The sequence below is a fragment of the Oncorhynchus tshawytscha genome, linkage group LG28 (assembly GCF_018296145.1).
Source record: "Oncorhynchus tshawytscha isolate Ot180627B linkage group LG28, Otsh_v2.0, whole genome shotgun sequence".
Classification (NCBI taxonomy): Eukaryota; Metazoa; Chordata; class Actinopteri; order Salmoniformes; family Salmonidae; genus Oncorhynchus; species Oncorhynchus tshawytscha.
In genome coordinates, this window is record NC_056456.1 from 29,912,195 (window position 1) to 30,055,060 (window position 142,866).

A 142,866-nucleotide genomic window follows, 5' to 3' on the forward strand; every position below is an offset into this window, starting at 1 on the left:
CCTTCTGGTACCAAACTCTGCATCTGAACTGTTTTTCAAGTAAATATGTTTATGTAAAATGTTCAGTGGAAATTGTTAAAAGTAGTCCACGTGCATAGAGTTCTATGATTTTTTAAAACTTTGCAATCATTGGTTTTTGTTTGACATACATTTTAAAGTGACAAATCTGAGTTTCAGTGTCAGTTACTTTGGAATTGCCCTCGGGCTACTCATTCAATTAATATGCAAGTAGGAGAAATAGTCTACATAACCTAAAATATCTATGAACCATCAATGGCAGACAGGGAAAGATGGAGACAGCTATTCTGAGAAATTTATTACAGATATGAATCATTTTTACATTTTCATGATTTGAGTGTGGCTATACTGATGTGTTTGATTTCATCCACTCTGTTTTTATGCATCTGGAAGGCTGGAGTCACCCATCGACCACAGGAACACTGCTCCCCACACCAGCTGAATGAGCCCAACTTGGAGCTACACTTTGGGCACAAGATCTATAAAAAATTTAAAAAATACAAGTTGAAAAATATATATATTTAGAAGACACTGAATATAACAAGTAAATGCTAAGTTAATTATTCTCAAATGTGGTCATTGAGGAGTCTCGTTTGTAGGTTTTCATACCCACAAACCTATCATTCAGTTTGAATTCTGTTTATTAATTGATCTGCTAAATATAGTAAAGCCGCTTCAGTAAGTCTGTTATATTGTGCCAAGATAAATATGCATTCTCATTTTACACTGAACAATGTGACTAAAACTGACTTAAACTGAAGAAAAATGTCTGAGTATTCTATGCCAGCATTAACTAAGTACGACTATTCCATCTGAAAGCGAATTGTCATTTTTACCTGTCCATCCATCACCCCTAACAAGGCCTGTTCCATCCACTGGACAGGCTCAGTGAAGTAGGAGGTACATTGGGTCTGGTCCCCACTCGGTAGGTTACTCATCTTCTTATAGGCAAAAGCAGTCGGTCCATTGCCAATAGTGTGACTGAGGATACTGGAAGCGCGGAACAGTGTCCGTCTAAAGGGGAAGACAAAAGGGGGTAACAACAGAGGGTGAACATGAAGAACATTTGTGTTGCTTGCTGACAGCCTTTATTTTTCACTCTCACTTCAGTCTCTGTTCAGCATCTGAAACCGTAGGGTGTGTGTATTCTTCATTTATTCACTCATTCAGTTCCCTTACCGACATTTTTTACACCTGTATACCACCTCAGAACAGGTGCTTAGGTAAGGGTCCACTGCAAACAACTCCTTTGGGACATTCTGAAGCTCTGCGTCAAGGATAAACAACGGTCTTAAGAGGATCTCTACAAAACAGAGCTGGCAGCAATTCAATTCATATGGATGAATGTTTCAATTAGGTTAAACAGAGTAATGTCCCCTGGTACAGTGAAATATACTACAGCGGTCCTGAAACTGGAAGAAAGAAAAAAAAGGTGGCAGGTTAGTAGCCTAGCAGTTAAGAATGTTGGGCAGTAACCAAATAGGTGCTGGTTTGATTACCTGAGCCGACTAGGTGAAAAATGGCATCTGCTAAATGTAAATAACAGAAAGGATGAAGAGGTGAGGAAAACAGCAGGACATACCTGGGTATTTCTCTGTGAGTTTCTGGAGTCTGTACTGCTTGTACTGGGGGCTGGTGACATCTACTTCACAACCCAATGACTCATATAGTGCTAACTGGTCCACAAACCCCTCATTCATCCTAAACATGAATTAAATACATTTTACAATGGACATAGTTGACAAAGATAACAGTACTTCCTTTAAATAACAAAGTGTCCTTAATAAACATGAACAATTCAGACCCTGCAGTTGAATGTTATAATAAAATCAAATATTTTTTTGCTTACTTTACATCAGGTTTAAGTTGCTGGAGTTTGGCATAGGCATCGCCGAAGTTCATTTTATGACATTTCATCAAGTAAGCAGTCACCACCGCCGCACTCCGACTTTGCCCTACATGGCTAAAACACAAACACAGCGTTGCATGTCAAATGCATGTGAGGCTATCATGATATGCATTAAATAACTCAGGATTTGATAGGCCTCACGCACCAATGCACAAGGACAGATTTTGATGCCTCGCAAGCATCACATATGAAGCGTATGCAGTCATCAAGGTGGCTGAGTAGGTCTGTGGAGGACTCGTCCAGGGAATAGACATACTTCATCCTAAATGGCCCATCAGGTGAAGCTGGCTGCTCCGAGTCCACTGTGAGTATGTGGGTGATGCCAGCATTGGTCAGGTCCTGGGCATCTTTCAGGTCAGATGCTGCCCCGATGTAGACTCCTGCCTCTACCTGAATCATGGCTTGGCAATCAGGATTTCTCTATGGTAGAAGACCTGTGAAATACACCTGTTGTTAGCATGTGACATTTAAAGACTGCATAGCTATACATGAATATGATATAGTGAATATGTACGTTAAGTCATTCACTACGTTAGCTAGCTACTGGCATATTTTGTTTCTATATGCTGTACTAAATAGCTTCCTTCCTGAATATCAGAATATAACATATGTATATTTTATCCACAAATTGATGAGGTATGATCTGTCCATTAATAATCTTCAATAATCTTCACTCAATGATCATTTTGACAGCTAGCTAACGTTAGCTAGCTAGATCCATTTTTCCGGCTCTGCTAAATCAGCCTCAAGTTTCTAGCCTAAATATAAATGTTCTTCTTATCGGAAGAAATATCAGTCGTGCCTCTTACAAACGAAGTGTGCTATTTCAGTGAGTTGTTAAGAACTAAGCTAGCTAGCTACTAAACATAACTAAAAACGTAATGCGTGGCTGCTAAACTGTTTGGTCCGGTTATTAATTGTAACCAATCAGGGAACAAAAATGGAACACTTTTAGTTCCGGAGATAGCTCCACTTTAGTTCCTACACGGCGAACGAAGTTTGAAGCTGTGTTAGCTGAGGAAAGCTCAACTCCGTATATTGAGGCTGAGATGAGTATTGCGAACTTGTCTTGCGAGAACGGAGTTGTGCGTTCATCAGCTAAACTGTGAATAAACGGTTTGCAGAGTGGTACACTTTCACAACTCTTAGTACTAAACTGAACTGGTCACAGTGAAATGTAATGAGACCATTGGTTTAATGGTCAAAACAAAACATCAAACATCAAAACATTCAAAACACAACATAATGATATCTTTTAAATTGTGTCATTTTAACCACCAGTTAATCCAAATAGCAAACAATGCAAGATACGCATTTCAAATCGCCCTTAGAAGTGCTGAAAGTAATATGCTGCAGTACTGTAAGTTACAGTTTTCACATTAGGCAATACACAACAATTTACAGAAAATCTATCATTTCCATATCTATCAAATGTGTAATCAAAAGGTGTGATCAAAGATAAAAGATAGAAAGCTACCAGCAAAAACAACATGAACATAAGAGAGAGAGAGAGAGTGAAGCACTAGAGAACCTCTGTGACAAGGTGGGGGGGGGGGTGTGATATACAGAAGATAGCCCTATTTGGTAAAAGACCAAGTCCATATTATGGCAAGAACAGCTCAAATAAGAAAAGAAAAACGACAGTGAATCATTACTTTAAGACACGAAGATCAGTCAATTCGGAAAATTTCAAGAACTTTGAAAGTTTCTTCAAGTGCAGTCGCAAAAACCATGAAGCGCTATGATGAAACTGGCTCTCATGAGGACCGCCAGAGGAAAGGAAGACCCAGAGTTACCTCTGCTGCAGAGGACAAGTTCATTAGAGTTACCAGCCTCAGAAATTGCAGCCCAAATAAATGCTTCAGGATAAGCTATCCCGTCTGATTTGGGCTTAGTGTGACTATCATTTGTTTTTCAACAGGACAATGACCCAACTCACCTCCAGGATATGTAAGGGCTATTTTACAAAGAAGGAGATGGATGGAGTGCTGCGTTAGATGACCTGACCTCCACAATTCCCTGACCTCAACCAAATTGAAATTGTTTGGGATGAGTCGGACCACAGAGTGAAGGAAAAGCAGTCAACAGTAGTAAAAATAAAGTAAAACCCTTGAATGAGTAGGTGTTCTGAAACATTTGACAGATTGTGTATTTTTGAATACCGGTGGTATTCATATGTATAGCAAGTAACGACAAGAGAATTGTTGAAGAGGCACATGGGGTAATGAGGAGATTACCGAGTGTGTTTGGGAATAGTACTAAGTGAATGTGGATGTGAAAGTTGTGTGATTGTGAGATGTGACATATTAAGCTGTAACACAAATTACTGAAATTTGGATAATAAATGGATTGAAATTAGTACTATTACGATTTAAATTTGGATATTAAACTGGTGGGAGCTGAGTTTTCCAGTTCTGTGGGAGCTGATCTATAACATTAACTACATTATCTACAGGTAGAGGATATGGTTTTGCCAGTCTGTATGTTTAGGGAAAGCAGCCTTTATAGCGGTGAACACTGCATCCAGCTGGTCACCACGATTAGCCACTAATACATTGCGATCCCACATGTTTATAGTCCTTCCATTTAAATTTTAAACAACAGCAGAGTATTTCTTCAATTTCTCTGGTGGAGGGGTTGTACATGGAGATGATTGTTTTTACCTCTTCTTCAAACTTTACAGCATCTTTTGCTGGGTCAGTGACATCACCCGCTATTGCCTTGATGAAATTAACATCCCACGGTCTATCCATTTCCAACATGCTACCACCACCATTGGGGATGGAGTAGCGTATTAACAGATACATTCCCGGGGAGGTTTTCTTTCTCGTATATTTTCTGTTTTTTGCCCTCATTGCTGTCATCACTGCTGCTTGTTTCATCTTCTTCATCTCGGCTACTTTTTTACTGACGTTCTTCCTGCTGCTTGCACTCCTTCATTTGCATTTTGTATTTCTACATTCTCTCTTCTCTTTTTGTCTCTTACATTTCTCCAGTTCTCTTCTGACAAACACAACTGATTGGCTCAAATGTGTTAAATTATCTTTTAAGAAGGCACACCTGTTAATTGAAATGCATTCCAGGTGACTACCTCATGAAGCTGGTTGAGAGAATGCCAAGAGTGTCCAAAGCTGTCATCAAGGCAAAGGGTGGCTATTTGAAGAATCTCAAATATAAAATATATTTGGATTTGTTTAACACATTTTTGTTACTACATGATCCCATATGTGTTATTTCATAGTTTATTATTATACAATGTAGAAAGAAAAGAAAAACCCTTGAATGACTAGGTGTTCTAAAACTTTTGACCAGTAGTGTACCTCATGTGATGTTGTAGTGGCTGCAGACCACACAGACATTTCCTTTAAATGCCTACAGAGAGCTGTTAGTGGGACTTTCCATGGTACCGTTAAGCCTTCGCTATAGTTTTGTCATTAAACTAGTGAAGTCTTTTAATTTTTTAAATTTTACCCCTTTTTCTCCCCAATTTCGTGGTATCCAATTGTTGTAGTAGCTACTATCTTGTCTCATCGCTCCAACTCCCGTACGGGCTCTGGAGAGACGAAGGTTGAAAGTCATGCGTCCTCCGATACACAACCAAACCAGCCGTACACAGCTCGCATCCAACCCGGAAGCCAACCGCACCAATGTGTCGGAGGGTACACCGTGCACCTGGCAACCTTGGTTAGCGCGCACTGCGCCCGGCCCGCCACAGGAGTCGCTGGTGCGCGATGAGACAAGGACATCCCTACCGACCAAGCCCTCCCTAACCCGGACGACGTTAGGCCAATTGTGCGTCGCCCCACGGACCTCCCGGTCGCGGCCGGTTACGACAGAGCCTGGGCGCGAACCCAGGGACTCTGATGGCACAGCTGGCGCTGCAGTACAGCGCCCTTAACCACTAGTGAATAGTCTTCTCTCTATAAGGCTATGGGTACCATTTTATTCATTAATCGCCTCGATTTCATTATTAGTAATTTTTTTAATACAAATGAATTTAAATTGACTTACTGAAATTCAGAAGACATGTCCCTCAGAGTTTCACATATCGGGTATCTTCCCCCAGGACCGATCTCAGTAGAAGTCTGGTCCACGTCACCTTTTTTGGTCAGAAGGGAAATTCCCTTTACGCTTTCCCACTAGGGAATGCAGCACCGGTGTCTCCCCTCTCAGACCTTCACTGAGATGCTCCACATGTGGAATCACTGATCCTGTTCGTTGACACCAAATTGAGGAAATTCTTATAGAGGACGTTGACACCAAATTGAGGAAATTCTTATAGAGGACCCTCAAAGTCAATATACATTAGTTATCACGTATCATACATATAATTTAGATGTTTATACTTGTCACGACTTCCTCGAAAGTCGGTCCCTCTCCTTGTTCGGGCGACGTCACCGGTCTTCTAGCCGATCCACCTTTCATTTTCCATTTGTTTTGTCTCAAATTACATGTTGTGTATTTAACCCTCTGTTCCCCACATGTCCTTGCCCGGTATTGTTGATTGTAAGAGTTTGTGCACGTTATGTCTGGCGTGCGAAGGGTTTCGTCCCATTGTATTTATTTATTGTTTTTGTTCACGGTGATTTTTATTATTAAACTGTACCGTTGTAACACAGTCTTTGCTCTCCTGCGCCTGACTTCTCTGCGCCAGTACACACGCATTACAATACTTTACAAACACACATTTTATTTCTGTAGTTCTCTAAATCCATATATAGCAGACAAACCAGCTTGAAATCTATAGGATTACCAAATGGTTAAGTGATTAACCATTAAGCGCTGTTGGGTTAAGTGATGGTCAAACATTTTCAAACAAATGAGAAGAGAATAATATGACAATTATTGTTAGCATTGCTTTGTGAAAGGCAATTACTTTATATGAAAGATAATTATAGATGAAACACTGATTAGGTTATTTTCAAATTATCCCACCAGGTACAACCCCAAATCCGTAAACACGGGCACCCTCATAGATATCATCCTAACTAACTTGCCCTCCAAATACACCTCTGCTGTTTTCAACCAAGATCTCAGTGATCACTGCCTCATTGCCTGCATCCATAATGGGTCTGCGGACAAACGACCACCCCTCATCACTGTCAAACGCTCCTTAAAACACTTCTGTGAGCAGGCCTTTCTAATCGACCTGGCCCGGGTATCCTGGAAGGATAATGACCTCATCCCATCAGTAGAGGATGCCTGGTTATTCTTTAAAAGTGCCTTCCTCACCATCTTAAATAAGCATGCCCCATTCAAAAAATGTAGAACCAGGAACAGATATAGCCCTTGGTTCTCTCCAGACCTGACTGCCTTTGACAGAACATCCTGTGGTGCTCTGCATTAGCATCGAATAGCCCTGTGATATGCAACTCTTCAGAGAAGTTGGGAACCAATATACACAGGCAGTTAGGAAAGCTACGGCTAGCTTTTTCAAGCAGAAATTTGCATCCTGTAGCACAAACTCAAAAAAGTTCTGGGACACTAAAGTCCATGGAGAATAAGATCACCTCCTCCCAGCTGCCCACTGCACTGAGGCTAGGAAACACTGTCACCACCGATAAATCCACTATAATTGAGAATTTCATAAAGCATTTTTCTACGGCTGGCCATGCTTTCCACCTGGCTACCCCTACACCGATCAACAGCCCTACACCCCCCACAGCAACTCGCCCAAGCCTCCCCATTTCTCCTTCACCCAAATCCAGATAGATGATGTTCTGAAAGACCTGCAAAATCTGGACCCGTACAAATCAGCTGGGCTAGACAATCTGGACCCTCTCTTTCTAAAATGATCTGCCAAAATTGTTGCAACCCCTATTACTAGCCTGTTCAACCTTTCTTCCGTATCGTCTGAGATTCCCAAAGATTGGAAAGCTGCCGCGGTCATCCCCATCTTCAAAGGGGGTGACACTCTAGACCCAAACTGCTATAGACCTATATCTATCCTACCCTGCCTATCTAAGGTCTTCGAATGCCAAGTTAACAAACAGATTACCAACCATTTCCAATCCCACCGTACCTTCTCCGCTATGCAATCTGGTTTCAGAGCTGGTCATGGGTGTACCTCAGCCACGCTCAAGGTCCTAAACGATATCATAACCGCCATCGATAAGAGACATTACTGTGCAGCCGTATTCATCGACCTGGCCAAGGCTTTCGACTCTGTCAATCACCACATTCTTATTGACAGACTCAACAGCCTTGGTTTCTCAAATGATTGCCTCGCCTGGTGCACCAACTACTTCTCTGATAGAGTTCAGTGTGTCAAATCGGAGGGCCTGTTGTCTGGCAGTCTCTATGGGGGTGCCACAGGGTTCAATTCTTGAGCCAACTCTCTTGCCTATAAACATCAATGATGTCACTCTTGCTGCTGGTGATTCTCTGATCCACCTCTACGCAGACGACACCATTCTGCCCTTCTTTGGACACTGTGTTAACTAACCTCCAGACGAGCTTCAATGCCATACAACTCTCCTTCCGTGGCCTCCAACTGCTCTTAAATGCAAGTAAAACTAAATGCATGCAATCAACCGATCGCTGCGCGCACCTGCCCGCCCGTCCAGCATTACTACTCTGGACAGTTCTGACTTAGAATATGTGGACAACTGCAAAAACCTAGGTGTCTGGTTAGACTGTAAACTCTCCTTCCAGACTCACATAAAGCATCTCCAATCCGAAAATTAAATCTAGAATCGGCTTCCTATTTCGCAACAAAGCATCCTTCACTCATGCTGCCAAACTTACCCTCGTAAAAACTGACTATCCTACCGATCCTCGACTTCGGCGATGTCATTTCCAAAATAGCCTCCAACACTCTACTCAACAAATTGGATGCAGTCTATCACAGTGCCATCCGTTTTGTCACCAAAGCCCCATATACTACCCACCACTGCGACCTGTATGCTCTCGTTGGCTTGCCCTCGCTTCATACTTGAAGCCAAACCCACTGGCTCCAGGTCATCTACAAGTCTAGGTAAAGCCCCGCCTTATCTCAGCTAACTGGTCACCATAACAGCACCCACCCGTAGCATGGGCTCCAGCAGGTATATCTCACTGGTCACCCCCAAAGCCAATTCTTACTTTGGCTGTCTTACCTTCCAGTTCTCTGCTGCCAATGACTGGAACGAACTGCAAAAATCACTGAAGCTGGAGATTTACCTCCCTCACTAGCTTTAAACACCAGCTGTCATAGCAGCTCACTGATCACTGCACCTGTACATAGCCCATCTATAAATAGCCCATCCAACTACCTCATCCCCATACTGTATTTATTTATTTATCTTGCTTCTTTGCACCCCGGTATCTCTACTTTCTTCTTCATCTTCTGCACATCTACCATTCCAGTGTTTAATTGCTATAGTGTAATTACTTCGCCACCATGGCCTATTTATTGCCTTACCTCCCTTATCCTACCTCATTTGCACATACTGTATATAGACGTTTCTACTGTATTATTGACTGTATGTTTGTTTATTCCATGTGTAACTCTGTGTTGTTGTATGTGTCGAACTGCTTTGCTTTATCTTGGCCAGGTCGCAGTTGCAAATGAGAACTTGTTCTCAACTAGCCTACCTGGTTAAATAAAGGTGAAATAAAATAAATAAAAAGGTTTGGTGAAAAAGTTACTGTGTGATTTTGTGTGTTGTACTTAGTCAATTGAAAATGTGCTTCAAGTTTTTTTTAAATGCCTTTTTGATGATCTGTTTTGAGTTTTGTACTAAGAGTTGCAAAATGTTACCACACACTTGTGAAAATAGTACCAAAGCGATTAAAAAAACTGTAATCAGACTTGTCCCGCCATTCTCAATTTCTTGTCTTATTTGTATTTTTTCCCCTTACATTTTAATTGTTTGACATTTTACTGCATTGTTAGGAGCAATTAACATAAGCATTTCGCTGCACCCGCTATAACATCTGCTACTGTAAACTGTACACGACCAATAAACTTTGATTTGATATTACATCTTTATTTCACTAGATGGCAGCAAATACATGTTTTAAATGGATGCATGGAAATGGTGACACTACTTCTAATCAAATGCAATGTTATTTGTCACATGCTCTACACAACAGGTGTAGACTAACAGTGAAATGCCCTTCATACGGGCCTTTCCCAACAATGTAAAGAGAAAATAACAGAAATAATAGAATAATAATAACACGAAGAACAAATACACAATGAGTAACAATTACTTGGCTATATAAACAGGGCACCAGTGCCATGTCGATGTGCAGGTCTATGAGGTAGTTGAAGTAGATATGTGCATATACAGTATGTAGGGATAAAGTGACTAGGCAACAGGATAATAAACGGTAGCATCAGTGTATGTAATGAGTCAAAGAGTTAGTGCAAAAAGGGTCAATGCAGATAGTCCGGGTAGATATTTGGTTAACTATTTAATTATCTATTTAGCATTCTTATGACTTGGGGGTAGAACCTGTTCAGTGTCCCGTTGGTTCCAGACATTGTGCATCCGCACAGGTTGCAGTGCTGTAGCAGAGAGAACAGTCTATGACTTTAGGGGCTGGAGTCTTTGACCATTTTTAGGTGCTTCTTCTGACACTGTCTGGTATAGAGGTCCTGGATGGCAGGACGCTCGGCCCCAGTGATGTACTGGAATGTACACACTACCCTCTGTAGTGCCTTGTGATCAGATGTTGATCCGTTGCCATACCAGGCAGTGATGCAGCCAGTCAAAATGCTCTCAATGGTGCAGCTGTAGAACTTTTTGAGGATCTGAGGACCCATGCCAAATCTTTTCAGCCTCCTGAGGGGGAAGAGGCGTTGTCATGCCTTCTTCACGACTGTGTTGGTGTGTGTGGACCATGATAATTCCTTAGTGATGTGGACACCGAGGAACTTGAAGCTCTCGAACAGCTTCACTACAGCTCCGTCGATGTGATGGGGGCGTGCTCGGCCCTCCATTTCTTGTAGTCCACGATCAGCGATCTTTGGAAGTCTCCAAAATGTATTGATAAGTATCAAAGAGAAAATTAATTTATAAACATTTGGGCCACTCAACATATGGATCCACAACACGTGCATCAACATTTTGAAGTGTTTGTGAAAATGATATATGATACAACAGTTTATTAATGTCACAGTGTTGATAGTTCAAGTTTTATTGTCACAATACAGTGAAATGCTTAAATATATGAAATATTAATTTGTTTACAAAGTACACTGCACATGTTATCATGCACTTTCCTCTGAACTCAACAACACCCATTTCTTATTGATCCTGCCAATTCAGATTTTTGATGCTAGTCCATGTCTGCTCTCCAGTTTCAGCGAGTGTCTCCAATAAGCCTTTGACTTACATTATAAATAGAGAGAGCTGTTCCTAGAGGGTGTGACGACACGGTTAGGCTACCCTCAATTTATGGCCCTCATTGAAAAGTAGTCCCTCCGTGTCCAATTTGGACATTTCGTCCTGGTTTGGTCACTGGAGTGACCCTGTGATTTTGACAGTAAAATACAATGCTGCACCTTCATATTCCTCTGCCCTTTCCCCCAAAAAAGTATCTAAAATGGAGTGTTGTTTGCTAGAAATGATACTACTGCCATTTTTGTTTTGGCTGTGTTAAATGTGATGTGAAAGCTGATACGATGACATTTGAGCAAGTGTGAGTCACTCTTCAAGGGCCTCTGCAGCCTTGATGTGGACTCGGGGCTGCAGAGCTGCTCTGATCTAAAAATCACAGTTATCACCCATGTACTTACTTATTACTGAGATACGTGGTTGTCCCAACTAGCTATTTTAAGATTAATTCACTAACTGTAAGTCGCTCTGGATAAGAGTGTCTGATAAATGACTAAAATGTAATGAAAAAAGACTGTTCTAAAACTATGAAAGGAGGGTGAAACATGCTCTTTAGTGGTACAGAGGAACAAACATTTCACAGCAGACCAGACCAGTGGGACATGAAGAAGCAGGTGTCTCTCACCCTAATCTGATTGGTCCCTTCAGGACAGGTCCAGCTTAACCTGAGTTGTTCTAGGCGAATCCCTGGTCCAGCCGTCTCTTTTACAACAGTGTCTCTAAGCCAGACCACAGATTTGGTATTCTTTGCACGCATATAGGATGCAATGGGGTGGGATTATTTTTATTTCTGTGTAATTTGCATCTAATTTTTGTTTGGGCAACATTAGCAATCATTCAAAATAGTGGCTGGGGTTATTCTTAGGTCAGTTAGGACTGGGCCACATCAACATCATAGATTTTTTATGCGGTATGACAAATCTATGGTCTGGTTGGCTTCATCTTAATTATTTGTTGTAACCCTCTAGACAGAATCAGGGATTAACAGGTTCATAAAATGCGTCTTTCGAGGCCTTCTGGAGATGACAATTGGTCCTCGGGGAGGGTGGAAATAGAACAACTGTAAGACATATGTTTTCTAAAGGACAGTGCATGTGGACTGACCACCACTCTTGAATAGCAAAGGCCTATGTACAGGAAAAATACACTGAGTACACCAAACATTAGGAACACCTTCCTAATAATCTACAGGGATGCTGACCCATGTTGACTCCAATGCTTCCCACAGTTGCGTCAAGTTGTCTGGATGTCCTTTGGGTGGTGTACCATTCTTGATACACACGGGAAACTGTTGACCGTGAAAAACCCAGTAGCGTTGCAGTTCCTGACACAAACTGGTGTGCCAGGCACCAGCTACCATAAACCATTCAAAGGTACTTAAATATTTTGTCTTGCCCATTCACCCTCTGAATGGCATACATACACAATCCATGTCTCAATTGTCTCAAGGGTTAAAAATCTTTCTTTAACCTCTATGGGATCGTTGTCCACCCCGCGGGACAGTTGAGCTAACGTAGGCTAATGTTATTCGCATGAGGTTGTAAGTAACAAAATAATTTCCCAGGACATAGACATATCTGATATGGGCAGAAAGCTTAAATTCTTGTTAATCTAACTGCACTGTCCAATTTACAGTAGCTATTACAGTGAAAGAATACCATGCTATTGTTTGAGGCGAGTGCACAATTATGAACTTGAAAATGTATTAATTAACCAATTAGGCACATTTGGGCAGTCTTGATAGAACATTTTGAACAGATATGCAATGGATCATTGGATCAGTCTAAAACTTCACATCTAGTGGCCAAAATCTAAATTGCGCCTGGGCTGGAATAATGCATTATGGCCTTTCTCTTGCATTTCAAAGATGATGGTAAAAAATATAAAAGATTCTTTGTATTATCTTTTACAAAATCTAATGTGTTATATTCTCCTACATTAATTTCACATTTCCACAAACTTCAAAGTGTTTCCTTTCAAATGGTATCAAGAATATGTATATCTTTGCTTCAGGCCCATGAGCTACAGGCAGTTAGATTCGGGTATGTCATTTTAGGCGAAAATTTAAAAAAAGGGTCGGATCCTTAAAAGGTTTGCTCTTCCCCTTCATCTACACTGATTGAAGTGGATTTAACAAGTTACATCAATAAGTGATCATAGCTTTCACCTGGATTCACATGGTCAGTCTGTCATGGAAAGAGCTCAGTGTATGTGATTACATCATGGCCATTATACCATCACAGAAAAAATATGACACAGACATAATGTATATTCATCAAGAATAAAACTAATGCTCTTGTAGTTGCCAAAATATGTGAGATGGCGAGTAAACATGACATTCCATTAAAATGAAAATATGGGGTATAAAATACTATTGTGGTGCATTTTTCGATCTTGTTCTATAACAACTGTACCATAATGTGTAGATCGCGCAGGGTCAGGAATAACTCCTGACCCTAGTTAATTGTGATATATTTAAGATAGTCAGCACATGGAATAACTCCTGACCCTAGTTAATTGTGATATATTTAAGATACAGCATTTCCTTTTTGTCCAAAATGCCAGAATGTCCCTTGCTCTCTTTTTGTTGTCCACTACACTGCTACATTCAGACCTGTTGTTGTCGCAGGCTTTCACTGTCATTGTACTTTTAAAAATAATTATTCTGGCAACTATCTTGTTTGGAAAGGAAGAGCCTTGAGTGTTCCTCCAATTTGGCAGCAGGCGGGTACTCTCTTCCCCTGTTAGTTGATGGTGTGTGCCCCCGGTCACCCGCTCTGGCCTTCTTCAGGCCCTATTGATTTTGTTCTGTTGTTTCCTGTCAAATGTCCTCTTGAAGATGTCTGTTTTAGCCCACTGTTTGGCCACTGTGCTGTGATTCAGGTGGAGTTCTCAAGGGAAGGGCCAGGTGATTTCCTGTTGTTTGTCTCCCAATTGTTCCCAGATTGACTCTTTGTTTGGTCTGTTTGCTGGAACTGTAGGTGTTTTGGTGAGCCTGCCTCACTACACTTTCCTCATGGTCCCAACCCTTCGATGCTTGCAGATCTGTAAGGTGGACGCCATATGGTGTAAGCTAAGCCAGTACGCTGCTTTTACCTATCCAGACCCTCTGGACCTGCAAACATTGAGGGGTTAGGTAGGCCAACGGGGAAGAAAATGAAGCGAATTGGGACAGGCTGTTGGTCAGCTTCACGCACCAGACTCATGGGCTCGCTTCGTACGTTACAGCAGCTGTTGAAAGAGACTATGGGAGCCTGAACAAGGACCGGGTGGACACATTTCACCCTCTCGGTCGTTCCCCTACTTGAATGCATGGGATCTCTCCAATGGTTGTTCTGCTGATAAAATGGTCAGAGCATGCTGTCCATCTGGTTAGCTGCTAAGCTGGCTTTCACAATATGTTGCAAACTTGGCTTCCCCTTTTGTCTCCCTGCCTATGAATTATTGCTCAAGGTTCTTGTTGTTGAAGTAATACTTATTTCGATGCCAAGGATCCCATAGGCCCCTCTCAACTCCATTGATTCCATTGGGATTAGCTGATTGCTAATGATGTCCACTCTCCCTGTAACGTTTACCTCAGAAAGTCAGCTAATTTCCCAATGTGATGAATTGGACAAACATTTTGATGCCCGACTGCAGTTTACAATCCAGCTTGGATACGTTGTTGGATGACCTTGGGACTAGAAAACAATTCCAGCTTTTTTGGGGGTCTCTCAGGGTTGAGCGTTGGGCCCGTGGTGGAGCTCTAATGTGTTGATCAGTGTGTCATGGTTCAGGTCCCATGAGCCTGGCTGACAGATCTGTTGAGTAAGATTTACGACAGACTTCCTGTGCCGCTGAAACGATACGCCAGTCATGAGGTTATGCTGCTCTAGCTGTCTTTCCTGTTGGTCAGGGCTTTCTCCAGTAAAACTAAAGTTTAGATCCTGTTTGGAAGTAACCACAATGTCTCCTGTTCTGTCTGTTGGTTAAAGAACTGTGTGGTGCTTACCAAAAATTATGAGTACAAATCGTCTCATTTTTATCAAGTCAAGATCATAGAATGATACAAGCTGGTTGCGATTTCAAATTTCCACAGACTTGAATGTCCACTTTCACCTCGAAATTCCTGTGTCTTCATCGGGCCATGTTGACTCAACATGTTGACTCACCAATCCCTGAAGGGCAGTATTTCTGTACTTCTTTAAGTTTTTATTGACTTGGCCAAACAAAGAGAGGCAGATACAGCAAATGAATGAAAAATTGGCCCCTTTTACAGAACTTCAGATGAGAGCAAAGGTCCCATCTTGGAAGTACAAAGAGTTCCTAGATACGTGACTGCCATATTTTCAAACGCTGATGAGAAACCAAACCAAACTGTCCATTAGCCTCATGAAGCTTCATGTTCAACACACTTTAGGCTATAGATCTCATCATACAGCCTCCTAGCCTGGAACTATCCCTGACATGGTTGTTTTTGTTTCAGTATCTTTAACTCAACTGAACGCATGGAAACTTAGGCCAAAGAAAGAGCTCACAATGGAAAGTTGGGTTGCACGTTTCATCTTTTGTGCTCGGAGATTGATGATGTATGAGATTGATGATGTTCTACACGCCTGCGTTGGGTGCTGTGCGGGAGGGATGCACTCCGCAGCAGTGTGTGGGGTGATGATGGGGGAGGAAGAGGGGAGGGGAGGGCAAGAGGGGAGGGCAAGAGGGAAGGGAGCTCATAGAGGCATGATGAGACCTAGATTAAGAGTTAGCCAACCAAGCCGAAGACCGTTCACAAACACACACGTGCACAGATGCATAGCACACGTTTTAAGACACACTGACACACAGATTATTGAACACACAGATACAATTATATGCACACACACACACTCAAAAGAAAACACTCAAATCTATATGCATGAAGATCCACACAACACACACACACACACACACACACCTCGATCTCATAATGTCATATTAGTTTAAACAGTGGAGGCAGGGTGATTCAACTGTAGTGGCCATGTGCTCACGATGTGTAACAGACCAGACTGACTGACACCTTTGTAATACAGACAATAGAGGAAATGAAACTATTCTGCAGACATTGTGGGCAGAAGCAAAATGCAGTGATGGTAAGAAAAAAACATGTTTCATCATGCACAATGGTCATTTTTAGCTACAACTGTTAATTCTGTACTTTACCTAAGGAAGACACTATCGAGTGAGCTTGCTTCACTGGGCTATATGAGGGACCGGGCGAGCTGTGGTTACTTTTGCTTCTCAGCTCTCTGAGTTGGGTTAATGCTTCAGCTTAAGTGGTGATAGATGGTGTTGAGGGTGGGGTCTGTTGCATTGTGCTTTTCAATGGGTTTCACATGGCCTATTGTTGTGGACTAGCAGTAATGTTTGCTCCTGTTTAAAACCTCATATGTAAAGTCCCCTGTTTTGGGGACCTGTGTGGTTCTGGTACCGGTTCCAACCCACATTTAAGATTATAAATTGATATGTGGACCACATAGATGGAAATGGCTTGCGTTGAGCGGTAGCCCTGATTCTCATGGACACAGAAGTATGTCTCTTCTGCCTGTGTGAAGCAGGATGTGAAATCTGACACCACTTGAAGCTGGGATGTCCCTCCTACCATTTCATTCGCTCTTTCGACTGTCCATCAACCCCTGGCTGAACCCTATGTCACAGCCACTAATAAGGCATATGATTGAAATCCTTACATCATAACGCAGCAGGAGAGAGTGGTTTTATAAATTGATTATACTATATTTATGAAAACATATAAATCATTTAAAGTTTTATTCATACAGTTTTGTTGAATAGAAAAAACATCATATCAAATATTTCATATTTCCATATTTTTTTGTCATATTTGTACTGTGTACTTGAGCTGGTATCCTCAAAAGTGACGACATCTCATCCATTTATAACAATTTTTACCAGAAGGGTGAGATTTTAACTTTTCTTGGAGTATGCAGCGCTACCTGTTATTGTTTATGGTGCTCTCATGATAAATAATTACATACATTACATTTTTGATTACATTTAGTTACATTTAAGATGTTTTAAACCACTTCTGCAATGATTGAAGTCACATTATTTGATTATGTTGAATATTTTGGAATATTTCAAAAGATTTAAATACACACAACCAAGCCTGTTGTTTTCACATGCTTTGAGAAACACCGAGAGTGGCACGCACGCACACACACACACACACACACACACTGACACACGCACACACACACACACACACACACACTGACACACGTGCACACACACTGACATACGCACACACACAAACTTTGTATGTTGATTGTTATTCACAACCCTCTGATTTTCATTTTGAACCACCATGATTGAAAACAAAATAGTCTTCTGCCACTTAAAACCGTGTGCTATGCAATGATACTGAGTAACAGGGGACAGACAATACTAATGTCCTAGACCATGTGGCTCCATTAGTGAGATAAAAGACAGGGTGATAAATGGTCCTTTTAGTCCCCTTCTTTGACTTTCATGAATTTACATTATCTAAAGGAGGACAAATGAAAAGGGGCCTGATTAGTGTGGAATGAGTTGGAAGAAAAGCTATTCATCTTTGTTAGCATCCTCCTGTGTTCTTTTGTGGGTTGTTTTTAGAAGGAGGGGGCGCTGGGGGAGTCTTTCCCAGCCAGGGAGCAGAGCGGCTGGACTGAGGGAGTGGTGGAGTGGTCAGCCGCGGTGCTCGCGGAGCGTCCCCGTCCCCCTTAAACGAGAGTTCAAGACTGTGAATGCCGGTGACTTCTGAATAACCTCCCGAGGTAGTGGGAGCTCACCCTTAAATGACCCCTCACTCTGAGGGGGGGGGGGTCCAAGGGGTCTTCAGACCTTCCATCAGTAGTCAAACATAGCCTGTAGCATCCCCTTGGAATTGGAGGAATTTCCACTTTAATTCCTCAATTAAGTATGTAGCATATTGGCATATTTAATTGACTTTTGCTGTGCCCCCCTAAAATTTGCAGACACATTATCCTAAATTGGCATGCCTCTAATGTACTAGATTTGATTTGTAAATAGATGTCATTATTTGTAAATTAAGCAAATAAGGTTGTCATTTGGGAGAATCCCACTAGACACATACGTCATTTCAACATGTAGTTTTGATTTGGTTGAGTTGTCATCTAACCTGAATTGTGAAGAAGAAGAAAAAATCACCATGTCATTGGATTTAGGTAAAAAGTTGGGTAAAGAAATACGAAATTCCCGTATGGTGATGGCTTGTTGCAAATCCAATCAGTTTTTCACATTGATTCAGCATCATGACATTGCTTTTTTTTTTTTTTTAATGGCATGGAACAAATGTTGATTCAACCTGTTTTTGCCCAGTGGGATTCCTGATTTCGACACCCCCTCCGCTGGGCCCCTCCGTGTGTGGTAGCCCAGTCAGGCAACAGTAAGAAGGGAACTCAGTCAAGGCGGGGACGACGTTCACAGAGAGATGCTGCCCTATGAACGCTAAACAAGAACAATCATATTGGAGAGAAAAAACGTACAATTCTAATAACGTCCATACAGTTATGGATAACAATGACTCTTATCTACATCTAAGTAAGTATGTTTTTCCGTTTCTCTATCAAGTCTTAAGACGCGGGCGGTATATCCCGCATAGGCTGCTCTTGCAGTTCTCTGTGTTGTGTTTGTTTAAGTTTCCGAATTCCCTCTGCACAGCCGACTTTATACGGACGGCAATAAATCCCGCGTGGCAATGTTATCTATGTAGTTAACACTTGTCCGGCGCCTAATGTGTATTGATTGACAAGGAGGCAGTGCCAATGCTCAAGTCAGCTGATAGTGATTCTGCTCCTCAGTCAGGGTCAGGGGTTGGCACTTTAATTGCGCTTTTGTAATTTATGTCCTTTCTTACGCGCCTCTTGTTAAACTGTTCGCTGCCTTGTTCTTATTTATGGGTCTGGCTTGGCAGAGAAGCGCTTATCCATTCGACAGCCATACATTAACTCACCTCACGGCTGTTCTCGAGGAAATTTCGTCAAGAAGACCACATTGAGAGGGTAGGCCTATACAATTTTTTTCCACTGCAAGCTCTACTTCTCTTTAGCAGGTTATTCTTAATTGGTTGAAATTGTTCCGTAATTGAATCATCATATCATTTTTTCAATCAAAGAACGACAATGAGGCCACATCACAACAAACCACGAATAAGCAGTCCTGTGGACCCAAAGACTTCTTCTGTCTTTGTATTGGAAATGCACATGATTTTCTATTCTATTGCATTTCCACACAGCCTAGGCGACTGTATCATTTCCCTGTTCATATTTAGATTTTAGTGTAAAAGTATTGATCATTACAATCTATAACACCAACTATTGTCAATAATTAATAAATAAATAAAAAACAGACAGTGTGACAGCAATTATGTCACTGAATCAGTTTAGTGGATTATTACCAGAACAAGCATGAATCCATTGCATGCAGTAAATTATACTGCTACAGAGAGGATTCTGAAGGACTCAAATCCATTACTTGTTGGCTACAAATCCATAGCATGTTATGTTTGTGTAATGACATGCTCATATTGCTACAGAGGACATTATCCCACATTGGACCAGGAATCTGAGACATCTTGATCTATTTTTACTTCTCTTTCTCTCTCTTTTTCTCTCTCTTTTTCTCTTTCACTCTATTGTTCTCGTCCACTCTCTTCTCTCTCTCACACTCTTTCTCTCTCTAGGGTTTAGTTATGTGAACAAATGAGTGTGGGACAGGTTCATCTGTATGGGTTCGTCTCCTCTGCAGCGGTGGACTTTGTTTTATTTCAACATTAGCATGGTCTGACTTCTGCTATGATCCCACTGGGCACAAACTGGTTGGATCAATGTTGCTTCTACGTCAGAAAAAACAACCCATATGTGATGACATTGAATCAACGTGGAAAACTGATTTGATTTGCAAAAAGTCATCAAAGTAAAGGAATTTTGAGAATTTAGTCATTCTTTTCACCCAACTTTGAACCTAAATCCCATGACATGGTTCAAATTATTGTTGATTTCACATTGAATTCACATTAGTTCACAATTCAATGAAATATAATTCACTAGTAACACATACTGTAATGCACCAATGCAATGGCAGGACACGTTAGTGGAGTAGGAACCAGCCATATGGCGCTACAGTCACAGCTGTGAGTGCCATGATCTCTTCCTGCAGCAAGCAGTCAAAGAGAGTGAGAAGTCATGTGGCCAAGTCATTCTGGTTTTCACTGCCAATGGTGATTAGGAAGGCTGACATGGGATCAGTCCTGTTGACTATGGTCAGTGCTATTCGGAATCCTTGGGATGTCCCTACTCTAAATCCTAACCCTAAATCCTACCTTTGCCTAACCCTAACCATTTTAAATTTCAACTTCAATTGGGTAGGGATGCCCCAAGGATCCCAGATAGCACGGACCCTTGACAACACACGCCTACTACCACTCGTCCACTGACTGAGCCTCTCACATATGCATATTTTTTTAAACTGCACTGTTGGTTAGGGGCTTGTAAGTAAGCACTTCACTTTACAACACTTGTTGTATTCGGTGCATGTGACTAATAAAATTGGATTTGATGCGAGAGAATGGTTTGAGGCTATACGATTACTGACAAACTGCCTTCATTAGCACCATTCATGCATTTCAAAGGGTTTGATGGTGTATTTAAACTACTGTACATGTTATCTCATGCCAGGCTATGTGAGGATAAATTCACTATATTTAAGCAATAAGGCCTGAGGAGGTCTCTTATTGCTATTAGAAACTGGTTACCAAAGTAATTAGAGCAATAAAAATACATGTTTTGTCATACCCGTGGTATACGGTCTGATATACCACAGCTCTCAGCCAATCAGAATTCAGGGCTCAAACCACCGAGTTTATAATTAAGCAATAAGTCACGAGGAGGTGTGGTATATGGCCAATATACCATGGCTAAGGGCTGTTCTTATGCACGAGGCAACACGGAGTGCCTGGATACAGCCCTTAGCCGTGGTATATTGGCCATATACCACAAACCCCCAAAGTGCCTTATTGCTATTATAAACTGGTTACCAATGTAATTAGAGCAGTAAAAATAAATGTTTTGTCATACACGTGGTATACGGTCTGATATACCACGGCTGTCAGCCAATCAGCATTTAGGGCTCGAACCACCGAGTTTATAATATACTGTAAGCTACTTTATTTTCTCTCGGCCAAAATAGAACAATTCTGTCGGTGTTGGAACAGCAGGACTAGAAGACAATGACCCATTTCAGTGGAGGCTTTTTGGAAATGAAAAGCGAGAGTTAATCTGGTATTTTTTATATATGGTACCATGCTGTGTTTTAGTTTGTCTGTAGACAGGGTAAGTCAACACGAGCAGCATCCTGGGTCTACAGCCTCTCCACTGGTGTCAGCCAAAGATCAATGAACTTCAGTACACTATTTGGCCTACTTTCAGTTCAGGCTCCATACTGTAGTTTGACATACTTGTTTTCCCCTGTTTGCAAGCCATCAGGTAAATCAGCAACTCTAAACCTGCTAATAAACCTGCTATTGAACATGTCTCTTCATGTGTTATTATACCATTAACATAATTCTCAGCGCTGAACATATTTGTTCATGAAAAGGTTGTTACATAAATGTCTGTTTAAAAATAACAGAAAATGCTGTTGTAATAAGACGACATTTAGACACAGGTTTGGGAACAGATGTTGCTGTATTATATTGTATAGAACTGGGATGGCAGTCTGATTTAACTACCAGTGTTCTCTGTAGTACTCATTATAATCAGTGTTGAGACTTCCTGATATCACTGAATAAATCACCATCAGTTCATATTGAGCTTCACACCACAGACAGCCAGACCGTCAGGCAGACGGGAAAGCTGATGGACAGGCAGACAGACAGACAAGCAGACAGACAGGCATTCAGGCAGACAGACAGACATGTAGATGGATCGATAGACCGACTGATATGAAAGACAGATAGACTAAGTCAATGTTGTCTGTCTGGGGTGAAGCCACATAAACTAATGTTGATTTATTCAGTGCTATAGCATGTAGTGTCTGGAGCATAAGCAGTGCTCCACAGGATGAGTATCCACTTCTGAGTCTTCTCCTGGGAACTACGGCCTACTGAGAGATACGCTGCATCTCACTCTCTCTTTTTCTATCTCTCTCTTTCTCTCTTTTTCTCTCTCTGTCTTTCTCTCTCTCTTTTTCTATCCTACTTTTTCTCCCTTTTTCTATCTCTCCCTTTTTCTCCCTTTTTCTATCTCTCTCTTTTTCTCCCTTTTTTCTCTCTTTCTCTTTTTCTTTCTCTCTCTTTCTCTCTTTCTCCCTTTTTCTATCTCTCTCTTTCTCTCTGTCTTTCTCTCTGTCTTTCTCTCTCTCTTTTTCTATCCTACTCTTTCTCCCCTTTTCTATCTCTCTCTTTTTCTCCCCTTTTCTATCTCTCTCTTTTTCTCCCCTTTTCTATCTCTCTCTTTTTCTCCCCTTTTCTATCTCTCTTTTTCTCCCCTTTTCTATCTCTCTCTTTTTCTCCCCTTTTCTCTCTCTCTCTTTTTCTCCCTTTCTCTCTCTCCCCTTTTCTATCTCTCTCTTTTTCTCCCTTTTCTATCTCTCTTTTTCTTTTTCTCCCTTTTCTCCCCTTTTATCTCTTTTTCTCTTTTTCTCTTTTCTTTCTATCTCTTTCTCTTTTTCTCCCTTTCTCTCTCTCCCCTTTTCTATCTCTCTCTTTTTCTCCCCTTTTCTCTCTTTCTCTTTTTCTCCCTTTTTCTCTCTCTCTTTTTCTCCCTTTCTCTCTCTCTCTCCCTCTCTTTTTCTCCCACTCTCACTCTCTCTTTCTCTCACTTTCTCTCTCTCCCTCTCTTTTTCTCTCTCTCTCCCTCTCTTTCTCTCTCTCTCTCTCTCTCTCTCTCTCTCTCTCTCTCTCCCCACAGTGGGATCCGATGACCCAACATGGGCCTCATGTTTCATTAACAATTATTTGATGATGTCGCTTAATAGGTAGTACAAGGCCTGTGTTGTGTTGGGCCGGGGCACTGAGAGGCCCTCTATGTGCTGCTGTGTTTGTAAAGGGGTTAGGAGATAAAGAGAGTGGGGAGATCAAGTGGCACCTTTGGTCTCTCTCCCTCCCTCTCTCTCTCTCCCTCCCTGCCTCGATCTTACTTGGCATTCAACAAGACACCTGTTTCTTAACAGCTATTAGTATGTAGCTTGGTACTCGTCAAATGCGTGGGTGTGTGTGAGCATTCTGTAGTTGTGTGTGTTGTGTACCTGTCTGTGTATTTGTCTGTCTATCTGTCTCTCTGTTCGTCTAATTGGATTACTTAGGACCTTCTATGTACTTGTAGCTTCAGTCCGCCCACAGTTGTCTCCTCTCAACTCCTTTAATGTGATGTACATCGTGGAGTTGAGAGTAACTCGGCTATGTCCAGACCTGATCCAACATATAGGATTAATCTCAGGTCCCTGTCTGCCTTCTCATCATAACCTTATTGCTGCCATGCTCTCCGCTTTCAACCACGCTTGTTGCCGTGGGCTACTCTTTTGTACCCGACTCATTGTGCTTTGATGCTATAACCAATGTCCTCTATACACCGCTCTGTTCTTCATTCTGTCATTTTTATTGTCATTTGTTCTGATTGTCTGTCTCTCTTTGTATGGAGGAAACTCAGAAATAGCAGAGACAGAAATGGTGTCAACATACAGGGCTGGCAGGCCCGGCCATTAGATAACATTTAGTCAGGGCCAGGCGCGGTGCTCTGATGTGTATCCCGGCAGGCTTGTGATTGTGAATCAGCTCCCTTATCTAATTGGTAATTTTTCTGCCCCAGTTGTAGTGGGCCCAGTCTGGGTAGCCAACGCTACTGCTTCAGTAGAATAGGAGAGCAGTGCTGCTCCACAGATAGAGGGGCTCGTGGTTGGCTTTACTCTTTCTGGAAACTTCAGAACTTTGTAGTCTCTTGTAGGATTATAGGGGAATTGAATAGAATAGCCTATAGAGCATCTACATAAATAGTGATTCTATTTCTATGCCATACAGTAACTGCTTGTACATAACATCTCAATGTTGAGATGTTTATCAGCTTTTTGGGAATTTGTTTTTGTTGTGTGAGTTCAATTGTGGTCAGAGATAGTGGCCAGTTTCTTAGAGGCGGAGATCAGTGAAGGCACAGTATTGAAAAGCTTCTAGCCTTGGAGAAGGTCCAGTTGTTTTCTGTACAGCAGCACCATGTCCTGGGTTCCTCCCCTGCCCAAAAGCTCTATAGAGCTGCTTCAATATACCATCTCCTCCAGGGGGATAATCCCCTTTAATCCCCCAGACACACAGACACACACACACGTGCACACTCCCTCTCCAAACTCCACAGACGGTGAGCCCCTCCCCTGCTACCCCCTGGCCACATGGCATATGACTGCCCCCCCCCACCTCTGTTAATCAGGACATGAAATAGACACCAGGATGGAAATGTTAACCTCAGAGAGAGTGAGAGAGAGCGAGATCAGGGTTTCTATAAACAGTGGGAACACACTCAGAATGTGGTTGACTTTATTCATTGTATATGATGTTACACAATGCTTAGAAAACAGACTCATGAAGATGCATGCATGGAATGATGGTGAACATGTATGAAATGGTTGATTGAACGCTTGTTACCACATGCATTTGTAATGGTCTTGTGTCACTGTCACGTGTCCAAGGCTATTTGTGTGAATACATAAACAGTTGTATGTAGCATGTGTTGTCTTTTATCATGATGTTATAATGACAGTGTTGCTGAAAAGCCAAAACAGTTGTAAAAATCACAAATTTAGATAGATGTAACAGGGTTGACATGTCTAAATGTAACAGGGTTGAATTATTAATAAGTCAAACCACAAGGTAGTGTAAGTAATATGATAACAGTCAAATGGTGCAGTTTGGTGTGCAGCTATATGAGAGAGATACTCTGTCTTGGTTACAGTACATTATGTATCATATGAGACAAAATATATACACTGAGTATACAAAACATTAGGAACACCTGCTCTTTCCATGACAGACTGACCAGGTGAATCCAGGTGAAAGCTATGATCCCTTATTGATGTCACTTGTTAAATCCACTTCAATCAGTGTAGATGAAGGGGAGGAGACAGGTTCAAAAAGGATTTTTAAGCCTTGAGACATGGATTGTTTATGTGTGCCATTCAGATGGTGAATGGGCAAGACAAAGCATGTCATTTCCTTTGAACGGGGTATGGTAGTAGGTGCCAGGCACACCGGGGACACCGTTTCCCGTCCCTATCAAGAATGGTCCACCATCCAAAGAACATCCAGCCAACTCAATATTTGGAAGGTGTTCCTAATGTTTGGTATACTCAGTGTATAAAATGGTGTGTATAGACAGTATGGACAGTATATGAATATAAAAGGTGTGTACAACAGTAGTTATATAGGATGAGCCATGACTATAATACAGTATGTACATATAAAGTGGGTAAAACAGTATGTAAACATTATTAAAGTGACCAGTGTTCAATGACTCTATGTACCTAGTGCAGCAGTCTCTAAAGTGCAGAGTTGAGTACCGAGTGGTAGCCGGCTAGTAACAGTGATTGAGGTTCAGGGCAGGGTACTGGGTGGAGGCCGGCTAGTGATGACTGTTTAACAGTCTGATGGCCTGGAGATAGAAGCTGTTTATCAGACTCTCAGTCCCAGCTTTGATGCACCTGTACTCTCCGCCTTCTGGATGACAGTGGGGTGAACAGGCAGTGGCTCAGGTGTTGTTCCTTGATGACCTTTTTGGCCTTCCTCTGACATTGGGTGCTGTAGTAGTCCTGAAGGGACTGTAGGCTGTCTCGTCATTGTTGGTAATCAGGTCTACCACTGCTATGTCGTTAGCAGGCTTGATGATTGAGTTGGAGACGTGCGTGGCAACACAGTCATGGATGAACAGGGAGTGTAGGAGGGGGCTGAGCACACACCCTTGTGGGGCCCCCGTGTTGAGGATCAGCGTGGCAGAGGTGTTGTTGCCTTCCTTTACCACCTGGGGTCGGCCCGTCAGGAAGTCTAGGACTCAGTTGCACAGGGCGGGGTTCAGACCCAGGGCCCTGAGCTTAGTGATGAGGTTGGAGGGCACTATCGTGTTAAAGGCTGAGCTGTAGTCGATGACCAGCATGCTTAATAGGTATTTCTCTTGTCCAGGTGGGATAGGGCAGTGGATCTGTTGGGACTGAATACAATCTGTAGTGGGTCTAGGGTGTCAGGTAAGATGGAGGTGATATGGTCCTTAACTAGCCTCTCATAGCACTTCATGATGACAGAAGTGAGTGCTATGGAGGGATATTAATTAAGTTCAGTTACCTTCGGTTTCTTGGGTACAGGAATAATGGTGAACATCTTGAAGCAAGTGGGGACAGCAGACTGGGACAGTGAGAGATTGAATATGTCCCCAAACACTCCAGCCAGCTGGTCTGCGCATGCTCCGAGGACGCAGCTTGGGATGCCGTCTGGGCCCGGTAGCCTTGCGAGGGTTAACACTCTTAAATACCTTACTCACGTCGGCCATGGAGAACTAGAGCACAGAGTCATCGTGAGCGGAGGGGGCCCACAGTGATGGCTCAATGTTGTTTTCCTCAAAGTGGGCGAAGATGGGGTTTAGCTTGTCCGGGAGCGAGGCGTTGGTGTCCGCGATGTGGCTGGCTTTCCCTTTATAATCCATGATTGTCTGGAGTCCCTGACACATATGTCTTGTGTCTGAGCCGTTGAATTGTTACTCCACTTTGTCCCTGTTCTGGCATTTTGCCTCCTTGATTGCCTTACGGAGGTCATAGCTGGATGTGGTTAAATGTGGTGTTCGCGCTTTCCAGTTTTGTGTGAATACTACCATCTATCCACGGTTTCTGGGATGGATAAATTGTAATCATCTCGGTAGGAACAACATCCTGTATGCACTTCCTGATGAACCCAGTCACCGAGTCAGTGTATACGTCGACCCGGAAAATTTCCCAGTCCGCATGATCAAAACAATCCTGAAGCATAGATTCTGATTGGTCAGACCAACGTTGAACAATCATCTTGGAAATAGATGTCCTCTGCCATAGGAATTGATACAGTGTGATTTCCTGATACGTGAACAAGGAAAAAGTGCATATCTGGTTTAGTGCATGAATCCATTCACCAGTGGTCCCAAGCCATTACGAATACAGTATATCAGCAGTTGACTCCATATTCCCATTAGTAACTGTTAGCAAAGTTACTGTATCCTCCCATGTAACACTGAATTGTTTTATGAATGAATGTGAAGCTTTGAGTTGGACTGAATGGACTCTCTATTTCACTTCACTCTCCTCTCATACTTAAGCCATACAAGTTAATGATGTCTGCTCGGCGCATCTTCTGTCATTTCAACAGGAAAAAGGGACAAGTCTACAAGAGAGAAGGGACATCTTTTAATTAAAAAGTCATCCAATCCCCCACTGGGTATTTGAGAGAGCCCATCCGACAGACAGGATAGGATTTTCTCCTTTTCTAGGCCAAATCCCTTTAGACACATGGAACAGGGACAGAGACTGCACGTGTGAATGAATGTGTATGTTTGTCATGTAACGAGCAACTGGGAAATGTGTTCTACAGTGCCCGAGCATGCTGCCGTGTAGACCAAGCCCCCACTCAACCGCTTCCAGCCCACTACCTCTAATATACATCCCATCGCACACACACACACACACACACACACACACACAGTAAATAACCAGGTTGGAGATGCTTACAGAGGCTAAGAGGATTATACGGTCCCTGATTGATCAGACATCATCTCCATTTAGACAGGAATGAGTGGGCTCTGTCTCCACACACCAGGCCTGGGCTTTTCTATGATCAGTTTTGGCTCTCAGATCATAATGAATACGACAGGGGAGACCAGACCAGGCCAAAAGGCTACAGGCCTGCTTTTTACATGATTAAGATAAGGCGCTCACTGATCATATTTTTTTATTATGATGATGGTATCTCTATAAAAGTCAGTGAAAAAAATCATTTGAAAACACTTCTAAACCACTTAACCCAGATGATGTTTGTATGGTAACATACTCAAGTACATTCATATGTGTACGTGTGTGTTGCTCAAATATGCCTATTAATGTGTGTGTGTGTGTGTGTACACGTGTACGTGTATGAGGCTCTTTGCTGTTGGAATTTGACATTTAGCAGGCATTAATATCACAGGAGGAGCTGTGCCAAGAGACAGAGAGAGAGTGTGTGTGTGTGTGTGTGCCACTCTACAGCTGCTTGTAACACACACACACATGATCGGGGGCTGCCAGCCCGCCGCCTGCGTTGGAAGGGTCAAGCCCCCTGCAGATCCTCCGAGGTGTCGCCTGCAGACATGAGAATCATAGCAGGTGTCGGAGATTCCGGAGGAAAAGAGGAAAGCGACTTAATAGACATTAGCCAATCAGAGTTAGATATGTACGTAAACTACCAGCCCCTGATGCTCCTTCCTGACTTTGACAGTGAGTAACATAGATATTGTGGGAGCAATATGGCCACTTCGACCATACATATAGTCCAGAGTAATATACTTTGACTTGGTAGGCACTGACTGTATGCTAGGTACAATAGCTAATACATGAATTAACGGAAGTATGTGGGCATGTATTTGTTGGCATAGAACGATTGACATGATATATCACTCACTGTGATCTTTGCTGAACATGAAGTGCTGGGTTCTGTCTTCAACAAAAATGGCAAGCTGTGTGTTGGTGTCTTTGGACCATTGTGACACAATAGTAGACAGACACATTTATTTTCTAGATTCTGTTCAACCTGTCTAAATATACATTGGGGTTTCCTGCGTCTGGTTTGGCAGAGAAACTGCTAAAGGTACAGCTGTTACTACACAATATAAGGAAGTGCCTTTGTCCTCCTTTAGCTTGTTTTAGACTTGCTACTTTTATAGATAGAACCTTTTTATACTTGTGTGAGCGTTATGTTTATTGTAATGCGTGGATTATGGTGTGTGTGTGTGTGTGTGAGAGACTTTCTGTGTGCATGAAAATCAAGTAGTCATTTAACACTGCCACACAAAACGTCCCAACCCCACTAACACATGCTAGTATCAGTGACCACTGTAGACTGGCGTCCGAGCGCTGCTGGTCTGGCTGACCTATCAGACTCTGTCCTGTGTAACATGAGAGAGATCACTGTACCCAGGACTGACTGTGGCGACCCTGAAACCATGCCCCATGCAAATGCCACCCCCCATTAACCCTGTGACACACAGCTCTGCCCAACAGCCCAACCTTAAATTGTTGGGGCCTGAAATGTCAACCTGTCATTCTATATTCCAGCTAGAAAGAAAAGCCTGGCCGTGCTACAATCTGCATACATGTAAATAGATTTGATAGTTGATAAAGCCCTCTCTCGTTGATTTATGTTTCTGTTGGAATGGGGTTGTTGATATGATTTCTTTGATGACGCAGATTTATAATGGGAGTTTTAGTCGGTTTGTTTTGGAAGGGAAATAACCTTCTATCACCTTCTGTTGTTCGTTCGTTTTGTTCTCATACAATCATGGCAATTTCATATCAACCCAAATTGCTATACAAACTAAAAAACAGTCTTTGTGCAGCATTAAAGTCGGCTAAGGTTGAGGCTAAGGTTTGTCGTCGAGATGTAGGCTAATGTTTGTCGTCGTGATGTAGGCTAATGTTTGTCGTTATTTTGGCTAAGGTCATAGGGCAACATCATAGAGCTTTTCTCTATCATCCCTCTAGCGTCCCTGTAACATCCCCCTGACATTTCCTCATGTTGATGCATAATGTGAATATGACCTTATAAAGCTCCTATGAATGATCAGATCAGTGTAGCCTGTCTCTGCACTGACCTTTTGGGCTATTCTGGTGATATATGGAAGTCCCTTATGCAGGTTTTCCCCATGCACTGACCCCCAAGCGACCAGCTACATCAGGCTACATCAGGTCCATCACAGTGCATTACCAGCTGGATCAGTGATGAGGTTAAATGGAGTGATGGACATTTTGGACCCCTGGCTGTCTACTCAAGCACCTCGTTTTGCTGTGAAAAGGGGCTGATGTGGGTCTAGTTGTTATTCTCTGGTCTGATTGGTCATCAAACCGTCTGTGAACCAGAACCAAGGTCTTTTGCTGTAGTCATGAACATTTTATTTTCATATGGAATAGACTAGAATAGACTAGAATAGGTTCAAGTTTTGGTTCTACACTGTAGATTTCTACCTGCAACATCTGGATGTTTCACTTTATTGATCCCTATGAAAACGGTTATCCTCTTTGAGGACAATATAGTTTATATAGATGACGGTCGAATTCATGAGGCACCAACTACATGAACTGGTCCAATAAGAAATGCTTGTTTTCAGTTGTAGCATTGTACGGTGTGCTCTAATGAATAAAACCCTGCTGTGTTCCATTCTGCTCTGTTCTTTTATTGATTGCCGTATCTCCTAACTCCTTCCTTCTCATCTCTGATTGGCTGTTTTTTGCTCTGATTACAGGTTCTTCTGTGCAGGTCTCGCACCTGAGCTCCACCCCATCTCAGTCCCTCAGCACCATGGTGGGGCCCCCTCACCACCACCCCTATCACCACCACCATCATCATCATCACCACCCCTCCGTCATCAGTGCCTCTGTCAACCCCGGGCAGCCCCTCCCGTCTCCCATGAGCACCCTGGGCTCGCCATTCAACGGGCAGGGCAGCTCGCCGTACTCAGTCATCACCTCGTCATCTCTGGGCTCCCCAAGTGTCTCCATCCCCCCTACTCCCACCATGGGCTTCAGCACACTCTCCAGCCCACAGGTAAGGTGTACAGGTGTATTCACACGCATAATAATTAGTTGCTTATATTTGTCCTATTTTTTAATTGTAAATGTATTTTTTTCATATCCCAACTCCCCCTGAGACAGGGGCCATGACCAGGGCTCAGCCAATTATTGACAACGACCCTGGAGCAATTAGGGTTAAGTTCCTTTCTCAAGGACACATCAACAGATTTTTCTTCACTAGTCGGCTTGGGGAATAGAACCAGTGACCTTCCGGTTACTGGCCCAACACTCTTAACTTCTCGGCTCCCTGCCTCCTGGACAATTATTTATGCTCACGCCTATACACACATACTTGTTAAACACGAGCACACTAAAAACACAAGAGGCCTTACAGCAGGTGAGCCGACCTACCAAAGTAGCTTTGGAACTACTGAATTGGATATATTGTTGTCACTTATATGAGTCTCTCAATGCCCTAGCCTTGCATGCCAAGCTTCAAAGCCATGCCAATTGAAGGAGACTACTCTACACCCAGCTGACTAGCCTTTCCTGGCCTGTTGTATTTCTAACTGTTTCTCTGTCAGAGCTGATACTACAGAAGTCTAAGACTCCTTAGTGGTCATCTGCAACCTTCTAACACAGTGGTCACCAACCCTTTCTGAGTCAAGATCACATTCTGAGTCAAGATCACATTCTGAGTCAAGATCACATTCTGAGCCAAGATCACATTCTGAGTCAAGATCACATTCTGAGTCAAAATGCAGGTTGAGATCAACTGCTCAGAATCATTTTTACAGGACTTGAAAAACGTAAGCCTATGCAACGTTAACCTATTAAAAACAGTCCTGTAGAAATGAGGTTTATGCAGTAGGCTATAAGCCCAATACGTTATCACTGCATATTGGCTTTGCTTTAATTCCCCTGCCAATGTATTGCTGTTCAGACCACTTTTTATATTATATTAAACAATTTGAGGTAGACAATATGATCACACCGGTAATAGATCAGTTGTTGTATTACATGTGAGGCACAGCTGAGAGAGCATACATTTGCTTTTTATTTGTATGTTATTGGGCTGATGGTGCCTGCATTTGATTGTCTCAGAGGAGAGAGAACGCAGCATCCTGAAGGTCTACCTCCTAACGTTCCTCCGCTCTCCCTTTCCTCCACTGACCAAAAAAAGACACCGTCTTCCAGCTGATAGTTAAGCTCGAGTCGCACCGCATTATTTCTGCCTCATGCACAAATTCATGTTGTTACTTCAATGACCAGAGAAAGTGAAATATTCCTCGATATTGAAGAAGACCCAAGCCGCTGATAATAACAATGCAAGCCCGCCTATACACTTTCCTACTCATTCATTACAGCTGCAGTGTTTGTTGTAGCACGAGAGGAGGTAGGAAGAATGCACATTTTATGGCTTATAAAACTGTTGAATAAAAAGAGTAAAAACTTCATCATGAACTCACTCATAAAAACAGCAGCTCTTTGCTGTATTCGTTGACAGTCTCTCTGGCCATGGTTTTAAACATTTTGAAATCTCACAGTATCGACTTTGTTTTAGCTTCTTTTACACCTGCTACGTTACTTCAAACAGATTTGCCCTCCAAGAAGGCAGAGTTTGTACCTTCAGACACATTAAATGGTTCTAAATTGCAACACTTCACCTACCTGGCATGTAGGGCAGCTGAATCAGGTGCACCTACCGCCAACAGCCTGAGACAAATAAATACAAATAGGAACGCAAGGCTTCATTGTTAGGAATGCCTTGGAGATTGGTGACCACTGTTCTAACAGAACCTAGAAGGCTAGCCTGACCCCACCCACAGTGGGGTCGCCAAAAATGCATCCGGTTTTCAAGGGAAATTTAAAAAGCCTGTGACACAACTTCTGCTTTTGGATGTTAACAAGGCAACACTCTATCTTAACATCTCCACATTTACTGGATTGGTTGACCAGTGCAGAGGAAAACCTTCCCTGACAGTTTTTTTTCTCTCTCGTCAGGACCAGAAAGAAAGAAACACAGCTCAGGCCTGCTACATTAGGTTAGCCTGACCCAGACTCATTCATGGCCACAGACTACAACTGAATCACTGCCCTAGAAATAGAACCTCATTCTATTCTGTTGCTCAATTCACTCGTCCCCACTCCATTAGTGAGACAGCGCTTCCACTTACTTCGAGTCCAAGTCTCAAATAGATAACAAATGGGGGAAATAGAGGCTCACTCTTGTGAATTTAAAAGTTAACATTTTATTCAGTTAGTTAAAAAAAAAACATTGCCGTTCTGTCCTGCATTAAATAGAATCTAGAATGTCTCCTTTTCGGACTGTTTTTTTGCCCAGTCCCTGCCTTTACCACTGGCTGGGCCTCTGCCTGCCCTAGAGGGGATGAGCGAATTGTATTTGGCTGTCCCACTCGGAGCTAACTGAGCTAAGCTAATGAGGCGTGATGGCTAGTGAGTCGGAGGGAGATATCATTGACCCAGCCTGCTATGCTAAAGCCTTGAAGGCTAGCTAGCTAGCTAGCAGAAAAGAGTACACAAATGGAAGTAATCTAATGACAGCTGTGCCAACAGGCTTCTGTAAAGCAAATAGGGACACATATGCAATAGTCAGATTCAGATCCATTTATTGCCAATAGGATGTTAAAATTGGATTTCTTCTTACCGCTAATAGTGCAGCTCCCTTTTGGTCTCAAAGAAGTAGACACTTTCAGTGAGCCGACACTTTCAATGAGGCGGCACTTTCAATGAGCCAAGCAACAGAGAAATGTGTATAGAACAGTCGGTAGCATTAAGAGCACTGTGAATAATGTATAGGCTATATGAAGTATTCAACAAGGGCCCCATGGCTGATATGTGTGGAGTGAGAGACATGGGATGTGGTGTGTAGACTAACTATATAGGTCATCCGTGCATATGTTGCCTTTGTGTATGTGCATGCGTGAGTGTGTGTGTGTGTGTCGACCCTGTCGCCTTTTAGTCTACAGTAGAGTACAGTACACAGCGGTAGGCCGACTAGGGGCCAGAAAGCTCTGTTACTACCCAAACACACTAGACCCAGGCTGGTCTCTTGACCTGCAATAGTCCCTTAACCTGTGTGTGTGCGCGTGCATACACAGCAGTCTAGGTCCAAGAGGCTTCTAAACAGCTTCTACCCCCAAGCCATAAGTCTCCTGAACATCTAATTAAATGGCTACCCAGACTATTTGCATTGCCCCCCCTTTTACACCTCTGCTACTCTCTGTTATCATCTATGCATAGTCACTTTAATAACTCTACCTACATGTACATATTACCTCAACTAACCGGTGCCCCCGCACGTTGACTCTGTACCGGTGCCCCTCTGAATATAGTCTCGCTATTGTTATTTTACTGCTGCTCTTAATTTCTTGTTCATTTGATTTCTTATTCTTATCCGTATTTTTTGAAACTGCATTGTTGGTTAGGGGCTCATAAGTAAGCATTTCACTGCACCTGTTGTATTCGGCGCATGTGACTAATACGATTTGATTTGAGCATGCCTGTATAGCACAGCGCATACATCCCTCACTGTCAGAATAATGCAGTTTTAGGAGGATGTTCTCATTCTTAATGATCAGACCTGGGTTCAAATAGTATTTGTTCTATTTCTAATACTTTAGCTGGGCTTGATTGAGCTTATCTGGCACAATGGAACCAATGGAATAGTCCTTAAAGTGTAAACCCCGCCCCTCTGGCACTCTAGACAGGCTCAATCAAACTCAAAGTATTTCAAAGAACACAAATACTTCATGGTCTGATAATGATCGGCAGGCAGCCTAGCAGTGGGCCGGTAACCGAAAGGTTGCTAGTTTGAATCCGAGAGCCGACTAGGTGAAAAGGTGAAAAGGGCACTTAACCCTAATTGCTCCAGGGTCGGCATCTATAATGGCTGATCCCTGGCCGTGACCCCACTCTCTGAGGGATATGCAAAAAACACATTTCCATTTCACACCAACACTTGTACATGTGTAAAACAGGACAAATATAAGTAACCCCTATTAGACCTTTAGATGGCCCAGAGTGGCTTATAAAGTTTCCTTAAAAAGCAACTGAGCACACCAATTGGCACGTGTGTTTTTCTGTTGCTCATTTGAAAAACAAGTTTTCAGTCTTGGACGTGTGTTTTCTGACCGATACAGTTTGGTTAATGATGTTTGTCCCCCATGAGACACTGTAGATACGGGAGCCTATTTCACTTCCTCAAAATCCCCAGAATTAATCTAAGATAACTCAAGAAATCTGTCATTTATTTTGACGTTTTTGCTGAGGATGTTTTAGTTGCACGATTTTATATCTAACCAAGGTGTTTGGTGCAGTAGTTCTCATGTAAAAGAAAATGCACAATGTGTTGTCTTATGTAAACAAAGTCGGAGCCTTACTGTCTATGCCATTGGATAGAGAGCAATCACCGCAGCTGGTCACCCCATGATAGTGGGCAAAGGGACATCGTCAAATCAAAACCCAACCTTCATTTACCCTTTAACGCAAATTCTTTCCAAACTCTGTTTTAGACCAGACTGACTTTATTACAAAAATTACCCTCAATTTTGACACTATATTAACGGTTTATGACTCATATCGATACCACATAGGCCACTTTCAAAGGGATTAGTTGATTTTAAAGGCAGTCGCTCTTTAATGACCAACTACCTCACTCTACTGCTCTCATGTGGAACTGCATGTAACAGGTTTCAATTGAGTGTTTTCAGTTGAGTTCGATTAGAATTCAAACTGGTATCAGCAGATATAATTTTGTGCCCTTCCTTAAGAACCTTGTGTCCATGTTGACTGTGGGTGTTTACTGAGAGTAAACATTCAAAGTGAACTGCTACTTCCTCAACTAGAGGGAACAGGTCACATGACAAAGGAAAAAACACTTCCTGTAAGGTGGGAGGGGGAGGCAGAAAGGACAAGGGAGGAGTGAATACAAACACACGTTAGCACACCTGTGGGCTATTATGTTTGAATGATGCACATTGATTGACACGCGTGCATAAACACAAATACACTGAGGAAGGCACTGACTGTGTAGCTAATGCATGGTTGAAATAGTACATAGCTCATCTGTAAATAGCCCATCCAATATACCTCATCCCCATACTGTATTTATTTATTCATCTTGCTCCTTTGCACCCTAGTATCTCTACTTGCACATTCATATTCTGCACATTCTACCATTCCTGTGTTTAAATGCTATATTGTAATTACTTTGCCACCATGGCCTATTTATTGCCTTAACTCTCTTATCCTATATAATTTGCACTCACTGTATATAGACTTTTCTACTGTATTATTGATTGTATGTTTCTTTATTCCATGTGTAACTCTATTATTGTTGTATGTGTTGAACTGCTTTGCTTTATCTTGGCCAGGTCACAGTTGCAAATGAGAACTTGTTCTCAACTAGTCTACCTGGTTAAATAAAGGTGAAATATATATATTTTTTTTAAATAGGGATGTTGTCATAGAAAGACTCATATAATATATCACTCACTGTGATCTTTGCTGAACCCGGAAGTACTGAGTTCTGTCTTCAACAAAACTGGGAAGCTGTAAGTCGGTGACTTTTTACTTTTGACCTTTGTGATACAGTGGCCAGTTGCCGAAAGTGAGACACCCACACACATTTCCCCATTAACCCCCTCTCTGCTGTCGATGTCCCCCTCTCTGTAGATGAACTCTCTGAACAATGTGAGCAGCAGTGAGGACATCAAGCCTCCTCCAGGCCTAGCTGGACTGGGTCACATGAACAGCTACGGCTGCATGAGCCCAGGGTCCATGTCCAAGCACATCTGTGCCATCTGTGGGGACCGATCCTCAGGTAAAACACAACAGGCCCTAGACTAGACCATACTATAATGTAGCGGGTTACCAGACTAGACCATACTATAATGTAGATGGTTACCTGACTAGACCATACTATACTGTAGATGGTTACCTGACTAGACCATACTATACTGTAGATGGTTACCTGACTAGACCATACTATACTGTAGATGGTTACCTGACTAGACCATACTGTACTGTAGATGGTTACCTGACTAGACCATACTGTACTGTAGATGGATACCTGACTAGACCAAACTGTACTGTAGATGGTTACCTGACTAGACCATACTATACTGTAGATGGTTACCTGACTAGACCATACTATACTGTAGATGGATACCTGACTAGACCATACTATACTGTAGATGGTTACCTGACTAGACCATACTGTACTGTAGATGGTTACCTGACTAGACCATACTATACTGTAGATGGATACCTGACTAGACCAAACTGTACTGTAGATGGTTACCTGACTAGACCATACTATACTGTAGATGGTTACCTGACTAGACCATACTATACTGTAGATGGTTACCTGACTAGACCATACTGTACTGTAGATGGTTACCTGACTAGACCATACTATACTGTAGATGGATACCTGACTAGACCAAACTGTACTGTAGATGGTTACCTGACTAGACCATACTATACTGTAGATGGTTACCTGACTAGACCAAACTGTACTGTAGATGGTTACCTGACTAGACCATACTATACTGTAGATGGTTACCTGACTAGACCATACTATACTGTAGATGGTTACCTGACTAGACCATACTATACTGTAGATGGTTACCTGACTAGACCATACTATACTGTAGATGGATACCTGACTAGACCATACTGTACTGTAGATGGTTACCTGACTAGACCATACTGTACTGTAGATGGTTACCTGACTAGACCATACTGTACTGTAGATGGTTACCTGACTAGACCATACTGTACTGTAGATGGTTACCTGACTAGACCATACTGTACTGTAGATGGTTACCTGACTAGACCATACTATACTGTAGATGGTTACCTGACTAGACCAAACTGTACTGTAGATGGTTACCTGACTAGACCATACTATACTGTAGATGGTTACCTGACTAGACCAAACTGTACTGTAGATGGTTACCTGACTAGACCATACTATACTGTAGATGGTTACCTGACTAGACCAAACTGTACTGTAGATGGTTACCTGACTAGACCATACTATACTGTAGATGGTTACCTGACTAGACCAAACTGTACTGTAGATGGTTACCTGACTAGACCATACTATACTGTAGATGGTTACCTGACTAGACCATACTATACTGTAGATGGTTACCTGACTAGACCATACTGTACTGTACCATAGTTTTTCCCCTTGACAAGTTACATGGTTTGGAAGATATTCCTTCCCTACTACTAGTATACCATACCACCTTCATCAACATAGCTACAGGAGAACTAAGCCAAAACCTTATGAAATGCTCCATCATATTATATCCCCTCACTAACAGCATTAACAGAATGATAACATCCAGAGAGAACCACACAACAACAGTTAATTTACATTAAGAGGTGATCTGATCGATACATTATTGATCTTCTATATATTCCATGTTCTTCCAGGGAAACACTACGGCGTGTACAGCTGTGAAGGCTGCAAGGGCTTCTTCAAGAGAACCATCAGGAAGGACCTCAGCTACACGTGTCGAGACAGCAAGCAGTGCCTGATCGACAAGCGCCAGCGCAACCGCTGCCAGTACTGCCGCTATCAGAAGTGTCTGGCTATGGGCATGAAGAGAGAAGGTGTGTGTGTCTATGTGTGTCTATGTGTGTCTATGTGTGTGTGTGTGTGTGTGTGTGTGTGTCTGTGTGTGTCTGTGTGTGGGTGACTCCCATGTTTGTGTGTTCCTCTGTGCAGCGGTGCAGGAGGAGCGTCAGCGGGGCCGGGAGAAGAGTGATAATGAGGTGGAGTCTACCAGTAGTTTTAACGAGGATATGCCTGTTGAGAAGATACTGGACGCGGAGCTGGCTATCGAACCCAAGACTGAAGCTTGTATGGAGGCGAGCGCAGGCAACTCTGTAAGCAAACCTCCCTCTGTCCATCCTTCCGCCCATCTCTCTCTCTCTGGACAGATCTCCACTACGTCAAATCATATTCGTTGTCCTGAATGCTTGAGGTCACTCTACACATGTCTATTTTTTCCAAACTCAGTGTCCTCTTTCATAGCTGATTATTGAATAGTCCATGTGTGTCTCTGTCTATCTGACAGAAGAACGACCCGGTCACCAACATCTGCCAGGCAGCAGACAAGCAGCTGTTCACCCTGGTGGAGTGGGCCAAGAGGATCCCGCACTTCTCTGAGCTGGCCCTGGACGACCAGGTCATCTTATTACGAGCAGGTAGGCTCCAGCTACAGCACAGCAGATCACCATGCCTGTTCACACACCATAGACACCTATTGATTAATCTAGTGCATTGATGGAAATATTTACTATGAGTAGTGGTGGTAGAACAATACAGTATATTTTTTCACAGAGCTGTTTCCTTAGCACACCCTTACCCCTCTGGACACGTAGGTAGTTCTAGTCTCAACAACATAGTCACAATTCAAGTTAAACTCACCCGTTAACCACAGTGTGTTTTTCTCTCTCTCTGTTAGGTTGGAATGAGCTGCTCATTGCCTCGTTCTCCCACCGCTCTGTGACAGTGAAGGATGGTATCCTATTGGCCACGGGGCTCCACGTACACCGCAGCAGCGCCCACAGTGCCGGAGTGGGCTCCATCTTTGACAGGTCAGAGAAAAATACTTTAACAATATAACACCTTGACATGTGTAATATGGATACCATAATAACGCATAGCCCTCACCACAGGTGGCTGGTGGCTCCTTCATTGGGGAGGACGGGCTCATATTAATGGCTGGAACGGAATCACTGGAATGGTATCAAACACAGCAAACACGTTTCCATGTGTTTGATACCTTTCCATTCACTCCATTCCAGCCATTATTATAACCTGTCCTCCCCTCAGCAGCCTCCTGTGGCCTACACTATAGCTTTATCTTATGTAACATGGCTAGAAATGTAACCCTGGTATTTCTACAGTAGTAGAAATGTCTTTAATGATAGTTTGTTGAGCATCTATAGATAGAATTGCAAAATAAAGGGTTACCATGTTTTTTTCCCTTGACTTGTTTGTATTTTCTTGCTGTGTTGTGGTCTCCAGGGTGCTGACGGAGCTGGTATCTAAGATGAAAGACATGCAGATGGACAAGACTGAGCTGGGCTGCCTCCGAGCCATTGTTCTCTTCAACCCAGGTAACTACCATCATCATACAAGAGGCGGCTCGTCCAGGGAGGAAGAGGAGGATGGTCATCCTCATTCATTTTAGCATTAAAGATTGTTGTCCAATTAGCTTATATATTTTTTTATAATTTAAAGTTTTTAACTCACCGACCACAATATATTCGACTTTAGAAATATATTACAAATACACTTATAATATATTTCACATACTGTCTACTGTGTGCACAAGGGTAAGTTTCTGTCTATGAATGTTCTTTGCTTCCAGATGCCAAGGGCCTGTCTAATCCTACAGAGGTGGAAGCCCTGAGAGAGAAGGTGTACGCCTCACTGGAGTCCTACACTAAACACAGATATCCGGAGCAGCCTGGCAGGTCAGTCTCTCACAGTCACACACTCCTTCAGTCTTATACATTTTCTGCTTCATTTGGGGCTGCATTCAATCCCTATTGTGGAAGTATCCCAGAAGACCCACGCTAAAATGTAAAGGACATTTCAGAATTAGCCCAACAAATTCAGCCTTTACCGTGAATGCAGTCTTTGTTAACGAGGGAACATTCCATTTCAATTTCAATCGAGCTATAACATGAATCTCCCACAACACAGATTTAATCCAATCCCTAGTCTCGGTAAATGGCACACTCATACACACTAATGTCCAGTCATTCAACATGTGTCTGACTCTTCCTACTACTGACACTGCAGCTCTTTAAAATATCACACTTTACTCCACCCATATAGGCTCTAATTTTCCCATATTCCTTCTCCGCTCAGTCTGACTTAAAGACGATAAATCATAATTAATCTTCATGGTTTGCGTATACCATTACACCTCTACTCCACACACAGAGATGCGTACAAAGCCCTCCTTCGCCCTCCATTTGGAAAATCTGACCATAACTATATCCTCCTGATCCCTGCTTACAACCAAAAATTAAAGCAGGAAGCACCAGTGACTCGGTCTATAAAAAAAGTGGTGAGATGAAGCAGATGCTAAACTACAGGACCGTTTTGCTAGCACAGACTGGAATATGTTCCGTGATTCTTCCGATGGCATTGAGGAGTACACCACAGTCACTTGCTTTATCAATAAGTGCATCGAGTACGTCGTTCCCACAGTGACTGTACGTACATACCCCAACCAGAAGCCATGGATTAAAGGCAACATTCGCACTGAGCTAAAGGGTAGAGCTGCCGCTTTCAAGGAGCGGGACTCTAAACCGGAAGCTTATAAGAAATCCCACTATGCCCTCAGACGAACGATCAAACAGGCAAAGCATCAACACAGGACGAAGATCGAAAAGATTTGGCATGGGTCCTCAGATCCAGCTTTACAGCTGCACCATTGAGAGCATCCTGATGAGTTGAATCACTGCCTGGTATGGCAACTGCTTGGCCTCCTGCCATCCAGGACCTCTATACCAGGTGGTGTCAGAGGAAGGCCATAAAAATTGTCAAAGACTCCAGCCACTCTAGTCATAGACTGTTCTCTCTGCTACGGCACGGCAAGAGGTACCGGAGCGCCAAGTCTAGGTCCAAGAGGCTCCTAAACAGCTTCTACCCCCAAGCCATAAGGCTCCTGAACAGCTAATCAAATGGCTACCCAGACTATTTGCATTGCACCCCATGCTGCTGCTACTCTCTGTGATTATCTATGCATAGCCACTTTAATAACTCTACCTACATGTGCATAATTACCTCAATACCGGTGCCCCCGCACCTTGACACATTGACTCTGTACCAGTACCCCCTGTATATAGCCGAGCCTCTTGGACCTAGACTTGGTGCTCCGGTACCTCTTGTTATTTACTGCGGCTCTTACTTTTTTTTAGAGAGATTTTCTTGAAACCGCATTGTTGGTTAATGGCTTGTAAGTAAGCATTGCACTGTAAGGTGTTGTATTCGGCGCATGTGACAAATAAAATTTGATTTGTTAAGGCTTTAAAATTACACCCCAGACAAGAGTAATCAAGCCTCCCTCCTCCCTTTTATCTATTTCTCCTGGTTAGATTTGCCAAGCTGTTGCTGCGTCTGCCTGCACTACGCTCCATCGGCCTCAAGTGTCTGGAGCACCTCTTCTTCTTCAAGCTGATAGGAGATACGCCCATAGATACTTTCCTCATGGAAATGCTCGAAGCGCCGCACCAGATCACATGACACAAGTCTTACCCATTGTAAATACCCCCTAAACCCAATTCCCAGATCCCGTACCCCGGAGTACAACTGCTATGAAGTCAAACTTGAGAGTTCTTCACTTGCATATTTTGTACCGAGCACAATTAATAATGTGAAAATAAAAAAGTTTCTATTGGTATTTTAAGAAATGCAACACTGTCAAAGGTGAATTTTAAAGAGGATTTGTTTTTGTAAAAAGAAGAGTATTAATTATCAGATCTAGCAACAAATGAATGCAACATGAAGTCTTATTTTATTCAATGATGAACAGTATGAAATACAATGTCACCAGAATAGAATATCTGTGCAAATAAAAAGACAACTTTTAACATAATAAATTGCTTCAAGTCTGGTCAATTCATCCTGTCAACCTTTATTCTCAACCTCCATTAGATTTTTATTTAAAGTGCAGTTACAAAACAGGACAACAAAGATAAATCACATTCTTTAAACATACTGTATGTAAATACAGTATGTACAGTTGAAGTCGGAAGTTTACATGCACTTAGGTTGGAGTCATTAAAACTTGTTTTTCAACCACCCCAAAAATTTATTGTTAACAGAACTATAGTTTTGGCAGTAATATTTCCAACAATTGTTTACAGACAGATTATTTCACTTATAATTCACTGAATCACAATTCCAGTGGGTCGGAAGTTTACATACACTAAGTTGTCTGTGCATTTAAACAGCTTGGAAAATTCCAGAAAATTATGACATGGCTTTAGAAGCTTCTGATAGGCTAATTGAAATCATTTGAGTCAATTGGAGGTGTACCTATGGATGTATTTCAAGGCCCTACCTTCAAACTCAGTGCCTCTTTGCTTGACATTGTGAGAAAATCAAAAGAAATTTGGAGAAATGTCCTCTGGTCTGATGAAACAAAAATAGAAATGTTTGGCCATAATGACCAACGTTATGTTTGGAGAAAAAAGGGGGATGCTTGCAAGCCAAAGAACACCATCCCAACCGTGAAGCACGGGGGTGGCAGCATCATGTTGTTGGGTTGTTTTGCTGCAGGAGGGACTAGTGAACTTCACAAAATAGATGGCATCATGAGGAAGAAAAATATGTGGATATATTGAAGCAACATCTCAAGACATCGGTCAGGAAGTTAAATCTTGGTCGCAAATGGGTCTATCAAAATGGATAATGCATACTTCCAAAGTTGTGGCAAAATGGCTTAAGGACAACAAAGTCAAGGTATTGGAGTGGCCATCACAAAGCCCTGACCTCAATCCTATAGAAAATGTGTGGGCAGAACTGAAAAAGCGTGTGCCAGCAAGCAGGCCTACAAACCTGACTCAGTTTCACCAGCTCTGTCAGGAGGAATGGGCAAATATTCACCCAACTTATTGTGGGAACCTTGTGGAAGGCTACCTGAAACGTTTGACCAAAGTGAAACAATTTAAAGGCAATGTTGCCAGATACTAATTGAGTGTATGTAAACTTCCGACCCACTGGGAATGTGATGAAACAAATAAAAACTGACATAAATAATTCTCTCAACTATTATTCTGACATTTCACATTCTTAAAATAAAGTGGTGATCCTACCGGACCTAACACAGGGCATTTTTACTAGGATTAAAAGTCAGGAATTGTGAAAAACTCAGTTTAAATGTATTTGGCTAAGGTGTATGTAAACTTCCGACTTCTACTGTAAATACATTATGTGTAGGATGGGAGAAGAAACCTAGCAAAGATTTGAACAGAACCTCACTCAGTCAGTTTGTTATGCTATAAACTTGCAATAAACTCAATGGTATGTGGTAACATCATGTTCTGTGTCCTATTGTAATCTCCTTCCCATATGTGAAGTTACCTATTAAGAGAGAGCACAAGCAGCGTTGGAAAGCCTGAGTATGTGAAATGCGTGGAAAAGCTAAATAGTAGTAAGACATAGAACCACAGTTTATTTTATAATGTCAGTGGACAAACCAACAGCTCTCGCACTTGCCATACATCATTTTGTGTTGCATTAGTGAAATTGTCAAATACTATCTACACAAAGTTGACATGTGTGTCTCGTTTACTATTGCTCTTTTAAGTGACAAAATATGTAAATGCCATTCGGTAGCTATTTAATCTCTTTATAACACATATTTCATCCCAACAAGTCACATCTCCTTTATCGAGTATTTATTAAGTGTCCATTCAAGAGTGTTGGAGCAAAAAGAACAACTGCGGTCTGATTTTCATTCATTCATTCCAATGCCAGCCACCCTTTACATCAACGATACTCAAATTGGGCCAAGAGTTCTTCCTGACTTTGCAAAAACTCTGGGCCCAAGATATAGGCTATAATAATAGTAATATTTGTCCCATTTCACATGTATTAATACGCATGCATGAATTGGAAATGTAAAAAATTCCACCCTCGGAGTGGTGTCACAGCCAGGGTATGCCATTATCAACGGCTACCCTGGAACAATTACGATTACGTGCCTTGCTCAAGGGCACATCAACAGATTTTTGACCTTGATGGCTCAGTGCTTAAAACTTGCAACCTTTCTGTCACTGGCCCAATGCGTTAACTGCTAGGCTATCTGCCGGCCTATATCTCAGAGCCCAGAGATTTAATTTACCAGATCTCAAGGACAAGACACACTCCTGGCCCTATCCATAGTACCTGGCTTGAGTTCCACACTAAATGATGCCGTACAGTATAGCAGATCATGGTTAGTTCATAGGAACTCTGGGCAGATCAGACTGTAGCCATATCATTCTCGTCACCCACGGTGAGTCCAGTCCAGAGACAGAGACAAAGGTCATGACTAGCTGTGGAAGTCTTGCCAGCTTGTGTTCCTGTGGTCTGTAGGCTGACAGCTGGGTAGTATACTAGCCTAATAAGGCCTCCAACACAGCTCCTACAAACCACCTTTTACAAGACTGAAATCAAGAACTACAACATAATGTTCACAGAACTGAGAAAGAATTTGGGGTCACAGAGCAGGGAGTCGCCTCAGTCAGTCCCTTTGTAGGCATCAACCTTCAGTAAGATTCAGCATCTTCCACATGTTAACCTGCCGGCAGGTAGCCTCGTTGGGCCAATACCCGAAAGGTTTTTAGTTTGAATCCCTGAGCCGACTAGGGTAAAATCTGTCGATGTGCTCTTGAGCAAGGCACTTAACCCTAATTCCTTCTGTAAGTCACTCTGGATAAGAGAGTCTTGTAAATGTGGGGCTATACTTTTTTTGATTTAGTGAACTCGTAAAATTCTGATTGTAAGATTATTGGTCAAATAGGATGTGTATGTGAAGCCAAGCGCATGTGTGAACATGGGTGTGTTTAAGAATGCTCTTTGAAGCACTCACTATTTTCCAGTGGTGTAAAGTGCTTAAGTACAAATACTTTCAAGTACTACTTAAGTAGTTTTTTGGGGTATCTATACTTTACAATTTCTATTTTTTTTTTAAACTTTAACTTTTACTCCACTACATTCCTAAAGAAAATATTGTACATTTTACTCCTTACATTTTTCCTGACACCACCCAAAAGTACTCGTTACATTTTGAATGCTGAGCAGGACAGAAAATATTCTAAATCACGCCCTTATCAAGAGAACACCCCTGGTCATCCCTACTGCCTTTGATCTGGCAGACTCACTAAACACAAATGCTTTGTTTGTAAATTATGTCTGACTGTTGAAGTGTGGCCCTGAAAAAAAGAAAGGAAAGGTTGCTTAATATAAGGAATTTGAAGTGATGTATACTTTTACTTAACATTTTTGATAATTAAGTATATTTTAGAGATTACATTTACTTTTGATACTTAAGTATATTTAAACCAAATAGTTTAGACTTTTACTCAAGTAGTATTTTACTTGGTGACCTTCACTTTTACTTCATTTCACTTTCACTTCATTTTCTATTAAAGTATCTTTACTTCTACTCAAGTATGACAATTGGGTACTTTTCCCCCCACTGCTATTTTCATTCTTGAAACATATTGCCTCGTAGAGACGGTTTGAATAGTACCTACATGTTCGTCGGTGGGGTAGAAGACATTACCTTAGAATAGAACCAGGAGAGACTATTCTTACTTGAAAAGTCTCTTTTGTTCCAAACACTGAAAATGTATCAAGAGGCGGCGTCACACAAAAAAAGCATTTTCTAAAACAAATAAAGCAGCAATTGACACTTGTTTGTGTGTATATATTGATGTGTGCCTTTTTAAAAATGTATGTAGTTCTGTTCTTGTCTAATGATGTTCTGTATTATGTCATTCTGTTTTATGTTTCATGTTTTGTGTGGATCCTAGGAAGAGTAGCTGCTGTTTTTGTAACAGCTAATGGGGATCCTAATAAAATACCAAATGGTAGTGAGAGTAAGTGCTGTGTTTCGGTGCGCCTCATTGTTATTGTAGCGAGATCAAATCACTGGAAGATCTCAGGGGTATACTACAAAGCAGGATCAATGAGTTAGCCAGCTAACTTTGATAAACAACCAGAAATAACTATTGATTTTCTGGTTCATTAAGAAGGCTAAACTTAGATGTGTGTTTTTGGTTGTTGACTCAATTAGACCATGCCCATTTCAAGCTAAAATAGAAGGTATTTCAGAATATTTAGGCAGGTGAGCTTGCTAACTCATTGATCCTGCACTGTAGTATACCCCTCGTGTTGTACACAGACCTACTCAGAGAGATGAACGCCACAATAAAAGTGTGCTGAATGATTTACATTCAAATCACTGCACACTGTTCAGTTGCTACATTATCACTTAGATCCAGAGATTTTCCTGACCACATGATCTGACAAGGGAAAACCTTTAAGAGCCCTAGTACTAGCCAGAGATTACCTATTATATTGGCACTATCATAGAGTTCTTCCTGGTTATAGAGTAATTGGTTTAGTTTAGTCATGATTGACCATGTTCCACTAACCTACTGTAAGGAACACTAGTCAGAATGTAGTTAAAATATCACCAAAAAAATCTGTTATTTTTGTTTTGTAATACAGTACTAATACATCAGTTCGAAGTTTGGGCCCTGAGAGTGAAAGCTTGATCATACACTGTGGTACGACTACATTGTGAATCACGAGAACAATTCAACATTTTAACCAATTGAGGTTGTCAGGCGGACTTTAATTTAATTAAGATGATAAAAACCAATCAGTGTGTCGTTGTTGGAGTCCACACAGAGTGGCGGGAACAACCATGCAGGTCTGGTTATTAATATAAAGAACATAGTGTTTTTTGGGGACCCTTGAAAAGCAAGGTCGTCACCTCACTGTGATGTCATCGGTGTCTATTCCCACAGATGCTCTTTCAGTTTCTTATTCCACACCTCAACATGCCTGGCCAGGTTAATTCTACTTCCTGTGAGTGCGTAGGAGGTCTCTGCATCATTTGTGGTTTTAATTGTGGCTGTATTTGGACTAATTAAAATATCCTGCCGTAGCTGTCACTCCAAAACCAGCCCTATTCACACTATATAAAGCCCATAGGAAGTTAGGGAGAGCAAGGTGAGTCGACTGCAGTTGACCTGTGTGAAGGTGATTGGCTTTCTTTTTCTCTATTTCAGGGACCTACCAAGCATAACATGTGAAGAGAACATTGATAATTAGTTATGGTTTGCTCATCCCTCCCCATCGCTGTCGTCCCAACCTGCAGACAGCTGCAGTGCTAGATGTGGTGAGCCATTTGCTCGTGGCCAGCCCTGCTAGTGTGACGCCAGCAGCCTCCCTCATGACGAGTGCTGCAAGGACTTTGAGGCTCTCTGCACTTCCGGTAAGACTGATGCTATTACTATGTCTTTATTTAAAAGTCAGCATGGTTATTCATCAGAGTCTGTATATATGCATGAATGTAAACATGTGTTGATGTACCTGAAACTCAAACTATGTGACAGGCCAAGTCATCCATCAATGGTGTAGTAGAGAGGGCCATGTACAAAGAGAAAGTCTGTGTGTTGGTGAATATCAGGTCGTGCAGTGGTAGGTGTGGTGAATGGTTCAGATGAGGCAGGCTTTGCGAATGTGACTCAGGCTGTGTCCGCTATGACACCTGTTGCCGTGACTACCAGAACCACTGCGGTACGTCCAACAGCTATCTTTATGAAGACTCTTTACAACACTTTTTCATGATATCTGATAGTTAGCTCAACTTAACCAGGACAATACAACCAGCAATCAGTAATCCATTAAACCCATCAGTCCCACAGAGAACATGTCTAAAGAACACTGCCTATGTAGTTAATGATTTAAAGTGAGTTGAATAGAGTGATGGGTCAGACCATCAACTTTCTTATGTTTTTAGATGCCACTCCAATTCCAACACCAACCCAGAGGATCAAGCAGGATGCCAAGAAAAAGCCAACAGGCTCAGTTATTGTCTTTGTCGCAAAGTAACTGTATGGATCAACAGAGCTTGTGTACCCTGATTATAGGCCAAACTGTCTCAGTGCTAGGTTAGAGTGGGCCATTTTAAACAGTAGAAACGTTTGAATAAGATAAAATTCTTTATCGCTTCCTAAGAACAAATCCTCCAGCAAGACAGAATTGAAGTCTCTCAAATGTTCCAAGAAAACTTTAAACAGCGAGAGTGAGGAAGGCAGACAAGGCATGTGTGTAATAGCTGGGGTCCTGAGTTTTTCCAAACCAAGGCCATGCTTATTGACTGGAAGAGCAATTAGCCTCCATCTGGTTACGTGTTGATCAGTGACCGACTGACTGCATGTGATAATCCAACCCACAATAGGCCTCTATAGGTTATCGATGTATGGTGGTCAGATGAGATGAAAGCAGTAACTGTACTGAAACATGCAACAGTTCAGGGGCTGAGCCTGTGTGTCTGTCTGCCCTCTGGGTCTCAGAACACAAAAGTTGATCATTTCTGGTATTTTCAGACCATAGTAAGGTCACATACCCCCATCCGTCTGACCATCATTGACATGTTCAGCCTATTGTGGGTGCTCTTGTCCATCATTGACATTATCAGAACACTGCATGTTATGTATGAAATGTAGAGATTGAGGACTTTGTCAACATACAAGGCACTTGTGCTGGGCAACAATTGATTAAGAATTTCAACTACATGCTAGAATCAGTCATTTTCATGCTTTAGAGTTTATGGTAGCCTGCTCTGTGGATTCCTGTAACCGGTCTGTGTTTCTCACAGACACCAACGGCCCTTACCCTGGATCCAGCAGCTCTAAGAGCCAGAGTGACTATTGTCCTTTCTCCGAGGACCCAGCATCCCCTTTGAACCCTGACTTTTACCCTCTGACTGACCGCTTCAATGGCCCCTCCACAGCCCCAGCCACTGTCCTGGATAGTGAGTGTCAAGTGTTTGATGAAGGTATTGTCTGAGACAGTGGCAGAACAGCTAGTTATTGTTTATGTTTTGAGGTAGTCGAGCGACAAGAGCAAAGCTCTATGCATCTTAGTAGGCTCAGGAGTCCAATGTTCTCTCTGAGTGCTGATACATTGTGTAGTCTATTACATACCTACTTGTGTTTGTTTGTATGTACATGTTCTATCGTCCTCCATCTTGCCCCCTTATCTCCTGTGAAGCCTTGAGTGATGCAGCCACCAGTCTCTTGGAGGGCATCTCAGCTCAACGGCCCCAGCACCCTGGCAGGCGTAGCCAAGGCCTTGGAGGTCAACAACCCAAACAAACCCCACAAAAGTCTACCAGCTAGGGACCTCAGGATTAGATACTAATGTAATGTTTCTCCGTCAGTCACTTGTGGGATGTCTGCTCTGTTGTGATGTATAGTACTGCATCAATTGATTGCTAAAAAAAAAAAAAAATGCAATCACTCAAGTAAATATTTAGCTATTATACAGTAAGCTATATGTATAATATTATATAGTAAACAACACCTAAATATTCTTCACAATTGTAATGCTTCTACCCACACGGGTGTGTCCTCTTTACTCTAGATGCTAACAGTAACCCAGACCTCTGCAGTGACCTGCCCATCAACAGACTGGCCAACCGAACCATTCTCATCTTCAAGGGTGTGTGTAGAGCATAGTGGCCTAGCTCATGCCCAGCACTGTCCTACACAGCTCTCTCCTATCTCACTTATTACTTAGTGAGTAAATGTTTATGAAGGTCAAGTAGCTTTTCCAAAGCAGCAGCTTGACTTGATACATTATCTAATGATTGTGGTTCGGTTTCCCCCAACCAGGTCATTTCTTCTGGACGATGGACCCCAGGACCAAGGCCCTTTGCCCAGCCCGCAACGTCATGGAGGAGTTTGGCATTCCGTCCCCTATCGACAGTGCCATCACCCGCACCAACTGCCAGGGCAAGAGCTACATCATCAAGATACTGTAGAACTGCAGAGGAAAAACCTAGAACCTGAGAGAAGTTCAGAGGGTTGGGGCAGTGGAGATGCCTTGGTGGAACCAAATGGCAACACTTTTGTCCCCATCTCTTTTCCATGTAAGGCTACTGGAGGATGGCCAACGGCAAGAAGGAGCCTGGTTACCCCAAATCTGTTGTCTCTAGTTTTGATGGTCTGACTGGCACCATCACTGCAGCCCTGTCTGTGTCTGTTACCAGGAGAAGGCCTGAGTCTGTCTACTTCTTCAAGAAAAGTTAGGGAGAGCTTTGAGGATTATCACTACCGAACCTACTCCCATTGCTTTACATGATGATTTACACCAATGAGCTTGCTTCACTCAATCCTAATTGACCATTACTTTTTCACAGGAGGCACCATGCAGAAATACTCCTACCCTGCTGGAAGTAGCCCCGTCTGTGGCAAGAAATCCAAGTCCAGTACCAAGAAACAGAGCAGAGGTGCGTCTGGGAGTAGAGATTAACATCAAGCCGTCTCTGAAAGGCTTCCCCTCCTCAGTGACCTCAGCTGTGTCTGTCCCCAGCGCCAAGAAGGCCGACAGATACTTCCTATTTGCTGGACCCAAGTCTTAGTCTGAGGTATTGTACATCTGATATCTTGGTTGTATCATGGAAATGGGGTTACTGCAGTTCAAAAGACAGACGTAATGTACACATACACATTTAAGAAATGTATAATTCTTACGCCGATGCTGCGTTTGACATACGGTCTGCAAAACATTAAGAACACCTGCTCTTTCCATGACCGCCTGCCCAGGTTGAAAAGCTATGATCCCTTGAGGTCACTTGTTAAACACACTTCAGTGTTTATGAAGGGGAGGAGACAGGTTAAAGAGAAATGTGTAAGCCTTGAGACTTTGTATGTCCTATTCAGACGGTGAATGGGCAAGATAAGAGATTTAAGTGCCTTTGAACCACAAGCGGCAGTTGGCACATTAATTGGAGAGGACGGGCTCACAGTAATGGCTGGAATGGTATCAAACATGTTTTGCCTTGGAGAGAAACAGAATACGCAATGTATAAATGACCGGTCACGTGGGATAAAAACTAATACTAAAAAGTCAAAATGCTAATCTAAAAGCAAAAATGGCAGCCCTGCCCTGTTATTCTGTTGAAAAGGTAGTTATTTATAATCTATATAGTAACATGAACTCTAATCCATTTCAGCGCTCTACTTCAACATCAAGATATCTGGTGACCTGCCTGCTCTGGCCAAACCAGACAACCCCGATCCCCGCCAGAACTCCATCAACTGGCTCAAGTGTGCCTAGAGCCACCCTATGGATGGCCCACCGACAACGCACGACTACGACAAACATTTTATTTTCCTCAAAGTTTATTAGCAAAAACAAATGCAATGGAACAATCACTCTTCTTGAAACAAATACAAAACAACAAAAATGTACGCTTTTAAAGCACATGGTATCCACTGACAAAGTTAGGGAAGAAAAGTCAATCACAAATTAGTTGGATTTTTTAAGTAGACCAAGACACTATGATTGATAGTTGGGATGAAGGGCTGGGGATGGAGCAGGTCATGATGGCATCATTAGCGGGGTAGGTTACCTCTACCGAAGGGGCCTCTTCCTGCTCGAAGGAAGCCCATACCTTGAATGGAGGAGGTGAAAAGAGTCAAGTTCCATCTTACCCATCATTCAAAATGGCCACTTCATGACACTTGTAACTCTGTTGTGCTGCTTTAGATTGGGTCACTATAGCTTCTTTAAAGATTGTTTTGATGTGCCTTGAAATAATTACCTCTAAACTGACAGTGCTAAGTTCAAACATAAAACATTTTACAAGACCAAGTTAAAACCATACCTGCTGGGGGGGACTTAAGTATCTATCACATGACAGCAACCTTGCTCCAACTATACTTGCAGCACATGTACTCCAACAGGCCAAACAAGCCTACAATGTGTGCTTTGTCACCTACTTTCACTTGCTTATCAAACTAATAAAAAAAAATCATCTACTTTGTTGTGTGCTGCGTTTCTACTCTATTAGGCAACAGTATGGTAGCAAAGCTACTGCTTTAGTTGAATGGACTTATAACATGTTGTTCTGGGTTAAAAGTGGCCTTCAAGACTTAAAAATTCAATGTAGATGAAAGCTCACCTCCTCTGCGGATGAGCGCCCTGCCCCTGTTGGCTGTTCTCATGGGCAGAGTGTGCTGGGCCAAGGGGCGGCCGGAGGGCTTGGGCTGCACACTACTGCTGGTGTCTGAAGAGAGAAGGAGCAAAAGAATTAGAGAAGAGACAAAGAGGTTGTAAGCAGGGATGAGAGAAGGTTGAGGTGTGAGAGAACAAGCAAGAGAGACGTGAGAGAGGGAAAGCTGTACTGACCGGCAGAGCTGGAGGTGGGCTCCTGGCTTGTGGAGGGCAGACTGGCATCGTCTGACGGCTGGGCAGAGTCCATCTCAGCCTGGCTATCCATGGACGCTTCACCACTCCTACTAATAGGATTGAAAGGTGTGTATGAGCAACACACACACACACACCCATCCCCACACCACAACAACCTCTGTTCTCACCCTTCACTATCTGCCTCCATGAACACCTCGTCACCGTCATCTCCTGGGATGGCCTCTCCGCCGGGGACTGCCAGCCCGTGGTGGCTCGTGGATGTCGTCACCATGGGAACAGACTGGGATGCCATGTCCTGGGCATCAGAGGGGTGGGATTCATTGAAGAGCGTCACTGGGGCAGCAACCTGCAGGGGCGTGGTGGGAACACTCCTCCCTCCAGACTCCTCGTCGTGAGCGGCCAGGAACAGTGGACTCTCGTACATCCCCAGACCTAAAGACACAACCACAGAGGTCAGGGAGTTGAAGCGGACACTCATTACAATGACATATACATTTCATGACAGATATATTGTATCTATAGAGGAAAAAGATAGTACAGAGCAGCATATTCACTCAGTGCTACTTGGTGTGTGTTGTACCTCCTTGTGAGGCGAGCTGTCCGAGGTCAGAGTGGGACGAGCTGGCCTGAGGCATGTCTTCAGGAGGACCAAACCTGAACCTGGGAACTCCTGCTACCTGTGGAGAACTGAGACAGACACCGATAATAATATCAATGAAAAACCAATGGCCAAGAGACTGGGTCCAGTCAATAAATACCAAATCACAACATTCATTTAAGGGTCCATACAAGTAAGTGTGTGTGTGTGTGTGTGTGTGTGTGAGAGACTTACTGGATGGCCTCAGCAAAGCCATCAGTCCGGTGGGGCACCACCAGCGTGGGCGTACTGGGGACCATCCTGTCATCGTCATCAAAGAAGTGTTGCTGAGGGATGGAGAACAGAGATGGTGAGAAAGGACTAGCAAACTGTGCAAGACATGACTTGGTTAGGTTACATGGTCATTGAAATACTCCTGGACCCAAATTATGCCTAGACCAAGAAGCCTTTAGTCCAGGAATAAGCTTGGTAACACTAATCTGTGTCTGGGTAACCAAGCCTCAAAATATAGCCAGGCACCATTCCTTCCTGCCTTACCATGTTGCCTATCCCAGGCGTGAGCTGGGGTCCTCTGCCTACAGACTGCCGGCGGATTGGCGCAGACAGCCTCTGTGGGACAAACAACCACAAGGACACTGAACTAGACAAAATATTTTTGCACAGCTGACTCAGTACATAGTGAATATTGTATAATTGAACCCAAGAGCATGTTAGTACAGGTTACATCTGAATATCTGTATTTACGTCTGGATCAAAACCTTACCTGTGTGGGTGGAGGTCCCAGGCCCAGCTCAGGGCCGGGGGGCTGGATGTAGAGGCGTGGGGGCAGGGGGTGTGGGGGTCGGCGGGGGACAGACTGGGGCAGGCGCAGGCTGGAGGAGGGGGAGAAGGGGGAGGTAGAGAAGGAGAAAGTGCTGGTAGTACTAGCGGTAGGCTGTAGTAGTTCTTTGGGGGGGTCGGACATGGCCATGGGGAAGGATTCGGTGGTACTGCTGCTCCCCTCACCTAGAAGCAGGGGAAGGGGTTATGTCTCAGACTCTGATACGTCAGTCACTAAGTCACATCTACCTGAAGTTTCTATTCACTTCTACTTAATGATATTTACTGCATTAATTTTACTTTCAAAACACGACATCCATATTTGGAAGTCTCTCAATTGTCAAGACAAAACTCCCTCAGTCATCAGTGTTTCAAATGCAAATTGTGGGACTTCCTAATACAAATGTCGTACAAAAACAGTGTCTCTCACCACTTTGTGAGTCAGCCTGTTTCTGGGAGGTGGAGTCTATAGCTCCCATGCTCTCCTCGTTCTCCGAGGCAGGCTCCGAGGTCTCAGGGCCCGTCTCGTCTCCTTCAAACGGCTCATTGGCGTCTCCGCTCCCCTCGTTGCTCTCCTCTCTTCCCATCCCCTGGTCCTCGTCATCATCATCATCATCATCCTTCTCTTCCTCCACCTCTTCCTCATACTGAGAAAATACAAACATCTCTTGAATAATCAAATGTATTTAAAGATTGCTAATGTATACAATTGTCAAAGTGCTTTTACAGAGAAAATAATCTAGCGTGAAATGCACACCTTACTTCGAATTAAACACCTAAATAGAGCTCAACAGATCAGATTCTGCAAACATTCATAAACCACTGAATATATTTTAACGTCAACATATACTGAAACCCTCACCTGCTCTGCCTCTTCCTCCTCTTCTTCTCGACTGGAGCTGTCTGTGTCGATGATGATGACGTCAGGCTGGCGCTCTTCGCTGGAGTCCTGGGTGTCAGAGGGTTGGGGGGTCACCTGGTGGTCTGAGGGGACAGACTGGGACACCCCGTCATCCTCTTCCTCCACCTCTCCCAGTACAGGAAAGGACACGTCTGGTAGTTCCTACCACACACAGTTAGATAGGGTTTTGCAACAACACTCATGTGATGATGAATGCATGCACCTGTACACACAGGGCCTGATACACATGCGTATGAATTTGTGCGCACACACTCCTATGTCTTAAGGTTTACCTGGCTGCCATCTGGAGTCTCCTGGTTCTCCCCTGACCCCTCAGCCTCTCCATCAGTGCCCTCTTCATTCTCCTCCTCCAGTCCCACTCTCTGGATGATACGGAGCTTCTTGGGGATGGGTGGTTCGTCTGGGTTCTCCAGGGCCATGTCGGCGCTCTCTGCCCGAGCCTCCAGCTCCACCTCGCGGGCACGCTTTGGCCCAGCAGAGCCCCCTGTAGCAATAGCGGAGCCAAATACGGCCGTAGAAGTGGAGGGCCTCTCCACTTGACCACTAGAGCCCGCCTCTGTCTCCTGACTGGCCAGCTCAGCGGAGGGCGGGACCTGCTGTTGCTGGGTTGGCTGGACGAAGGCGGTGGCCTGGCTGCTGATTGGCTGAAACTGAGAGTGCGTGATGTTCTGGACGCTAGGGCTGGTGGAGCGGACCGAGCCGCTGGTGCTGCCGAACACAGACACGTGTTCCACGGGGGTTCCACTCTCAGAGGACTGCAGCACTGTGGGGGTTAACACACACACACACACACACACACACACACACGGGATAACAAGGTCAGGTCAAAAGTCGCCCATCCACAGCTGCCCTGGGGGACAGTCGCCCATCCACAGCTGCCCTGGGGGACAGTCGCCCATCCACAGCTGCCCTGGGGGACAGTCGCCCATCTAATGCCAATCCTATAATACAGAGCCACTTCTCTCACCTTCCTGGCTTTCAGACTGTGTATGGGGCATGACAGTGGCCGTGGGGGTGGGCATGGTTATGGGCACCATGGGTCGGATGCTGGCCCTGGGGGTGGACTTGTTCCCGGGGATGGGTGAAGGTTTACTGGGGGCACCGCCCGACACCGTGGTGGGTTTGATGTTGGCAGTGGGGGGCTGCTCTGAAGAGCCGGAAGAACCACTGTTTGGTAAGAAATGGGAGACAAGACACAGCCGTGGTGTTAAGAGTTGGGGGATGCATCAGTTACTTTAGATTTTAAACCAGTATTTATTTTCAGTGTGCATGATTCAGACATATTTCTACCTTCCCCTGTCTGCAGCTTGGGAAGTCCTCTGGTTGATCTGCCTCTGATCTGGAGCTCTCTGCTGCTGCTCCTGGGTCTGGAAGAAGAAAGTGTCCATCACAAATAATTGAATTGGAATTTCAATTCATCTCCTGGATTGACTGAATTTAAAATGTAATTTATCCCAAATCAAGTGTACAGTACTCCCTGTACAGTACGTTTGGGTGCATGCAGATGTTTGTGTGCAGTGCCTGCACCTTATTTTTCCCCTGGTCCTGGGACTCGTCTCTCTGAGGTTGTTCGTCACGGTGGTCTCGGAGCTCCCTGATCTCTCGGTCCTGTCGGTGCAGACGGCCCTCATACTGGGACTTGAGAGCACTCAGACGCACCTCCTGCTCCTCCCGCTGCTGCTTCAGCTCCTCCACCTCCTTGGTCAGATGCTCCTTCGCAACTGGGAAGCACACAGAATACTTCATTTGGAATCCGTGATGAGTACAAACCCCAGATAGTTCTCAGATCACTTAAATCATTTCTTTAAAATCGGGGCAACAAACTAGATAATGTGCATAAACAAAACAGCTAGCTATGTGACTTACTGTTGAGTTGGTTGATCTTTTGCTTGGCGCCCATGAAGACCTTCTTGGTCTTCTCCTCCTTGTCGGCCATCTGTTGCCGTAGCGACTCCTCCTGAGCAGTCTTCTCCTGCAGCTCCTGTTTCAGCCGGGTCACTTCACCCTGGGTCCCCTGGGCAGACTGTTCCTGGAGCCGGGTCAGCTCCTGTTTCAGCCGGGTCACTTCACCCTGGGTCCCCTGGGCCTGGGTAGACTGTTCCTGGAGCCGGGTCAGCTCCTGTTTCAGCCGCCCCATCTCTGTGTTGCGCTCATTCACCGTCTGACAGGGTAATGGAGAACAATACTTTATTAATCCATTCGAGATGGAAATGTGTCCGCTGCTATCATTAGAGGGGTTTGGGGGTCAACGGTTTGAGGTGTTTTGTAAAGCTGTATGGTGAAGGAAGTACAGGAGAGGGAATAGATTGGTCCTCCAGAACAAGGGAACAGGATCATGGGTAGACAAGAAAGGTGGCAACGTTTTCAATCATGACCTTTCTCTGGATTTTTTTTATTTTTATGGAAATACAAATACAATCAAATCAAAGGTTAATTTCTAGTCAATAGCTAGGTTTCCATCCAAATGGTGACAGATAATCAGGCGAATATTTAAAAAAAATCTGCATAAAAACACCAGATTTTCCCACCAGTGGTGAGTTATCCATCAAACTGACTTGTTGGGGATAAAAGGCTATGTACATCATTTATTTTTCGGTCTATGGTTTTGTCACAAAAACTGTAGTGATAAATCGCTCAGTCTGGTTTCACCTCATGCTCTCTAGGACAAGACTTTACTGATAGTGGACAGGGGGTTATATGATGAGATATGGATAAGAGCAAGACAATCTCAATTGATAATTGGCAGCCAAGCACCGATCATCAGGTCACAAGCGTTCAAATAACAGCCTACCCTAAATATTTAGCCTATTGGAAACGTGCCTGATCACTGTGCACTTAACCACCAGCTGAAGTTCATAACTTATTTCATCTGCCTATAAACTTTTCCACATTGTGGTGGTTGGCCAATATCATTTGCTCCAAGTTTACTTCGATATGATGGTTATGTTAATATTTGCGCATGAAGGCATTTCCACCGCCATTTTGCGCATAATTCTTTATACAGACAAAACAATCCCACCATGTCAACCGAACAAATTGTCTTTCGACATTTATGAAATTACACCGACATTTCCTGTCAGGACTTTTTTTAATGCGTCAGGTAATTCAACCGCATTAAATGGTTGGATGGAAACATGGTTTATGATATTGACAAGGTGCCAACACCCATCTGCACAAAAGTAGACTTTTAGAAAAGCAGTTAAGCTCAGCATCTACAACACTGGCTCCATACACATACAGTATACCTACCTCCTGTACGTTTTTCAGTTGTCCCTCCAGGTCTTTGACCTTAGTCTCAGCCTGGCTGAGGGAGTCCTTCAGGCTCTGGATCTCTTGGGCAGAGGCCTGCTGGGCCTGCTGCTGGGCCTGTTGCACAGCCTGCAGCACCTCCTCCTGGGCTGGCTTGGCTGCTGCCTCCGCCACCAGCTACCAAAGGGGACAGGAGCAGAGTGTTGGAACGGAACAGAATTAACAGTCAGTAAAGTTCTGACTGGCCCCGGTCATTGTAGCTGTGGGTGCAAACATGTGCAGGTACAGTTTAAACATGCATGATCAGCAACACACACACACACCTTGTCGTGCTGCACTTTGAGCTCCTCATACTGCGTCTTGTAGCGTCGTCCGATTTTCTTGACCTGCGTGATGGTCTTGCACTTCTCCTGGATGTCCAGGTGCTTCGCATCCCTCTCGGTGGTCACCTTGCCCAGATTCTCCTTCAGGTTCTGCGCCTGGCTCTGGGCTGTGATAACCGACGCATGGGTCCTAATGGAGGACAGGGGTATGTATGTACAGAGTCAAGTGTAGAGGAATGCAGATTAGAAAATAACCTAATCAAAATTATTTTGGACAATAATCTTGAAAAGTTTATAATTGAGCCTACTGTACTATTACATTTGGATTCAGTTTGTGAATTGTCCCCAACCCTGGTGTGCACGTGTGTTTTATAATTCTACAACGATGCATAGAATCAGAGTGAGCAGCAAATTGCATGTCACAACATGACAGGTGTATTGTGTAGTAGTAGTAAGACAAGATAAATATAGGATAGCAAATTGGTAGTTATATTAATTTTGATAAGTGTAGGTTATTGCCTTGTTTTTTATATCAACAAATATAAAGAATTGTACGTAAATTGTGATGAGTCTATTTCAAGTGAGTGCATACTGACCTGGCCACCTCAGCCTTCAGTCTCCCAGTCTCCTCAGAGAGCTGCTGGATGCGTTTGAGGTGGGCCTCTCTCTCAGAGTGCAGCTTCTTGTTCTCCTCCTGGTCTGTGTCCTTCTGCTGGCTCACCAGTTGCTGAGGGACACACACACACACAAATTCACTCTGGAATGCCAGAGTGTGCTCTGGGCGTTTGCAAATTCAGAGCGTTGTCAGATTGTCCATTCGTAAATTCTCTGAGCATTCAGAGCGCACACTGGATGATCTGGCCGAAGAGTAGGGCTGATCTGACCTCACAATGGGAGTCACGCACCCAAGCTAACTGGCTAACGTTGGCTAGCTACTTCAAGAAACAAATGAGAGAACAGCTCACTGACCATTTGACTGTCCCTAGCAGAGCTGGTTAGGCTGTTTTCATGTTATTGGTGTTGGTGACTGCAACTGTCCTGCTTGCAATAATTGAATTACACTTATTTGCAGACGTTTAATGACACCGGCCATATTCAACGGGTGTTGTGTGTTCGAAAATGCATCAGTTATTCTGCGCTCTTGTACACTCAGATGAGAGTGCTCTGAAATCAGAGTAGATAGCCAAAGTGAATTTATGAACAAACAGCACACACACATATTGTACATCATCTCTCTCACACAAACATTGAAGTTGACCTCTGACCTGTGTGCGGGCCTTCCAGCGTTTGCTGTCCTCTTCCAACAGTTTCTTCTCAGCCTGCAGCATGCCATTCTTCTCACTCAGCTCAGAGTTGGAGTCCTGTAGGGGAGTGATGTCTGCCTCCAGCTTACGCACCTGGAAGAAAAAGGAGGTAATGGTAAACGCTCAATTCACATGAGAAAAAGAGCACTCTGTCAGTATATGTATAGAGACAAGGGTTCTTCGTGTATAGCATCAAAGCAACGGAGTTCTACAGAACTATAAAAAATGTAATTCAGTCTCATCATACAGGTGATGTGTGTCCAAAAGGCAACAGACTGGCTCAGAAATCAACATTAGGATGCCTACTAAACATTTGGGAGTATTACTGCAGCTGACAAACATCTTTAGAAAGAAATCATGTAGCTAGTACCAATTATTAGTGATGCTTTTAACACTCACAGGGCCCAACAAAATCCATTCATGCGTTTTGCTTGATTCCGTTTGTTTTTCTAGGTTTGTTTTCGTCTTCTGGTTTTTGTTCTCCAAATCACCCACAGAGACCATTGTATGGTATGCAGTGTTTCTGTAGCACTCATGTGATTGCAGAGTTAACAAAACAAATGGCCACGGGATTGATGTAAATAATCAGATATCCTGCCAGGTAGGCATAGGCTACTTTTGTAGTTAACATTTCATTGAGGTTAAGGAATGCTTTTCCATCTACGAATTTACAGTCATCATTAGCATCATCATTAACGGCTACACAAAATGTGTACCAAACGCACGCACCGCACACAAACATGGGCATTCATGTTTCAGAAAGCTGCAAATTATAGCGTTTTTTATCAATTCAAAACATTTAGTTGATTTCCTAATAAGTTCAATACATGTTATAATATTGTTGAATTCCATTTAAATGTCTGGATTCTGTGATTCTGTCTGTGTTTTCCACATCACTCAATAGAGTGTATAGTTGTCCTTACTTTAGCCTGGGTCTGGTGCAGCTCCTGTTCCAGTCGCTCCCTCTCCTCCTTCAGCATCTTGTTGGTCTCCACCAGCACGTTTAGGTTCTCCATCCTCTTCATTCTCTCATCGTGCTGGGCCATGGTCTTCGCTGTCAGCTGGGGGGCAGACAGCAGAGTCGGTTGAAATTAAAATATGAACCCTTAGCAGGCTGTAACAGAGGAAAGGATGCTCTGAAAGGTTAAGAACTTTCTAATTCTACCTGTAGTTTCTCTCTCTCAGCGTTGAGGCTCTCTTGTAGTTCCTTCAGCTCTCGGTCCTGGTGTTCAACCTGTTGTTTGTAGCGCAGTGTCTCAACCTCGGCCACCTCAAACTGTGTCTCTGCAATCTCCTTCTCACGACGCACAAACCTGCAGGAGGGAAAGGTCAGAGCAGGCTTAACAAACTGCTTGCTCGCTAAAGTACTGGTTAGGAACAGCTCTAGTATAGGCTCGGTTTCCAGACACAGATTAAGCCCATTTTTAAGTTTAGAATGGTGCTTTTTTTGTCTAGAACTAGCTCAATCTGGTCTGGGAAACCATTTTGTAGTGTAAAAATGTTTCAGTGTGATCTTTCAGTTTTACAATCAGGAAATTCAGGTGACCGCAGATTCAGATGTAAATTATCCATGTTTAACACAGGTCAGCAATACAGGTATCAAGTATCTATAAAGGAATTGGCACAGTAAGCAAAGTCACATCCCTATCTACTACCTGAGGATCTCCAGGATCTGTTCCTGGGACTTGCCCTCTTCGCTGAAGGACAGGTTGAGGCTGCTCTCCCTACTAGCCTGTTGCTGCTGCTGTACTGTGGCAGCCATTTTGGCTCCCAGGCTCTCCATCTGCTGGTGCAGCAGGCCATTCTGCTTCTGCAGCTCGTCTGCCCGCTTCTGCTGCTTGGACAGGTCCTCCTGGGGGAAGAGGGAAGCCAGGGTGTGAAGAACAATGTTTCCAGCTCATCACCAGTAAGCAACTGATGGAAAGGTAACCTGTAACATCCTGGCCAAATCTAATAGTTCTTTACCACATTGTCTGTCAAAAAGATCCGCATGACTCTTTCAACAACGTTCACGGCACATCTCCCCCCACCTCCTGACCAACCTTAAGTTTCTTCTCCAGCTGGTTCCAGTTGGTGCGAGCTTCCTGTAGCTGGGTGGTGGTCTGTTTGGCCTTGTCCTCCAGCTGCTTCCTGCTCTGGTTCCCCTGCAGGCCTTGTTTCTTGACCGCCTGTAGCGCCTCCACATCAGCCGCATGCAGCATCAGCTCCCGCTCATACTTGTTCTGGGCCTCCGCTGCCAGCTTGCCCTGTGCAAGGAGAGAGAGAGTCAAATTTGACAAACCCAAGCCTAGACACTGTCATACCAAAAGTCTTTCTAGCGTTTTACCTCATTTATAACTAGAGGTGAAGCACAAAGGATCTGAAGCAAGCAACATCCAGGGCAGTTTGCCCTTAATTATCGACTGAGAACATGTAGCCTGACATAGCTGGAAGTCTACCTGCTGCAGGCTGTCCTGCATGGCCTTCTGTTCCTGGGTGATGGCTGCAGCCTTCCTCTCCTCCGCCTCCTGCAGCTCTGACTGCAAGTTTTTCATGGTCCTCTTCAGCTCATTCACCTGGGGAAAAAGGAGTGGGCATGAGCGGAGGATGACAGAGAAGAGCCTTGTTGGGCCCCCGACTAACATGTCAGCTCCAGACATCCAAACTTAAGAGGGGTCAATATATTGCAACATTTAGTAACAGTTGTGTTTGGTACAGTTGCCATCTTACCTGTTTCTCCACAATATCCATGGCCTTCCTCTTCTCCTCACGGAGCTCCTGTTTCTCCTTCTCAGCCTCCACCAGCTTCTTCTCCAGCCCACGCTGGAACTCCTGGGCCTCCTTTAGACGAGTCTCCACAGGAGAACGAGCCTGAGGGGTAGAGAGAGAGAGGAAGTTAGGAATCAAAGAAGTTACATCAAATTGGTGTTCAAAGTGAGTTTGAACTCCACTGGTAGTGCCGATTACTACAAGGATGGAAGATTGTAAGTCAAAGGGAAAGGGTCATTGTAGGATAATAAGTACTCGTACGCTTTTCTTGTGCTAATTCTAAACACATAACCTGTTTCTCTTTGCTGAGGGACTCCTCCAGGCTGAGCACCACGGTGCGGTACTGCTCCACGTTAGTGCTCGCGTTCTGCAGGCGCTCCTGCAGATCGCTGATCTGCTTCTCGGCCTGCTGCAGACGCCCGCGCACCTCCTCTAGTTCTGACTGGAGCTTGGCCTGGGCCTCCTGGGACTGGGTCTGAGATGGAGCTACAAACAAACAGACAGAGAGTGACTGAAAATGCCAACAGTTCTGGTCCAATGTCACCAATTCCAATGCTTTTACACAATACATGGCAATGTCTCCTGTCAAATTCCCAGAGGACATCTGTATTTGCCCCTTTGGACACAAGCCTACCTCTTAACGGTGCTCTGATGGGTGCCCGGGGGTTAGTCTGGCCCAGGCTCTGACCCTGGCCCAGACCTGAACCCTGGTTCTGGCTTTCAGCATGGCTGAGCTGTTGTTTCAGAAGGTTAGCCTGCTGCTCAGCATTCTTCAACAGCTCCTTGGTCTTCTGGTGCAGGGCACACTGGGCCTCTAGCTGCTTCTTGGCCTCCAGCAGTTGAGCCTGAGGGAGTATATTTAAATAAAAACTGGTGGAGGAAGGAAAGGGGGACTAAAAGTGTCCGCATGCTCCCAGCCAAAAAAGTTTGTGCATATATGACAACATTGTGACGTTTTTTCTTTGTTTTGGTCTTCAGCAAGGTTTTTTTGGGCTGTTCGTGTGCACACACGCGCGCGCACACACACACACACAGAGACACAGACACACAGTCTGAAGGCAAGCCGAAGTCTACGCCCCTTCGTCAGTGATTGGTCAACAGTAGGGATTCTTCACTGAAGTACTTGTCATTCAACGAAAAACAAATAATTTAATGCAAATTTCTTCACTTTTTGCACCAAACATCTTAGTTAGATGTAAAATTGCTCGACTAAAATTTTGGCAAAAACGTCATAATTAATGACAGATTTCTTGAGTCATCTTAGATTAATTCTGAATGTTGAGGAAGTGTATACTGGCTACGGCATCTAAAAGATGGACAAACAGTACTATTGCCGCTTTTTTCTCGTTCTTTTAAGGGAGTTTGCGAGCTGAACCGAAGCATGCGGAAGGTTTAAGTGATGTTATGGTAAAAGCCACAGAAGGTCTAATATTCTCATAGTCACAGGTATTCAACTCATACCCTACGAGAAGGGCAATTAAAGAGAGAAGGACAGAACGAAAGGGTTGGGGGAAGAAAGAGGGAATGAAAAAGTGACAGAGGAGATAAAGGAGACAGAAAAAAAAGACAACCAGTGTCAGAGAGCAAATCAGTAAGAAAGAGGAAAGGAAGTGAAGTAAGAAAAAGATTGAGTGTATACGAACGTCTTGGTTACGGCCCAGCATGTGCCTCTGCTCCACCTCCTCAGCCAGTTTCTTCTTAAACTGGGTGAGCTCTCTCTCCAGTCTCTCTATCTGGCTGTTCAGACGCTGCCTGGTCTCGGTCTCTGTACGCTCCATCGTCAGCTAGGGGACAAGAGTAAGGCAGGGAGGTGATCGTCACTAAACATAGATCTTTTCTACACTAGAGTAGTGTGACTGGAGTGTGACTTGCAGTGATATCCCACAGGACTAATGAAAGTAGGGTAAAGCCAAACCACAGATTTGTCCTTTGAGGCATTTTCAATTACAGGAGGCCCACTGTGAGGAATCTGTCAGGATAGGCCTCAGTAAGGGTACAATGTGTTTGTGTAACTGGTTGACATATGTAAGAGCAGTGTGTGTACCTGGATGGACTTGAGGTTGGTGAGCAGGAGGTTCTGGTTGCGCTGCTCAGCCATCATGGCTTCCTTCTCCTGGTTCAGTCTGGACTCTGCTGACTTCAGCATGTCTCTCTCTTTCTTCATGTTCTCACCACGCACCTGATGGTGGGGGGAAAGAAAAGAAAGGAGAAATGGAGAGAGAGGGGAGAAGAGAAATTAATAAACATACATACCCCATCACAACTTAACTAACCCCACCTGGGCCAACCTTGACCTCCTAACCTCTGCCAAGGCCAGCTTCTCATTGGCTGCCCGGAGATCCTGGGTCATGGTGTGGATGATCTGCTCATGTTTCTGAGCCGTGGCGGCCATCTTCTGGCTCTTATCGTGCAGAGCAGCGATCTCCCGCCTGTAGCCGTTTACATTCTCCTGCAGCATCTCGTATCTGACAGAGACCAAACATGGTTTGATTTACTTCAGCAGATGGACACTTCTGCCTCAAAAAAATACATGAGATGTGTTTGTTCAGAGCATTCGAAAAGGGAAGCGGAAAATGATCAATAGCCAAAATTAAAAACGCAACAGAAATCAATTTTCTCAGAATTTTCTAAAATAAGTCAGGTGAAGTATGAAAAAGCAATGCTGGACATACACATCAGTATTGTTGTTGGATTTAGTATAACTTAAACAACAACTTACCTCTTGGAGGCGAACTCCAACTGTGTGGAGAGCTTGGCCTTCTGGGAGCGGACCGCTGACAGCTGCTCCTGTAGCTTCTCGTTCTGCTCGTTCAGCATCCTGTCGTTCACCGCCTTCTCATTCTTGTATGTGGTGAAGGAGTCGTTCAACTGGAAGGGGCAGAATGAAAAAAATATTTTTGTGAACGGGCTGGTGTACCTAATAAACTGGCCACTGAGTGGGAGTGTGCGATCGTTCCCCTTTGATCACTGAGTGTAAGTTAAATTGGTTTCCATCACATTTTCAACTCTACGGATTGTTTTGTCGCAAACTGTGGCAATAAATCGTGAACTTGCTCGATCTGGTTTTGGCACATGCTCTCTAAACAGTTCACTGATAGATGACAGGGTACGTTATATGATGATATGGATAAGAGGAATATAATTTATATTTGTTAATTGGCAGCCAACCATTGATTATCATGTCACCAGATTTCAAATAATACTCTCAATATTTATTGTAAATTTGCGTCAAGCTCACAACTGTCCATCACCACCATGAAGTTCATGATAATTTATTTAATCTGCCTATAAACTCCTAGTGGAAGTAAAAATTATATCACGTGACTCCAAGTTTACTTCGATATGATGGTTATTACATCAAAATACAAAATATTTTGTAACAACTGATGAGTCCTCTCTTGCAGTGCCAAACTGCATGTGAACAGCAGTGACAGTGATCTACAAGTCATTTTGCATGCTGGACAACCACAGGCAATAACAGTAGCCTAGTCAAACTACACACTGTACCCAGTTTCGCATGCTGACCAACGCGAGGTAAGTAAACAAATTCATAACATAGATGAGATACTATTCAATTTCCTTTGATTCAACAAAGAATAAATTAAAGTGTCAACTTTAATGTTGTCTGACTGCCTCTCCCTGGTATGCATCTGACCTGTTTGAGAGCAGCCTTGGCCTGGGTGGCCTGGGAAGACTCAGTGGCTGAAGCCCTCATGGGGGTGGACCTGGTGGGAGGGGGGAAGGAGGGCCGGCTGGGGGTGTACATCTGGGGGGCTGCCTCCTGTGTAGGACCTGGGAATAAGAACATATATAATCCTGTCAGCATAACAAAGATCAATGAATTGATCTAAAGCTCCAAGGCCCAATAAATAAACATGCCCGTGTCCATGTATTGATTTGGCTGTGTGTGAAGGTAGGCTCAATGCATACATCTGTGTCGTGATTAGGGTTAGGTTGAGGGGCGGTTATACTGTGGTGGTTGAGGTTACGTTTAAATTGATGAGTGTTTACAGCGCGTAGGTTGGGGTTAGGTTGTGAGATGGTTGCTGAGAAGTTCACCTTGTGGTGGGAGGTTGAAGCCGGTGCTCTGGGACAGCAGGATGCGGTACATGTCTCTCTGGCGGCCGTTGGAGTCAGCCAGCTGCTTTTGCTGGTTTCTCTGCTCCTTTATAATCTCCAGCTCCTTCTGGACCTTCTCTAGCTGCTGTTCCAGCTGGGTCACACTACATATACACAAGACAGGAGAAATAGAGTTTGTTTTCAGAAATAATGCATTTGTAAAAAGCACTAAGCAAATGAAAGCTGACTGCGATACTATGTTCAAGGGTGAGGAAGTACAGTGTCAAGGGGTTGATAAACGTTCGCTACCGTGCAGAATTGGCCTCGGTCTGCTCTCTCTCCATCTTCTCCCCCAGCTCCCGGAGACGTGCCAGCATGCTCTGGTTTTGCCGCTGCAGCTCCTCCACACTGCGGAAGGAAACCTGGCGTGGGTTGATGATCTCAGAGCTGCTGCTCAGGTTCATCGTCTCCTCGCGGACCACCGGGTTGCCACGCGCCTCCTCCAGCTCCACTAGCAGGACGCGCACCTAGAGGGCGCGATGAAAACGAGTAAAATCTATGAGAGCAACTTATTAAAGGCAGTGGCTCCTATTATTCCTGGAGGAGCTTCTCTTGATTTTGTTAAGGCAAGGAAAACCAAGACACTTTGATAAGCCACCAAACTGTTAACTTCATATTTTAAGTTCCCCTATATTTCTGTTATTACAGTGCTATTACTCTGTTATTAGTGCACCTGGACAGGAGTCTCACTGTTGATGGACCTGGCCTGAGAGCAATGAACACAATGTATTGTGGAAATATGGTTTAGTAAACGTTGTTAAACTGGAACAAGGTTTAGTTCATTTTAAGTTAACAGTTATTAATATGGAAATGGTAGACACTAAATGACACCATGGTATACCTGCTGGGACATGTCCTCCAGCTCTCTCTCAGAGCGCTGGTTGTCCTTCTCCAGGTTGGAGCAGTGCTTTTTGGCCTCATCTGTCTCTTTCTGCAGGCTGTGGATCTCCTGAAGATTACAAGAGATCGAAATTGGTCAATCCAAGCCTCAACTCAGACATTAGCACTGATACATGCCTATATTTTTCTGTGTCGTATTCTCTCCCCTCTTCTATGTGATGTATCTGGGTTTTGTTCATGAAATGGAAGACATTTCAAAACTAAAATGAGCATTTCTTATAAGTCTAGGTAGTCCCTCCCTTTTTACTGTCTGTTTTCTTCAGTTTGGTGCCTAATGAACACGACCCAACTTCTTCCTCTGCCAATTTCTCTTTTCCCCTCCCCCACATATCGATCCTCACTCGTCCAGTCCTGCCACTCCCTCCATCTCTCCCGCTCACCGTCCTGGCCTGTTCCAGTTTGGCACAGAGGCTGTTCATGGACCTCTGCATGCTCTCATACTCCTCCCGCTGGCGCTTTAGGATGGGCGCCTTCTCCTCCACCTCCTGCACGATCTCGTCCAGCACGCGCGTCACACGCCGGTTCTCCTGCTTCTCAACGAGCAACTGGTCCTGGATGTCCACGAATGCGTTGTACAGCTAAGAGAGCGGGATTGTTTTGTGTAAAAAAAAATGTAACGTTAAGTCATGACTAAACATTTGCCACCAGAAAGTATTCATACCCCTTGAATTATTCCACATTTTATTGTGATATTGAATTCAAAAACAGATTAAATTACACACAAAACCCCACAATAACAAACTGAAAACGTTTTTTAGAAATGTTTGCATATGTATTGAAATACAGAAATCTAATTTACATAAGTATTCACACCTCGTTGCTATGACGCTCCAAATTGAGGTCGGGTGCATCCATTTTGGGGGGGTCACTACATGGAACAGATAGTCCCCCACCAGACAAATCTATAGGAAGTCTGTTCTGAAGTGTCTGTCCTAGAGGTTGACCGATTTTCAACACCGACACCGATTGGAGGACCCCAAAAAGCCGATACCGACTAATTTGGTTGATTTAAAAAATATATATATTTCTAATAATAACAATTACAACAATAGGCCTTAGGTCATTAATAATGGTCAAATACGGAAATTATAATTTCGAAAACAAGACTCTTATTCTCTCAGTGAAATACGGAACCGTTCCGTATTTTATCGAATGGGTGGCAACCCTAAGTCGAAATATTGCTGTTATATTGCACAACCGTCAATGTTATGTCATAATTATGTACAATTCTGGCAAATTAATTACAGTATTTGTGAGGAAGAAATAGTCTTCACACAGTTCGCAACAAGCCAGGTGGCCCAAACAGCTGCATATACCCCGACTCTGTTGCACAGAACGCAAGAGAAGTGACACAATTTCCCTAGTTAAAAGAAATTCATGTTAGCAGGCAATATTAACTAAATATGCAGGTTTAAAAATATATACTTGTGTATTGATTTTAAGAAAGGAGTCGATGTTTATGGTTAGGTACACATTGGTGCAACGATAGTGCTTTTTTCACAAATGCACTTGTTAAATCACCCGTTTGGCGAAGTAGGCTGTGATTCAATGATAAATTAACAGGCACCGAATCGATTATATGCAACGCAGGACAAGCTAGATAAACTAGTAATATCAACCATACGTAGTTAACTAGTGATTATGTTAAGATTGATTGTTTTTTATAAGATAAGTTTAATGCTAGCTAGCACCTTACCTTGGCTCCTTGATGCACTCGCATAACAGGTAATCTGCCTGCCATGCAGTCTCCTCGTGGAGCGCAATGTAATCGTTGTCCAAAAATGACGATTATCGATTGTTATGAAAACTTGAAATGGGCACTAATTAATCGGCCATTCCGATTAATCGGTCGACCTCTAGTCTGTCCTATATCTGAGAGAGATAAGAAACATGCGTTCTTTTTTACATTAACCACTTATTTTTTTGCTTCTACAAAGTATTTAACTCAGGGATGTGAATTCTTATGTAAATAAGATATTTCTGTATTTCATTTTAAATAGGATTTACTAAAATTTCTAAAAACATGTTTTTACTGTCATTATGGGGCATTGTGTGTAGATGGGTAATAAAAAAATATATCTATTTAATCTATTTTTAATTCAGACTAACACAACAAAATGTGGAATAAGTCAACGGGTATTAATTTTTTCTGAAGGCACTGTATCGAGACTTTTGGACACTTAATTTAATTTCAATGCTTCATCACAATGTTAAAACATGTCATTTTACCTCCATGAACTTCATTCCAGGCTTGACAATCTTGGCCACAGCAGCTGCGGTTGGACACATGGAGTCCAACTCTTCCTCTGTGAGCACTGGCATGCCTGAGGAAATAAACACTATTTTGAAAACAATCATTCAACAATCCTAGACACCTTGTCTTGCAGTATGAGATAATATCTCAAATAAGCCATTTCAAGTGAATATAGGACTGAGTCCAAGATCAACAGATTCAGATTGTAGCTAAAGGAAAATTCTAGACAATACAGATATACAGTACTGTCCCATACTTCTTTTCTTATCTGAGGCACGCAGGTTGGCGTTCTCTAGCTCCATCTTCTTAAACTTCTCCTTCAGCTCAGCCTCCTGTTTGCTCTTTGACCCCTCCATGTCTGCCAGCTTCTTCTCCATGTTCTGTCTTGCTGTTGGAAGGAAGAGCCATGACATAATTAGAAAAAATGTATAAACATTTTTATACATTTTCCTATTAGATTTCAGCCAAACCAAAGTGTTACTTTTTCATATAACATTTGGGTCTTTTCAAAATGTGATATTATTTAGATTGATACAATCTATGGTTGACAACAACCATTAGGAATTGGAAACAATAGAGTGAATGCATTGTGTATCTCACCATCACCAGCCTCCTTCACCAGCTTGTGCAGCTCCTCCACGGCCCTGTTCAACTCCTCGTTCTTGGACTCTGCATCTGATGCTGACCCCTAAAGAAACCACATAGAAGAACGGACCATTAGCAAAACAGTGCTGAAATATACCCCTGCATACTAAAAAAACAGTGCTCATACATATTCCAACAGAGTACATTAGAAGAATAGTCAGATGATTACCTTGTACAAGTTGGAGAGCTTGATGTGGGCATTCTGTTCATTGCGGTACTTCTCCTCCATGGTGCTATGATGGTCTTTAGCCTACAATACATAGATGTATTGATAACAGTATAGTTCATTATCAATAATCCCATTTATAATCAGTTGAATTTACACCAAACCTCTTTCAGTTTTGTCATCAGGTCCTCCACTCGCTTCTGCAGGTTCTCACAGCTCTTCTTCAGATTGGTGACTTGGGTTTGAAGTCTTGTGACCTGGAGAGAGGGTGGAAGCCACAGGGTGTAAGGACATAGACTGCTCTATGGTCACAACATTCATACCAAAGAAATGTAATGCTCACCACATCATTACTGCCAAGAGTTATATTGACATTTTCTGTCTATTGCTTTGTATACGAGATCATACAATTACAGAACAGCCTGGTGAAATTGAAGCATATATGATATATTTGCACAAGAAGTCATAAAACCAGTGTGCCTTATGATACAGTACCTCGTCCTTCTTGCACTCAAAGCTGCACTTGAGCTCCAGGATCTCCTTGCCCTTTTCCCTGGAGACCGATAGCAGCTCCTCTGTCTTGGTCTTCAGTTCAGAGTTCAGCCACGTGTTCTGATTCTGCAGTAGCTCCTTCTCCTGCTCCATACGTTTCTCACGGTGCTGGAAATACAATGTGTGAAATCATTAAGCAATCATTGTATTCAATACAATATAGGGATGATCAGACAGGTGCATTCTCAGAGACACCCCATCTCAATCTGCTTCTCAAAGTGCTTGAAATACAAGCTTGTTATGTTGGCAATGTAGTTAATATAAAGTAAATGGCTAGCATGCTCTGAGGCTCTGGAATTTTTCACCTGAATGGAGACCTCAGAAGATTGGATCTCATCCAGTTTGAGCTGTAGATCTATTTTGGCTGTGTTGGTCTCCACCAGCTTGTCATTGAGCCGCTTGACATCCTCTGCGGAAAACAAATTAACACACTTATCATATGGAACAATAGCAGGTAGTAAGACAAACAAATCATTTACAATGAGGACAACTCGCATGTGCCGAGTCCGTGTCTTACCGGTGAGATTTTCCACATCTTGAGTTCTCTTTTCAAGCAGACGAGCCAGTTCCCGCCTTTCGGCCTCAATCTCATATTTGGCTTTGCTCTGAGATAGAGTTATGATATATGTTAACGCTCATGCCCTTCCATTCCCTGAAGTTTGATGAAAAAGCTTTCTGCATGCATAACGGTCATGTGGACAAAGAAAGATACGCATATTCTCACCGGCTGCTGTGATTCCTTCTCCTCTGACGATTCCACATCCACACCTTTCAGATTGTTCAGCTCTTCGACTACAGAGAAAGAGAATATAACACTCAACCTTCAATCTAACCTTCTGGACTTGGACTGTGTGACAGGTGGAATGTCAACATTGGTAGTGTGGAAAACAACAGACTACTTACTGAGTTTGGTATTCTCCTCCGAGAGAGTCTGGTAATTCCGGGTGTGAAACACAATCTGCTCCTGACTCTCTGCCAATCTCTTCTCAACGTCAAAGTATTGCTGCTCTATATATGTAGTAAGACATGGGGGATATGTCACACATGGGCAGGCGATAGGCTAGCTCTCAAACACATTAAGAAATGTCAACAATCATTGCTTGCAATATGGCTTTCGTAGCATATGGCCCTTATCCTTCATCAGCAAGAAATAATCCTTATACACTTACTGTAGCATTCTTGCACAGATCCATACAGCTATGGGTGCCTCCAGCCGACGAAACTATACTTCAGCTAAACTTCCCGAGTTAGCTTACACACAGGCGTTCGAAGCATGCAATATAGCAAATTAGCAAAGGTGGTCGCCTCTTGACTGGGCGGCTTGTGGGAACACTAACCAGCTCTGAGTATCAATTTAACTTTATTATTTCTCGCTGATATTAAAAAGGTCATTATGCTTCCTAAACCGTACCACAAGCGATGCGTGATCAGATTGAGATTGAGCGCCAGGGCTCTTAACAAAACTCCCCCGTACAGAAAACGCCTTCGTCCAATTAATCTTATGTTATGGAAAATTGTCATGAGCAAGGGCTAGCGATACAATGTAGGTACAACACGGGAGGCATTAATATGATGTGGGTAGCTGGTGTGTCTAACGCTAGTCTTCTAGACAAGAATGAGTAACACTGGAAATATGAATGAGAAACGTGTAAGAGCCAGAATTTGAGGACGTACATAGATTAAAACGTGATCAGTTTAGTCACCTCTTCCTAGAAGGTAGCGGCAGCGAGCTTAACTAATTAGCGAACTCACTTCACTTAAAACGCACTTGCAAAACAATCATTGCACTCAACCAGCTAACGTTCACGTTACAGTACAGGGCCTGTACTACTACCATCTCAGGCTATAACGTTACTGCTGCGGTAGCTAATAAATACGGCCAGCTTCATAGATTATTAGCTAACTAGTAACGTAAAATATAACCAACCAGCAGCTAAAGTTATATTGGTTGACATAAATAGCGAACTAAAGCTAGCTAACTGACTAGCCAATGCTCTACTTACCACAGTCCGCTTTGAACCGCTCGTGCTGCGTTTTGAGGGATTCGATTTCATTCTTCTGGTCAGTAAGGAACTTTTCTAATTTGTTCTGAGCAGCTTTAGGGAGTTTATTAAGCTCTGTACGCTCCAAAACTTGAAGCAGAACTGCCGCCATCTCCCAACCAGTCCGAAACAGCGCAAATCAACTTCGTTGGGATAGCAATCAGAAGAAAAAAATGACCTCGAGTAGCATAACCTACGTTGTCAATAAGCGACAGATACCATTAACCGCGGAGCATCATGGGAGATTGAGTATATTGTCCAATCATCTTCCTCGGATGCAGTGACGTATTATTTAAGCGATGCCACAAGTATCAACCAAAAACGTTTAAGAACGAACTCATTGTTCTGTATATCAACCAATATTTTTTTAATAACTAAACCAAGATAGACCACAGCCCATCGTTTCAAATGGGAAGACATTTGTCAAAGTGGGCAAAACAAGCAAGGAGGAGGGCAACGCCAAGCACGAGCTAACGAGATCCTATTGAGGCGTTCTATCATAATTTGTATATTTCCGTTCGGGAACGGCTACTTTGAAGTGCAGGTGTGGATTAACTAAATTGGCATTTGCACTCTTAATTAAACAACGCCATTTTTACTTTGGCAAAGGGTAAAGTCTACTAAACGTAGTCCACTCTTTTAGACAGATTTTAGTTTTGGGAACAGAAAATGGTATTGAGATAAAATGTTTCATCGATGAGAAAATGTGCAGAATATCGTCCAAACTCCATCTCGTTCCATCTTCTCCCACTGGTGGCCACTGGGCTTCCTCGCACTACGCGCAAACGCCAAGCAGATGCTTCACATTTATACATCCGGTGAAATATCTGTCTCATTGAACCATTTTTTATTTCACCTTTATTTAACCAGGTAGGCTAGTTGAGAACAACTTCTCATTTACAACTTCGACCTGGCCAAGATAAAGCAAAGCAGTGTGACACAGACAACAACACAGAGTTACACATGGAGTAAACAATAAGCAAGCCAATAACACAATAAACAAGTCAATGACACAGTAGCAACAAGAAAGTCTATATACAGTGTGTGCAAAAGGCATGAGGAGGGAGGCAATAAATAGGCCATAGGAGTGAATGATTACAATTTAGCAGATTAACACTGGAGTGATAAATGAGTAGATGATGATGTGCAAGTAGAGATATTGTGGTGTGCAAAAGAGCAGAAAAGTAAATAAAATAAAAACAGTATGGGGATGCGGTAGGTAGATTGAGTGGGCTTATCTACAGATGGACTATGTACAGCTGCAGCGATCGGTTAGCTGCTCAGATAGTTAATGTTTAAAGTTGGTGAGGGAAATAAAAGTCTACAACTTCAGTGATTTTTGCAATTCATTCCAGTCACTGGCAGCAGAGAACTGGGAGGAAAGGCGGCCAAACGAGGTGTTGGCTTTAGGGATGATCAGTGAGATATACCTGCTGGAACGTGTGCTACGGGTGGGTGTTGTTATCGTGACCAGTGAACTGAGATAAGGCGGAGCTTTACCTAGCATAGACTTATAGATGACCTGGAGCCAGTGGGTCTGGTGACAAATATGTAGCGAGGGCCAGCCGACTAGAGCATACAGGTCGCAGTGGTGAGTGGTATAAGGTGATTTGGTAACAAAACGGATGGCACTGTGATAGACTGCATCCAGTTTGCTGAGTATTGGAAGCTATTTTGTAGATGACATCGCCGAAGTTGAGGATCGGTAGGATAGTCAGTTTTACTAGGGTAAGTTTGGCGGCGTGAGTGAATGAGGCTTTGTTTTGCGAAATAGAAAGAAGATTCTAGATTTGATTTTGGATTGGAGATGTTTAATATGAGTCTGGAAGGAGAGTTTACAGTCTAACCAGACACCTAGGTATTTATAGTTGTCCACATATTCTAGGTCGGAACCGTCCAGGTTGGTGATGCTAGTCGGGTGGGCGGGTGCGGGCAGCGAACGGTTGAAAAGCATGCATTTGGTTTTACTAGCGTTTAAGAGCAGTTGGAGGCCACGGAAGGAGTGTTGTATGGCATTGAAGCTCGTTTGGAGGTTAGTTAGCACAGTGTCCAAAGAAGGGCCAGAAGTATACAGAATGGTGTTGTCTGCGTAGAGGTGGATCTTGCCTGCAGCAAGAGCAACATCATTGATATATACAGAGATATATACAGAGAAAAGAGTCGGCCCGAGAATTGAACCCTGTGGTACCCCCACAGAGACTGCCAGAGGTCCAGACAACATGCCTTCCGATTTGACACACTGAATTCTGTCTGCAAAGTAGTTGGTGAACCAGGCAAGGCAGTCATTAGAAAAACCAAGGCCATTGAGTCTGCCGATAAGAATACGGTGATTGACAGAGTCGAAAGCCTTGGCCAGGTCGATGAAGACGGCTGCACAGTACTGTCTTTTATTGATGGCGGTTATGATATCGTTCAGTACCTTGAGTGTGGCTGAGGTGCACCCGTGACCGGCTCGGGAACCGGATTGCACAGCGGAGAAGGTATGGTGGGATTCGAAATGGTCAGTGATCTGTTTATTAACTTGGCTTTCAAAGACTTTAGATAGGCAGGGCAGGATGGATATAGGTCTGTAACAATTTGGGTCTAGGGTGTCACCCCCTAGGAAAGAGAGGGATGACCGCGGCAGCTTTCCAATCTTTAGGGATCTCAAGACGATACAAAAGAGAGGTTGAACAGGCTGGTAATAGGGGTTGCAACCATCTAAACGTATCGTTGGGACGTCGCCCAATTTAAGTGGACAACGGTTAAGGTTAGGTAAGAGTTAAAGTTAGGGGTAAAGGTTAGGGTTTAAGGTTTACGGTGTACAATTTAGAGGCGATAGTGGCCAATGAATGGGAATCAATGCCCCGTCCAACAGACGATTGACCAAATCGCTTTCACGTTGGCAGGTTGCGTCATGTGGTTGCTAAACTAATCGTCACACAATCCCTTCTAAAAGGCAGGGTATTGCCGCGTTCAAAACAACTGGGAAATCTCTGACTTCCGAGCGTTCACAACAGTTAGAATGTCAAAAAAAATCGTAGCTCTAGGAAGCGGCCAGAGTTCCCGATCGATTTTTCCAAGTCGGAGCTCGTTTTTATTCAGTTCCCAGTTTTGAACGCACGATTATCGGATACTTTCGAGTTTCCCGTTGTTTTGAATGCGGCACCTGCCTATTTTCCTCGAAAGTACTTAATGTAATGATTTCAATAGAGTATTACAGAAAACAAGTTATTCCCATCTCTGATATGAAGTAGTTTTTTTCAAAGTTGCCGAAATATCAGGTGTGTCCACTTATGTCAGTGTATTCGTAACAGCCTAACCATAACGAAATGTTTATTCGATCAAATAAGCCTCACAATAACAAATTAGTAATTACATTTGTGTTGACCAAAATCGACACTCCCAGTGACTTGCATACAAAAATTCCTCTCTTTGTGGTTTTATTTCGTAGACAGATTTTGGGCGGAGTAAACCCTCTCGCTTCGAGAGAAAACCCCCCCTTATTTAGTAAACCCCCCCTTATTTAAGTTTAGACATAATATTAGCAGTGTGGTTAGGTTTAAAACCTCTTGGTGTTAGGGGGCAGTATTTTCATTTTTGGGGAAAAACGTTCCCGTTTTAAACGGGATATTTTGTCAGGAAAAGATGCTAGAATATGCATATAATTGACAGATTTGGATAGAAAACACTCTAACGTTTCCAAAACTGTAAAGATGTTGTCTGTGAGTATAACAGAACTGATGTTGCAGGCGAAAGCCTGAGAAAAATCCAATCCGGAAGTGCCCCAGGTTTTGAAAGCGCTGCGTTCCAATGACTCTCTATTCAGCTGTGAATGTACCATCAACGAGCTTACGCTTTCTACATATTCCCCAAGGTGTCTACAGCATTGTGACGTAGTTTTACGCATTTCTGTTGAAGAATAGCCATAGGCGGCCACACTGCGTAAGTTGTCACATAGTGGCTCCGAGAGAGATTCTCGCGTAAAATACAGAGGTAGCCATTATTCCAATCAGTCCTAGTGAAAAACGAATTGTCCTGACGGATATATTATCAAATAGATATTAGAAAAACACATTGAGGATGGATTCTAAACAACGTTTGCCATGTTTCTATCGATATTATGGAGCTAATTTTGAATTTTTTTCAGCGGGCGATTTCTCAGCCAAATGTGAAGAACAAACAGAGCTATTTCGCCTACAAAAATAATCTTTTGGGAAAAAATTAACCATCTCTGCTTGTGACAGAGGATACACGTGACTCCTGGGAAGTGTGGCGTCTACCAGGAGATTTATCACACAATCCCCCTGTCGATGGGGTGGTAATTGAGTTGCCTTCTTCTTAGAGAAGGCGAGAGCCAACTCGGCACATTCAGGGGGAATGCGCACGGTGGAGACCTGGTCTGGACTTTCCACTGTGGTAGCAACAATGGAAACCGCTAAATACCTCCCTGTGCCCTCTCGCAACCACCCCGTGAGAGCCCTCCGTTGCCAAGAAACAGTGGGGTCATGACAAGCTAACCAGGGTAGGCCTAGCACCACAGGAAACACAGGAGAGTCAATGAGGAAGAGACTAATTCTCTCTTTGTGACCCCCCCTGCGTCACCATACCCAGAGGAGCGGTGGCCTCCCTAATCAACCCTGACCCTAATGGTCGACTATCTAAGGCGTGAACGGGGAAGGGCACAGCCACAGGAACAATGGGGATCCCTAAACTATGGGCGAATGATCTATCTATAAAATTCCCAGCCGCGCCTGAATCGACGAGCGCCTTATGCTGGGAATGCGGGGAAAACTCAGGAAAAGTGACATACAAAAACATATGCGCAACAGAGGGCTCTGGGTGAGAATGGTGCTGGCTCACCTGGGGTGATGCCAGAGCGCCCTGCCTGCTGCCTCGATACCCAGAGGAACCAACCCAGCACCGACCGGCAGTTCACCCGCCGCTTCCGGGCAGTCGTCGACCATCCGCGGGTTGAACTCCTCAATCTGGTCCAACGCCGCATCTCCCTCTCTCCACGCGGCGTTAGGCCACTCCAGGGCTTTCCCGGTGAGGCACGAGACGAGGGCGGACACCGTCTCAAGGCCAGAAGGAGCCGGGTGGACGGTTGCCAGGTATAAGTCTAGCAGCAACAGGATCCCCTGGCTGTTTGCAGCCGTCCCATCGTATTCCTGGGGAAGGGAGAGACGAATCCCACTGGGACCAGGAGAAGGAGGGGCGCATAGTGGAGACCCCGGTTGTGCTGGTGGAGTCGCTGGGAGAACTCCCTGTGTCTCCCAGCGGTCCATTGTCTGGACAACGTGGTCTGTGGTGGTGCCAAGATGGTGGAGCATTGTTGCGTGCTCCTGGACCCGCTCCTCCACCCCTATACCTGGGGTACCTGCTCCTGCTGACTCCATATAGTAGGTCCAGAATTCTGTAAGGGGTGCGTACTGGTGGCAGAAAAGTCAGGCGCAGGAGAGCAAAAACTGTGTTTACAATGGAGCAGTTTAATAATAAAAACCACCGGAAACAGAACAAACAATCAATGGGTACAAAAGCCGTCGCACACCAGATAAACGTGCACATGCACTAACAACAAACAATTCCGGACAAGGACATGGGGGGGAACAGAGGGTTAAATACACAACATGAAATTATGGAATTGAAACCAGATGTGTGGGAAGATAAGACAAAACAAATGGAAAATGAAAAGTGGATCGATGATGGCTAGAAGACCGGCGACGCCGAACGCCGCCCGAACAAGGAGAGGAACCAACTCGGAGGAAGTTGTGACACAAATAGGATTCCCTCCACATTGCTCTGATGTCCAAATGATTTCAAATCACATTTTCGTGATATGAAACTTAAGTTACATGTATTTGAAAATATCTACATTGGTCAGTCCAAAATTGCTTTTTAATTCTGTAATTGAAATAAATGTATTTCCTGTTACCAAGTTATTTATGGTTTCTATGCCTTTAGTTTTTTCTTTGTGGACCAGTTTATTGTGAATTCTGAAAAACTATCCAAGAATTGTTCCATAGGGGTGTGTTTTTTGGGAGTGATATTGATTCTTGTAGAATGTTTCATTTTCTTCCATATTGTTATAGTGTTCTTATTATGTTAATGTTCTTAGCTTTATCCTTTGAAAACAATATGTACCCATTGTTCCTCTTTAGTGCATTTAACAATACACTGAGTGTACAAAATATTAGGAACACATTCCTAATATTGAATTGCACACCCTTTTGCCCTCAGAACAGCTTCAATTTGTCGGGGCATGGAATCTACAAGGTGTCTAAAGCGTTCCACACGAATGCTGGCCAATGTTGACTCCAATGCTTCCCACAGTTGTCAAGTTGTCTGGATGTCCCTTAGGTGGTGGACCATTCTTGATACACACAGGAAACTGTTGAGCGTGGAAAACCCAGCAGCGTTGCAGTTCTTCACCCTTTCAAACCGGTGTGCCTGGCACTTACTACCATACCCCCATTTAAACAGAACTTCAATCTTTTGTCTGGCCCATTCACTCTCCTCTCTGAATGGCACACACGCAATCCATGTCTCAACTGACTCAAGGCTTTTTTAAACCTATCTCCTCCCCTTAATATACACTTATTGAAGTGGATTAAACAAGTAACATCAATAAGGGATCATAGTTTTCACCTGGATTCACCTGGCCAGTCTATGTCATGAAAAGACCAGTTGTTCCTAATGTTTTGTACACTCAGTGTATGTCTCAAGTAAAAGCCTTGGGTGGCGAGTTGACAGAAGCGGGGTGTGGGTAAAATCACTGGAGAAGCCAAGACCCCCACTTCAATATCATCAAATCACCTCTGCTTAGTCTAGCAATAGTGCATTTTATACAATAATAATAATCATCATAATAATACAACTTTTAAAATGAAAATGTCAGCTCTTATAGTTAGTTCACATAACATGACACAGTTTTAGCACTGTGAGCTATTACTTGTATCTCAGTCTCACTCTGTAATAATGTTTAATGATGTAGTAATGTAGGTTTTCTGAAGGTTTCCCGGATGTTACAGGGAGGTTTCTCAGTTTTTGGTATATTTCTTGTCACCCCACCTGAGCTGCCCAAAGAGGCTCAAAATACATTGAGACAGTTAAGCATGACACAAACTAAAGCTGGGGCAATAATGTTTCAAAAGCCTAAATCCATCTGAGTATTATTATATATAGTGATCATGCATTTTAATAACAGGAACTGCATTACTAGAAAGTGGGTTTCTTAAAACTAGAGTGTGTTTTTAGTAGTTGATCTTTGCAGTGGGCAAGCACATATCCAAGTGACGAATATGGAGTCTCACAAAGGAGGATGTTACTGAAGTCACGCTTCACATCTGCCCAAATTGGTCTCAATTGCATCATCTATTTACTGCCCAAAGACAGTAAATGATGAACAATGGTCTCACTAAAGTCCATGATAAAGGTGGTGACATCTTTGCCGAGTTGTGTGGTGTGCTTGATACAAGGAGAAGCCTTAGCATTGGAAATCATTTTTATCATTCTCAGAGCCGTTTGCTGAACATTTGATGTTCGAGATCCCAAGATGAGTTAATATGTGTGACAGTATGGCCTTTTTAAAGCGGTCAATTCTCCTCTACTTTCTCTTTTCTGTATTCAAATTCAGCCCTGGAAATACTACAAGCCTTAACTTTATTCTGATTGGTGATTTCAGAGCCAAGCCTGCTGATTGGAAGTACCAGTGGTGGGGGTGTACTTCGTGGCCAATGTTTACATGTTCAGTGAAACTGGACCTGCTGTTCCCCGTGTTAGAGATGCATGTCTTACCACAGGACATGGAAAAGTGTGTGAAGGTGATGGGGGTTATATTGGATACTATTACCTGATCTATTGTTATAGCTCCATATGAATGTTTATAACACCCTTATTAAACACCTTTATTAAGTGTGTCAGCATTACATCACTAAATGAGAGATGGATAAACAGTACATTTTAGGAAATGTCTAGTGAGTTCCTCTTTAGCAGAGCTCACTTTGCCTTTTTTTATATTCTCAAATAGGACAGTGGATTAAAATGTTAGTTCTAGTGAAACTAATAATTTGCTTGTGTGTTTCAGGAGGAACTTCAAACATGGGCAAAGCAGATTGAAGATGGGCTTTGCCTCACCAATGGCAAAACGATGCCTGATGAAGTGTAGCTAGTGGCAGGGCAGGTAAGCACAGCGTTACTTTTGGTGGCACAGTGTAGTTCATAGGACCGTATTACTGCTTATTACAAGTCAATGTTTTTCTGTTCAGAAAAATAACGTAAAGGCTGTTTAGCAGACGTTCCGAGCCCAGATCATTATCCTATTGGTAAGAATGTCATGAGTAGGTTTTTTTTTGTAGCCCATAACAAGGGCTCAGAGTTTCCTTGCTGCAGTTAATTTGTATGTGTGCATGCTTGTTTGTGTGCCTGCTCGTTCGTCAGTGTGTGTTATGCTTTTGTGAGTGTGTGCCTGATTTCGTGTGTGTATCGTAGAAATATAATGAATAGAATGGGCATGCCCGTTCAAGTAAATGGTGGCATTGTGGGTGGACTGGCAGCCATTGCGAGTGAAAACCAGGAAGTTTACCCTTCAATCTGTGCTGTGATTTGTTGACATTACAAAAATGCATTCCATTGCATGAGCCACAACAGTTAGCATCTTTGAATGAACATTCTACCTGCCGCCTTTATGATAGGTCATCAAAAGAGATATCATCCAGGGTAAAGTATCAAAAGTAAATGTATAAATCATTTCAAATTCTTTATCTTAATAAGCAAACCAGACGATACAATTACATTTTTTCTTGAATTTACGGATATCCAGAGGCACACTCCTACACTCAGACATCATTTACAAACAATGCATTTGTGCTTTAATGAGTTTTTTCAAATTTATTTAAAAGAAATTGTACCTTTATTAAACTAGGCAAGTCAGTTAAGAACAAATTCTTATTTACAATGACGGCCTACACTGGACAAACCCGGGCGATGCTGGGCCAATTGTGCCCGGCCCTATGGGACTCCCAATCACGGCCAGTTGTGATACGGCCTGGATTCAAACCAGGGTGTCTGTAGTGACACCTCTAGCACTGAGATGCAGTGCCTTAGACCGCTGCACCACTCGGGAGCCCCGAGTTACCCAGATATGAGGCAGTAGAGATGACCACTCTTGATAAGTGTATGAATTTGACCATTTTCCTGTCCTGCTAAGCATTCAAAATGTAACGAGTACTTTTGAGTATCAGGGAAAACGTATGGAGTAAAAAGTACATTATTTTTTAAAGAATGTAGTGAATTAGAAGTTGTCAAAAATATGAAAAGTGATGTACAGATAACCCTAAAAGTATTTTACACCACTAATATGAACATAATGTCCAGCAGAGTGGAGATGTTCCTGGAAGATATTTTAATAGAGAGAGAGAGGACAAAGATACAGTATTAGTTCTCTGCTTTAGCATTGGATTTTAGGCTATGCAGATCAACCACAAGGTGGCACTGTTGACCATTCACTGGTTGTCGCAATACTCACTGTCCCATCATTTACCTGTTCTCCTGCATTAGAGTATATATTCCCACAAACAATAACAAATCAAACACTGAACAATGACTCATACTTAAATCTGCAGAGTTTACATACTGGGGCGGCAGGGTAGCCTAGTGGTTAGAGCGTTGTACTAGTAACCGGAAGGTTGCAAGTTCAAACCCCCGAGCTGACACGGTACAAATCTGTCGTTCTGCCCCTGAACAGGCAGTTAACCCACTGTTCCTAGGCCGTCATTGAAAATAAGAATTTGTTCTTAACTGACTTGCCTAGTTAAATAAAGGTAAAAATAATAATAATGCTTTTCTGCTCTCCTCTCTTCAGCAGGGTCAGTTGGTTTACAGCTAGTGCTCCCTCGCAGAGTTTTTGCCTCCTTGCCCGGCATGGGCCTGTGTGTGTGTGACTACATGTTCCGTGACGAGTGTGTGTCCGACGTGAGTGACCATCTCAAAGAGATGCTGGACAGGGACATGCCCGAGAACAACATAGGCACATCCCAGGAGGCCCTCTTAGGTGGGTTAGGATTACCATGACAACCGGTGGTCAGGGGTCAACGTAGGTGGACGCCATGACAGTTAGTTTAATTTGGATTATAAGTAACTCAAAGAATGACAAGTATTACGCTAGTTGATTGTTAAAATTATGCTTGTGAAACAGGGAGTTACTATCTGAACTTTCCCAATAGGAAAGACTAATTTTCGTTTTCCATAGCAAAACACAAACATGCCATAATAAACATGATCCAGGAAGTGGGTATTCTCTGTTTTGGTATAGACAATGTAGACTACTACAGTATCAAGTGTAATCTTCCAATGACCGGGTCAATAAAGCAAGGAGTGTTACTCCCTATGAGGAATGAAACAGGAATTCCAGATGGAAACGGTCACAATCAGTAACCTGAGGCTACATGCCTGTGAATAGTTCATGAAAGATCATACAATGACTACTTGGAAACATATCAGGTTTCCCCACCGTGACACACAATGTTGCACACAAAACCTCATTGTCAACTGTGTTTCGGTTTAGTCAGTCACGTGAGGAAAGACATCTTATGATGGTCGTTACTCATAATTGAAATTCTTCAAACCAATAGTTTTTCTTTTGGTATGTTGGTTATGAAGTGATATCATATGGGTTGTTTTAGCTTCCTAAATCATTGTAGAGTTTAGAATCTACATTTTCTATTCTTTCCATACTTCTACTTGTCTTCCATTGATTGTAAGGGTGACATTGTTGAAAATGTCTGATTCTGAAGCTCCTACGATTGACCTAGAGAAGATGATTCTTCAGAAGTACCTGAAGGCTAAATCTACTGTTGCCGCACCTCCTAAGACACCCTCTGAAGATCCCACTGAAGACCCCAAAACATACAAGATGTACACCACATGACCAAAAGTATGTGGACACCTGCTCGTCCAACACCTCATTCCAAAGTCCCCCTTTGCCGACATAACAACCTCCACTCTTCTGGGAAGGCTTTCCACTAGATGTTGGCACATTTCTGTGGGGACTTACTTCCATTCAGCCACAGAGTGTTAGTGAGGACGGGCACTGATGTTGGGCGATTAGGCTTTGCTCGCAGTCGGCATTCCAATTCATCCCAAAGGTGTCGATGGGGTTGAGGTCAGGGGTATGTGCAGGCCATTCAAGTTCTTCCACAACGATCTCGACAAACCGTTTCTCTATGGATCTCGCTTTGAACATGTGGGCATTGTCATGCTGAAACAGGAAAGGGCCTTCCCCATACTGTTGCCACAAAGTTGGAAGCACAGAATCATCTATGTTGCAGCGTTAAGATTTTCCTTCACTGGAACTAAGGGTTAAGCTCAAACCATGAAAAGCAGCTCCAGACCAATGTTTTTCCTCCACCAATCTTTACAGTTGGCACTATGCATTGGGGCATCCGCCAAACCTAGATTCGTCCTTCAGACTTCCAGATAGTGAAGTGTGACACTCCTGACGAACAGTTCTTGTGTTGACGTTGCTTCCATAGGCAGTTTGGAACTCGGTAGTGTTGCAACAGAGGACAGACAATTTTTACACACTTCAGCACTTGGTGGTCCCATTCTTTGAGCTTGTGTGGCCTACGACTTCGCGGCTGAGCTGTTGTTGCTCCTCCTGACCGGGGCAGCTTTAGCAGGGCAGAAATTTGAGGAACTGACATGTTGGAATGTGATGGTGCCACATTAAAAGTAACTGAGCTCTTCAGTAAGGGTATTCTACTGCCAATGTTTGTCTTTGGAGATTGCATGGCTCTATGCTCGATTATATACACCTGTTTATTTATTTTATTTTATTTCACCTTTATTTAACCAGGTAGGCTAGTTGAGAACAAGTTCTCATTTGCAACTGCGACCTGGCCAAGATAAAGCATAGCAGTGTGAGCAGACAACACAGAGTTACACATGGAATAAACAATTAACAAGTCAATAACACAGTAGAAAACAAAGGGGGGAGTCTATATACAATGTGTGCAAAAGGCATGAGGAGGTAGGCGAATAATTACAATTTTGCAGATTAACACTGGAGTGATAAATGATCAGATGGTCATGTACAGGTAGAGATATTGGTGTGCAAAAGAGCAGAAAAGTAAATAAATAAAAACAGTATGGGGATGAGGTAGGTGAAAATGGGTGGGCTATTTACCAATAGACTATGTACAGCTGCAGTGATCGGTTAGCTGCTCAGATAGCTGATGTTTGAAGTTGGTGAGGGAGATAAAAGTCTCCAACTTCAGCGATTTTTGCAATTCGTTCCAGTCACAGGTAGCAGAGTACTGGAACGAAAGGCGGCCAAATGAGGTGTTGGCTTTAGGGATGATCAGTGAGATACACCTGCTGGAGCGCATGCTACGGATGGGTGTTGCCATCGTGAACAGTGAACTGAGATAAGGCGGAGCTTTACCTAGCATGGACTTGTAGATGACCTGGAGCCAGTAGGTCTGGCGACGAATATGTAACGAGGGCCAGCCGACTAGAGCATACAAGTCGCAGTGGTGGGTGGTATAAGGTGCTTTAGTGACAAAACGGATGGCACTGTGATAGACTGCATCCAGTTTGCTGAGTAGAGTGTTGGAAGCCATTTTGTAGATGACATCGCCGAAGTCGAGGATCGGTAGGATAGTCAGTTTTACTAGGGTAAGCTTGGCGGCGTGAGTGAAGGAGGCTTTGTTGCGGAATAGAAAGCCGACTCTTGATTTGATTTTCGATTGGAGATGTTTGATATGAGTTTGGAAGGAGAGTTTGCAGTCTAGCCAGACACCTAGGTACTTATAGATGTCCACATATTCAAGGTCGGAACCATCCAGGGTGGTGATGCTAGTCGGGTATGCGGGTGCAGGCAGCGATCGGTTGAAAAGCATGCATTTGGTTTTACTAGCGTTTAAGAGCAATTGGAGGCCACGGAAGGAGTGTTGTATGGCATTGAAGCTTGTTTGGAGGTTAGATAGCACAGTGTCCAATGACGGGCCGAAAGTATATAGAATGGTGTCGTCTGCATAGAGGTGGATCAGGGAATCGCCCGCAGCAAGAGCAACATCATTGATATATACAGAGAAAAGAGTCGGCCCGAGAATTGAACCCTGTGGCACCCCCATAGAGACTGCCAGAGGACCGGACAGCATGCCCTCCGATTTGACACACTGAACTCTGTCTGCAAAGTAATTGGTGAACCAGGCAAGGCAGTCATCCGAAAAACCGAGGCTACTGAGTCTGCCGATAAGAATATGGTGATTGACAGAGTCGAAAGCCTTGGCAAGGTCAATGAAGACGGCTGCACAGTACTGTCTTTTATCGATGGCGGTTATGATATCGTTTAGTACCTTGAGTGTGGCTGAGGTGCACCCGTGACCTGCTTGGAAACCAGATTGCACAGCGGAGAAGGTACGGTGGGATTCGAGATGGTCAGTGACCTGTTTGTTGACTTGGCTTTCGAAGACCTTAGATAGGCAGGGCAGGATGGATATAGGTCTGTAACAGTTTGGGTCCAGGGTGTCTCCCCCTTTGAAGAGGGGGATGACTGCGGCAGCTTTCCAATCCTTGGGGATCTCAGACGATATGAAAGAGAGGTTGAACAGGCTGGTTGCGACAATGGCGGCGGATAGTTTCAGAAATAGGGGGTCCAGATTGTCAAGCCCAGCTGATTTGTACGGGTCCAGGTTTTGCAGCTCTTTCAGAACATCTGCTATCTGGATTTGGGTAAAGGAGAACCTGGAGAGGCTTGGGCGAGGAGCTGCCGGGGGGGCGGAGCTGTTGGCCGAGGTTGGAGTAGCCAGGCGGAAGGCATGGCCAGCCATTGAGAAATGCTTATTGAAGTTTTCGATAATCATGGATTTATCGGTGGTGACCGTGTTACCTAGCCTCAGTGCAGTGGGCAGCTGGGAGGAGGTGCTCTTGTTCTCCATGGACTTCACAGTGTCCCAGAACTTTTAGAGTTGGAGCTACAGGATGCAAACTTCTGCCTGAAGAAGCTGGCCTTAGCTTTCCTGACTGACTGCGTGTATTGGTTCCGGACTTCCCTGAACAGTTGCATATCACGGGGACTATTCAATGCTATTGCAGTCCGCCACAGGATGTTTTTGTGCTGGTCGAGGGCAGTCAGGTCTGGGGTGAACCAAGGACTGTATCTGTTCTTAGTTCTGCATTTTTTGAACGGAGCATGCTTATCTAAAATGGTGAGGAAGTTACTTTTAAAGAATGACCAGGCATCCTCAACTGACGGGATGAGGTCAATGTCCTTCCAGGATACCCGGGCCAGGTCGATTAGAAAGGCCTGCTCACAGAAGTGTTTTAGGGAGCGTTTGACAGTGATGAGGGGTGGTCGTTTGACTGCGGCTCCGTAGCGGATACAGGCAATGAGGCAGTGATCGCTGAGATCCTGGTTGAAGACAGCGGAGGTGTATTTGGAGGGCCAGTTGGTCAGGATGACATCTATGAGGGTGCCCTTGTTTACAGAGTTAGGGTTGTACCTGGTGGGTTCCTTGATGATTTGTGTGAGATTGAGGGCATCTAGCTTAGATTGTAGGACTGGCGGGGTGTTAAGCATATCCCAGTTTAGGTCACCTAACAGAACAAACTCTGAGGCTAGATGGGGGGCGATCAATTCACAAATGGTGTCCAGGGCACAGCTGGGAGCTGAGGGGGGTCGGTAGCAGGCGGCAACAGTGAGAGACTTATTTCTGGAGAGAGTAATTTTCAAAATTAGTAGTTCGAACTGTTTGGGTATGGACCTGGAAAGTTTGACATTACTTTGCAGGCTAACTCCTCCCCCTTTGGCAGTTCTATCTTGACGGAAGATGTTATAGTTGGGTATGGAAATCTCTGAATTTTTGGTGGCCTTCCAGAGCCAGGATTCGGACACAGCAAGGACATCAGGGTTAGCAGAGTGTGCTAGAGCAGTGAGTAAAACAAACTTAGGGAGGAGGCTTCTGATGTTGACATGCATGAAACCAAGGCTTTTTCGATCACAGAAGTCAACAAATGAGGGTGCCTGGGGACATGCAGGGCCTGGGTTTACCTCCACATCACCCGCGGAACAGAGAAGGAGTAGTATGAGGGTGCGGCTAAAGGCTATCAAAACTGGTCGCCTAGAGCGTTGGGGACAGAGAATGAGAGGAGCAGGTTTCTGGGCATGGTAGAATATATTCAGGGCATAATGCGCAGACAGGGGTATGGTGGGGTGCGGGTACAGCGGAGGTAAGCCCAGGCACTGGGTGATGATGAGAGAGGTTGTATCTCTGGACATGCTGGTTGTAATGGGTGAGGTCACCGCATGTGTGGGAGGTGGGACAAAGGAGTTATCAGGGGTATGAAGAGTAGAACTAGGGGCTCCATTGTGAACTAGAACAATGATAACTAACCTGAGCAGCAGTATACAAGGCATATTGACATTTGAGAGAGACATACAGCGAGGCATACAGTAATCACAGGTGTTGAATTGGGAAAGCTAGCTAAAACAGTAGGTGAGACAACAGCTAATCAGCTAGCACAACAACAGCAGGTAAAATGGCGTTGACTAGGCAACGGGGCCGACAGATAAAACATAAACAAGCAGAATGGAGTACCGTGATTAATGGACAGTCCAGAGTGCATCAGCTATGTAGCCAAGAGATCAGTGTCCAGGGGGCAGCGGTGGATGGGGCAGGGAAGCTGGACTGGCGAGTGTTATCCAGGTTGAAAAAAGTTAACAATGACTAAATAGCTTGTAGCTAGTTAGCTGGTTAGCTTCTGGAGGTTCTTGAGTGTGTTCTAAAAATTAAAAATAATAGCGATTCCGTATCACATTGGGTGAGGCAGGTTTCCGGAAAGGTATAAACAGATTAAAAATCAAGAAGAGATAGAAAGTAAATATGGGTCCGGTGAGTGTTTGGGACGCGGCGATTCAGACGGTTAGCAGGCCTGTGCTAACAAGCTAACAGTTCGTAGGCCCGGGCTAAACAAGGTAGCAGTTAGCGGACCGGGGCTAGCCAAGCTAGCAGTTAGCAGGCCGAGTTTAGCAAGCAGGGAGATAGCGAGGGCTAGAGAGTTGGCCTTTGGGGGACGTCGCGATGGGGTGAGTCTGTTTATTCCTCTTCATGCGGTGACATCGATAGACCGGTCGTGGGCCCGGGTATTGTAGCCCAGGAGTATGCTACGGTGGTAGTACAGGTGCGCTGGCCGGGCTAGCTTCACGCTAAGTGGGTGGAAGCGCTAGCCAGGAGTAATCATCCGGGGTTGCGGTTTAGCTAGATAGCTAGTTGTGAAGATCCAGCTGAAAAATGTTCCGTTTGCGGTGGGAATCCGGGGATGAATCCGGGGATGAAAAATAAATAGGTCCGTTATGCTCTGGTTAGAGTCGCGTTGTTCGAACTGGCGAGAGCTTTCCGAGCTAAAGGTTAGCTTAGCTGATGACCGGTTAGCTGAAGACCGCTAGCATAGCTGGTGGTTAGCTGGCTAGCTTCAGTTGAGGGGTTCCGGTTCCGAAGTAAATATAAATACTTCAGGAAAAATAGCTACATTGGGTGAGGCGGGTTGCAGGAGAGTATTTGGAAGCTTAGGTTTAGCAAAATGTTTTTAAAGAGATATGCGAAGAAAAATATGTAAAAACTAAAAAGAAACGATATATACAAGGGACACGACGCAACAGGACGACTTACTGCTACGCCATCTTGGATTAATGTGAGCATTAACCTGGATTAACCTGTCAGCAACAGGTGTGGCTAAAATAGTCAAATACACTCATTTGAAGGGGTGCCCACACACTTTCGTATATATAGTGTACTACGCTGGTATTTCATTTGAAATACTCTCTTCAAACAACAATTTCCTCAGAATTCAGGAGGTAGAAAGGAAAGGAACTGAAAAGGGGGATACCTAGTCTGTTGTACAACTGAATGCATTCAACTGAAGTGTGGCTTCTGCATTTAACCCAACCACTCTGAATGACCAGGGAAAAACTCCTGGCTGTCGTGATTTGAGTTAAAATTATATCAATAGCTATTGAGAAAGACTGAAGCGTGTGTATGTAAAGGCATGTACAGGAAGTATCGATTGCTAAAAGATTAGGGTAATGGTTGTGACATGGTGAGGTTGGCCCCAGGTGCAACGAGACCAGACGAGGAATCAGTGGTTAAGGAAAAACATGTTACTTTACTGAGAAACGGTAACCGAAGGATCACAGTAACACTGGGAGACCAACAAACACTGAGTCTCGCAAACTCACTCGGGAGACAACGGCACATAATACAGGCTTCTGCACAAGAAAACACCTCATTTTAACAGGGAAATCAGAAGTAAATAGGACACACCTGAGTGTCGTTAATGTCTCTAGGACGGTCTCTGCCGCCCTCTGGTGACAGGTGGAACCATGACAATGGTATTGTGGTTATTTTGTGAACCACTAGGCAAGCACCTCTCGTGACATTCCTAACACCTAACCCAACCTATTAATCAGCATCATCAGGTATGTAACATAGCTGTCTCTTGACTCAGCCGGATACCATTGTGTTTTGTAGGTGTTGCCATGTTGTGTAGGTGTTGCAATCACTCTCCTAGCCATGGGCAACTTGCTGCTCTACCTGAGCAACAAGTGGTGGATGCACACAGGATACACACACAACAACAGCTGGTCCTATGTGAAGTGACTAAATCGCTTGATTTAATTACATTTTCATGAAATTGAGTTTACATGATTTATTATCATACAAGCATATGCAAGCTGTATTGATCATTTAGCATATTTATTTTCATATGAATTGTAAAGCAGAATTATATAGAGAGAAATAAAGAATTTTCTCAGAGAAGCATGTGTATAGAATATGGTGTAATGTCTTACAGTAAGTGTGTGTCCAATTAACATGTTGAAGCATATATTTAAAATTCCCTCTATGATTTATTATAATGGAGAAAATGGACCCGCTAATTGTTATTTTCAGTTCATTCAGGCATCATAAGATATTCTGATGTGAGATAACCACAAACTATCCACTCTGTCCTGACATGTTACCTCATGCCACCCACGCTTCATGCCAACAACCATGTCTATCGGACCACTCCTCACCCACAGTGCTGGCACAACGAACAACGGAAATGCATCAGAAGTGCTCAGAGCGTTGGTATTCAATACAGTATTTTGCGATGACCTAGGTCTACAGTATGGTCATGCTCGGTATAGAGCTCGCCAGCGTGTAGATCTAAAAAACAGCAATGCGTTACCTCTGGTTCATTCAGCCATTCCTAAGGGGAAGGACGTTGTTTTTTGGATAAATGCCGAAAATAAGGTTGCAGGTTAACACAGGCTTAGAATACAGTATTTAAAAAGTTTTGTTCTGTCAGATAATATCAGTCAGTTAACATGACCTTTATGAATTTATGAACAATTATTATGTACAGTGCTTTATGGGCTTGTTTTGATTACATAAATGCTTCGAAATTCACAAAAAGCTACATGAGCTGATTCTCAAGGAACAAAATGTATAACATCTCCTAAGCCTGTTGTTACCACAGACTTATTTTCAGCGTTGATCTAAAATCCATACGAAACCCCCATTCATTTCCCAATAGGCTTGTTAATATTGATAAAACAATTAGACCAAGAAACCAACCAACACTTTCATTGCTTTTAATGACTGATTGGGGGTTAACACATGAAACCTATTGAATTCAAACATGAAAATATAGCACAGAATGCAATGACGTTGAGTCAATAGTGATAAACAAGCCCAAGCCCCAAAAAGGGGTTTCATTACTCCAACCGCAGGATCCTATACTGTGTCGCCAATACAATCTTTAACAAAGATTGCAATATTATCCACTTATCAATCTCACACACATAGAGAATAAAAGCATTTTATAGTGATACACACATACAGTATTGAGCTGATGTCTGAAATATGTAGCTTTGCCGATGTGAATGTACGCTGCCTGTGATAAACTTAAACGGCCTTGACTGGATAGTGGATACTGTTAACTAAAAATATAGCATTTACAGCAGCCTAGAAGGCTAATAGATTCAGAAATGTGCTCTGACTGTCATTGACACCCCATTAAGACCCTTATTCCACCTCCACACCTCCATCCTCCTCATCAGGACAGGCCGCAAACTCCTTCTCGAGCAGCAGGCCATACTCGCGGAGGAACGCCTCGATATCGGTAGCGAAGAACTCCTCACTGAGGTGCTGTGTCATGGACAGGAAGTTGCCTAGCAGCTTGCCTGCCTTGTACACCAGAATGGTGGGCAGCACGTTGTCTGAGAAGCGCTCGCCGGCACCTGTTGCAGCCGTCTGGATGTGGCAGAACTTGATGCTGGTGTACTCTGTGGCCAGGCAGTCCAGGCAGGAGTTGAGTGCCTCGCAACCTTTGACCCCGTCCTCGTAGATTAGTATGATCACCAGGGTGAGCCGGTGCGCCTTCTCAATGACCTCCAGGAAGGCCTCGGCGCTGTCCAACTCCACCACACTGTCGAACTTAGGGCCAAAGCTGAGACGCTTGTGCATCTCCTTCATGCACTGCTGTTGATTCTTGCGCAGGCACTTCTCATCCTCCTCTGCAATCATTTCATACTCCTGGACACTCATCTGTATGGAGACAAATGGGGGGATGAAAGCTGAGTCAAGGCTCATGTCTAGGATGTATAGGGGTCTGAAACAGAAATATAATTGACTTCAATGGAGGGTCTAGTCATTTTATTTCTATGGGTTAAAATAGGTAGAGTAAACATGTTATGATTCTCACAGGAGCTTGTAACACTTGTGTCTCCCTCTGTGGTCGAGTCACTTACAGTCTCGCCGTGTGGTTGTGTTTGAACACTGACTGACCGTGTGGTTGTGGTTGAACACTGACTGACCGTGTGGTTGTGGTTGAACACTGACTGACCGTGTGGTTGTGGTTGAACACTGACTGACCGTGTGGTTGTGGTTGAACACTGACTGACCTTGCGGTTGAGTCTGTCTGGGATGTCATCGCTCTGGGGGTTGGACATCTGTCTGAGGAGCTCCTTCTTGCTGGGAGGGGTGTCCTGGTCCTCACACTTGAACTTCCTCCAGTCATTGATCAAACCCTTGGGGCCTTGTAGATAAACCACAAAGTAGTTGAGACGGGGTTCTATATGTAATTATATGGGTTGAGAGGGGTCCATCAATAGGTGAAAACAAGAGCCGAGTTTTACAGAGAAAAAAGTACAGAATTCACTCTCATTTCATGTGAGGTTTGGATTGTAAACAGTGTAGACCTATAAAGACTCAGGTCACTAGAAGGGTTGATATTAGTTGATGATTTGTCTGTCACCTGTTTGGATTGCTGGCACCTCATCTTCATCTGGGCTTGACATAATGAACTTTCTGAATGAAGAGACAAAATACAGTTTATCAATGAAAACCATTTTCTTATCACCACTTCCTCAAAGAGACTGGCTTGTAACAAAGTTGTCGCCTTGGCAGCATTGTAGCATCACATTGGTTCGTAGGTGTGCCTGGCTTGTGTGCTGTATGCAGCATGTTGAAACTGTCAGAGACATTCAGAGGGAGCCAGGATGATGCTGTATTATCAGATTAAGATTATGTCTAATATTCAGGGTTTTCTAAAACAGAGTTAATTCATGGGTCTGTGTGGGACTATGTGTGTAAGATGCTGCTTGGAGATAAAGATAACAATGTGGCATGTATTATTTGTATGACCTATACAGACCCCCTAAGCCACTAAGCATTAGATCAGGGAGCCAATACAACTCTTCAGGTGGAGCATCTAAAGAGGCCATACAACAGCAGCTTGTTTAGACATGATGCGGCTGAGTCTGAGTAATGACATCATTCATAGGCCTGCTCAAAACAATGCGTCAAACCCAAACCTTACTAATCTGGACCATGCCAATCCTTGTGATATACACACCCTCCCCCCCAAAATCTCTCCATCTCCAGTGTTAGAGCAACTACAATACAACATCTCAATTTCACCTGAAACCTTTCTCATTTGATCTCTGTCGCTACATTTGAAAAGCTACTTTGCCCCCCTAGGGCAACCATAAACCATAAAGCTTCTACAGAGCTGAAAATCAAACATTATCTTTGATGATAATGCTGCAAACACAACTTGCTAGATTCTTAATAAATGTGTAGTGTGTCAATGTATTTTGGTTTGTCTTGTACATCATCATTGTGTCCAAGGTGACGTTCCAGTGCTCTAGGCACTGTCCCTCAAATGTGTGCTATGCTGCAGTAAATTACAGAATAGTCTTTATGTGGATCCATGCACAAGCAAAACATTTCAGTGGTTTCGATAATGTTGAGCATAAATTATGATAAGGCCTGATGTCGTTTTATATTGCTCCATCTAGTGCGGACTATTGCGCTGGTTATCTGAAATGATGGGTTGCAGATTAACGTATTTTAACCATCTGAATGTGCATTATAATCCCAGAGACATGAAACATGGTCTTTAGTACACCTGTCAGAACACAGTGACGCACAGTACACTGTAAAACCATAAACCTATAATGGGAAAATCTGCAGCTCAAACAATAACAAAGCCCTTCCACCTTTTAGTAAAACTTTGATGGATGATGGACAAATTTAACCACTCTCAATTCAATAGAAAGAGTGTGCAAGGGTGCAAGGACTGACTATCCATTATATCAAAATTATATTTTTAACCATGTTTTGAGGCTATATAGGGTTTGTTTACAAGTACATTGTTTACAAACAATGACTTAAAACCGGCTTGTATATTGAGTTATGATGGGGTACGACAGTTGAACTAAGCTCCTAAAGCAGCGTTTCTTAACCTCTTGAGTTTAGGGCTGAATACTGCCCCCTTTGGAGGAAGTGCGTGCCCATAGTAAACTGAAAATATTTTTTTCCAAAATTGCTAATATATGCATATAATAATTATTTTTAACCATGTTTTGAGGCTATATAGGGTTTGTTTACAAGTACATTGTTTACAAACAATGACTTAAAACCGGCTTGTATATTGAGTTATGATGGGGTACGACAGTTGAACTAAGCTCCTAAAGCAGCGTTTCTTAAAGTATGGGTCGCGGACCTGTTAATGGTGGGTCGCGACGTAAATGTATAATTATTTAATTAATTACTGGAATTTATTTGGCTAAGTGCGACTGCGCTTTCGGTTCAGTACGCGCTCTGCTCAGTTTGGTAGTTGCGCGAGTTGGAGAGGGAGATGACCGCGTGCTTCGCGGTTTACCGGATCTTTTCTCTGCAGTTTTGTTGAAGATCACTCCGCGACCCACACGCTGCAGCGCTGTCGTTCAAGCCACTGACTTGTTATTCCCACTCGCCATCACTCACCGCTGTCATGAAATTGACTCATGTTAGCCACAAGTTCTGATTGAGCTCAATAGTCATGAAACGCAAAAACAGTGATGACTTTTTGTCTCTTTCATAGAAATAATGAGGAGCGCCCACAATGTGTTTTGTGTGGGGAAATGCTTAGTAATGAGTCTCTCAAAACGAACAAATTAATAAAACGACACGTCCTGAACAAACATCTAGGCACAACATGACGGTAAACCAAGGGAGTTCTTTCAGAACAGGGCAGAATTTCAGGAAACAGTGCTTCTAAAGTGGAAAAGTCAGTCAACTAGCAAGGCATTGTTGTCATTTTATAACAGGTATATGGGAAATAAGGGAGTACTATCTCTCATAGTAGTAGATGTGAGTTTCTCTTTCAAACAATCCCCTGGCCTTTTAACGTTACACAGCTAATAGCTAACGTTAGCCAAAGCAAGCTAACTAGCTATTGATAGTGCAACCCTAAGAAACAGTACAGATGAAAAATTCAGGCCTACTGTACATTTAACTGTAGAAATGTTTGTTGAAAACACGTCTAGGTCGGAACTGTTGCTGTTAAAATACAAGTAATCCTTTTTATTCTGAACTGGAATAAACTGATTGAAGCAAGATGTTTTTTTTTTAGACAAACACTCACACAGTTCTGGGCTGTTCATCTACAGCATGAAGCGGTCTTCTGCCTGACTGAGAAAGCAGTAGATGTTCTGATCCAGTTTGGCACCACACAAGTCAAGGTTCTCAAGCACAGAAACAGTGTCAATGCTGAGCATGACCTCAGTGTTGCACTATCAAAAACTGAGCCCAGAATAGACATGCTTGTTGAAATTTTCAACCAGCCACAAACCGCTCATGAGAAGCAATCCCACACATGAATGGTCTCAGGATGCTTTACTGTTGGCATGACACAGGACTGATGGTAGTGCTCACCTTGTCTTCTCCGGACAAGCCCCAAACAATCGGAAAGGGGATTCATCAGAGAAAATGACTTTACCCCAGTCCTCAGCAGTCCAATCACTGTACCTTTTGCAGAATATCAGTCTGTCCCTGAGGTTTTTCCTGGAGAGAAGTGGCTTCCTTGCTTCCCTTTTTGACACCAGGCCATCATCCAAAAGTCTTCGCCTCACTGTGCGTGCAGATGCACTCACACCTGCCCGCTGCCATTCCTGAGCAAGCTCTGTACTGGTGGTACCCCAATCCCGCAGCTGAATCAACTTTCGGAGAAGGTCCTGGCGCTTGCTGGACTTTCTTGGGCACCCTGAAGCCTTCTTCACAACAATTGAACCGCTCTCCTTGAAGTTCTTGATGATCCGATAAATGGTTGATTTAGGTGCAATCTTACTGGCAGCAATATCCTTGCCTGTGAAGCCCTTTTTGTGCAAAGCAATGACGACAGCACGTGTTTACCATGGTTGACAGAGGAAGAACAATGATTCCAAGCACCACCCTACTTTTGAAGCTTCCAGTCTGTTATTCGAACTCAATCAGCATGACAGAGTGATCTCCAGCCTTGTCCTCGTCAACACTCACCTGAGTTAATGAGAGAATCACTGACATAATGTTAGTTGGTCATTTTGTGGCAGGGCTGAAATGCAGTGGACTTTTTTTGGGGGGATTCAGTTCATTTGCATGGCAAAGGGGGACTTTGCAATTAATTGCAATTCATCTGATCACTCTTGATAATATTCTGGAGTATATGCAAATTGCCATCATACAAACTGAGGCAGCAGAATTTATGAAAATGTATATTTGTGTCATTCTCAAAACTTTTGGCCACGACTGTACAGCATGCTCAGGAGGTAAAGCGAAACAAAAGTTATGTCAATATCTTTTATTTGTTCTTCAGGCTTGTTATATTTTTCCTTCCTGTTGCTATGGCAATATTACATACACACAGAGTCAAGACCTAACTTGCCAGGGCCTTGAAAGGGAAAGCTTGCCACCAGTGCCTTAGGTCAGTCATAGAAGACCAGGATATGTTCTCATGCGTAGCTTCGACTCAGGAGTGTGTTCTGAAAGCATATCAGCAACACAGCCCCTAACTGGATGAGTCACATAGTTTATTTTCATCTGTTAAACATGCATCACCAAATAATCCTCTGTGGATGTGTCACTGTATCACTGTTGATGTAAAGTAAGCAAACATTCTGTTAACAACATCTGAGATGCACGCAGAGTCAGACCACATCCTAAAAGTGTTCTCTGGACAGTGCAAGGGCAAGATAGGTTCCAAAACTGTTTGTGCTGTCTTGTCAACTCCAACGTTCATTGTGAGTTTACCATAGGGGTGGGCCAGACGGCACAAACAGATCTGGGATCGAGCTAACATGATTAAACCTGCTAGTTTCTTACTGGCCATTGTTTTCATGTTGGGAAATTTGGGTAAATAATACCATGATTATTCATTCTGGTAACTCATTAAAGTGTAGCTAGTTTGATTCTGTCACATGTTCGACATGGCAAAAAAGCTACACAATCACAATGGCAACATCAGTCTTCTAACCGTGCAACATGGAACTTTTCACTCCTGCAATTTTAGGGGCCCCTCATAGTGCCAGCAGAGTGCCCAACTCCAAGCATAACACATGCTGAATCTGGGAAGCTGGGCAAGAGAAGACTGTCCAAATGTTTCATTATTTTTAAAAGTCTGTATGGATTATCATAACCTAACAAGGTGACAGAGGTTATGAATGGTTAAAATGAGACAGAATTTGCGCATGGCATAACTGACTATTGGACGGGGGAACCAGTGGTGCAGGGATGCTGCTAGACTTTTGTTTAATCTTTTTCTATTGAAATATATTGAAGAGAATGATAATGGAAAGATTTTAAAATGAAAAGAGCAGTTTCCTCTTTGGGACTGTGATTGACTGCATGTGTGACTAGACATGATTGTGTATCATGGGAAACATTAATTCTTTATTAGAATAGAATAATTATATATTCAGTCAGTAGGCCTCTGAAAAAGATTTTCCAATAATTCTTGAAATCACATTATCACGCATACATTGCAGGGCAAAACCAATAGCATAGACTGTTCTATGATGAATTAACAAATCTGAATTCAGACTGAATTTCCTTCCTAGACAGCATGATTCATAACAGGGATTCCCTAATTCCCACACAGTCATATTTACAATATTTGTGATTCTGTTGGTTTAAACTTTTGCCCTCACTTTTTCCGTGACTCACACAGCTCTATCCTAGTGAAAGGGATGTACGTGTATATGGTTGTCGAAGCGATGAGGATTACATCATGACTAAGACAAGACGTAATCCTCAGGCCCAGAAATGAATTGAAATAAAAATGTGTATTTGGCATCAATTTAAACCAAACCCAATACTGCTGCCAAACATGAATAGCTGTGTGAATATTGATCATTCTGACACTAGCGATGGTTTAATGCTGTCTTGGGACTTTCAGACCAGGGCATACTTCTGTATATGCATGGCAGATTGACAGATTTTTTCATACAGGATGATTGCTTTCCGGCAAGTTGCTGTTATAATATCTGAAACAGATGTGGATAGAGGCGGGTGGAAAGTTACAAACATTCTCATTGGAAGCCAAGCACAACTGTTTATATAATGTTTTATATTACAATTCGATGTTAAATGAGTAAATTACAGTGGCAAGAAAAAGTAGGTGAACCCTTTGGAGTTGTCTGGATTTCTGCATAAATTGGTCAGAAAATTAGTTCTGGTCTTCATCTAAGTCACAACAGACAAACATAGTCTGCTTAAACTAATATCACACGCGTTATTGTATATTTCTTGTCTATTTTGAATACATAATTTAAACATTCACAGTGTAGGTTGGAAAAAGTATGTGATCCCCTAGGCAGATGTGGATAGAGGCGGGAGTCAGGTAACCTGGAGTAGAGTCATTGAGACTAGATTGGAGATGTTGGTTAGAGCTGCCCTGCCCTAAAACATTCATACATTTTTTGTTTGCTATTCACAAGAAGCATTGCCTGATGTGAACCATGCCTTCGAACAAAAGAGATCTCAGAAGACCCAAGATGAAGAATTGTTGACTTGCATAAAGCTGGAAAGGGTTACAAAAGTATCTCTAAAAGCCTTGATGTTCATCAGTCCACGGAAAGACAAATTGTCTATAAATGGAGAAAGTTCAGCACTGTTGCTACTCACTAGGAGTGGCCGTCCTGCAAAGATGACTGCAAGAGCACAGCGCAGAATGCTCAATGAGGTTAAGAAGAATCCTAGAGTGAAATATCTGGAACATGCTAACATCTCTGTTGACAAGTCTGCGATACCTAAAACACTAACAAGAATGGTGTTCATGGGAGGACACCACGGAAGAAGCCACTGCTGTCCAAAAAAAAACTTTGCTGCACATCTGAAGTTTGCAAAAGAGCACCTGGATGTTCCACAGCGCTACTGGCAAAATATTCTGTGGACAGATTAAATTAAAGTTGACTTGTTTGGAAGGAACACAACACTATGTGTGGAGGAAAAAGGCACAGCACACCAACATCAAAATCTCATCCCAACTGTAAAATATGGTGGAGGGAGCATGGTTTGGAGCTGCTTTGCTGCCTCAGAGCCTGGACAGCTTGCTCTCATCGACGGAAAAATGAATTCCCAAGTTTATCAATACATTTTGCAGGAGAATATAAGGATAAGGCTATCTGTCCGCCAATTGAAGCTCAACAGAAGTTGGGTAATGCAACAGGACAGCGACCCAAAACACAGAAGTAAATTAACAACAGAATAGCTTCAACAGAAGAAAATAAACCTTCTGGTGTGGCCCAGTCAGAGTCCTGACCTCAACCTGATTGAGATGCTGTGGCATGACCTCAAGAGAGCGGTTCACACCAGACATCCTAAGAATATTGCTGAACTGTAACAGTTTTGTAAAGTGGAATGGTCCAAAATTCATCCTCATCGTTGTGCAGGTCTGATCCGCAACTACAGGAAACATTTGGTTGAGGTTATATTTGCCAAAGGATGGTCAACCAGTTATTAAATACAAGGGTTCACATACTTTTCCCACTCTGTACTGTGAATGTTTACACTGTGTGTTCAATAAAGACATGAAAACGTATAATTGTTTGTGTTATTAGTTTAAGCAGACTGTGTTTGTCTATTGTTGTGACTTAGATGAAGATCAGATCACATTCTATGAACAATTTATGCAGAAGTCCATGCAATTCCAAAGGGTTCATATACTTTCTCTTGCCACTGTACTTCTTCATCATATTATTTTAGTGGGAACACGTTCTGATTTTCTAAGGGATTGACATTAAAGTCGGAAAGGCATTTGACCGTTGGGCAAGTCAGGAGAATTGTTTTGTTACCCAAAGATTATGATCACTTGCCCAAAAATTGTAATTCGCTTTTTACATTCAGAAGTGCCATATATGGCCTGCATTTCACCTACACATATAGGAATAATCAGAAAGATCAGTACTGGAATTCTTTATTTCGGGTGTTATCAGTAAAACAAATCTCAGAGCCGAGCTCTCAGAGCTCAACTTGCCCGACTGCCATAAATACCATAAATTGTTTGTCTTTCACTTAAACAAAAGGGAGGAACCAGAAAGATCTGTTTAGTCCCCTGGAATTATTTGCAGTTTGGTTGTTTAAAGCACATGTGGCCCAATGGAGCAACCTCAGAGCATGCTCAACTTGTGCAACTGCTCAGTTCACTTTCCCCAGGCAATAAAGAAACCCTTAATGTCAATCCCTACTTCTATATAATAAAGAGCTCATTGTCCTTATAACAACCCTCAATGTCATGTTGCTTACATTATAGTAACTGAGTATTTGTTTTAGGTTGTCACTCAGTCCTTTGCACTTCCTGAAAGGAGTGGCATCGATTAGATGTAAAGAGGAAGAGGCTAAATGTATACTGCTCCATCTTGTTTGTCCCTTTCATCCATTGTTTATGCCTGTAACACAAACTTATCAGGGTCACACACTCAGAGAATCCAGTTGTCTTGTGGTCAATATATTTTTTTTAACTGATTGTTCCGTCTTTGATGATACTGACCAGTTCTTATTATACTTTTCTCTGTCTGAACGAATTGTGTGTCAGGGTCAGTTTTAGTCTACCTGAACGAGGACTTCAGATTGTCTTGAAAGTATACATGTTTCTGATACACTGATGTCATACAGTAACACATGTTTTATTCTGTCACTTCCTGGTTGATGAGTGATTTTCAGGATACACACTGTAACATCACATTCACAACCTTAACGTATATTTTTGTTGATGTTTTGTACTGACCAGAGTAGCCTGGTTACCTTAAACTGTCACCATCATGTCCCCATCCTGTCACCTACTCCATACAGGTGTCTACTGTCTGAAGTATAGGTGCCACCCTTGCTGTCATTGAAATCCTGCACACTCATTGTATGAACTGCTGATGATCTGCTGATAGGGCAGCAAGGCAGAGTCACATATCTCAGTGGGAATCTTTCTTTCTACCCATATCTCTCACCCTCTCTCTTTCTCTCAATTCAATTACATTTAAGGGCTTTATTGGCAAGGGAAACATATGTTAACATTGCCAAAGCAAGTGAAGTAAATAATCAAAAAAAGTGAAATAAACAATAAAAAATAACAGTAAACATTACACTCACAAGTTCCAAAATAATAAAATAATTTCAAATGTCATATGTGCAAATAGTTGAAGTACAAAAGGGAAAATAAATAAACATACATATGGGTTGTATTTACAATGGAGTTTGTTCTTCACTGGTTGTACTTTTCTTGTAGCAACAGGTCATAAATCTTGCTGCTGTGATGACACACTGGTATTTCACCCGGTAGATATGGGAGTTTATCAAAATTGGGTTTGTTTTCGAATTCTTTGTGCATCTGTGTAATCTGAGGGAAATATGTGTCTCTAATATTGTCATACATTTTTCTGTTGGTTTACATTTTTGCCCTAACATTTTCTGTGACTCACACAGCTCTATCCTAGTGAAAGGGATGGTCGTCGAATCGATGACGATTACATCATGACTAAGACGAGATGTAATCCTCAGGCACAGAAATGAATTGAAATAAATATTTGGCATCAATTCAAACAAACCCAATATTGCTGTCAAACATGAATCGCTGTGTGAATATTGATCATTCTGACACTAGCGATGGTTTCATGCTGTCTTGGGACTTTCAGACCTGGGCGTACACACACACACACACACACACACACACACACACACACTCATTGTATGAACTGCTGATAGGGCAGCAAGGCAGAGTCACTTATCTCAGTGGGAATCTTTCTTTCTACCCATATCTCTCACTCATAAATCTTGCTGCTGCGATGACACATTGTGGTATTTCACCCAGTAGATATGGGAGTTTATCAAAATTAGGTTTGTTTTCAAATTCTTTGTGGATCTGTGTAATCTGAGGGAAATATGCGTCTCTATGGTCATACATTTGGCAGGAGGTTAGGAAGTGCAGCTCAGATTCCACCTCATTTTGTTGGCAGTGTGCACATAGCTTGTCTTCTCTTGAGAGCCCGGTCTGCCTACGGTGGCCTTTCTCAATCGCAAGGCTATGCCCACTAAGTCTCTACATAGTCAAAACTTTCCTTAGGTTTGTGTCAGTCACAGTGGTCAGGTATTCTGCCACTGTGTACTCTCGGTTTAGTGCCAAATAACATTCCAGTTCTGTTTTTTGTTAATTCTTTCCAATGTGTCAAGTAATTATCTTTTCGTTTTGTCATGATTTGGTAGGGTCTAATTGTGTTGCTGTCCTGGGGATCTGTGGGGTCTGTTTGTGTTTGTGAACAGAGCCCCATGAACAGCTTGCTTAGGGGACTCTTTTCCACCTCTGTAGGTGATGGCTTTGTTATGGAAAGTTTGGGAATAGCTTCCTTTTAGGTGGTTGTAGAATTTAACGTCTCTTTTCTGGATTTTGATCATTAGCGGGTATTGGCCTAATTCTGCTCTGCCTGCATTATTTGGTGTTTTACATTGTACACGGAGGATATTTTTGCAGAATTCTGCATGCAGTCTCAATCTGGTGTTTGTCCCATCTCTTTCGCTCTCTCTACCATTCTCTCTCTCCCTTTCTCTACTTATTTCAAACACAGCTGTGACTTGTACATGAAGTAAACACAGATCACAGCTGTCTTTCCTATTTACAGCATGTCAAGACAGACCACCTCTGTTGATGTTTTTGTGTCATTGCCTAACTGCTTTCTGTGCCACTACCTAATTGCTAGTGTAAGCACCTCCCTCTACTTCCTTCCACTGCCATATAAGGCAGCTGACCTGTTTGCATCCGGACCCTGGGAAAGCACTACGTAGATGCTATAAGAATACTTCACAAACCATTTACATAGGCCACAGGTCTCCTGTAAGAAACCCACAGGTGTGCCACCCAAAAGAGCTGTAGATTCCTTACACAAGTAAGCTTATGTAAACAATCATCAAAGGTCACACACTTAATACAGAAATATCATACGGTATGACACAGTAGTATCCTAATAACATCAGACCTTTTGACAACTTGTGACTCCAGGAATTACAAATGAGGAAAGGAAACGTTCAAGTTCATTGAATGAGAAAAGAGAGATTATATGATATGTACAATACAACCACACACATGGATACAAAGCATTTACAAATCAGAGGATAACACAAGTTTGGAAAAGTTTTTCCATTGTGGTCCTCATTAACAAAATACATAATTCATCAATGAACAACAAATTAAATATGAAAAACGAATGGAGTTGATGCAGTTTGGAAAAGTCAGTATGGCTTGAGCGGAGGGTGCATCGCTGGTACATTACAGCCAGGGAGAAAGTAAGCCTGTCAGACAAGCCAGTAGTTTTTCATCAAGGCCCATCTCTTTGTCTGACGTACCCAGCTACTCCATAGTAGCCGCTCATCCGTGGGTAGCTAGCTAATCCTCTATTGTCGACAGTGTAACACACTACTGAGTGATGCATCAGCTGCAGTAAAGCACCAGAAATTCAACCACACATCAGCAGTGGTGAGGAACAGTCCCTCTGCCTCTCTGATGTCTCAGACACATCAGTCTCCACCTTCTAAACAGCAGGTGAAAATAAAAAGCCTGAGCTGCTGCTGTCTTATTTAAATGAAAACATTAGCCATCCAGCTAGCTAGCTAGCCAAGGAAAAACAAACAGATTTAACATAAAAGTCTTGTAACTTTGACATTGAAGACCACCATATTTATGTGATCAAAACAAAAAAACACTTCAAAATTGTTAAATATTTACAAAATGTACAGTAGCCCTCTACCTAGGCGAACTCACGGCTCCATGGCAACCACGGAACCATTGCTCACTGTGTTATCAAAAGATATAATGGTGTAATGTTAAATCACTATCATTAACCAGCTAGATAATCAGGTATATGCAAAGTGAAAAGTCATTTAAACACATTAAACACTCCTCTAATGTGTGTCCATGTTAAGGAGAGGTGATTGGTCAGGGAGTGAATGCATCATCATGGAAAGTTCCAGTAATTGGTCAGGTTTGTGAATGTGTGCCATCGCCATGGAAACTCAATGTGGTTCCTGATTCACAGACATATATGGTATATGGGATGGGTGGTCTAACTGGTCTTCATCTGGGTTAGACATGATTCACCTACCACCCCCACATTAAACACCCCCTCACTGCTTACGCAAATCCTCCAACTTTTTTTAGGTCAAACTATTATCTCAGCCTGAGGACCAACTGTATCTAGTTACCCCCATATAAACCGCAGTGTAAGGGTGGATGGTAGGCCCCTTAGTTGCCCTGGATAGTTCGAGCTGTCTGTTTACTGTTGGTGAACAAAGAGAGGCAGGAAGCAGAATATCCAGTGAAAGGTTTTTATTTAAAGGTTATTGGAGCAGATGCAGGTATTTACAAAATATACAAATCATCCAACAAGATGCTGGACCAGGCTCAAAGTAAATGATAAACTGATTAAAACTTCTTAGGGATAGGAGTCCCGTTAGCGGGACACCTTCCGGTGAAACTGGAGGGTGCGCAATTCAAATAAATAATCAATACATAAATATTATAAATAAATACATATTATGGATTTTAAACATTTATGTACATATAAACGTCTTATATCGGCTGAAAGCTTAAATTCTTGGTAATCTAACTGCACTCTTTTGATTTACAGTAGCTATTACAGCGAAAAACATGCCATGCAATTGTTTGAGGACGGCGCCCCACATCAAAATATTTTTCCACCGGCCCAGGTTTCATACTTTCACAAATACAAATTAAATATTCACTTATTTTTTGAAAATCTTCCTCTGATTTGTCATCCAAAGGGTCACAGCTATAACATGTAGTGTCATTTTTTTAGATGAAATCCTTCTTTATATCCCAAAAAGTCAGTTTAGTTGGCGCCATCGATTTGAGTAATCCACTCGTTCAACATGCAGAGAAAGAAATCTGAAAATCTACCCCTAAACTTTGTTTCAAAATACATTTCTATTTACCCCTCAGATACCCTAAAATGTAATCAAACTATAATATTTATTTTGGAAAGAAGTGTGTTCAATAGGAAGCAGGTGCGTAATGTCTTCATGGTGCACGCAAACATGAATTTCCAAGACTGTGTCCATCTACTAAAACTGATATTTCTTATTCGTTTTTGAAGTTACAAGCCTCAAACCTTGAACATAGACTGCTGACACCCTGTGGAAGCCATAGGAATTGCATCCAGGGAGCTAATGTTCAATATGAACTTTCTCTTGCTATTCTGAGAGGATGGTCTCTCAAAAGAAATTCTGGTTGGTTTTTCTTTGGATTTTCCCGTTCCATGTCTATTGTGTTATATTCTCCTAAATTATTTTACATTTCTACAAACTTCAAAGTGTTTTCTTTCCAATGGTACCAATTATATGCATATCCTGGATTCAGGGCCTGAGCTACAGGCAGTTTACTTTGGGCACGTCATTCAGGCAGGAAGTGGAGAAAAAAGGGGCCTAGCCCTAATAATGAAAAAGACTGAAGAACAGTCTGACTAGCCCCTAGAGCTCAGAACAACCCTAACTAACTCCTGCAGAGACAGACTGCCATCTTAATCTTAATCATAAAGCGCTACAACTGAGCATTTCATACCTTTGCAGAGACCAGGTGGACGGAAACAAAAAACACTTATATTAATAGAAAACACTTTGTCAAACTAAGCCAATAAATAATTAACAAAGTAAACAACTCTACAATAACTGTTTAGATACTATAACCTGTATGATACAAACATATGTAGAATACTTATAAAGAGCTGGACTAGAGCAGAAACTCTTTCCCTCCAATTAGTAATAGAGTGTGTTTTCTCTTTCCCTCCAATTAGTAATGGAGTGTGTTTTCTCTTTCCCTCCAATTAGTAATGGAGTGTGTTTTCTCTTTCCCTCCAATTAGTAATAGAGTGTGTTTTCTCATTCCCTTTCTTTCCTTTTCCATTAGTTAGTTTTCTCTTTAATAGGAGTGTGTTTTCTCTTTCCCTCCAATTAGTAATAGAGTGTGTTTTCTCTTTCCTTCCAATTAGTAATGGAGTGTGTTTTCTCTTTCCCTCCAATTAGTAATAGAGTGTGTTTTCTCTTTCCTTCCAATTAGTAATGGAGTGTGTTTTCTCTTTCCCTCCAATTAGTAATAGAGTGTGTTTTCTCATTCCCTCCAATTAGTAATGGAGTGTGTTTTCTCTTTCCCTCCAATTAGTAATGGAGTGTGTTTTCTTAATGAGCAAACCGTGTGCACGTGTCACATGTCACCTGTGTGCTTGTTGGCCACGCCCATCCACATGCTACAAGACAGATCTCACACAGAAACATTTGTAAGTACCGCTTTAGACTAGCAACATAACTAATGCACTTTATCTGATTAGTCCCATTTCACAGTGTACATGGGGATTTAATTGCTAGGTCAACTCACCAAATATTACCTTTGGTTGAGTGTGTCACCTGTGTTTGATCTGTGCTAAGTAATTTGTAAACATTTAATATGAATTACAGAAGACAAGTGAGGAAGCACCAAGTTAGCTTTCTTACACCCAGCTTGTGCCTCCTGTAACCCATATTCTCTGCACTACATTGGCCCTGGCCCAGCCCATTTGCCAGGCTCCTAATTTCGGCAGTACACCAGCACCATCCCCAGTCTCTTTCTCTGGTCCAAACCCCATCACTATCCTTGCTCCCCTTAATGTGGCCCCCATTACATTGGCTCCGCTGCCTCCTCACAACCCTTAACCTGGCCCCAACTATTTGCAATGCGCTGACTTAGAGAACTGGTCTACTGCACATGGCACCTGGCATTCTACAATGACGCTTTGTAATTAATTATTCTTCCTCTCCCCTTATCCAATCATTATCTGAACCATTTCAATTGCTCACATTTATTTTTTTTCAGATGAATGACTTCACTGTCAACATCCTTGTTCCACTTTCTTTAAATGCAAGAGGGTTTGGAGCCTGACAGATTTGAACACATCAACCCAGAAACCCTGCTCTCTGTCATTGGTAATCCAACTTGACTGCAGATATTCTAAATGTAAGTAAGTAAAGAGAGAAAAAATAGTAGATATGTACAGAATGCCAAAAATAAAACTGGCCAATTTGCCCTAAGTTTAAAATCGTTTTGGTTGATGTATCCTATACTATTTACAATCTCAGTGAAAGTGTTCATTAGATTATTACATAATGCATGTGTATGGATGATGTATACTGAAGAGAAATATAAACGCAACATATAAAGTGTTGGTTTCATGAGCTGAAATAAAAGATCCTAGAAATGTTCCAAACGCACACAAAACGTATTTCTCTCATTTTGTGCACAAATTTGTTTATATCCCTGTTAGTGAGCATTTCTCCTTTGCCAAAATAATCCACCCACCTGACAGGTGTGGCATATCAAGAAGCTGATTAAACAGCATGATCATTAGACAGGTGCACCTTGTGCTGGAGACAATAAAAGGTCACTCTAAAATATGCAGTTTTGTCACACAGCACAATGCCACAGATGTCTCAAGTTTTGAGGGAGTGTGCAGTTGGCATGGTAACTGCAGGAATGTCCACCAGAACTGTTTCCATAGAATTTTATGTTAATTTCTAACATAAGCTGCCTCCAACCTCGTTTGAGAGAATTTGGCAGTACGTCCAACTGGCCGAGGACTGCCACATCCGTTTTTTTTCTCCATTTTATCAATGGCAATTTGAATACACAGAGATGCTGTGACGAGATCCTGAGGCCCATTGTTGTGCCATTCATCTGACGCCAACACCTCATGTTTAATCATGATAATGCACAGCCCCATGTCGCAAGGATCTGTACACAACTCCTGAAAGCTGAAAAAGTCCCAGTTCTTCCATTGCCTGCATACTCACCAGACATGTCACCCATTGAGCATGTTTGGGATGCCCTGGATCGACGTGTACAACAGTGTGTTCCACTTCCCGCCAATATCCTGCAACTTTGTACAGCCATTGAAGAGGAGTGGGACAACATTCCACAGGCCACAATCAACAGAAACTCTATGTGAAGGAGATGTGTTGCGCTGCATGAGGCAAATCGTGGTCACACTAGATACTGACTGGTTTTCTGATTCACGCCCCAATTTTTTTTTCAAGGTATCTGTGACCAACAGATGCATTTCTCTATTCCCAGTCATGTGAAATTCATAGATTAGGGCCTAAAGAATGTACACTGCTCAAAAAAATTAAGGGAACACTAAAATAACACATCCTAGATCTGAATGAATGAAATATTCTTATTAAATACTTTTTTCTTTACATAGTTGAATGTGCTGACAACAAAATTACAACAAAATTATCAATTGAAATCAAATTTATCAACCCATAGAGGTCTGGATTTGGAGTCACACTCAAAATTAAAGTGGAAAACCACACTACAGGCTGATCCAACTTTGATGTAATGTCCTTAAAACAAGTCAAAATGAGGCTCAGTAGTGTGTGTGGCCTTCACGTGCCTGTATGACCTCACGTGGCAAAGAACATTCTCCACGGCGTCTCCAGACTCTGTCACGTCTGCCACGTGCTCAGTGTGAACCTGCTTTCATCTGTGAAGAGCACAGGGCGCCAGTGGCGATGTCACGCCCTGGTCAAAGTATTTTGTGTTTATCTTTATGTATTTGGTCAGGCCAGGGTGTGGCATGGGGTTTTTGTAATTGTGGTGTGTTTGTCTTGGGGTTTTGGTGGTGGTATTGGGATTGTAGCTTAGTGGGTTATCTAGCAAAGTCTATGGCTGTCTGGAATGGTTCTCAATCAGAGGCAGGTGCTTATCGTTGTCTCTGATTGGGAACCATATTTAGGCAGCCATATTCTTTGAGTTTGTCGTGGGTGATTGTCCTTAGTGTCCTATGTGTACTCTCGGTTAGTTTGCACTAGATAGGCTGTTTCGGTTTCGTTTATTGTTTTGTGTAGTGTTCGTGTTTCTTTATTTGATTAAACATGAATCTCAATCGACACGCTGCAGTTTGGTCCGACTCTCCTTCATCACCACTAGAAAACCGTTACAGAATCACCCAACCACCAAGGACCAAGCGGCGTGGTAAACAGAGGCAGCAGCAACAGCAGCAGCAGGAGAAGCGACAGGTGCAGCAGGAGCAACAGCAGCAGCAGCAAAGGCAGCAGCAGGAGCAAAGGCAGCAGCAGGAGAAGCAACAGAGGCAGCAGCAGCATTGGGGGAGGCTGCACTCTTTGGATAAATGGACTTGGGAGGAGATCCTTGACGGACAAGGACCCTGGGCAGAGCCATGGATGGAATTGGAGCTGTCGGCGAAGCAGAGTGCTGAGTCTGAGAGTGTGGAGGATGTATTGGACAGAGTAGAAAGAAAGGTGTGGGCTTGGCATAGCATGCACGGCATACCAGTGCCAGCACCACGCATCAGGCCTACAGTGCGTCCCACCTGTTCAGCGCTGCCGGAGCCTTTCTCCTCTACAGCGCTGCTGGAGTCTCCCGCCTGTTCAGCGCAGCCAGAGCCTTTCTCCTCTCCTGCGCGGCCGGAGTCTCCCGCCTGTTCAGCGCAGCCAGTCTGCAAGGAGCTGCCAGTCTGCAAGGAGCTGCCAGTCTGCACGGAGCTGCCAGTCTGCACGGAGCTGCCAGTCTGCACGGAGCTGCCAGTCTGCACGGAGCTGCCAGTCTGCACGGAGCTGCCAGTCTGCACGGAGCTGCCAGTCTGCACGGAGCTGCCAGTCTGCACGGAGCTGCCAGTCTGCACGGAGCTGCCAGTCTGCACGGAGCTGCCAGTCTGCACGGAGCTGCCAGTCTGTAAGGAGCTGCCAGTCTGCACGGAGCCGCCAGAGCTGCCAGTCTGTAAGAAGCCGCCAGAGCTGTCAGCCTACATGGAGCGGCCGGAGCTGTCAGTCTGCGTGAGGCAGCCAGGGATGTCAGTCTGCATGGAGCAGCCAGAGCTGCCAGTCTGTAAGAAGCCGCCAGAGCTGTCAGCCTACATGAAGCAGCCAGAGATGTCAGTCTGCATAGAGCAGCCAGTCTGCATGGAGCAGCCAGTCTGCATGGAGCAGCCAGTCTGCAAGGAGCTGCCAGTCTGCAAGGAGCTGCCAGTCTGCAAGGAGCTGCCAGTCTGCACGGAGCTGCCAGTCAGCACGGAGCCGCCAGTCTGCAAGGAGCTGCCAGTCTGTAAGGAGCTGCCAGTCTGCACGGAGCCGCCAGAGCTGCCAGTCTGTAAGAAGCCGCCAGAGCTGTCAGCCTACATGGAGCGGCCGGAGCTGTCAGTCTGCGTGAGGCAGCCAGGGATGTCAGTCTGCATGGAGCAGCCAGTCTGCATGGAGCAGCCAGTCTGGAGCAGCCAGTCTGCATGGAGCAGCCAGTCTGCAAGGAGCTGTCAGTCTGCAAGGAGCTGTCAGTCTGCACTGTCAGGAGCTGTCAGTCTGCAAGGAGCTGTCAGTCTGCAAGGAGCTGCCAGGCTGCAAGGAGCAGCCAGTCAGCACGGAGCCGCCAGAGCTGTCAGTCTGTAAGAAGCCGCCAGAGCTGTCAGCCTATATGGAGCAGCTAGTGCCGCCAGTCTGCCCAGCGCCGCCAGTGCCCCCAGTCTGCCCAGCGTCACCAGTCTGCCCAGCGCCGCCAGTCTGCCCAGCGCCGCCAGTCTGCCCAGCACCGCCAGTCTGCCCAGCACCGCCAGTCTGCCCAGCGTCGCCAGTCTGCCCAGCGTCGCCAGTCTGCCCAGCGTCGCCAGTCTGCCCAGCGTCGCCAGTCTGCCCAGCGTCGCCAGTCTGCCCAGCGCCGCCAGTCTGCCCAGCGCCGCCAGGCTGCCCAGCGCCGCCAGACTCTTCCAGTCAGCCAGACTCTTCCAGATCTGCCAGTCAGCCAGACTCTTCCAGATCTGCCAGTCAACCAGACTCTTCCAGATCTGCCAGTCAACCAGACTCTTCCAGATCTGCCAGTCAACCAGACTCTTCCAGATCTGCCAGTCAACCAGACTCTTCCAGATCTGCCAGTCAATCAGACTCTTCCAGATCCGCCAGTCAGCCGGGATCTGCCAGAACTGCCAGTCGACCAGGATCCGCCAGTCGACCAGGATCCGCCAGAACTGCCAGTCGGCCAGGATCTGCCAGAACTGCCAGTCTGCCAGGATCCGCCAGTCTGCCAGGATCCGCCAGTCTGCCAGGATCCGCCAGTCTGCCAGGATCCGCCAGAACTGCCAGTCTGCCAGGATCAGTTAGATCCGCCATTCAGCCAGGATCCGCCATTCAGCCAGGATCCGCCAGTCTGCCAGGATCCGCCAGTCTGCCAGATCCGCCAGTCAGCCAGGATCCGCCAGTCTGCCAGGATCCACCAGTCAGCCAGGATCCGCCAGAAGTGCCAGTCAGCCAGGATCCGCCAGTCCGCCAGTCTGCCAGGATCCGCCAGTCAGCCAGGATCCGCCAGTCTGCCAGGATCCGCAGGATCAGTCAGGATCCGCCAGTCCAGGATCCGCCAGTCTGCCAGGATCCGCCAGAACGGCCAGGCTCCGCCAGTCCAGGATCCGCCAGTCGGCCAGGATCCGCCAGTCTGCCAGGATCCGCCAGAACTGCCAGTCGGCCAGGATCTGCCAGATCCGCCAGTCTGCCAGGCAGTTAGATCCGCCAGCCAGGATCCGCCAGTCTGCCAGGATCAGCCAGATCCGCCAGTCTGCCAGGATCCGCCAGTCTGCCAGGATCCGCCAGTCTGCCAGGATCCGCCAGTCTGCCAGGATCCACCAGTCTGCCAGGATCCGCCAGTCAGCCAGGATCTGCCGGAACCACCAGCCAGCCAGGATCTGGTAGATCCATCAACCTGCCTGAGCTTCCTCTCATTCCCGAGCTTCCTCTCACTCCCGAGCTTCCTCTCACTCCCGAGCTTCCTCTCACTCCCGAGCTTCCCCTCGGTCCCGAGCCCCTCGGTCCCGAGCTACCTCAGTCCAGTGGGGCCCGTTGTTAGGTTTCCTAGGCCAAGGTTAGCGGCGAGGGTCGCCACTCAAGGGACACTAAGGAGGTGGACTAAGACAATTATGGAGTGGGGTCCACGTCCAGCACCAGAGCCGCCACCGCGGACAGATGCCCACCCAGACCCTCCCCTACAGGTTTAGGTTGTGCGTTCGGGAGTCCGCACCTTAGGGGGGTTCTGTCACGCCCTGGTCAAAGTATTTTGTGTTTATCTTTATGTATTTGGTCAGGCCAGGGTGTGGCATGGGGTTTTTGTAATTGTGGTGTGTTTGTCTTGGGGTTTTGGTGGTGGTATTGGGATTGTAGCTTAGTGGGTTATCTAGCAAAGTCTATGGCTGTCTGGAATGGTTCTCAATCAGAGGCAGGTGCTTATCGTTGTCTCTGATTGGGAACCATATTTAGGCAGCCATATTCTTTGAGTTTGTTGTGGGTGATTGTCCTTAGTGTCCTATGTGTACTCTCGGTTAGTTTGCACTAGATAGGCTGTTTCGGTTTCGATTACGTTTATTGTTTTGTGTAGTGTTCGTGTTTCTTTATTTGATTAAACATGAATCTCAATCGACACGCTGCAGTTTGGTCCGACTCTCCTTCATCACCACTAGAAAACCGTTACAGGCGAATTTGCCAATCTTATTTAAAACCAAATACTTTTAGACATTTACTCAAGTAGTATTTTATTACGTGACTTACCTTAATAGAAAATTACTCAAGTAATAGTATCTTTACTTTTACTCAAGTATGACAATTTCGTACTTTTTCCACCACTGAGTGTAATTCACATTGTTGAATTGCATGGTGCCGCTCCTAGTTTGGGAGATCTAAGCTGCATAGCCATTATGGCCTTCGTGTGAGTCTGTGACTCATGACATATTGTGCAGCAGCTTTGATCCCCTATTCCCTCTTCTTGTAACAACATGACTTTTTTGCTACCCCTCCTTTCATCCTTTAATTCCTTTTAATTCCTCTGTCATTCCCTATTCTTATGTTAGTCACGGCGCATGTTTTATTTGACTCTTATCTATCCTGATGTTTAGTCACTTTACCCTGCCTTTATGTACACATTTACCTCAAATACCTCGTACCCCTGCATATTGATCTGGTACTGGTACTCCTTGTATATAGCTTAATTCTTGTGTATTTTATTCTGCTGTGTTCCAAGTTCTTTTTTACACTGCATTGTTGGGAAGGGAAAGCATTTCATGGTAAAGTCTACACCCGTTGTATTCATCATATGTGACAAATACAATTTAATTTAATTTGACTGTTGCTGGACAGTCAATTTCCCATTCCACTAATCCCCCTCCTTAGCCAAGTCAGTCAGCCCTGACTATCCCTTCACACGCGAGTCTTTGGCCGTGTTCCAGAGCACCAAAACCGGGATATTTCATGGGTAACTGATCTCCATATTATATTGAGTAGTTATTTATGATGTAAGATGATTTGTATATCCGTCAGTCTTGCCTCGCCTTTAAAGTCTGCTGTAATGTTGAACCCGCCCTTTGTGAGTGTGTGTGTGCGCGCAGGCATGCGTCTGTAAGGATGTTTTTCTGATTGATGATTAAGAAGATTATTTCCTTTTCTTAGTCAGATCCTTTCCAGTTGAGAAGTTCTTAAGAAGAGACAGGAGTGTCTTTTGACTGCACACGTCTGTGCCACGGTAGGTCATGTTGTCATGTTGTCATCCCACTGGGCACAGACGTCAGTTCAACATCTAGTTTTGATTTACATTTGGTTGAGTTGTCAAGTAACATGAATTCAAAGTGAAATCCGCAACAAAAAAAATGGCACCATGTTCTTGAATTTAGTTTAAAAGTTGGGTGAAAGAAATATGAAATTCCCTTACCTTGAGGACTTTTTTTCAAATCCAATCATTTTCCCACGTTGATTCAACATCACCATATAGATTTTTTGTTGTTGAAATGACATGGAAACAATGTTGATTCAACCAGTTTTTGCCCAATGGGATGCGTTCCAGCATACTAAATGAATGTGATGGGAGAGCGAAAAAAAACATTTCCCCTACAACAAAGAGGCATTAGCAACTACTCTAAATGTTTTGGTGTGGTCAAAACCTACTGTCCTTGTACTAAATGTGCTGTGCCGGTAGGCATACTCAACCATTAGACCTATATTACATGACATTGATAAGGTGGCTCCAACATCTTAGGTAAATTATGAATTTAATTTATGTGACCACATACCTTTTCACAAAAGACCATTACTAAATGCAGACTTTACATATTACTACAAGTTTATAATTTTACTTGGCTGGTGGGTTTCCAAACAGTACAGGTCCTCTGTAACTTACTACAGCTTCAGTGAGACAATGTTATTCCGTGGAATTTTATGGTCCTACAATTGAATTAACTATGAAAATTGTTTGGAATTGTTTGGAAAATAGTTTAGTTTAATATCAAAGGTAATTATCTTGCTTTGAATTGGGACCACAACTCTTTACAGGCTACACACTTCCAGCACTGGGTCCTTACCCACTGGTTGAATCAATGTTTCTTCCACGTCATTTCAATGAAATGACGTGGAAATGCCTCTACTAATGCATTCAGAGATGCTTAGTACAACTTTCCCAGAAGGGCTGCCTGTAAGTGGACTGTGAGGCTCGTTGACACGCACGAACACACACACACACCCACCCACCCACCCACAAACACACACACATTGAGTTGGGTTTTTCCAGGTCTGTTATTGGAGGCATAACTACCCTGCAGAGCTCTTTCCAGTACATGACTCCTCCCATTAATTTCCAAAATGCCTGTATCAGGTGGTTTCGTGCCTGGAAGCACATCTGACATTCCGACACCACATGTTTTCTTTACATCACAGATGAGGGAAAGTCCAAAAAGACTCACATTCTTATCCTTCGCTTTACACTGCTGGTTTAGATTTTATTTTATTAGGATCCCCATTCCATGATGACAGCAAGTCTTCCAGGGGTTCCAACACAACAAAAAATACATTACAGACAGGTTCTCGTACAGATAGACAGCTCAGTTGTCCATGTACAGTTGAAGTCGGAAGTTTACATACATTTAGGTTGGAGGCATTAAAACTTGTTTTTCAACCACTTCACAAATTTCTTGTTGACAAACTATCGTTTTGGCAAGTCGGTTAGGACATCTACTTTGTGCATGACATGAGTAATTTTTCCAACAATTATTTACAGACAGATTATTTCACTTATAATTCACTGTATCACAATTCCAGTGGGTCAGAAGTTTACATACACTAAGTTGACTGTGCCTTTTAAACAGCTTGGAAAATTCCAGAAAATTAAGTCATGGCTAATAGGATAATTGATAGGCTAATTGACATCATTTGAGTCAATTGGAGGTGTATCTGTGGATGTATTTCAAGGTCTACCTTCAAACTTAGTGCCTCTTTGCTTGACATCATGGGAAAATCAAAATAAATCAGTCAAGACCTCAGAAAAAAAATTGTAGACCTCCACAAGTCTGGTTTATCCTTGGGAGTAATTTCCAAATGCCTGAAGGTACCACGTTCATCTGTACAAACAATAGAATGCAAGTATAAACACCATGGGACCACGCAGCCATTATACCGCTCAGGAAGGAAACTGCTCCAAAACCGCCATGAAAAAGCCAGACTACGGTTTGCAACTGCACAAGGGGACAAAGATTGTACTTTTTGGAGAAATGTCCTCTAGTCTGATGAAACAAAAATAGAACTGTTTGGCCATAATGACCATTGTTATGTTTGGAGGAAAAAGGGGGAGGCTTGCAAGCCGAAGAACACCATCCCTACCGTAAAGCACGGGGGTGGCAGTATCATGTTGTGGGGGTGCTTTGCTGCAGGAGGGACTGGTGCACTTCACAAAATAGATGGCAACTGAGGTAGGAAAATGATGTGGATATATTAAAGCAACATCTCAAGACATCAGTCAGGAAGTTAAAGCTTGGTTGCAATTGGGTCTTCCAAATGGACAATGACCCCAAGCATACTTCCAAAGTTGTGGCAAAATGGCTTAAGGACAACAAAGTCAAGGTATTAGAGTGGCCATCACAAAGCCCTGATCTCAATCTCATAGAAAATTTGTGGGCAGAACAGAAAAAGTGTGTGAGAGTAAGGAGGCCTACAAACCTGACTCAGTTACACCAGCTCTGTCAGGAATGGGCCAAAATTCGCCCAACTTATTGTGGGAAGCTTGTGGAAGGCTACCCGAAACGTTTGACCCAAGTTAAACAATTTAAAGGCAATGCTACCGAATACTAATTGAATGTATGTAAACTTCTGGCCCACTGTGAATGTGATGAAAAAAATAAAAGCTGAAGTAAATTGTCTACTATTATTCTGACATTTCACATTCTTAAAATAAAGTGGTGATCTTAACTGACCTAATACAGGGAATTTTTACTAGGATTAAATGTCAGGAATTGTGAAAAACTGAGTTTAAATGTATTTGGCTAAGGTGTATGTAAACTTCCGACTTCAACTGTAAGTCCAGTGAGAAAGATTATGCTACTATTACTACCTCCAAAATCACGATGTTGTCAAGTCTAGGAAGCCTGGTTTTCTACTATAGCCAACCTATTCAACCAAAATTATTGAACCCTATTGAATATTGAAAAGAATAACAGCCAAAAACATTTCGGAGTAATGATCATGACCTTCCACCAACAATTTGTTTATAAACATTTTATGTTATTTAACCTTTTTTAACTAGGCAAGTCATTTCTTATTTACAATGACGGCGCTGGCCCAATTGTGCGACGCCCTATGGGATTCCCAATGACGGCCGGTTGTGATACAGCCTGGAATCGAACCGGGGTCTATAGTGATGCCTTTAGCACTGAGATGCAGTGCCTAAGAGAGCCCAAAATGCCTACTCAGGAGCCCATTTGTCCATTTGAAGCTGGAATGCTAATTAAAATGCTAATTGATCATTAGAAAACCCTTTTGCAGTTATGTTAGCACAGCTGAAAACTGTTGTTCTGATTAAAGAAGCAATACAGCTGTCCTTCTTTAGACTAGTTGAGTATCTGGAGCATCAGCATTTGTGGGTTAGATTACAGGCTCAAAATGGCCAGAAACAAAGGACTTTCTTCTGAAACTCGTCAGTCTATTCGTCTTCTGAGAAATGAAGGCTATTCCATGCGAGAAATATTTTGAAGACTTCTTACAATGCTGTGTACTACTCCCTTCACAGAACAGCGCAAAACTGTCTATAACCAGAATAGAAAGAGGAGTGGGAGGCCCCGGTGCAATACTGAGCAAGAGGACAAGTACATTAGAGTGTCTAGTTTGTGAAAAAGACACCTCACAAGTCCTCAACTGGCAGCTTCATTAAATAGTACCCGTAAAACACCAGTCTCAACATCAACAGTGAAGAATCGACTCTGGGATGCTGGCCTTCTAGGCAGAGTAGCAAAGAAAAAGCCATATCTCAGACTGGCCAATAAAAGATTAAGATGGGCAAACAAACACAGACAGTGGACAGAGCAAGGAGGCCTAGTAGGCCAGCATATGATATCTGAGTGAGAGTGACTAACAAAATCAATGGGGGCCCCCCGGTCTGTATTTCGACCATGATTATTAAAAGTTTAGATAGTCTGGCCATCTTACCGATCAAAAATGTTTTAGCTGACATGGGCTAAATGAGTGGCTGACATAACAAGAGAAAAACTGCTGATGCACAACCAAGTTTCGAAATTGCACCTTAGGTATTCTACAATTCTTACTCTCAACAGTAATTTGAGAGTTCCTAAAATAAATATAAGCCAGTTATCCATCCCTGATTTATGGTGTAGAGTTTGTTATCCTATAAGAGTGTTATCTTTGCTCTTAAGGTATGTGTAGAGTTGGTTATCTCCTATAAGAGGGACATCTTTGACTGTATAGAATTGGTTATCTCCTATAATAGTGACATCTTTGAAGGGGTAGAGTCTTTGCTCCTACAGACTCATCCAGTGGGTTTTGACTAGGTGGTATACAGCTACGACCGGAAGTAACTTTTTTTTTGTAGGAGAACTAACGTAGCAGGTTAGGAGGACTAACGTAGCAGGTTAGGAGAATTAACGTATCAGGTTAGAAGAATTAACATGGCAGGTTAGGAGAACTTACGTAGCAGGTTAGGAGAACTAACACAGAAGTTTAGGAGAATTAGGTTAAGGTTAGGAAAAGGGTTAGTTCGGATAGCACTAGGGTTAGGGTTAGTGCTATCTGAACCTGCTATGGAAAGTCACTTCCGGTCGTAGTTATACTCCATTGAGTCACAACCCATCCAGCATGGACCTTTTTGTGTACATGGCCTACTACAGGTGTGTCTTGTTGCCCCTGACGATGCACACGTACTGTAGTGCAGCCTTTTTTCCACCTGAGAGTTGACATGTAAAATATGACATCAGTCAGTGTGATGCTAGAGGAAGAAGTCAAGGGAAGAGCTAAATGAAGTCCTTAGTAGAGCTTGATTCAAGATCATTTGCTTTAGCCTGCCTGGAGTGCAATTCGGGCAGGGTTTGCACTCTTGAGACGTTTCTATTGGTTCCATTGAAACAGGCAAGCATAATCAAGCACACATAGAGTATTTGAAATTATTTCAAATAGTATTTTAACCCAAGTCTGGACCTGAGATTCTGATTCAGATTCTGGACCTGAGATGACAATATTCACCTTTTGAATGACATCCGAATCCCAGATGAGATAGAAAGCTGACAGTGTTCTGAGTTATACAGTTATAAGGAGGTTATAACATAGGTTGTTATACAGTACCTGATACCCCCTGATGTAACTCATCAGAAGACTCATCAGTGACTGGAAAAAGCTGTGTGCGCATAAGTGCTCCACATTCTGCCAGGCAATCTGAGATGAAGAGGAAGGGAGACATCATGTTCTGAAACTCACTGAAGCAATGTTCCATCCAACATGGCTGCTGCCAATCCACATCTCAAGGTGCTTTGAATTGGAGTGTCCATTCAAGGGGGGTGCTCCCTCTGCTGTTTCCTGAAGTCTACGATCATCTCCTTTGTTTTGTTGACGTTGAGTGTGAGGTTATTTTCCTGACACCACACTCCGAGGACCCTCACCTGCTCCCTGTAGGCCGTCTCGTCGTTGTAGGTAATCAAGCCTACCACTGTAGTGTCGTCTGCAAACTTGATGATTGAGTTGGAGGTGTAATGGCCACGCAGTCGTGGGTGAACAGGGAGTACAGGAGAGGGTTCAGAACGCACCCTTGTGGGGCCCCAGTGTTGAGGATCAGCGGGGTGGAGATGTTGTTACCTACCCTCACCACCTGGGGGCGGCCCATCAGGAAGTCCAGTACCCAGTTTCACAGGGCGGGGTCGAGACCCAGGGTCTCGAGCTTGATGACGAGTTTGGAGGGTACTATGGTGTTAAATTCTGAGCTGTCCAGATGGGTTAGTCCAGATGGGTTAGGGCAGTGTGCAGTGTGGTTGCGATTGCGTCGTCTGTGGACCTATTGGGGCGGTAAGCAAATTGGAGTGGGTCTAGGGTATCAGGTAGGGTGGAGGTGATATAGTCCTTGACTAGTCTCTCAAAGCACTTCATGATGACGGAAGTGAGTGCTACGGGGCGGTAGTCGTTTAGCTCAATTACCTTAGCTTTCTTGGGAACAGGAACAATGGTGGCCCTCTTGAAGCATGTGGGAACAGCAGACTGGGATAAGGATTGATTGAATATGTCCGTAAACACACCAGCCAGCTGGTCTGCGCATGCTCTGAGGATGCGGCTGGGGATGCCGTCTGGGCCTGCAGCCTTGCGAGGGTTAACGCGTTTAAATATTTTACTCACGTCGGCTGCAGTGAAGGAGAGTCCGTAGGTTTTGGTAGCGGGCCGTGTCAGTGGCACTGTATTGTCCTCAAAGCGAGCAAAGAAGTTGTTTGTCTTTCTGGGAGCAAGACATCCTGGTCCGCGACGGGGCTGGTTTTCTTTTAGTAATCTGTGATTGACTGTAGATCCTGCCGCATACCTCTTGTGTCTGAGCCGTTGAATTGCGACTCTACTTTGTCTCTATACTGACGCTTAGCTTGTTTGATTGCCTTGCGGAGGGAATAGCTACACTGTTTGTATTCGGTCATGTTACTGGTCACCTTGCCCTGATTAAAAGCAGTGCTTCGCGCTTTTAGTTTCGCGGGAATGCTGCCATCAATCCACGGTTTCTGGTTTGGGAATGTTTTAATAGTTGCTGTGGGTACAACATCGCCGATGCACTTGCTAATAAACTCGCTCACCCAATCCACGTGATCGAAGCAATCTTGAAGCGTGGAATCAGATTGGTCGGACCAGCGCTGAACAGACCTGAGCGCGGGAGCTTCCTGTTTTAGTCTCTGTCTATAGGCAGGGAGCAACAAAATGGAGTCGTGGTCAGCTTTTCCGAAAGGAGGGCGGGGGAGGGCCTTATATGCGTCGCGGAAGTTAAGATAACAATTAATCTAGGGTTTTACCAGCCCTGGTAGCACAATCGATATGCTGATAGAATTTAGGGAGTCTTGTTTTCAGATTAGCCTTGTTAAAATCCCCAGCTACAATGAATGCAGCCTCAGGATATGTGGTTTCCAGTTTACATAGAGTCAAATAAAGTTTGTTCAGGGCCATCGATGTGTCTGCTTGGGGGGGGGATATATGCGGCTGTGATTATAATCGAAGAGAATTCTCTTGGTCGACATTTGATTGTGAGGAATTCTAGGTCAGGTGAACATAAGGACTTGAGTTCCTGTATGTTGTTATGATCACACCACGTCTCGTTAATCATAAGACATACCCCCCCGCCCCTCTTCTTACCAGAAAGATGCTTGTTTCTGTCGGCGCGATGTGTGAAGAAACCAGGTGGCTGTACCGACCATGTTTCAGTGAAGCAAAGAACGTTACAGTCTCTTATGTCTCTCTGGAATGCTATCCTTGCTCGGATTTCATCAACCTTGTTGTCAAGAGACTGGACATTGGCGAGTAGTATGCTCGGGAGCGGTGCGCGATGAGCCCGTCTCCGGAGCCTGACCAGGAGACTGCTTCGTCTGCCCCTTTTACTGCGTCGTTGTTTTGGTTTGCCGGCTGGGATCCGATCCGTTGTTCTGGGTGGTGGGCAAAACAGAGGATCCGCTTCGGGAAAGTATTCCTGGCCGTCATGATGGTGAGTTGACGTTGCTCTTATATCAGGTAGTTCCTTCCGACTGTATGTAATAAAACCTAAGATTACCTGGGGTACCAATGTAAGAAATAACACATAAAAAAAACAAAATACTGCATAGTTTCCTAGGAACACGAAGCGAGGCGGCCATCTCTGTCAGCGCTTACTATTCTCATTGTAAATCACTTGGACCTCTTCCTTGGGTGTGATGGTCTTCTGGGCCTTCTGATAGTAGAAGTAATCAGTGGCGGCTGCAGCTGCACAGCCTTGTCTCATAGACATAGAAGTAGCATAGTAAATGTAAATCCGGCATACTTAAATTAGTATGATATGTTGCTTTTGGTATGGTTACATAAGACAGAGGGTTACCAAAGGTTGTGAATTCGAATGTCATCATGGACAACTTTAGCATTTTAGATAATTAGGAACTTTTCAACTACTTACTACTTTTTAGCTACTTTTCAACTACCTAGCACGTTAGTTAACCCTAACCCTAACCTTAACCCCTTTAACTAACTCTTCCCCTAACCTTAACCATTTATCCGAACTCCTAAACTTAGCCCCAACCTTAACCCTAACCCTAAATCCTAGCCTAGCTAACGTTAGCAAGCTAGCTAATGTTAGCCACCTAGCTAGAATTTGTAAAATATCATAGATTTTTGCACATTTGTAACATGTAAAACGAATTTTAATTTGTAACATGTCATACAAAATGGGTGATGGACATCCATAAATTAATACATAACATACATAACATATCATACTAAAAAGGAGTGTCTCAGATTTACGTACAGAATAATATAAAATGCTCTGAGACCAGATACAGCTGCCCACACAAATAGCTGGCAGCAGTCTGCAGCCTCCCAGTTGGGTCAGCAGAGAATTTATGATCCAAAACTATGCACCAACCAAACCAAGCACTAATTACGCAACGCAAGCACTAATTGGGCAAATCAGGTGATACCATAGACAATCTATTAAACACTGAATAGGATGCCTATGTTCTGCTCCTTGTATACCCAGAAAGTTCGGTATCGTGACTTAATGTGTGACAGGTAAGCTAGGCGTTAGGCTTATGTACCATAGCACACAGTATGTCATCACAATACATTTTTTTGTGTCATGTTGTGTACAAACTACCATTAGGCTAGCCTGGGTGCCAGTTTGTATCTCTTTTGATAACTCCTTATGGAATTGTCATGTTAATGACAGCAATGGAGTTGGCAAGAGTACAAGCAGATATTGGACCCAGGCTACTGTTACTCCTACACATTTCTTTCCCCTTCTAAAATAACTACAGGCTCCTTAACTTTCAAGACATCTTCAGCACTGACATTATTTCTCATGCCACTATTGTGATAGTATATGGTCACTGTGATGGGTTTCAAGCACAATAAATAGACCTGTCATGATTGATAGACTTGGTTTCATACCATAACATAGCAAAACCACCCACAAAACCTTTACCTCCATTTGACCAATATCAAAGTAACACAAATTAAATAAAATGCCAATAAATTCCCATATAAAATTCTCAGGATTATAATGAAGTCCTTGTTGCTAATGGATTTGGATTGTTCACATTTTCCTTTCTGGCTGCTCACACTATTTAACTTGGCATGTGGCTGTGTATTAATTTCCTTTGTTCAACGGTTTGTTGGCACCTAGTCTCAGTGGCTGAGCCAAAACTTCATAAACTAGAATCCAAGTTGCAAGTTACTGGTATAAGCAGGGATTGACATTAAGTGTTGCCCTATTGGCTGGGGCAAGTCAACTGAGCAGTTGAGCCCGGTCTGAGATTGCCCCATTTGGCTGGTGATAAAACAAACAGCAAAACTGCAAAGAATTCCAGTAGCCTAAAACTTATATTTCTGGTTCCTCCCCATTGTTTAAGTGAAAGACAAACCATTTATGGCAATTGTGCAAGTTTATCCAGTACTGATCCAGTACTTATCTTTCTGATTCCTGCCCTACTGTATGTATAGGTGAACGCCAGGCAATATATGGCACTTCTGCCAGTAAATAGCATTTCACATTTTTGGACAAGCAATCTTCAGCCAACCCAAAAAATACTCCTGACTTGTCAGATGGGCTAACGCCTTTCAGACTTTAAAGTTAATCCCTGTATGAGTAAAGGAAAGTTTGAAATGAGTAAGAATGACAGACTACATTAAAGTGAAAGGGATGTTCTCTGTTCCCTTCTAAATCTACTAAGCAACAGCATCCTTCTAGCTAGTTTCATTAGAGTGGTCTGGGTATGAGATGAGTGTATGTGTGACGAGGGGTAAGGCCACTCATTACAATGTTGATTTTTTTTCTATTGTATTGTATAGTTTTGTGTCTACAATCTCAAGAATATTAGCCCAGAAGGACTAATGGTTCTTAATAAATAAAGCACTATAATAAATGCAATGTCAAATTTAACTTGTTTTATTCACAGACAGATGGGTGAATTCTTTTTTATATACAACCATGTTAAAGGGGCAATCTGTGATTCCTACGTCCATTCTTAAATGTTTTATTAATGATATGTACCCATTGATTCTTGAAGAATATAACTTATTAATTCCTCATGAGCTTTGTTCAATTACCAAACCTCATCTGTAAGCATGTTTAATTTGTTGCATTGCTTGTTAACAATGTAATAACAGTGTCTAGCCTCAAAACGTGGTTAAAACTATCATTTTGATCTCATGGATGGTCAGTCCTTGCATCTATAGCTTTATCTATGAATTTAAAACTGGTTATACTTCTCCAGCCCCATTCCTCAGCTGTTTACCAAAAACTGGGGCAGGGTGTCCACTTTGTTGTTGTTTGAACTGCAGATTGCCCCTTTTATAACAGTAAAGTCACAATTTACATTCCAATTAAAATGGTATGGCACTTAAGAAAGCATTAAAAGACAATCAATTTACCAAGAATTGTATTAGTGTGATTCATTTGCATTCATTCATTTCACTGTAATAATACAGTCTCACAAATATTCACTTCCTCCATTTGCAATAACATTATATTTGACCCAAAAAACCGACTGACAAATACACCCCAGCTGATTTTCCATGCGGTAGTTCAAGTTCTAGACAGACAATAAACAACATAAAGTATTTCAGATAGGTCTTTGCTTCAAGCAAGGAGATACCTAGACAGTTGCACAACTGAATGCATTCAACTGAATAGTCTTCCGCATTTAACCCAACCCCTTGGAATCAGAGAGTTGCGGGGGGCTGCCTAAATTGACTTCCACATCATCGGCACCCGGGGAGTAGTTGTTGGGGGTTAACTGCCTTTCTCAAGGGCAGAATAACGACTGATTTTCCACCTTGCCAGCTCGGGGACTTGAATCAGCGACCTTTCAGTTATTGGCCCGATGCTCTTAACAGCCCCATGTAACTCCTTCAAGTTTCACAGTGTATACAGAGAAAACTAACTTTCTTTTGTTCATGTTAAGCATTACAAATTAGTAAACGGTTTTCATATTTAAAAACATAAACATAACTAAATAATCAACAATACACTAATAAATATTAAATACATAAATTAATAAACAATAAATAACTAAATAAGTCCCTCAAGGATTCCGCAATCCCAAATTATAATATTTATACATTTGTCCAATCACTGCACTATTTCCTCATAAAACAGTTAAATCATCGAAATATTATTGTATACAAATTATCCAACACTGCAGTACAAAAAGAGGCCTGGCAATTTCAAATAATCACGCACATTTACAGCATAATATGGTTCAATTTAGCCAAATGTCAACAAATGTTCTCCCTCGTCAGTGCAGTTTTGCAACAAATTGGACAAAATAATTGCATATTGCCATGCTAAATGTCATAATTGCTGCAGCAAAATAAAGACTTTTTGCTTGCAAATATCACAATAAAATCTTAAATACAGCAAAATGACCTAAAATGAGAGCAACTTTAGAACACTAGACACTGCTAAGTGTATTTTAATAAAACCTATTGCTTTAGTTCTTTAAAGCTCTGAAGTCCTTTCTTTCAGCAGAACACCTGGGTTCACATCACTTGGGTGTGTCTCACTTGCATTGGCTGATGCCTGCTCAAACACTCTAAAAAAATCTGGCACTTGAAAAGACACCATAGGACAAGGACCTTTGACATTGCTGCACACCAGCCTCTCCAATGAAGCAGTGTTGACGATGTCAAAGCCCACAATCCCTCCGAACGTGCTGGGCATCCAGTATTCCGGCGAGCAAATGGGGTTTCCCAGGAGACCTTTCAGGGAATAGGGGGAGCCCATTTCAATCATAGTCTCCCCGAAGACAGAGTTAGGTCTGGGGCGCTCCACCAGAAGTCCTGGGTACAGCTCCACAGCATCCACTTCCCCATATAGACTCTCCAGCTCCGCAGCCAGCTCTTTCTCTCCTGCAACACCCACAGAACAACAAAGGGTTAATAAATCTAGCCTGTAGTCACCAATGATGTATATAAACCCTGGATTGCTGAAGCTATGTATTGGCCATTGTAAGGTTTTGAAGCCACCAGCCGGCCATATTGGCACTATCAGTCATCTAGTGTATATATAAGTCATTGCTAGTCACACGTCTATTAAATCCTTCACTCACAAAATAAAAATTAAACGAACAACCCACTGGACACAGACGTCAATTCAACATTGGTTCAACGTAATTTCATTGAACTTACGTGAAAACAACTTGGATTCAACCAGTGTGTGCCCAGTGGAAAGGTGCATGCTATGACAAGTCTGTGTTTTGGTCTTTATAGGAACTCAATGATGCAAGTATAGACACAGTACAGTTGAACCTTGTGCGAATCTCACGTGAGAGTGTAAATGTGTATGTGATTGTTCGTTGAAGATTACATGTGCAGACTTTAATAATACACCCGCAGGGTATAACAGGCGGCAGCCACTCCCTGCCCACCCTCTATATCAGCAGCTGCCATGTAGGTAGTAACCATGCCAATAACAAAACAACTGAACCAATCCTGTCGCTTTTTCCAGGCACTACTTCAGTTGCCATGCACCTCTGCTTATTAAATGAAACCTTTCACCTAGTTAGATTGAGGATAAATAAATAGCAATATTAAAGGGACACTTCAGGATTTTGGCAATTAAGACCTTTATGAGTCAGATGAACTCATGGGGATACCATTTTATGTCTCTGGAAAATGGTATCCATGGGTTCATTCATCTGACTCTGGGAAAGTAGATGCAGGGCTTCATTGACAAAATCCCAAACTATCCCTTTAAGATGTGTGTCTCACCTGTGAGATCCTCGAAAGAGGAGTAGGCCCTCATGTTGAAGCGTTTCCTGTAGGCGTTGAGGGACTGGTAACGCATGTCTCTGCTGTGCTCCAGGGCCTTAGCTGCCACGCCCACTACTGAAGGAGGCAGGTTACGCCCACCAGCCACCTGGGAACCAATAGGAATCAAGATTCATTAGTGGAGCTGTATCAGGAGTTTGGGAATTGTTCACCATGTCTAACATTAGGAAGGACTACCACGTCTAACATTAGGAAGGACTACCACGTCTAACATTAGGAAGGACTACCACGTCTAACATTAGGAAGGACTACCATGTCTAACATTAGGAAGGACTACCATGTCTAACATTAGGAAGAACTACCACGTCTAACATTAGGAAGGACTACCACGTCTAACATTAGGAAGGACTACCACGTCTAACATTAGGAAGGACTACCATGTCTAACATTAGGAAGAACTACCACGTCTAACATTAGGAAGGACTACCACATCTAACATTAGGAAGGACTACTACGCCATCAGTAGTGTAAAGTACTTAAATAAAAATACTTTAAAGTCCTACTTAAGTAATTTTTTGGGGTATCTGTACTTTACTATTTATATTTTTGACAATTTTTACTTCACTACATTCCTAAAGAAAAGTATGTACTTTTTACTCCATACATTTTCCCTAAACCCCAAATGTACTCTTCACATTTTGAATGCCCAGCAGGACAGGAAAATGGTCTAATTCACACACTTATCAAGAGAACATCCCTGGTCATCCCTACTGCCTCTGATCTGGTTGACTCACTAAACACATGCTTAATTTGTAAATGATGTCTGAGTGTTGGAGTGTGCCCCTGGCTGTCAGTGAATAAAAAAAAACCAAGAAAATGGCGCTGTCTGGTTTGCTTAATATAAGAAATTTGACATTATTTTTACTTTTGATACTTAAGTATAATTTAGCAATTACATTTACTTTTGATACTTAAGTATATTTAAAACCAAATACTTTTAGACTTTTACTCAAGTAGAATTTTACTGCGTTATTTTCACTTTTACTTGAGTCATTTTCTATTAAGGTATCTTTACTTTTACTCATGTATGACAATTGGGTACTTTTTCCACCACTGCTTCCCATAGGACCCCAATGTACACTAGACAACTCACCCTTCCAGCGATCTGCTTGGTAAAGGACTCCACCAGGTTGTTGATGCCGTGCTCTGTAACCAGGGAGTTGTTGAAGACAAACTGGGGGTAGGTGTAGGCGCGGCCCTCGATGTTGAAGGTGTCAGGCATTAGTGGGTGCCAGTGGTACAGGGTATTGAACTCAGCTGCAATACGGTTCTGGTACTGGAAGCGCTGGTTGAACAGGAGCTCCGGGTCGAACTTGAGCTGGAAGTGGTAGCCACTCAGGTGCTGGACGTAGTCCTCAATCACAATCTTTATGGTCTCGCCTGCAAGGAAGGAAGGAAAGAAGGAAGGAAGAGAATGCATGAGATGAGGTTAGTGAGCTATTGCTCAATAAATATCTGACACCCACTAAATATAGTGTTTTGATCTGTTTTTCACAGAGCTGTTTTAATCTGTATGCATTGTACGGTTTCTAAAACACTCAAACATTGCCTCACTTTGATCATATATGATTCCCATTATAAGGACCTGAAGGATCTAAGACAGTACAGTAGGCACAGTAGGTGTGTCCAGTTTTAGTACTGATAACTCACCAATTAGAATGAGGCGTGTGGTCTGGAAAATGCGTTCGTCGTCCCATTCGGGATGCTCCTGCATCATGACGTCACAGACGCGGTTGTGCTCTCTCAGCCAGATGGTGGCATACATCATGAGACCGGGGACCAAGCCGAAAAGCTCGTGGCCCACAGCGAAGCGGTGCTCCTCGATCACGTGGGGTGGATAGTGCATCTCGACCCCAACCTCCCTTACCAATGGGGGGTAGACCTCGCCATTCACAACCTGATACTTCAGTTTGCCATTCTTGAACTGCCTCAGCTTGTGCTGTCTCTCCAGAGTATCTCCATAGACATGGTGTAAGTCCACCTGAAACACAGAGGTAAAGAGTGAGTCCAAACATACACTCCAAACCTAAAAGTTAAAGTCAACCATGAAACAAATTAGAAAAATATTTTCACATGACAGGCCCACTATTTGTTGTGTATTGTAAATTAGACTTACGCCATGGCCCAAGGCTTTGGTGAAAGCTGGTCCTTTCTTGAAGTCTGATTTGAAAAACTGGTGGGTGAAGTGCTGGGCGAAGAAGGCGAACATGAGATTGGAACCCTGAGGATCCGGAATGAACCGCTTCCTCAACATAACCTTCTCCACCACAAGCTTGGCATCTGGAAGCACGGCTCTTCCTATAAGGAGAAGGAGCGATGTTAGCAAAATACTTGGGGTCCTACCTCAACAAAATATTTATTTGGTTACTAACGACAGTTATAATTATGTTAATTCGACTGCCATATCATTCAGCCTCATTTTGGAAACTTCAGAAGGCTGTGACTTTCGCCTGCTGGGAATTATTTAGAAACCGGTCTGAAGGTAATTTCTAAGGTTTACATGGTCTTAGAAAAGGAATCCCAAAAAACTGGTTAGGAGGGAGCTCACTTACCTGCAGTTCCCATAGGTGTAGGACAGCCCTTTGGCAATGGGGGAAGGGTCCGTGTATAGTAAGACAGGTTGGAGTAAGCTTCCCAGCTCTTGTAGCCATAATCAGAATTGTAAGTCGGTGGGCTGTCCACCAAATGTGAGCGGGCTATGAAATAGAGAGGCAGAGAGCAACATTATTTAATTTGTTCAGAAACTGAGCTAATAATGTAATCTATTAAATTTAATGTAAGACTTCTGACCGAAAAATATTTATCATGTATTTTTTCACTCATATTTCGTTAATTTCTTTCTTTATCTCCACCCTTCCCATATCAGTAAATATCATACAGGTATATCCAAATAATACATTGACTCAGCAGTCTTTCATTCATGATCTATCAAAAATGTGATATTATTTCAACTTACATGTCAAGACATAGCTCATGATAGCATTTCTCACAAAACTGATCTTGTTGATGACATTCCACACCCCTTTGTAGTGTGTAAGGAAGTAGTGCACAGTGTTCGGGGCTGGTTTCAATGATATCTTTATCCATGTTAGGAATTCAGCTGCAGAGTGGAGAGGGAATAGGAAATATTTATAATAACAATATCGAATACTCCTCGTGAATAATGATATACATAATATCGATGGAATTTGTATTAGACCTCCTAAAAATGTTTCACTTACGAGTTGTGCAGTTCTTTCCATAATATCCAGTTCTTGTGCATTCACACTCATAGTCGTCGAAGCCTTTTGAATTACATAAGCCCCTATTTTCACATGGTTGTGCACAGCAAGGGTCCACTGAAAATATATTGCAAAAGTTTAGAATGCTATACAAAGTTGTATTATTGTATCCATTCATCTCTTTTTTTCCACATTACAAACATTCGAATTTGTATTACAGCAATTCAGATAAATCGATACGTTTATGTAAAAGTAAAATTCTAAACTCTTATTAATAAGCCATATACAATATTTTCACAATATAATATATTTATAAGAGTCTCAAAATAAATATTCTCACCTCCTTCGCAGAAATAGATCCAGACGTTAGAGAGCAAAACAACGCAGATTACTTTATTCATTCCGAAAGATTCTATTGAATCGCAATCCGGTGTAAAATTCCAGCCGACTACAGCTCACACCTTGTGACAGTGATTCTGAAATTCTTGGATGCCTGCTCCATATTTATGTACGATGCTCATTCCAAGCTCTTGCGCAAACTATTACGCTAATAAAGTCGGGGGAACCGGCCAGGACCAGAGGTGAGCGGAAAAATTGGACCAATCATCTTCCTCATGGAGGCAGTTGGTCTATTCTGCATCCAGTTAACATTGACATCCACACAATGTGGTCATTTAAAACAATAAAATACACGTTTCTGTATTTACAGTCAATCACTGTAGCCGACATCAGGTTGTTTTCTTTTTAAAGTTATATTGTATAAAGATTGATAACAAAAGTAACACATTTTCTAAAGACTAATCCAAAATCGATTAGTGAAGGCGCAGGAGACAAAACAAAAAAACAGGAAAACGTCTCCACACACTTCTTGTCAGATGTTAATTTCTTACAAAAAGCTTTCGTTCAGTCGACCTTCATCAGAGCATATCTCCACAAGCAATAGGGACAGTCTTCCCAAGCAATTACCAGTAAATTAAGGCGATCGTTGTTCATGCAAACGATATATGGACGGTAGGAAGAATTTATTGTAATTTGGCGCCAACATGTGGCCAAATGTGTCATGGTGTTGTAATTACCGACTGACCAGGTTACAAAAAATGTCATTTGTCTTTTACGTCCTTAATAGCTAACCTATTTTATGTTGTTATGTTATTCTTAGTTATTTGAATACTTACTTGCAGGAGTTAGTAACACCTGTTTATGAGTGAAATATTAACTAAACACAACATGCAACAATTTCAAAGATTTTACTGAGTTACAGTGCATATAAGGAAATCAGTCAATTGAAATAAATCAATTAGGCCCTAATCTATGGATTTCACATGCCTGGGAATACAGATATGCATCTGATGGTAACAGATACCTTAAAAAAACGTTGCCTCACAATCGATCTCAGGATCTCGTCACCTTATTTCTGTGTATTCAAATTGTCTTTGATAAAATGTGTTGTAGCTTATGCCTGCCCATACCATAACCCCACCGCAACCTTGGGGCACTCTGTTCACAACATTATCATCAGCAAACCGCTCTCCCATACAACGCCAAATTCTCAAAAACAATGTTTATGGCGTTGGGTGGACAACAGCTCTGGTGGACATTTCTGCAGTCAGCATGCAAATTACAAATCTCAAAACTTGAGACATCTGTAGCATTGTGTTGTGTGACAAAACTGCACATTTTAGATTGGCCTTTTAATTGTCCCCAGCACAAGGTGCACCTTTCTGTTTAATCAGATTATTGATATGCCACACCTGTCAAGTGGATGGATTATCTTGGCAAATGAGAAATGCTCAATAACAGGGATGTAAACAAATTTGGGCACAGTATTTGAGAGATATACGCTTTTTGTGAGTATGGAACATTTTTGTTAACTTTTATTTCAGTTCATGAAACATGGGACCAACACTTTACATGTTGCGTTCATATTTTTGTTCAATATAGATCAGGGTTTCCCAAACTCGGGACTGGGGCCCCTCTTGGGTGCACGTTTTGGTTTTTGCCCTAGCAGTACACAACTGATTCAAATAACAAACTCATCCTCAATCTTTGATTAGTTGAATCCGCTGTGTAGGGGGGCAGGACCGAGTTTGGGAAACCCTGATCTAGTGGACTTAAAAGGTCCAATGCAGACGTTTTAATCTCAATATAAAATCCTTTCTGGGTAACAATTAAGTACCTGTTTTCAAGTAAAATGGTCATAGCTTATTTTTGTTAGGACGGTCTGGTAGTGGTCTGAGTAGGGAGGGGAAAACTGAAAAGTAGCTGTTATTGACAGAAAGGTTTGAAACTCTCTTACTTATTGGTCTGTTAATACATTTTGCACTAGGTGTTGAAACGCCACTAGCGCGCACCACCGCTAACTAGCTAGCCATTTCACATCGACTACACATGCATCCATCATGCCACGTGTCAACATTACAGGTTGGTGGTGGAGGTGTGATGGTGTGGGGTGTGTTTTCATGGCACACATTGGGCACCTTGATAAAAGTGGAGGTACGTTTGAATGCCACCAGATATCTGAACATCATTGCCAATCAAGTGCATCCCTTCATGGCAGCAGTGTACTGTATGTACTTATCTGTATGTACTTATCTGTATGTACTGTATCTGCAAATAGATTTTTACACACAAATTTGGGAAGCATTGGAGTGGAATTCTTTCGACACCTTGTGAAAACCATGCCCTGACAAATTGAGGCTGTTCTGAGGGCAAAAGGGGGTGTAACTCAATATTAGGAAAGTGTTCCTCATTTTTTTTTACTCAGTGTATATAAAACAAAAAGGAAAATGTGCATTTTAATCATTTAGCAGATGGTTTTATCCAGAGTGAATTACAAGAGCAATTCGGGTTAAGAGCCTTGCTAAAGGGCACATCAGATTTATCACATTGTCAGCTCGGAGAATCAAACTAACTACCTTTCGGTTACCGGCCCAACGCACCTAATGCTAGGCTACCTGCCTTTACCTACCTGACTTTAAAAAATGACACTCTATTTCTCTCGTTTCTCCTTCATTTTGGAAGAAATTAATTTGTTCAAAAATGTTCAACGATTGTCTTTCTCTCTCTTTGAGTCAACTACTCACCACATTTTATACACTGCAGTGCTAGCTAGCTGTAGTTTATGCTTTCAGTACTAGATTTATTCTCTGATCCTTTTATTGGGTGGAAAACATGTCAGGTCATGCTGCAAGAGCTCTGATAGACTGGAGGACGTCCTCCAGAAGTTGTCATAATTACTGTGTCTGTCTATGGAAGGGGGTGAGAACCATGAACATCCTAGGTTTTGTATTGAAGTCAACGTACCCAGAGGAGGACCGAAGCTAGCTGTCCTGCGGCTACACCGAGATGCTACCCTACAGAGTGCTGTTGAGGCTACTGTAAACATTCTTGGCAAAATCGTTTGTTTTAATCAGTTATTTGGTGACATGATTCTATTTAGTATAGTTTTATCTAAAAGGCAGAACTTGTTAAATGTTTTACAATTTACATTTTTATGCAATTCACTGACTCTGAGGAGCCTCCACTGGTCCACATACTTTTGTATATATAGTGGTCCTTAGCATTTTTAACCGCTACGGGATCGGTGTCCCCCACAAGGGACGGTTGAGCTGACCTGTGCTAATGTGATAAGCATGACGTTTTAAGTAACAAGAACATTTCCCAGGACAGCTTAAATTCTTGTTAATCATAACTGTCCAATTTACAGTAGCTATTACAGTGAAAGAATATCATGCTATTGTTTCAGGAGAGTGCACAGTTATGTAACAATGGCGCCGGAGAAGAAGGCTGATGTTTTACGTGTCCCCAACCGATTGTGCTTTTTTGTTTGTTTATTTGTGTTGATTGGAACTTTTTTTTTTTTTAACTTATTTTGTACATAATGTTGCTGCTACCATCTCTTATGACCAAAAATAACTTCTGGACATCAGGATTACGATTACTCACCATGGACCGGCAGAATCCTTTTTTTTCTTTAACAAGTCTGACGAGCCCAACGCGAATGATATACTGCTTTCTCGGGAATAGGCCCAGATCCCCGTGATTTGCATGGAGAGGAGGCAGAGAAAATGGGCCAATTAAACCTACACTTCCTTCCATTCTGCTAGCAAACATGTAATCTTTGGAGAATAAAATAGTTTACCTATGCAGGAGATTAAACTACCAACAGGACATTCAAAACTGTAATATCTTATGCTTCACAGAGTCGTGGCTGAACGACGACACTATCAACATACAGCTTGCTGGTTGCCCGCTGTACTGGCAGGATAGAACAGCGGCGTCTGGTAAGACAAGGGGCGACAGACTTTGAATTTTTGTTAACAACAGCTGGTGCACGATACCTAAGGAAGTCTCAAGCTATTGTTCGCCTGAGGTAGAGTATATCATGATAAGCTGTAGACCACACCATCTACCTATAGAGTTTTCATCTGTATTTTTCGTAGCTGTTTACATACCACCACAGTCAGATGCTGGCGCTAAGACAGAATTGAATGAGCTGTATTCCGCCATAAGCAAACAAGAAAATGCTCACCCAGAAGCGACGCTTCTAGTGGCCAGGGACTTTAATGCAGGGAAACCTAAATTTTTTACCAGCATGTCACATGTGCAACCAGAGGGGAAAAAAACTCTAGACCACCTTTACTCCACACACAGAGATGCATACTGCCCTACCAAGTAAAAATGCAGTAACTGCTCATAGCGTGGAACTGCTTTTATTTACCATGGCTTCACAGTAGCTTATTGCAGTTACTGGTAAGACGACCTCCATTTTTCCAAAATACAATACAATAGAGGCAGGATACTTGTCCACAAGATAAAGCATGTATTTAATGTAGCAAAAATGACATTAACTAATTTTCAACCAAATGAGAAGTTACTGCCTTTTTGCTTGGTAGGGCAGCATACAAAGCTCTCCCCCTTCCTCCATTTGGCCAATTTTGACCATATTTCTATCCTCCTGATTCCTGCTTACAAGCAAAAACTAAAGCAGGCAGTACCAGTGACTCGCTCAATATGGAAGTGGTCAGATGATGCGGATGCTACGCTACAATACGGTTTTGCAAGCACAGACTGGAATATGTTCCGGGATTCATCCAATGGTATTGAGGAGTATACCACCTCAGTCATCGGCTACTTCAATAAGCGCATCGATGACATCGTCCCCACAGTGACAGTACGTACATATCCCAACCAGAAGCCATGGATTACAGGCAACATCCACATCGGGCTAAAGGCTAGAGCTGCCACTTTCAAGGAGTGGGATACCTATCCGGACGCTTATAAGAAATCCTGCTATGCCAGATGAACCATCAAACAAGCAAAGCGTCAAATACAGGATTAAGATTAAATCCTACTACACCGGCTCTGACCCTTGTCGGATGTGGCAGGGCTTGAAAACTATTACGGACTACAAAGGGAAATCCAGACGCAAGCTGCCCAGTGACGCAAGCCTACCAGACGAGCTAAATGCTTTTACGCTCGCTTCGAGGTAAGCAACACTGAAGCATGCATGAGAGCACCAGCTGTTCTGGATGACTGTGTGATAACGCTCTCGGTAGCCAATGTGAGCAAGACCTTCAAACAGGTCAACATTCACAAAGCTGCGTGGCCAGATGTATTACCAGGACGTGTACTCAAAGCATGCGCGGACCAACTGGCAAGTGTCTTCACTGATGTTTTCAACATCTCCCTGACTGAGTCTGTAATACTTACATGTTTCAAGCAGACTACCATAGTCCCTGTTTCCAAGGAAGCAAAGGTAACCTGTCTAAATGATTACCGCCCTGTAGCACTCACATCTGTAGCCATGAAGTGCTTTGAAAGGCTGATCATGGCTCACATCAACAGCATCCTCCCGGATACACTAGACCCACTCCAATTCGCATACCGCACCAACAGATCCACAGATGATGCAATCTCAATCGCACTCCACACTGCCCTTTCCCACCTGGACAAAAGGAACACCTATTTGAGAATGCTGTTCATTGACTACAGCTCAGTGTTCAACACCACAGTTCCCACGAAGCTCATCAAGTAAGGACCCTGGGACTAAACACCTCCCTCTGCAACTGGATCCTGGACTTCCTGACGGGCCACCCCCAAGTGGTAAGGGTAGGCAACAACACGTCTGCCATGCTGATCCTCAACACGGGGCTCCTCGGGTGTGTACTTAGTCCCTGTTCACCCATGACTGCGTGGCCAAACACAACTCCAACACCATCATTAAGTTGGCCGACGACACAACAGTGGTAGGCCTGGTCAACGGGCAACAATGAGACTGCCTATAGGGAGGAGGTCAGAGAACTGGCAGTGTGGTGCCAGGACAACAGCGTCTCCCTCAATGTGGCAAAACAAAGGAGCTGATCGTGGACTACAGGAAAAGGCCGGCCAAATATGATCCCATTAACATCAACGGGCCTGTAGTGGAGCGGGTCGAGAGTTTCAAGTGCCTTGGTGTCCACATCACCAATGATCTATTATGGTCCAAACACACCAAGACAGTCATGAAGAGGGCACGACAAAACCTTTTCCTCCTCAGGAGACTGAAAAGATTTGGCATGGGTCCCCAGATCCTCAAAAAGTTCTACAGCTGCACCAATTGAGAGCATCCTGACCGGTTGCATCACCGCCTGGTATGGCAACTGCTTAGCATCTGACCGTAAGGCGGTACAGAGGCTAGTGTGTATGGCCCAGTACATCACTGGGGCCAAGCATCCTGCAATCCAGGACATATATAATAGGCGGTGTCAGAGGAAAGTCCATAAAATTGTCAGAGACTCCAGTCACCCAAGTCATAGACTGTTTTCTCTGCTACTGCACGGCAAGCGGTACCGGAGCACCAAGTCTAGGACCAGAAGGCTCCTTAACAGCTTCTACACCCAAGCCATAAGACTGCTGAACAATTAATCAAATGGCCACCGGACAATTACATTGGCCCCCCCCATTTGTTCTGTAAACTGCTGTTACTCGCGGTTTATTATCTATGCATAGTCACTTCACCCCTACCTACATGTACAAATTACCTCTAACCTGTACTTGGTAAATATTTTCTTAACTCTTCTTGACCTGCACTGTTGGTTAAGGGCTTGTAAGTAAGCATTTCACGGTAAGGTCTACACTTGTATTTGGCGCATGTGAAAAATAAAGTTTGATTTGATTTTTTAAACAGTTTTGTTCCATGAGTGCATCTGTTGTACATGACTAATCAAATGACCTGTGAAGTCAGTTAGAAGTGTCAGCAGGGATGGAAATTAAGCTAGCCCGAGGCTAGTACTTTTCAGACTGGGCTAGTAGACAATGTGCCTGACACATTAGTGAAATTTTGCCTTTACAAACATCGCATGCCACAGATTTAAGACCTGAATGTAGAAATTGTGGTCTGCTAGCCAGTGCCAAAAAATGCTTATATTACATCCTTGCATGTCATTCCCTTTCAGACGATCCCCCTGTCACTGTTGGGCCTCCTCAGTGACCTTACAGCTGACAGTTTTAACTTTCCTCTTGAGAATTATAATCAGAAGTATAGTCATATAGATCATCGCAATACTATATCTCTTCGGGGCAAATGTTACCATAGACTGTCCTGATTATCTAGTTGAGCATTCCAGATAATTCCTCCATCCCAGCAGAAATGTCCCATCCACTTAGTAGGATTTTAGATGTGCAGATAGACCAAAGCCCAGTCTATTTTACCGTTAATATAGTCAAGTCTGTGGGTTATGGCATTTTAATATAGATGTTACCATTTTAGTAATCAACTTAGCTAGCTAGTAAAAGTATTAAAAAAGTGTCTTTCAGATGGGCAGAAACTAAGTGACAACACTATGGTCTGTAGCTGCCATTTTCTGGTGGGAAAGAGAAATGGCCCTGTATTTACCGGAAAAGGTAGCTCATCCACCATGACAGAAGAGGAAGATCCAGACTGTTGATTGGGAAACAATAACAAACCAGGAGGCATGAGGATTGGGTGTTGAGTATGATAAACAATGTGTTTTCTGTCCAGATATAGATGGTGATACAGCATTGAAAAAGACCTACCACTGACCAAATGTCTCTGTTTTTCAGTCCAACAGGAGTGCATCCCTCAGGCCATGCTGTGCATGGACATCCTGTGCCAGTGTGATACGGTTATGGAGAATACAGCAGATTGAGCCTTACAGACAGGTCAGTAACTCATCAAATATGATACAATATTGTGTAAAAAACTGAATTTGTAGATGCATCATCATTTTTACCTTATGTTCCCTTCTCCCCATTCTTTAGACATGAGGAGTTACATGACGAACATCAGGCTCACCCCACGAGAAGCAGTCCATGATCAATGCCACCCCCAGCAAGGAGATCTGCTGGAAGTGATGTCTTACACCCAGAGTGAGAGAGTACATCAGTTAAACATCACAGATATAAATTCCCACTGTGCCCATGATAAAATGCAATGTGAATTGTGTTGTACAACTGAATGAAACTGATGTGCTCAGACCAGCCTTTGATTGAACTTATGTTAACTACATTACTTTAGTTGGCTGCTTTGACCAAAACATTCATGTAATATAACCTATTCTAGGAGCCTATTGTTTGTGTATGATCTTCAGATTGGTCAACCCAACGTTGAATGGTCCTTACCATGGGTACTTTCTGTTTAAGCTTGTGCCTATAGGAGGTGAGGAGCAGAATGGAGGTGAGATCTGATTTGCCAAAGGGAGGGTGGGGGAGGGCCTTTTAGCCGAACCGAAAGGGGGAGTAGCAACGGTCAAGAGTTCTCGATGAGCGAGTGGCGCAGGAGATGTGTTGATAAAACTTTGGTAATGTTTTCCTCAGATTTGTTTTATTAAACTCCCCAGCTACAATAAATGTGGTCTCAGGATATGCGGTTTACAGTTTGCACAAAATCTAGTGTAGTTCCTTGAGAGCCATTGCAATGTCGGCTTGAGGGGGATTATACACGGCCGTGACGATGACCGAAGAGAATTCTCTCGGGAGGTAATGCGGTCTGTATTTGATGGTGAGCTATTCCAGATCGGGAGAACAAAAGGACTTGAGTTCCTGTACGTTACCACAATCACACCACAAGTAGTTAATCATAAACCCTACACCTCCACCTTTCTTTTTCCTGGAGAGTTATTTTTCTGTATGGAGAACCGCGCTGGTTGTATGGACAAGGACAGTATATCTGGAAAGAGCCATGATTCCGTGAAACAGAGTATGTTACAGTTCCTGATGTCTCACTGGAAGGAGATCCTCACACTGAGCTTGTCTACTTAATTGTCCAGGCACTGAACATTAGCGAGTAATATACTCGGAAGCGGTGGATGGTATGCACGCCTCCTGAGTTGGACTAAAAGCCCACTTTGTATTCCTCTTCTCGATGGAATCTTGGAGCAGCCCCTAGAACGAGTGGAATTGCCTCGAGGACTACAAACAAAGGAACCAATTCACGAAAGTCTCATTTCTGGTTGAGTGACCACTGATGTAAGTTATTTTCGCCTGTAGGTAATAATGCAAAAATCTTTCTGAGCAAATAATAATAACACTACGCAAAACAAAATACTGCTAAGTTAGCTATGAACAGGGTGACCATATCTGTCGGGGCCATCTTGTTTCAACATTATGAAGAATGGCAACACTGCCATGTTGACCTGAGCCTTGCTGTTGGAAAACCACATTAATGTCCGACTTTCAGCTATCGCACATGCAGTCGGTTGCTTTCCCCTTACCACTCAAACGTGCCCAATGGGGACACACTCTTTTCACGCCATTTTGCCCGATGGGTAGTGCTATACGTCATGGTGAACGTGGGTTTCAATGTTCAAGGACCATAGAATTAGGAATTATAATAATTTAATAGGATCTCTATGGCACATTCAACCGAGAACCCTCCGCCTTGGACCTCATTCATAACTTTTTCACCGACATCGCTATGGTGGGTTTATACATTATAGTTTACAATTGCACTTTCATATTAGTACATAATTATGCTTTATTTGAACTAATGATTGGTATCTACCAAGATACCAATTGGTATCTTCTAAGTGGCTGAACCAGTTTTCCCAAAAGTGAACGATGTGCAACGTCAAGTTTTGCTTGCTAGCCGACCTACAACATCATTGTCGCTATCAAGCCAATCTTGATGATGGTCAGTCCATTTGCCTTCAAGTGTAAAGGTGGTGGGGAACATTGTCAAGCAGTGCACAAAGAAGAGCATGTCAGTAAACGAGTCCAACACCACACAAGCTGCTACTGTGCAGGAAATCTAGCATCCTCGGTTGCCAAGAGCCAGGCAATTCGGGGGAAATCTGTAGGCTTACGCGACAGGTTTCTTGAGCACGCAGTGGGCAAATGTCCAGTTGTAGATCTCAAGATTTGGGTGGGGGGGGTTGCCGTAAACTGTTTGCTGGATACCGGGAGCCAAGTCAGCACTATCCATGAGTCATTCTTCAGAGAACACTTATTAGGGGAAGAGGAACACATGCTTTCTACAGCAGGATGGCTTAAGATAACAGCAGCTAACGGGTTGGACATTCCTTACCTAGGTTACATTGGGTTAGACGTAGAGACCATGGGGTTAACTTTACCCGGGTGTTGGTTCCTGGCAGTCAAAGATCCTCCGCAGTCACAGACTACAGTACCAGGTCTCCTTGGAATGAATATCATCAGTAGATGTAGACAACTAGTCCATGCGTTGGATTCTGATTAGAGAGAATCCTTTCAGCGAGTACTATCAAGCCAATCTACTAAGCTTACTTGAAACTAATCAACAAGATTGCATTTCACCGCGATTGGTTAGTCAACATGCAATAATACCTTTATACTGTTAATCACTGAATTATTTGCGTTTAGATTAAGAAGATCCTATTAACTGAGCTTACCCTTCCCCCCTATTCAGTGACGGTGATGTGAACTTTAAAAAAATGCAAACCAATACTTCAGTTCAGTATGATCAATGATAAATACAATGATAAATTGAGTTGTAGACCTACCTGTAGTAGGACTTGCTGCAAGCTGTACGTGTGTGAGCTTCTCTCTCTCTCTCTCTCTCTCTCCCCCAATGTGATAAAATCTTTTTTTAAAACATTGTTTGGTATCGGCGTTGCTGGCTTCTTTAAAAACTGTTAATCTGATGGACTTTAGATGTCCTTGGTCTTATTTATTTGTTTTGGGACCTATAGAGACAAACTTACACAGCAACACTCAAAAAAATGCTGAGTTAAAAACAACACAATTTGGGTAAATATTGGACAAAACACGTTGGGTTATTTTGACCCAGCCAGTTGGGTCACTCAGTTGGGTTACTGATACTGGGTTATTGAGCTATGATCCACCGGGTCAGATTAGAATACTTGAGGCATTGTATAGTAGGGGCCTGGCCTTCAAATAGTTATTTTTGGCCATCCCTGAGAATAAATGTCATTCTGGTTAATTTGTTATTTTGTATTGTTATCTGCATGTTGAGCACTGACACTTTGTTTTAGCTTTTGTGAGGAGACATGGCCTATTGGGGGCATGGCTTTCATATTGTTATTTTTGCCCACAGTTGAAGGTAAATGTCATTCCATGTTAAGTTTGTAGACTGCACATTTTCAATTTTACTTCAATATTTTTGCATGTTACATATTTTAATAATATAAATGAAATTACATGATTATTTAAATATTATAACAGTGGTAACTGTCCTAACATTGGGATATGCATAGGCACTTGAGGAACTTGCACTCTTGTTTAAGCCACATAAGTGTCTTTGCTCAACCTTAATATGTGATGACAATGCAACAGAACAGATTAACCGGAATGACATTTACTCTCACGAGTGGCTAAAAAGAACTGAAAGCCGCACCGCTACTA

The 142,866-nt window shown here is 43.1% G+C and overlaps 7 protein-coding genes and 1 long non-coding RNA gene across 14 annotated transcripts; 4 read left to right on the top strand and 4 right to left on the bottom strand.

The window, feature by feature from the left end:
• Positions 1-295: 295 nt before the first annotated feature.
• On the bottom strand, positions 296-6,308 carry dusp12 (dual specificity phosphatase 12). 3 transcript variants are annotated; one of them, XM_024391873.2, is made up of 7 exons: positions 5,939-6,308; positions 2,073-2,361; positions 1,868-1,981; positions 1,601-1,719; positions 1,198-1,285; positions 855-1,032; positions 296-497 (listed from the first exon to the last, which is right to left on the bottom strand). In XM_024391873.2, exons 2-7 carry the CDS (start codon positions 2,324-2,326, stop codon positions 345-347), a joined length of 906 nt encoding a protein of 301 aa, XP_024247641.1. In that variant the 5' UTR covers positions 2,327-2,361; positions 5,939-6,308; the 3' UTR covers positions 296-344. The 3 variants fall into 3 exon arrangements, with proteins under 3 accessions (XP_024247641.1, XP_024247640.1, XP_024247642.1); XM_024391872.2 differs by lacking the exon at positions 5,939-6,308 and adding an exon at positions 2,730-2,860; XM_024391874.2 differs by lacking the exon at positions 5,939-6,308 and adding an exon at positions 2,737-2,855.
• Positions 6,309-18,654: 12,346 nt separating this feature from the next.
• On the top strand, positions 18,655-42,515 carry LOC112227063 (retinoic acid receptor RXR-gamma-A). 4 transcript variants are annotated; one of them, XM_024391877.2, is made up of 10 exons: positions 18,655-18,825; positions 30,771-31,072; positions 36,736-36,883; positions 38,509-38,688; positions 38,804-38,964; positions 39,156-39,285; positions 39,546-39,678; positions 40,112-40,203; positions 40,458-40,563; positions 42,199-42,515. In XM_024391877.2, exons 1-10 carry the CDS (start codon positions 18,726-18,728, stop codon positions 42,344-42,346), a joined length of 1,500 nt encoding a protein of 499 aa, XP_024247645.1. In that variant the 5' UTR covers positions 18,655-18,725; the 3' UTR covers positions 42,347-42,515. The 4 variants fall into 4 exon arrangements, with proteins under 4 accessions (XP_024247645.1, XP_024247646.1, XP_024247644.1 ...); XM_024391878.2 differs by lacking the exon at positions 18,655-18,825 and adding an exon at positions 19,087-19,286; XM_024391876.2 differs by lacking the exon at positions 18,655-18,825 and adding an exon at positions 28,528-28,749 and having other exon boundaries at positions 40,461-40,563.
• A 6,569-nt stretch (positions 42,516-49,084) lies between these two features.
• On the top strand, positions 49,085-52,006 carry LOC112226373 (proteoglycan 4-like). The gene is made up of 5 exons (XM_024390763.2): positions 49,085-49,094; positions 49,488-49,643; positions 50,255-50,332; positions 50,506-51,260; positions 51,849-52,006. The coding sequence occupies exons 1-4, from the start codon at positions 49,085-49,087 to the stop codon at positions 50,652-50,654; spliced, it is 393 nt and encodes a 130-aa protein (XP_024246531.1). The 3' UTR covers positions 50,655-51,260; positions 51,849-52,006.
• Positions 52,000-73,885, bottom strand: LOC112227065 (nucleoprotein TPR). 2 transcript variants are annotated; one of them, XM_024391882.2, is made up of 47 exons: positions 73,650-73,885; positions 72,550-72,654; positions 72,371-72,438; positions 72,164-72,251; positions 71,952-72,055; positions 71,590-71,754; positions 71,259-71,351; positions 71,098-71,178; positions 70,884-70,971; positions 70,540-70,671; positions 70,259-70,353; positions 68,410-68,607; positions 67,971-68,078; positions 67,379-67,596; positions 67,070-67,233; positions 66,666-66,802; positions 65,730-65,878; positions 65,313-65,475; positions 65,055-65,189; positions 64,654-64,794; positions 63,645-63,855; positions 63,303-63,496; positions 62,972-63,112; positions 62,701-62,817; positions 62,305-62,508; positions 61,918-62,114; positions 61,428-61,575; positions 61,186-61,323; positions 60,224-60,355; positions 59,555-59,685; positions 58,959-59,148; positions 58,636-58,812; positions 57,253-57,547; positions 56,914-57,107; positions 56,677-56,753; positions 56,354-56,553; positions 55,659-56,149; positions 55,327-55,527; positions 54,895-55,111; positions 54,409-54,650; positions 54,183-54,254; positions 53,880-53,971; positions 53,628-53,734; positions 53,215-53,479; positions 53,027-53,133; positions 52,800-52,904; positions 52,000-52,289 (listed from the first exon to the last, which is right to left on the bottom strand). In XM_024391882.2, exons 1-47 carry the CDS (start codon positions 73,798-73,800, stop codon positions 52,231-52,233), a joined length of 7,287 nt encoding a protein of 2,428 aa, XP_024247650.2. In that variant the 5' UTR covers positions 73,801-73,885; the 3' UTR covers positions 52,000-52,230. The 2 variants fall into 2 exon arrangements, with proteins under 2 accessions (XP_024247650.2, XP_024247647.2); XM_024391879.2 differs by having other exon boundaries at positions 53,027-53,136.
• A 114-nt stretch (positions 73,886-73,999) lies between these two features.
• On the top strand, positions 74,000-81,849 carry LOC112226486. Its single transcript, XR_002949751.2, has 3 exons — positions 74,000-74,232; positions 81,352-81,490; positions 81,754-81,849. It is a non-coding gene; the product is annotated as an uncharacterized LOC112226486 (long non-coding RNA).
• Positions 81,850-82,994: 1,145 nt separating this feature from the next.
• On the top strand, positions 82,995-84,594 carry LOC112226375 (protein odr-4 homolog). The gene is made up of 3 exons (XM_024390764.1): positions 82,995-83,085; positions 83,526-83,718; positions 84,461-84,594. The coding sequence occupies exons 1-3, from the start codon at positions 83,026-83,028 to the stop codon at positions 84,592-84,594; spliced, it is 387 nt and encodes a 128-aa protein (XP_024246532.1). The 5' UTR covers positions 82,995-83,025.
• A 7,771-nt stretch (positions 84,595-92,365) lies between these two features.
• Positions 92,366-93,742, bottom strand: LOC112226376 (phosducin-like). The gene is made up of 2 exons (XM_024390765.2): positions 93,613-93,742; positions 92,366-93,256 (listed from the first exon to the last, which is right to left on the bottom strand). Exons 1-2 carry the CDS (start codon positions 93,658-93,660, stop codon positions 92,735-92,737), a joined length of 570 nt encoding a protein of 189 aa, XP_024246533.2. The 5' UTR covers positions 93,661-93,742; the 3' UTR covers positions 92,366-92,734.
• Positions 93,743-124,906: 31,164 nt separating this feature from the next.
• On the bottom strand, positions 124,907-131,952 carry LOC112227066 (prostaglandin G/H synthase 2). The gene is made up of 9 exons (XM_024391886.2): positions 131,369-131,952; positions 131,029-131,145; positions 130,764-130,907; positions 130,360-130,503; positions 129,924-130,105; positions 129,458-129,788; positions 128,901-129,187; positions 127,748-127,895; positions 124,907-126,886 (listed from the first exon to the last, which is right to left on the bottom strand). Exons 1-9 carry the CDS (start codon positions 131,427-131,429, stop codon positions 126,477-126,479), a joined length of 1,824 nt encoding a protein of 607 aa, XP_024247654.1. The 5' UTR covers positions 131,430-131,952; the 3' UTR covers positions 124,907-126,476.
• Positions 131,953-142,866: the final 10,914 nt, after the last annotated feature.

Excerpts from the sequence above, each read along its gene's own strand:
- dusp12 (XM_024391873.2), bottom strand. The coding sequence starts at position 2,326 with ATGATTCAGGTAGAGGCAGGAGTCTACATCGGGGCAGCATCTGACCTG. Across the intron at positions 1,982-2,072 it reads AAATCTGTCCTTGTGCATTG|CCATGTAGGGCAAAGTCGGA; the intron begins GTGCGTGAGGCC and ends TTTGTGTTTTAG. Across the intron at positions 1,286-1,600 it reads ACTCACAGAGAAATACCCAG|AGCTTCAGAATGTCCCAAAG; the intron begins GTATGTCCTGCT and ends TCCTTGACGCAG.
- LOC112227065 (XM_024391879.2), bottom strand. The coding sequence starts at position 73,800 with ATGGCGGCAGTTCTGCTTCAAGTTTTGGAGCGTACAGAGCTTAATAAA. Across the intron at positions 72,252-72,370 it reads AGAAGGAATCACAGCAGCCG|AGCAAAGCCAAATATGAGAT; the intron begins GTGAGAATATGC and ends ACTCTATCTCAG. Across the intron at positions 60,356-61,185 it reads TGCACCAGACCCAGGCTAAA|GTGCGTAAGCTGGAGGCAGA; the intron begins GTAAGGACAACT and ends TTTTTCTTCCAG.
- LOC112226376 (XM_024390765.2), bottom strand. The coding sequence starts at position 93,660 with ATGTCCAACCCCCAGAGCGATGACATCCCAGACAGACTCAACCGCAAG. Across the intron at positions 93,257-93,612 it reads CAGACAGACTCAACCGCAAG|ATGAGTGTCCAGGAGTATGA; the intron begins GTCAGTCAGTGT and ends GTCTCCATACAG.
- LOC112226375 (XM_024390764.1), top strand. The coding sequence starts at position 83,026 with ATGAACATAATGTCCAGCAGAGTGGAGATGTTCCTGGAAGATATTTTA. Across the intron at positions 83,086-83,525 it reads ATATTTTAATAGAGAGAGAG|TCAGCAGGGTCAGTTGGTTT; the intron begins AGGACAAAGATA and ends GCTCTCCTCTCT. Across the intron at positions 83,719-84,460 it reads ATCCCAGGAGGCCCTCTTAG|CTCCTACGATTGACCTAGAG; the intron begins GTGGGTTAGGAT and ends CTGATTCTGAAG.
- LOC112227066 (XM_024391886.2), bottom strand. The coding sequence starts at position 131,429 with ATGAATAAAGTAATCTGCGTTGTTTTGCTCTCTAACGTCTGGATCTAT. Across the intron at positions 131,146-131,368 it reads GATCTATTTCTGCGAAGGAG|TGGACCCTTGCTGTGCACAA; the intron begins GTGAGAATATTT and ends ATATATTTTCAG. Across the intron at positions 129,789-129,923 it reads CCAAAGCCTTGGGCCATGGC|GTGGACTTACACCATGTCTA; the intron begins GTAAGTCTAATT and ends TCTGTGTTTCAG.
- LOC112226373 (XM_024390763.2), top strand. Across the intron at positions 49,644-50,254 it reads CCCAGCCACTGTCCTGGATA|ATGCTAACAGTAACCCAGAC; the intron begins GTGAGTGTCAAG and ends TCTTTACTCTAG. Across the intron at positions 50,333-50,505 it reads AACCATTCTCATCTTCAAGG|GTCATTTCTTCTGGACGATG; the intron begins GTGTGTGTAGAG and ends TCCCCCAACCAG.
- LOC112227063 (XM_024391875.2), top strand. The coding sequence starts at position 28,623 with ATGAGAATCATAGCAGGTGTCGGAGATTCCGGAGGAAAAGAGGAAAGC. Across the intron at positions 31,073-36,735 it reads GCACACTCTCCAGCCCACAG|ATGAACTCTCTGAACAATGT; the intron begins GTAAGGTGTACA and ends CCCTCTCTGTAG. Across the intron at positions 38,689-38,803 it reads TATGGGCATGAAGAGAGAAG|CGGTGCAGGAGGAGCGTCAG; the intron begins GTGTGTGTGTCT and ends TCCTCTGTGCAG.